This window comes from Lagenorhynchus albirostris, chromosome 18, assembly GCF_949774975.1.
Source record: "Lagenorhynchus albirostris chromosome 18, mLagAlb1.1, whole genome shotgun sequence".
Lineage (NCBI taxonomy): Eukaryota > Metazoa > Chordata > Mammalia > Artiodactyla > Delphinidae > Lagenorhynchus > Lagenorhynchus albirostris.
In genome coordinates this window covers 7,022,440-7,166,618 of record NC_083112.1, presented here as the reverse complement: position 1 = coordinate 7,166,618, position 144,179 = coordinate 7,022,440, and the positions used below count along the sequence as shown (strand labels likewise).

Genomic DNA, 144,179 nt, shown 5'->3' with positions numbered 1-144,179 from the left:
ACTTCTTAACGAAGACTTTCAGACTTACACAAAAGTAGACATATCATATAAAGAACCTCACGTTCTGGGGCTTCCCTGGTGGCGCAGTGGTTGAGAGTCCGCCTGCCGATGCAGGGGACGCGGGTTCGTGCCCCGGTCCGGCAAGATCCCACATGCCGCGGAGCGGCTGGGCCCGTGAGCCATGGCCGCTGAGCCTGTGCGTCCGGAGCCTGTGCTCCGCAACGCAAGAGGCCACAGCAGTGAGAGACCCGCGTACCCCAAAAAAAAAAAAAAAAAGAACCTCATGTTCTTTTCCCCAAATTCAAGCTATCAACATTTTCCTATATTTGCTTCATATTTCGCTTTTTCTTTCCTCCTCCTCCTTCCCCTCCTCTTCCTCTTCCTTCTCTTTCACCCCTAAATACTTCTCTCTGCTTCTCCATTTTCTTTCGTAGCCAGAATATCATGATCATATTGAACAAAACTAACAATAATTCTCTAATGTTTTCTAAGACACAACCCATGTTCCAATTTCCCTAAATGTCTCAAAATGATTGGTTCTTAAGCAAAGATCTCCAATTAATGTCGGAAGGATGAAATCAGAGCCATTAATGACTTATCTGCCTCTTTGCATTTAATGTTTTTTTTTTTGCACCACTCGGCATGTGGGATCTTCGTTCTCCGACCAGGGATCGAACCCGTGCCCCCTGCGGTGGAAGTGCAGAGCCTTAACCACTGGACCGCCAGGGAAGTCCCTGCATTTAATGTTAAAGTCACATATCCCCCTTCTATCATGCGTGGGAGTGTGTGAAAATATCGACTGAGCCTGCCCTTTTTGTGAAATGTATTGTGCTTAGAAAGTTAGCAGTTGTATTTCTCAACGGCCACTAAAGGTGAGTAAGCAAGACATTCACACATCCGCTAAAAGAAGAGCTTGTTTAAAATAGAAACAAAATGACCCATACCTTTGCACTCTGTTCCTTGTTTCTACCAATAACAGCTAGCATTCTGCCTTCAGTGTGACCTTTACTGTTAGCTCTGCCACTCTGTAATTATCTAATGTTTCACATATGCTTTGTATCCTATTGTTATGGACAAAACTCTGTCTCCCCCAATTTATACGTTGAAGTCCTCACTGTCATGTGACTGTATTTGGAAATGGGACTTTTCAGGAGGTAAGGTTAAAATAGGTCATAAGGGTGGGGCCCTAATTCGATAGGATAGGTGTCCTTACGAAAAGGGGAAGAGACACCAGAGGGCTCGCCCTCCCTCATAGAAGAAAGGCCATGTGAGGACACAGGGAGAAGTCAGCCGTCTGCAAGCCAGGAAGAGAGGTCTCACCAGACCCCAACCCTGCTCGCACCTTGATCTTGGATTTCTAGTCTCTAGAACCGTGAGGAAATAAGTTTCTGTTGTTTAGAAAATAAGTTTCTGTTGTTTAGAAAATAAGTTTCTATTGCCCCCAGTCTGTAGTATTTTGTTATGGCAGCCTGAGCAGAATGATACACTGTGTGGACTGCAGCGTGTAGAACAGAATGCGTATTCTACGCAGAGCCCTAAGCATACCACACTGGAATAGTTTGCCAGGCATAAGATTAAGGACCAGTAGTAAAGTGCGTGTGTGTGCACGTGCACACACACACATCCTCGAATAAAGGGCAATGAGGAGGAGGGAGGGGAAAAGCCCATCCGATCTGAAATGTAGGCCTTTACGGAGCTTATGAAGCACACTGCCTCTGTGGCATCAGACAGAAAGTATACCTCGGAAACCATTCAGGAGTAAATAGACTTGTAAATTGATCACTTCAGGGGGTTGGATTAGAAGGGGAAGGGTCACTTTCAATTTTGGGGGACGTGCACATTTTGAGGAGAATGAATAAGTGAATGGGGAACACTGAACGATAGATATCAGATCTGGAAGGAATCTCGAGAAATTATCCGGTTCAACAGTTGAAGATGATGGTGAATGCTGATGATGAAGGGGAACACTGATTTCCAAGTGGGGGTGGGGCTTGCCCCCCCAGATGGGTGACGTGCTGGTCCTGCATAGAAAGGGGTGAGGGAAGGTCACGATTTTAGAGGTGATGACATTCACGTGAAAATGCTGGCATGTGTGGGGAACACTCATATGCCCTCAATCGCTTCCACAGGTGATTCAGTGAGGTGATGAACGTAAGAGGAGGCGACGCGTGGGCTTGGAGCTCGGACTTAAGGGGTGAAGGGCCTCCCTGGATCCTTTGACCAGGATGACCGATTTACTGTCCACGCGGGGAACATGTGTGAAGCGGGATCGTTCCTGGCAAGTTGGATGGGTGGGCGCCCTGCCACTGACCCTCTGCTTTCTGGCTGGAGATTCGTTTAAGGTTTCTCTGACTGCAGTGTGGACAGGCACTTGTCCTCTCCCTTTCAAAAACCATGAAGGAAATATGCCCTCCTCAGGGCCTCCTGGGGAGCCGTGAACCAGTCAGCCTCTGAAACTGGAGAAGCAGGAGAGGCCCTTGCCCTTGGGCGACACTAGTGAGCTGGGCAGCTGAGGCCGAGTTTGATTCTTTTCTTTGCGGTACAGAATCTGAGAGAGAAGTTTTACTGTGTCGGTTCTTAGGATGAAGGGAATATCTTTTCCCAAATGGTGCCAACTTTCTAAAACAGGCAGGAAAGTACTTGCCCCAGGGCCCAGGTCTAGAAATTAACAGTGTATTGAGAAAGTTTAAATTTCTTGAAGTCTGTTTTTTAAAAATCTCCTGGTTTTAGAATTAATTCCCCTTGCTCACAAATTAAACTTTGGAAAAGCGTGGAGGAAGGATTTCTGCTATTATCGTTCAAGAAGTTCACACATAATTGTCGAGAAGTTTGAAGAGACTGAGCCTTTACCCCACTTGCACGCTAACAAGTTAGCGGCTACAGTTTCATGGATACGGTAAAGGCAGGAGACTCCTGGGTCAGGGAAGGCTGTTTATTATTCACAGCCGTAGCGGTAGAGACTAGCAGCACATTTGGGGTACCGATCTCTCAACCCTCAATTCCCAGAGGGCATTGCAAAGAGGGCTGGATTATACCTGCTCCTGCAGTGGGTTGCATTTCAGGAGAGGAATCCTGAGTTTAGGGAACCTGAATCTTTTATAAAAAGCAGTAGGCATATAATGCCCTTTGCTTCAGCGATAGACATTATCCCTATCTTACAAGGATGTGAGCAAACCTGCATTTTGCTCCAGAGGGAGACACTGTCTCTCTTTATCAAGGCTGGTCATTACATAAACATCCTTCAAAAGATAGTCCAGAACAAACGGCAGTCAGTTTCTCTGCTCAAGATGTGCAGGAATTTGAAAGATCCGTGAAGAATTATACCCCTACAGGAATGTCTTTATAAGCTTAAATTCTTAATAAGTGGAGTTGGAATGAATAAAATTATCCAGTACCTTATTTTTGCTTTTACCCCAAATTGTCTACTCATTTCTCCCTTTTAGAAAAAGTGATGTTGGAGAGTTTTATTAATATCTTGTCATTATTGATGTCCCCAGAGCAGAGAAACTTCTTAAACACTGTGGGAGTCTTGGTACACCATTGTCTCTGCTTTAATCGTTTTAACTTTGGCATCTCAGCTTCCTTCTGGCTTTTTCATGCCTCCATCCACGTGGCTGCCTGCTGGCATCTCTTCCCCCACCCCCTGGACTCAAGGCTGCCTTCTGTCTTCCTACTCCCAACCTTTTTAGGTCTTTCTGGTCCTTCTGGTTTCACTTCATTTGCTTTTGTCTATAAGATATATACAGAGGGCTTCCCTGGTGGCGCAGTGGTTGAGAGTGGTTGAGAGTGGTTGAGAGTCCGCCTGCCGATGCAGGGACACGGGTTCGTGCCCCGGTCCGGGAAGATCCCACATGCCGCGGAGCGGCTGGGCCCGTGAGCCATGGCCGCTGAGCCTGCGCGTCCGGAGCCTGTGCTCCGCAACGGGAGAGGCCACAACAGTGAGAGGCCTGCGTACCGCAAAAAAAAAAAAAAAAAAAAAATATATATATATATATATATATATACGCAGAGAAGACAAAACAATTACACTTCTGATGCCTTGGCCATTTTCTCATAGTGTAAAGCTGGGAGGAATCTTAAAAGCTGTCTAATCATACCTGCTCATTTTATAGATGTGTAGGGTTCTGTTGTCAAATGAATGCAGGAAATACTAAGTTTAAAAAGTGAAACAGGTGCAACCACTTTGGAGAACCGTTTTGGCAGTTTTTATGAAGTTAAATATATCTGCCCTATGACCCAGTCATTTCTCTCTTAAGTATTTATCCACGAAAAATGAAAGCGTATGACCACAGAAGAACTTGCACAAGAATGTTCATACCTGCCTTATTCATAATAGGCAAGGCCCGGAAACAATCCAATTTCTGTCAAAAGGAGGGTGGATAAGCAGATCATGAGATATATGTATTTATCCATACACAATGGACTACAGCTCAGCAATTACAAAAAAGAGGATGAGCTGATATACACAATAGCTTTGGTGAGAGTAAGAGATCTCACGCTGAGCAAAAGAAGCCAGACCAGCCACTCACACACAGAGAAATAAATCCATGCAACATGATTCGATTTTTGTGAAGTCTAAGAAGTAGCAAAGCCAGACTATGGTAATGATGAGAAGTCAGACACTGTTCACGGCTGGACCAGGAGAGGGGATGGACTGGAACGAGGAGACTTCCTGGGGTGATGGAAGCGTCTTGTATCTTGTTTTGGGTGGTGGTAGATTCATTCAACGTTTAAAACTCATTGACCTGAACACTTAAGGTGTGCGCCTGTGCTAATGATACCACAATTAAACCTTTCAAAAAGTGCAACATACATCTTTATGGTGGGACTTTTCAGAGGAGTTAATCCAGCAAATATGTATCATAAATCTTTAAGAAGGAGACACAGGACAGAGTGTTTCTTAACCATATTTGAAGACGGGCCACACTTTGAAGGCCCATCCAGGGAACAGAACATGCTTTAGAGGACGGTGGGGTTTGCACGTTGACTTAGTGCACCTTCTCCGCTGTTTTCTGCTGCTTATTTCCTTCCTCCTCGACCCAGAGGGGGCAGCTCATGCCAGTGCCTGGGGCTGGACGGTGAGTCACCTGCTGTGGTCCGATTCTCCTGCCTCCCCTCTGTTAGACCCTTGTCTCTCCTAGGCCACCGGATCACCACTGCCCATCACCTCCCATCAGTGGCAAGAGACAGGGTTGGACGGGGGAGCTCGGCACCTGTTTGCAGGACTTGTCCTCTATCAGCCACGCAAGCCCATTTATTCCATCACGTTTGTATCCATCATCAGCTTGCAGCCCACATTGATGCGAGCGCCTCTGTCTGTCACCGTGTCCATCACTGGAGACGCAAGACCGAGGAAAGCACCATTCCTGCCTTAAGAGGAGAGAGTCACATTAAGACAACTTTTAAACAATGTGGTATCCGCAAGGTGCTCAAGACTTTGCTTTCATCTTACTTCTTCCCCTGCAGACGTGCAGATTTCCTCTTCCTCAGATGGGTCTGTCAAAGGCAAAAATTGTGATACCAACCACCGAACACAAAAGGAGGATCATTACTTTGGCTGAAAGGGCGTGTGTCGTAAGAGAAATACTCTACCCGTCACACCGCAGTGGTGCAGTGGGGGAGGGGCTCCGGGGCCCGCGGGGTTTTGCTGCACTTCTGTGGGTGCAGCTGCTAAGAAGCAGCCCCAGAAGCCTGTGCTCCAGCGATGAGGGGTCATATAGATCCATACGCCCTGATGCTGATGAGTCCAGTGGGTTTTTTCTTGTTTGGGGGCAGGGATGGGGGGAGGTCAGCTTTACAGTTTTTGTAGAACTCTAACGCTGTCAGAATGACTCCTGACTTCTTATTCACTGCCCAGTTCAAGCATGTGATACACTCTTCCCTGGAACTGGGAGCCAGGCAGGTGGGGAGGGTAAATCCAGCTATCGGCTGCACTCAAGGGCAGCAGAAACAGCCTGGCCTTGACCATGGCCATGGCCTTATCGATTGCCCTTGCAAGCCGGCGTCCAAGGGAGGTGGTGAAGCCTCAAGTATTATTCAAAGACCAGGCGGTTCTTAAGGAGCAACATCTCTGTTGACTTTTTATTTTTTATTTATTTATTTATTTATTTATTTTAAAATCTGCGTTTTATTAAGGACCACCTATGATGACAATGCCAATTTTTTTGTTTGTTTGTTTTTGCGGTACGCGGGCCTCTCACTGTTGTGGCCTCTCCCGCTGCGGAGCACAGGCTCCGGACGGGCAGGCTCAGCGGCCGTGGCTCACGGGCCCAGCCGCTCCGCGGCACGTGGATCCTCCCGGCCCGGGGCACGAACCCGTGTCTCCTGCATCGGCAGGTGGACTCTCAACCACTGCGCCACCAGGGAAGCCCTGTTGACCTTTTAAAAGAAATTAATATGGAGCAGTATTGACTTTGTATGTATGTGTCTGCAGAGTCCCATGCGTTTTACTGCATGTAGAGATCTTTATAACCACCATCACAGTCAGGATACAGACAGCCTGGTCCTTCCAAAATTCTCTCCTGCTATCCCATTTACTCACACCCTCATCCCACCCCTGACTCCTAGCAACCACTGATCGGTTCTCCATCATCATAGCTTTGTCTCTCTGACAGCATCATGTACATGAGATCATTAGAGTGCATAACCTTTTGAGTCTGGCTTCTTTCACACAGGGTGATTTTGTCTGAAGATCTTTCTTTAGCCCTTTAGCAATTCTTCCAGAGCAAGTCTGCTTCTGATGAATTCTCTTATTTTTCATTCACCTGAGAAGGTTTTCATTTCACCTTCATTCCTGAAGGATATTTTCTTAGAATATAGGATTCCAGGATGACAGTTTTTTTTTTTCTTTCTGCACATAACCACTGTTGTTCAACTACTTTCTCTCCTCTAGTTGTTTCAGATGAGAATTCCAGTTGTTCAGCTGTTGTTCCAACATAATATGTTGTTTTTCTCTGAGTGCTTTTTTCAGCAGTTTAATCATGATGTGTCTGGGCATGGATTTCTTGGGTTTATCCTGTTTGGGGTCTGCTGAGATTCTGCAATCTATTGGTTTATGCCTTTTGATAAATTTGGGAAGTTTTCAGTCTATTTTTCATCTGTTTTTCTACATCATACTCTTTTTCCTATCCTCTGGGACTCTAATGCCACAAATATTAGACTTTTTGGAATTGTTCCATAGGACTCGGAAGCGCTGTTCGTTTTTGTTTTCAATCTTCATGCTCTCTCTCTTTTCAGTTTTTTATTTTATTTTTTCCTGTCTTTAAAAAATGTTTTTTATTGAAATATAGTTGATTTACAGTGTTATGTTAGTTTCAGGTGAAGTGTACAGTAAACTGATTCAGTTATACATATATATATATATATATATTCATTCTCTCTTGTTAAGACTGGATAATTTCTATTGCTCAATCTTCAAGTTGATCAACTTTTCCCTCTGTTATCTCCATTCTGTTTTTTAACCCATTCAGTGAAGTTTACATTTTTGTTAATGTATTTTCAGTTCTAAAATATCTATTTGGGTCATCTCGTTTTTTTTTTTTTTTTTTTGCTGAGGCTTTCTAGAGTATTTGTTTTTACTTCTCGGAGCATTTTTGTAATTGTCGCTTTAACGTCTTTGTCAGATAACTTTCGCATCTGTGTCATCTTGGCACTGATATCCATTGGTTGCGGTTTCCCATGTGAGTTGAGATTTTCCTGGTTCATATGCCAAATATTTTTGGATCATATCACAGACATTTTGAGTATTATGAGATACTGGGTCTTGTTTAAATCGGGTAGAGAATGTTGTTGTTGTTGTTGTTTTAAGCAGACAATCGACACAGTTGGGCTCAGTCTGCAAGTTCTGACCAGATTTCTGTGGGTTGTGGTTTGAATGTCAGTTCCACTTTCAAAGTCTTTGCAGTGCTCTTCACATTTCTCCTGAATGCCCACCATCTCATGGTCAGGCTGGGACCTAGATGGTGAGGTATCTGTTAATTCAGTTCTGGGTCTTTGTTACGCTGTTTGTGATCAAATCCAAGCACGCGTGGCGTGGCGGTGAGCCCAGAATTTAGCATATAATGTTATGGTTTGTTTTCCCAGACTCCTTTCTCTCTATAATCTCCCTGGTATTTTCCAGTTTCCTGGGGTTTCCCTTTTTGGTTGTCCATCCAGAAAGCTGGGCTTTTATTTTCCCTGTTCTCCTGTGCCATTCTTGTGACTCTGCCCGTGTCCAGGGCCAAATGGTGGGGGCACTGAGAGAGGGAAAACCATACTCTTGGGACCACCCCTCCTTTAATTGGAGAGGAAGTGTCCCCTTCCCCAGCATTCTCCATGCTGCGTGCCTTTCATGTTTATTAGAGGAGGTGATGGAGAGGATGTGACCTCCAGTTGACCCACGAGCTGGACCGGGGCAGGCAGAGGCTCCTAACCCCCTCCCCTCCCCTGAATGTACATTCTTCCCACCATTCCTGCAGTGGGAGCTGTTCCAAGGACACAGCCTTGGGAGTCAGGTGTTGTTGAGACCATCTGGACAGTATACGTGACTGGACCCCGGTAGGGCTTCTGATAATCTTTTAAGAGTTTGGCGGGCGGGTACAGTGATGCATTTGTCTTGCGGCCGCTCAAGGTGAGCATCTTATGTAAGTCCCCTTGCTTATTAAACCTGCCACCTACCGATCTGGAGGAGTCAGCTTCTTTCCTCTGTCTCTCCCTGCCCTCTCTGTATAGGGGCCGGTTTCAGATTTCACGCAGGAAGCTCCCGAGGCTGTGAACTTACACTGCTGTCTACACAGCCAGAAGACTCCTTTCTCACACCTGGAGGCTGAACTAGAAGATTTCTGCTGGAGTGTTCTCGGTCCCACTTCTGGGCTTCAGGCTGCCTTGCGTCCCTTCCAGGGAATTCCAGGGGGAAAATGGTGGATCCGCAGACAAGCTGATGGTACTAGGAATTCATGTTTTCTCTCCCCATCAACCTGCTTGGTCCTCAGATAGCTGCCCCTGCATTCTGTCCTGGAATTCAGTGGGTGAGCCAGGGTAGAGAGAGAGAGCTTACTCCATCTTACCCAGATCTAGAAGCTGTTCACTGACTTTTGCTGAGCCATTTCTCCAGATCTCTTTGGTGTGAGAACTGGGGACTCTTTCCAAAGGGAGAATGGACATGTCATCATAGGAGTGTATGAGGGCAGTTGTCAAATACGTGAGTTTGTGCTACTGAAGTGCTGAGAAAAGACATTGCAGCCTCTCGTGGGCAACATGGAGCCTCTAAAGAGCGGCCCAATCCTTGTCCCAGGCTGGAGGAGCAGCCACCCTCCTCTTATTCCCACACACGGCTGACGGGAGCAGAGCCGGCCCTGCCTGTTTAGCGTGACGGTACCGCAGGCAGCTCTCTTCCTAATGGCCCATGGGGTGCATATCATATTCCAGATGCACAGCCGTCAGCCCTGCATCTCTTCCCAGGTCGCTTAGGAAACTTTCTTTTCTTCTCTTTGCTTTTTTGCATGTCTTCTGCCAGCCTCTTTTATGGAATAATGTGACCGTAGGAAGGAATGAGTAGATCCAGCCGACCCAAGGGGACGGGTGGAGCGTTAACGCGAAGAAATGAGGTTCTTAGGTGCAGTAAATATTGTGATCTCGTCTGGGGCAGTCTTTTGTGAGGAAGGAAGCTGTAGTGCAGGACACTCTTGGTTGATAAAGATATAGTTGTTCTTGCCAATGTCACCCAAGGGATAAACAGTTTTGCCCGCCATAAAATCTCATTAGTCCTGCCAGGCGAATGAAGAAATGTAAAGATTTGTGGCCCCCGTCTAACTAAAGCCATTATCTCAAGAATGTCTCAGCGATGCGTCATGGAGAGTCTATTTGAAGATTTCCATTTACCTGTAGTAGGGTTTGCTTTCCTTTCTTCTACTAGAGGAAAACATTCAGCCTGTTTTATTGTTTTGGATTCATTTTTCAGAGAACTGAAACTATCAGAGCTAGCCCTCCCTCCAGAAAAAGTGAAAAGCGCCAACCACTTGCCTGTTGCCCCCCAGCAGACGCAATCCTAGAGGAGATTTCTGTTTGTGCAGTGACAGGTGGGGTGTGTTTGGTGCGCGCACAAGTTGGAGAATATGATTGACGCAGTCGTGAATCCCTTTGTGCTTGAAAAACAGGCTGAGAATCTAAGAAAAACTCAGAGTCTCTCTGAAAAAGAGACACTATGAGCATTGCACTATTTTCCTTTTAAAGGAAAATAGTGAGTATAGGAAACGTTAATTCTCTCAATGAATGTTTACTAAGTGTCTCTGTATGAGGTTGTGTGTTAAGAGCTGTGGGAGATGCAAAGAATACGCTAAGAGTCTTGTTCTCCTCGTGAAGACGAGGCGCACTCGTAGGTAGTGGTGGCCGAGCATGGGATCCTCCCGGACCAGGGCTCGAACCCGTGTCCCCTGCATTGGCGGGTGGATTCTTAACCACTGCGTCACCAGGGAAGCCCCTTATCAACTTTATTGAGGAACAATTTAGGTACAATAAACTACATCCATTTAAAGTACATACTCTTCTAACCTTTTAAACTACTAACTTACTAATGACTTGTTAATTAAAAATTATTCACCAATTCAAATAAAAAATAATTTTAAAACCCTACACAATTGGGAAATACTATATGACCTTCAGAGGGAGCAAGACGAATATGATTTTATCTTACTGTCTGGAATCTATGTGACACACACGTACGACAGAAGGGCAAGAGGAAGCAGGTGAGAATCAGGACGAGAGGGTCCACCAGGACGCGAGAATTGTTTCCTGGGGGCACCTGGTGTGCCCCGGTAACACAGTCTAGGGAACACTTTGGCTGCGAGAATGAAGTGAGGGGGACAGTCATGCCTTTCATGACTGTCCCTTTCTGTTCCCAAGGTCCCCACCTTGGTCCAGGACCTCATCGCCTCATGTTTAAATTATTATTAAAAGCCATCCAATGTTTCCCCTTGCTTCTGGTCTCTCCCCACATTAACCTGTCTTGCATGTAACTGTGTTTAGGCCACTTCCCAGCTAACACAATTTCAGGAACTCTTGGGGCGAAATCAGATGCTTCAGTCTGGCATTTGAAGCCCTCAACCATGCAGCCTGTACCTGGAGTGGCTTTGTCAACCCATCTCACCTAATTCTAAACACAGGCCATCTGTTTCAGGTGGGTGGTTCCATTCACTTGCCCACATCTTCATGGCGTCCCTCCTGTGGGAACATCCCTTCATCTTCCTTACCTGTGTTTCGTGCTCCACGTGCTATTCTCTGTCAACTTTATGTACACAGTGAAGACTTTGTACCCTCCGAATTCTTGCTCTTCCATATTTTTGTAGCTGTTATGGCCTGAACTACTCACTTTATACAGAATCACGAGCTGCTTTTGATTTTTAATGAGCGTTTCATGAGCCTATATTCTCTTTCTTAAATAACCAGTGTAAACAGGTTGCGATCAGGGATCACATTATAGAATACTTCCTGGGCTTTAGGATTATATGTAAAAAAAAAAAAAAATCCTCTAAATGTGTAATTCAATGGTGTGTGGAGACTTTCAATGCAAGCAAATCCAAGAATCTGAAAACAGTCCTTTGTTAGACCATGCATCTTTTAAAATATACGTGTATATCTTAAATATTTTTTGTAAGCACTAAGGAAATGCAAAGTGTGGTGATAACAATAGTGAATATTTATTGAGTTCTGACTGTGTGTCGGACACTTTCCCAAGCGTTTTTCCCATAACTGCTTTAATTCTCCTGACAACCCACTGAGGCTGTTATTCCCATTTTACAGCCAAGGAAACCAAAGCACAAAGTGGGGAAGTCATTGCCAAGGCCAGAGAGTTTGGGCCAAGCAGCTGGGCCTGGTGCCCAAGAGTTTAACCACAACACACAATGCATCTCATTCATATGAGGAGCATATGAAATGTAGACAATGTTAAGGAATAAGGAGCAGAATTGTAATTAGAGGCCAGAGGAAAAGATCTCGACCATGTCACGATTTATGCCTGAGAGATGGTGAGATGGAACGTACCGCCTGTATGACAGAGGTGTTGGATTCTAACGAACTCTGGACAAAGAACAGCTCGTTATCTGTAGAGTCTATTTTTAGATTCTTTTCCTTAGGTCATTGTAGAGAAAATATAAAGTCTCTGATTACTCTGTGTATGATAGGTATGATCTTATTATTATTATTTTTAAAGATGTCATACAAGTCTGCACTTTGCTGAGTTTTTCATTAAAAAATCTCCTTTTCGGACTTAGCAGATGCTAATCTTTTCCACTTAAATAGTTGGAAATTCTCCCCTGGGCGTCCTGGCTCTTTAAATATTTTTAGGTTGCCTGATTTCTTCTGTTGACTCTCCAGGAAGCCAGTTTCATTCCTAAACCCCAGAGCGTAGCCCTGCTCCATCTTCTGCACCCTCACTGCATCACGATGAGGTGCTGCCTAATTACTGCTTTTGTGGGGTCACAGAGGCTGGAGTATTTGTCTCCAGGCCATTGCTCTGGACCGTAAACTCTTCTCAGATGAGAGGTAAATCTTTTCAGTATTTAAATCTCCAGCATTTGTAAGAGGAGTTTACTCCAACCAAATTGTTTCAAGTCTTGTAAGAGAAGTGATCAAATGAGACAATGTAACTCAGCCTGAGATAGTTTCTAATGGGACCAGTTTAAGGGTAGGGATGTCCCCCCCCAACCCGTAAGAGTATAAAAATCTGGTGTCCACATCTAAAGGGGGATCCTGAAAAATCAAATCATTTTATTTACTTTGTTTCTCCATTTCTGGTATGAGAAGGGAATTCAGAAGTGAGTAGTTGAGGAAGTGTTACTTCGTCTCCTATGAAGACACAAAGGCAAAGTTCTAATTATAGTAATACCCTGGCTTTTTGCCGGATATTTTCCTCCAATAATGGAAATTTCTTTAAGAAATTTCAACCAAACAGCTAAACCTGTGTTTTTACTAGAAACTAAATACTTTAAATAGATATGAAATAAATGACACCTGTAATTTTATGCTTATTTGCTTAACTCTAAAGTGAAACATGCAGAACATGTTAATTTGCAAGTGCGTTGGAATTGAGTGGAAGAAGTTAACATTAAATAACACATGAGTATTTCCTTATTCTCGGTGGGAAAAATGATAGGATTGGCCACTTGTAGAATATTTGCTTATTTTCTGAGATTTCTTTTTTAAAATAAATGTATTCACTTTTCCAGTCCTTATGATGTAGGGGAGTTACTGTGGAAGCAGTACGTTACTGAGAAGCAGACCTTTGATAGAGGAACAGTGATGAGGAAAAGGGTGCGCTGCACCGTTCAGGCTTCTCCCGTGTGTTTAGCATCTTTCCCACCACACGCGTGGCCCGTGCTTTCCTCCAAAGGTACCAGTCCAGAAAGGAGGTCTGCTGCATAGGTGATGGTGGGGCCGTAGGATCTTTGAGGTCCGAGGTCCAACTTCTGGACCGCTTTCCCAAGTGACCTGAGACATCCTCAGGTTACGTGCTTCCGTCTCTGGAACAAGTAGACAGACTTGTAGTCTCTACAGCGGTGGGTCCCAAGCTCAGCAGCAAATTAGAATCTCTTGGGGAACTCTATTTATTTATTTATTTTTTTAAACTTTTTATTTTATATTGGAGTATAGTTGATTAACAATATTGTGATAGTTCCAGGTGTACAGCAAAGTGATTCAGTTATAGGTATACATGTATCTATTCTTTTTTCAATTCTTTTCCCATTTAGGTTGTTGCATAATATTGAGCAGAGTTCCCTGTGCTCTACAGTAGGTCCTTGTTGGTAATCCATGTTAAATATAGCGGTGTGCACATGTCAGTCCTCTTGAGGAACTTTAAAAACTCCTGATGCCCAGTTCCTGCCCACCCCCAGATTAAAATTTAATTGGCCGCAGTGTGAGGCCTAGACGCCTGTATATTTAAATTTCTCCAGGTGACACTGCTCTAAATTCATTCTAGAAGAAAGAAACTTCCTCGTCCCTCATTGGCCAGTTGCTGGCATACCTGTGGAGATGGTAGCAACAGGGGTGTTTTATTGGTAATAATATGCCGCAAAATTATCAAAAGGCTGCAATGAAAGGCCCTGTCAAAGTAAAAAGATAACAACTATTACTCTCCTTATTTTGTTAGAAAAGATTGCTGAGACCGGACATCTGTGGAACACCCTCCCAGTAAAGCACGTTCAACATACCACCAGCTTTGTCCTCAGAAGGACCCTGTGAGGCAGCCAAGGAAGGTATTATTATGTACTTTTTTTTTTGCGGTACGCGGGCCTCTCACTGCTGTGGCCTCTCCCGTTGCGGAGCACGGGCTGCGGACGCGCAGGCTCAGCGGCCATGGCTCACGGGCCCAGCAGCTCCGCGGCATGTGGGATCCTCCTGGACCGGGGCACAAACCCGTGTCCCCTGCATCGGCAGGCGGACTCTCAACCACTGCGCCACCAGGGAAGCCCATATGTACATTTTTTACAGGTGAGGAAATTAAGTTCAGAAAGGCTGAAAGACATGTCCAGGATCACACAGCTAAGTAGCTAGCGGCGCTGGGGTCAGAATCCAGGTTTCTGATTGCTATTCCCTTGTAACAAGTGGTCGTATTATGACTTAGAATCCCATATAGTTCTAGTTATTCACTCACTGTGTGACTGTGTGGTTGTGTGACCTCTCTTTTTATTATTCTATAAAATGGGGATACTACGTGGACCTGCCTCACAGGGCCGCTCTGGGATGGAACGGGATAAAGCTTCTCATAGGCTGTAAAAGTCAGTACAAATGTAAACTGCTGCTGTTATTATTACCTACAGGGAAAGAGCAGTGGTTTGAGAGAGGTCAGGTTATTTATAATGCTGTTTTCCTGCACCTGGGACTTAAAATTAACTAGCAAATTAGAAGTTGTTACCTGGCAGTACTTCATTCTTTCCAGTATAGTCTGCGTATGTTTTTGGTCTGCTTTGTTCACTGATTTACCGGCCGGGACTGCAGAATTGATCAGAGCAGACTGGGCTTCCCAGGGTCAAAGGAACATCTGAGTGAGACACTGAATCCACATTGGAGTCACACTTCCCTTCCTGCTGCGTTTCTGAATTTTCTGGCTCACGGTGGCATCTGAAGCAGCTGCTGTATGTGTCCTTAACCAAGTTAAGATCTGTAACGTGTCACATTACTTCACTGGGGCTCCCTGGGCCTGTTTTGTTCTGTTTTTTAGATTCTGCATGTGAGTGCAATCACATGGTAGTTGAATTTCTCTGTCTGACTTATCTCACTGGGCACAGTATCCTTGAGGTTCATCCATGCTGTCCTGTGAATGGCACGATCTCATTTCTATTTATGGCTGAGTAACAGTCAATCACATACATATATTCCATCACGTGTATGTACATATATATCACATCTTCTTTATCCATTCATCCATTGATGGACACTTAGGTTGTTTCCGTATCTTGGCTATTGTGAATAATGCTGCGATGAACATGGGGGTGCATATATCTTATCTAATCAGTGTTTTCATATTCTTTGGATAAATACCCAGAATTGGAACAGCTGGATCATATGACGGTTCCGTTCTTAATGTTTTGAGGAACGTCCGTACTGTTCTCCATAGTGGCTTTACCACTTTACACCCCCACTAGCAGTGCACGAGGGCTCCCTTTTCTCAGCATCCTCGCCAGCACGTTTAGATGATAGCCATTGTGACAGGTGTGAGGTGATATCTCACTGTGATTCCTGGGCCTATATGGAGGGCCCTGAATTAGTCATGTGGGTACTTGATCAATATCACTTGAACAGCTCTGTTCTTGCCTCAACACTGGGCTTTGCTGCTGGAGAGTAGACCTGGGTTAGGAGAGAGATGTCTGAGGAATGTCTGCGGTTTGTCTCATAAGAGATAAAAATAGGGAATCAGTTAGGAGAAGGGATAAAAGAATGCGTTCCTTCAATCCCACTTTGATCATTCAATGCGCTGTCAGTGAGAAATCTGACGGTACTTCGTTGTATATAAAGACACTTCTTATTTATAAACACAGGTCATTTTATACCTATTTAAAAAACTTTATCACTGTCAACTTCCACGATTTTTTTTCATAATTCTCTTCAGCACAATACTCTACATTCAATAGATTTTCAATAAATGTTGGCAGGAACTTTTTTCTCTGTGACATTCATTCACTTATTTATTCATGTAAGAAACATTTCTTAAGTTTTGACTTGATGTCAGGCACTATACAGGAGCGGGGGGTAAACAGCCAGAAAGACATGGTTCCCATTTTTAAGGAACTGATTGTTTCGTGGGGAAGCAGAGCGTGAACAGATGACTAGAATCAGCATAAGTGTGTGATGGTGGGAGGCACACGGAAGGGGACTGGGGGCCAGGAAATGGGTTCCAGAGGGAATGCCTAAGCCGGTTCTGGAAGAGCAAGAGGGGCTGGGAGGTGAGATGGACAGTTGGGACGACAGGTGACTATAGGCACATTTATAGGAGTTACATAGGCACAGAGGTCAGGGGAGGAGGCTGGAGTGCAGAGAGCAAGCAAAAGCAAGCACAGCCGGGTCACCGTGTACCCAGTGTTTTCCCACATTCCTTAGTCGTTTATGAATTAAATATAAATGAAATAGAACAGGGACTATCAGAGACTATGATACGTAGCAAGGGTGAGTTTTGTTGCATGAAACTTATGTTTCAGTTATAGGGATGTGTGTGTGTGTACATAAAAATGTATGCCTGTACTGAGTACAGGTAAAAATGTTTGAGATACTCTGTTGTAAGCTGGGAGTGCCGCTGAAAGGTTTTTACCCAGAGGAGCAACATGATTAGGTTTGCATTTTAGCACAACTGTGCTACAGTTATTCTGGCTACAGTATGTAGAGTGGATTTGAGTGGTTGGAATGCAGCACAATGGCAAGTGCTGGAGCAGCTCTCTTGTATAATGAGGTAGGAGCCACATGTTGTGAATGGCAGATCAATGACACAGAAGGAGCATGGTTCCCTGATGATTATGGAGCTGCCATACCAGCCCTATACTGCCTATCCAGACTTCTAAATTTGAGAGAAATAAAGCTCTAGTCTTGTTTAGCTCACTGTTGTTTGGGTCTGTAATGGTAGGCTAACCAATATCCTTAACCATTATACCCGCCTGTGGCAGATGGAGCCTAAGATGACCTGTAATGATCCCCACCTCTTGGTATCACATTTCTGGGTAATCCCCTCCCCTACAGTATGGGTGGGATCTGTGATTTGCCTCTAACCAATAGAATATGCCAAGAATGATATTTCCACGAATAGATCACTTAAGATACTGACTTCCATTCTGTTAGCAAGTCTTACTTTTGCTGGCTTTGATGAAGCAGGTTGGCACGTTATGAGTTGCCCTGTGAAAAGGCTCAGAGGGCAGAGAACTGAAGGCAGCTTCTGGCTAACAGCCAGCAAGTAACTAAGGCCCCCAGTCCAGCTGCCTGCAAAGAGCTGAATCCTGCCAACAACTAGGTGAGCTTGCAGCTGGGTCCTTCCCCAGTTAAGCTTTCAGATGAGACCTGAGCTCTGGCCAACGCCTCGATTATAGTCTTGGGAGACACCCTGAAGCTGAGAACCCAGCTAAATTGTCCCTGGACTTCTGACCCACAGAAATTGCGATAATAACTGTGTGCTATCCTGAGCCCATAAGATTGCGGTAATACATTATGCAGCAATAGATAATACACTGTCTAATTTATATTTGACTTCCTCTGCCTCCTTGGTTTCAGCCTCATATTCCTGACCAGCAACACTCATACAGAGACACCCATTTCAAACCCAAATACACCTTCATACTTCCATGCTCATTAGACCAGCAAAATAAAAATGCTGGATAATTCCAAGATATGGTGAAGCAGGAATTCTTTTGCACTGTGACTGTAAATGGAATAACCACTTTAGGAAATAATGGGCAAAATCTCAGAAAATTGAAGATGAACATGCTTTACCATCCATTATTCTACTTCTTGACATAAGCCCTAAAAGACTTTTACACATATGCACAAGGTAAGATCCAAGAATATTCACTCTACAATCTTTAGTATCAGTGAAGTCCCAGGAGTGGGGTGCTGCAGTAATAAACACTCAAAAATGTGGGAGTGGCTTTGGAACTGGGTGATGGGTAGAGGCTTGAAGAGTTTTGAGGTGCCTGCTAGAAAAAGCCAACATTGCCATGAACAGACCATTAGGGGCAATTCTGACGAGAGCCATAGAGAAAGCCTCAATCCTTTTAAGTAATCCTGAACAGAATGTTGTAGAAATAGAGATAGAAAAAGCCATTCTGATGAAGGCTTAGCTGGAAATGGGAACATTTTATTGCACAATAGAGGAAAGGCCGTACTTTTTATAAAGTGGCAAAGAACTGAATTGTGTTCATGTTCTAATGTTTTGTGGAAGTTAGAACTTGCAAGCAATGAAGTTGGATATTTAGCTGAAGCAGTTTCTAAGCAAAGAGTTGCAGAAGTAGCCTGATTCTTCCTGACTATTTAGGGTAAAATGTGAAAAGAGAGAAATGACTTAAAGATGAAATTGTTACTAACAAAAGGAAACAGAACTTAAAGATTTGTAAAATTCTCAGTGTCCATATTGACAAGAATGAGAAGGGCTCTTTGGGAGAGAACACTAAGGATGTGGCCAAGCGAGCATTCGATAAGGAGGTGGGTAGGGATCCGCCACCTCCATAGAAGCCAGGAGGTCTTCTCCAAGACAACGGAAGAATAACCCTCCCCCCCCAAGGTGATGCAGAGATTGTCAGGGCTGCCACTTGCATCACAGGCCTGTGTTCAGGGCGGGAGAGAGCAGGAGGGGCCGCTGGCGCTCTCAGGAGCTCAGGGATAGCCGGCAGCACTGCTTTGCCTCACATGTCCGCAACCTGCACTCAGGCAGGATGCTCCTCGGCTGCCCCAGGTGTGGCTCGGGCAGCAAACTGTGGCAGCATCCATACTGCCCAGAGAGTGTAGGAGCCCCGGGGGCATGGCTGCCTCCAGCTAGGCTTCAAAGGAGGGGACCAACGAGGCATGGAGCCACAGGGGTGGGGCCTGTCTCTGCTTTCTTCTTTCCCATTTCTCCGCTTTGGACTGGGAATATCTGTCCTGTGACCATCCTACCACTTTGTATTTTGGAAGCACAGGCTCACAGCTGGGGAATTTGCCTCAGGATAAATCTTACCTTGAGTCTCACCATATCTGATTTAGATGGTATTTGGAGGAGATCTTGGACTTTACACTTTTGAGTTGACATGTGAGTACAACATACATTTTGGATGGCCAAGGGTGGACTGCTATAGACTGAATGTTTCTGTCCCATCTCCCCAGTTCATAAGCCCAGGGATTACTGCCCTTTTAAAAGAGACTCCAGAGGGCTCCCTCTCCCCATCTGCCATGGGAGGACACAGCAAGAAGACAGCCGTCCATGACTAGAAATCTCACACCGAATCTGCTGGTTCCTAGCTTCCAGAACTGTGAAAAATAAATTTCTGTTGTTTATATGCCGTCCAGTCTATGGTTTTTTGTTATAGCAGCCTGAATGCCTGAAGACATCAGGGTTGAAAACGACCTAAATATCCATCAATAGAAAATGGACGAACTGTATTATATTGTTACAGCAATTAGAATGAATGAAATGGGCTTCCCTGGTGGCGCAGTGGTTAAGAATACGCCTGCCAGTGCAGGGGACATGGGTTCCAGCCCTGGTCCGGGAAGATCCCACATACCGCAGAGCAGCTAAGCCCGTGTGCCACAACTACTGAGCCTGCGCTCTAGAGCCCACGAGCCACAACCACTGAAGCCCGTGCGCCTAGAGCCCGTGCTCCGCAACAAGAGAAGCCACCGCAATGAGAAACATGCGCACCACAACGAAGAGTAGCCCCCACTCGCCGCAACTAGAGAAAGCCCGCGCGCAGCAGCAAAGACCCAACGCAGCCAGAAATAATACACAAATAAATAAAATGAATGAACTAACTTTATGTTTATAAACATGGATCAACCTCAGAAACACAACTTTGAACAGGAAAAGGCAATCTCAAGAAAGCATAGTATAACATTTATATAAAGCTTGAAAACCCATAAAACAATATTATAGAATGCTTACAACATAGAGTAATAGTAAAAAACATGCATCTGAAAAATAATCAAAATGCAAATCAGGATGTGGTGGGTACCAGGTGTTGTTGTTATGCAACTCTATGCTTTTCATGTATGTTTTACATGTTAAACAAAACAAAACAATACTGAAATGCTTATTGGCCATGAGGCTGTAAATCCTGGCACAGATCAAGAAGACACTTTACAAAACTTGTGTAATTGCTGTCCTACTTCACGTCATTGTAACTTCACTTTCAGAGAGCGGGAACAGGTAAGTTGGGGGGAAAAGGGACAGAGATGAGGTTGAGTAAGGGCTGTTAGAATTCTTTATCACAGCTCTTAGTGAGGGTTTTCTGGAAACATGAAATTTGAGGTGAGATTTGAGAAAGGAAGGCGGCAGCCTGGTGAATACAAGCAGAGAATACCAAGGAGAGATGGGATGATGAACGGTTTGCTTGAGTAGTTAACCATTTAGGAATGATTCATGCAGCCAGTATTTATGACGTTGTAGCATTTATGCACATAAATCACAAAGAAGACCTAAAATGTAGCAGAAAAGCAAGAGCCAGAAAAGGAGATGGAATTGCGCCTCCCAACCCCATCCTTCTCCGTTCTATAGTCACAGTAGAACAGGACACAGGAAACCAGGGGGGAAAAAGGTATTCCAGGAATGGGAGGGTCCCTCTAGAGTGGCTTGTATTTTCTTGCAGTGGGAAGGAGGAAGGGGATCCCAGCTGAACTGTTCCGTTTTTCATTCAGACCTGCAATGTTTCATGGCTGGGGTTGCTTGCCACAAGACTGCCTTCTAAGAATAGAAAACCTGATCACAAGCTGCTTTTCCTCTGCGACACGCCACCTACATCGTAACATGCTTCAGTGGCTGAATCAGAAGGTGACGTGCTTTTCAATTCGCTAGAAGATATTCTGCTTGTCACAAACGAAGTAACTCTTGCCAACATTTTCGAGTAATGCACATTTGGTTATGTGTCCTTCTACTAAATATAAGGTCCTACAATAGTTAGGGGAAAGAAGCATTGCGAATGTATTAGCACCTTGCAGAGTATTCACGATGACTTACTGCAGTGCTCAAAGAAATCCCATGACTCCAGCTGTCACAGGGGACTATGGGTTCATTCATTGAGTTATGTACCCACAACACTCCAGAGTGCTACAAATCCACTTAACAACCTTGAATCCTGAGTTTTCTGTTCATATTTCTAAATCAGCATAAAGAAATACAGAATCACAAGCAAGGAGAATCCCCATAGGCTACTGCCAAGAGGTTTTCTGTTTATTTTGGCACACATAGGAAATATTCTGAATCCCTAAAATGGGGAGCAGTTCTTTTCATTAGGAATATGTGATTAAGTGAGGCTGGTCTTTAAAGAAAGTCTCACTTCTAACAGAAGCACTGAAGCGGAAGTACAGTTCGTGAATAAAACAGAGCAAAGCCTCATTTTGTCTGGATAAGACAGAAACACAGGTACCAGTTTCTTCATTTCCTTCTCTTATTATCTCCTCCATTACCTTTAAGAAAAGACAGCATCAGAGAGACAAAATTGCTGCCCTGAAAATCTTTTTAATCCTCCCCTTGCATTCACGTTATGAGGCCCCTGGTACCACTTCCTGGCTTTCTGCATCATTAGCTATTTGCTCCCACTTGCCAATGAGGAATACAAGGGTAGCAAGTGAAAAAGCTGAGTGTCCACATTCTGAGAGAGGTCAGATTCCAGACGAAGCTTGGGGTTCAGGCCAAGCTCTGGGAGAACACTGCAGGCTCATTGGCAGTGAGGCTCAGGGGCCAGAGTAGGCCTGGGGTCCAACAGAGACAGCTTCTGTGGAGGAGCTGGGTCTTTGCTTTTCGCAGACCTGAAATGCACAGCACCTCTACCTGTCAGGACTGGTCCCTCGACATGCAGGACACCTGCTTGTTTATTTAAGAACCCCGACTCCTCTAAGGTAGTGTTCTTGGCTCTTTTCCACCGACATTCACAGGAAGAAATATGTTTTACTTCACGATCCATATTGGTCAGGGTCCACCAGTTCAGGATGTATTAAGAAGCTGCAAGTGTCCTGTATAGTACTAGAAGGGGGAGGACCACCAGAGAGGAGGCTGCCCTAAGGAGAAAAGCTAAGGAGCCACCAATCAAAAATATGTGTGTCCTTTTTACAGAAAAGGTATTATAAAGATGTTTTGGGGAATATCCGGAAATGCACATCAGAGGAGCTTGAAAGCTAGTGAGGAGAAAAGACAAAAGCCAACGAGTAATCAGTACATGGTCTGTCACGAGGCAGTATGGTTAGTTGTCCGGGGGGTGACACAGGTGGGAAATACTGTGAGTACAGGGCAGGAGAGTAGGATTGTGAGCAGGAACGATCTGGAAAGGTTCCATGTAAAGGCCTGAGTTAGTTTTGATGGAACAGGTAGAATTTAGTGGAGGGGGGAGCATTCCAGGTGAAGAGAACATTAGGAACAGTAGAACAAGCCCCTGCGTGCTTGCGGCAGCGCTGGGACCTGGGGGCCAGAACCAGTGAGGGAAATCTGAGTGTTGCCCGGGGCCGAGACGAAGCCTTGTACATGGACAGGCTCTATGGACTGAACGCTGGGAACCATTCCCACGTTTAAGGAGCAGGTAGGAGAGCTGGTGAAGAATGCAGTGACGATGCTTTGAAGAGAACCAAGGTCACGGGGCACAAAGGAGGGAGGTCGGTAAAGTCAAAGGCTACCAAGGCCAGGGGACTGAGGACTGAGGGAAAACTTCTGGCTTTGAACCAGAAGCGCCGAGTCTCTCTCTCTCTTTTTTTTTTTTTGGCTGTCTTGTGGCTTGTGGGATCTTAGTTCCCTGACCAGGGATAGAACCCGGGCCACAGCAGTGAAAGCGATGAGTCCTCACCACTGGACCGCCAGGGAATTCCTGCAAAGTCTCTTTAATGAGGGCGGTGGCTCTCCACCATATTGTCTATCTCGGGAGATTAATCTGTTATTACTTTCAGCCCCATCTTTTGAATTTGCACAGTGTGTTTAACTATCACTTCAACTGGTAGAAAGTATCCAGTGAAAACACCCAACTAAAGTTTACAGGCAGTCCCCGTAGTTTCCCAGCCGTCCAGAGCCAGGCTGTTTTTTAAGGCTGTGCTTCAGTGGCTCGTGGTCTTCCTGTGCATGACTGCCCTCCTTCAGCTTCCTGCAAAGCAGCTGTTTCCTTTCGCTGCTGTCATCCACTCTCCTCAAGGGGCTTGTCCTGCTGCATGGAGGCTCTGGGATCCCAACTTCAGAAAACAAGGAGGGTTATGCGTTGGGGCCTTGCGTTTGGAGACCTCTTCATGGTTGTAGGCTGCACTGCGACCCCAGCCAGCTGCTTTGCAAGTGCAAGTGACTGTGAACACAGGAAACCAGGTGAAGGACCGATGGATCAGGTGAACCTGTCACCCTGACTAAACGTGTTCAGCTGGGAGCCGATCAGTATCGTCTTCCCCAGGAGTAAAGGAAAATCTATTTATAGCCTTAAAATATATGCACAGTTGTGACCAAATTGCTAGAGGTGACAGGTCCGGGTGTTGCTTCTGTGATTGCTTCATACTCAGGTTTTGTTCTGGATTTTCTTGTTTGAATGCTGTCATTTCTTCTGCACAATATAAGCTGTGACCACGAAGACTTTGGTTTCTTTTCTTTCTCTTGGACATCAGATTCTAGCTACTATCAACTGCTTCCTAGCTTATACTAAATAGTTCTCATAATTGAATCCACTCTGTAGGTAGCCTAAACACATCATGTGCGTAAGCTGCTTACTTATTGAGTAACTATAATGTGGGCTGAATCAAATAGAATATGCAGAAATATTCTGGGGTGAAGACAATTATTTTAATAGCTGGCATTACAGTTTCTCTTGGCAAGGCACTTTTTTGTGTGTAGGAAAATACTTTGATAAACAGTTTAGGAATGGAAGGTGACCCTAAGTATAGATTCGGAGACAGAGATAAGTAAAAGTACTATATAAGGAGAGAAAATAGGAGGGGAGGGATGGGACCACAGAGATGATGGAGAGTGGGAAGCTGCGGTTCATACTAAAAGAGGATGGGGGTCGGTGGATACCAAGGCCGCTGGGATACTGAAGGACTTTTAAGAGCAGGGAATTATAATTTTAGGTTATTTGCATCTTTCATTCAGAACGCTTTGGTTGCTACAAACCTTCAGAAGAGTCTGCTATACGAACAACCAAAAAGAGTCTGCTTTCCACATTGTGTGTCAGCAGGAGAAAAAAGCGTTGCAGGAGGTGAGATGTGAGGCAGTCTAACTATTTAGAGAAAAGAAGAGCTCAGAGCCAGAAGTGACCCTGAAATGGTAAGCCCCCAAGGCATATGCAGTCTTGGAGAGAACACTGGCCTTCCACAAAATCTCTATGGACAAGGTGACCCCGACTGAAAACTGATGACACACAGCAGCTTGCTATTTTCAATCATAAATTCTCAAGAGGCTTTTATTACTAGAAAATGACAGGGTCAGTAATGCCTCCTTCCTCCTCCATTTACTTCAATCTATATGCCTCATTTTCCTCACCTGCACACTCTGGAGACTGGACCTAGAATATGTCTGTGGTCTCTATTAGAGTCTACAGCTCTAATAATAATAGCTGCTATTTTAATGTTCTTTTTTTTGAGGTAAATTTACCTACAGTGAAATGTACAAATCTCAAGTGTAGCATTTCATGAGTTTTGACAAATGCATATACCCTTGGAACCCAAATCTAAGCAAGATATAGAGCTTTTCTATCACTACAGAAAAATTCCCTCTTCAGTCAAACCACACCCTCACCTCCAGGCGCCCACCCTTCTGGCTCTTATCACGATGGATCAAAGAACTAATATTTAAAAGTTACTGTTGAATGCCAGGCTTTGTTTTAGAATGCTTCATCAGCATCAGTGCTTTCATTTCTCACGAGCACTGTGAAATGGCTCTTACCTCCATTTTGCAGATTAAAACGTTGAGCATCAGACCAATTAAGTTGCCCCTGGTTATCAGCCACCCAGTGTAGCGGCAGGGCGTGAACGAAGAAGTGGGTTTTAGACTCACGGCATCTCTGAGACGGGTCATGGCCAGCCCACATACGATTATTTAAGAAATATTATAGATCAATGTTCAAGTGAAATCAATGCCATTTACAAATTCTCAAGCCTCCCGAATAATCCTAAAGGCCGCATGCATTACACTTCACTAAATGATTCGTTTCTATCCTACACAGAAAATGGCAGAAAGGAGGTGTGAGAGGTTGCAAATTCGGTTTTACTGGTGAAAAAACTCAAAAGAGGTGACTTAGGTTCCAAACATGCCTCGAGGCAGGGCCCGCGGGGATGCCAGGATAGGCGGCGAGGGAAGGGCTGGACCAGCGACCTTTAAAGAGCCTGGCGCCGCTCCTTCCTCTGACGCCACAGGCATCGTCTCAGAATAGAGCAGGCTCGACGCGCTCGCCGAGAGAACGGACACGCGTCCTGCCACGGGGATTGGACGCTGCCGCGCAGGGCTCATCGGCAGCACCGGAGTTCAATTCGTCACCCGTCCCCCTCAATGCCACCGTCTCCCTCCGCTCCTAGGCGCACCCTGGTGCCTCCCTGCCCCGGCACCTGGGTGGGTTCCCAGGCTCCTCCCCAGAGCTGACTTCGAGCCCCACGCCCTACAGGCCCACGGCTGCCATGGCAACCGTACGCCGCCGCCGCCGCCTCTACACGCACGTCGCGAACTAACGGACTCCGCGGCGGCGGCGGCCTATGCCCCACCCCCACCCCACCTGGACCGCAGCAAAACGGTCGGTCGACCTGCGGCACCTAGGTAATGAATCCGAAGGAGACGGGCGCCAGCTACAGAGCCGCTGGTGGGGTATCCGGTTTGACAGCCCCACCCCTGCTCCCGCCGCGGGAGAGGCGGGGGCTGTGCGCGGCGGGGGAGGCAGTGCGTGCCGTGCGGGACGGGGAGAGCCGCGGGGGCGCATGGCATGATGGGGATTGTAGTTCAGCGGCTCCTTGGGCTCGCGGCCTTGGCGGGGCGGCCTGGACGGGAGAACTACAAAGCCCGGCGTCCCCGACAGCTGGGAAAGACCGATAAACTTTGAGCCGAGCGGGGAGAGACAATCTTTCTCTTTGTGTTGAGGGGGGTTCTGGGGTGGTCGCGGAATTGGGTTCTGAGCGCTGGGAAGGGGAAGTGGAGGTGAGACTCGGGCTTTCCGCCCCGCCATTTGGCCCGCCCCGGTTGCAGAACTGGCCCCACCCCGGCCCGGCCACCGCCCCGCGTAGTCTCTGGGAGGAGCGGCCGCCCAGGCTGCAGGGCCTCGGGCCTTCGGCGCCTCTCCCCCTCAGGTTGCTGCCTCTCGGTGCAGAACCGTATGTATGGCACACGTTTGATGGGAGACCCGAAAAACTATATTTTAACAGGCGTTTCTCCTTTTCCCTGATTCCCTCCTTTATTTCTAGGTATTTGATCAGATTTGTTCTGAAGTAGTTAGGAGGTGTTTGCATTAATTAAACCCATTGATTAATAATTACTCAAAGGGCATTAATGTTTAAAGGTTAAGTGTAGAAGTAGAGAAAAGATACCATGCTGTTATATGGTAGTATCTGATATTTTTACCGTTTTGCGTTTTGCATTTTATTTATTGAGGGTCAAGATCCACCCCTGCCTACTAGCCTGAACACTGCCGACACATATTTTGATTCTATTTGAAACCTCAGTTCAACTTTAAATCACTAATGTTTTTGAAATACAGACTTGTCTTTTTATTTCATTCTTTTTAGCAGTGGGTAGTAATAATTATTTTTTATAACATTTTTCAGAATTTCTCAGGACCATTTTTCAGAATGAAAAGCGCCGTGTTCTTTCTTTTTTCTTTTTTTTAATGCTCTGGAATACACCTTAGCACCTGAAGTTTGCTCAGGCCCTGGCGGTAAGGAAGCTGACACAGATTTAGAAAACCTGCCTTGTCTACCCTTTAACATTTTTCGATAGGTAGAATACCATCCTAGAAATTTGGCATTTTACAGTGGTATGTTGGGAAATTATTGATGTATTGTGGGCTTATTTTGTGTGTGTATGTTTTAAAACAAGAAAACAACATAAGGCCACTATAAAATTCCTTTTATTTCCATTAAATGAAGTTGGCCTCTGTAAACTATACTTAAAGTAGCAGTTTCATAGGAGGAGATAAAAAGTAGGTTTAGTAAGACCACTAGAAAAAAATCAAGACCTTACGGTATACAGTATAAGGATTTGAAATATCTTATTTATTCATTCAAGATTTGTTAAGGACCTATTATGTGCCAGGCAATAGATGCCAGGTGGTGGGAATTGAGAGATGATAGAATATAGTCTGTGTCCTGCGTGGGCACACATTCGTGTCATCACAGTAGTGTGGGAGAGAGGTGCAAGTTTCTGTGAGCCTCGAGTGGGAATACGTGGTAATATCGCAGTGACGTGTATTGAATACTTACTTTGTGGGAGGTACTCTGGCGTATTTTGCATGCAATCCCACTGCTGTTATCTAGAGATGAGGAAACAGCCTTAGAGACCTTGCCCAAAGGCATAGCTGATAAGATGTGAACCTGGGATTTCAACCCACGTGGGTCTAGCTCATCTCAGTCATGATCTCAACCACTCATGCCGTTCTCCACACCCTTTGGAAGAAAGATCCTGACTCTGTCTAGGGAGATTAGGAGAAGCCTCCAGAATGATGTGACATTTGACTTGTGTTAGGAAAGTTGCTTAAGCTTTCACTGGAGAGAGGCTGAGAAGAGTCATTCTAGGCAAATGGCATTACAAAAGCAAAGGAAAAATTGGAGTGCTTTGTGTTTGCGGAACCCTAGGTCATTCTGATGACTAAATCCCAGAAAACTTGCAATGTAGTGGGAGAGACCAGGTCTCGAAGTACTTGGTACCATGACAAAGCGTTTAGAATTTTTTCCTCAACATGGGGTGACTGTTGAAGAATTTCTGATGGAGTAGTGCCATTTATTGGGTTTGGATTTTAGAAAGACCTCCGGCTCCAGTGTGGAGAATGGATCCAGGAGAGAGGTGATAGGAAAACCAGTTTTAGGGGGGAAAAAAAAAAGTCCAGTAAGGAAAAGAGCCTAAAGTAAGCAGTCGGAGTTATGGGAAGAGATGGATTGCAGGAGTATTTAAGAGGTAAAATTGATATGACTTGATAAGAGTTTGGATGTTGGGGGCTAGAAAGATTTGGAATCCTAAGACAAATGATTCTTAGTTTTCTGGCTAGGATGACTGATGGGATATTGAAACCACTGATTGAGACGAGGAGGAGCAGGTTTTTATCGGGGGCAAAAGATAAAGATAAATCGGTTTACTTTTGAGTATTTGTTCAAGGTTCCTTGATATTCAGGGAAGGAGGCATTTGTATCCAGAGTTCTGGACAGAGCTCAGAGGTAGAGGTTTACGTGTAGATAAGTAGTTACAGGAGAGAATGGACCAGCTCACATAGGAGGAATGTGTAGCTATGAAAAAAGAAGAGGTTTGGATGTGGATCTCTTGAGAAACAGCAGCATTTACAGGGGGGTTGAGTTTCTGGGGAGAGGGGGGTGTGTTTGAAAGGAAGTGGGAGCCCACAGATGAGGCTGAGAGGTCAGGAGGCAGAGAGCAAGGAGAAGAACCGCAGAAAGCATCATAACAAATGACGAAGGAGAGAAAAGTAGGAAGCGGGGAGGGAGTGGTCCAGGTGTCTCGGAGAGGGTGAGTAAGGCCAAGATTGAAATGTGTCCAATGGATTTGGTGACTGCACATCATTTCTAAACTTTGCAAAAATGAAGAAGAGGAATCTGGGCATAGGCTACTCGAAAAGAGTTTCCGTATTAATACATACACAAAAGAAAACAGAATAATGAGCCCCATGTAGCCATCACCTAGCTTGGAGAGTGAACACATGACCAATTTTGTTTCGTCTATAATCTCTGCCCACATTTGGATAATTTTATTTATTTCTTTTTTAATTAATTTTTATTTTTGGCTGCATTGGATGTTCATTGCTGCGCGCGGGCTTTCTCTAGTTGCAGTGAGCAGGGGCTCCTCTTCGTTGTGGTGCGTGGGCTTCTCATTGCGGTGGCTTCTCTTGTTGCGGAGCGCGGGCTCTAGGCGCGCGGGCTTCAGTAGTTGTGGCTCGCGGGCTTAGTTGCTCCGCGGCATGTGGGATCTTCCTGGACCAGGGATTGAACGGTGTCCCCTGCATTGGCAGGCGGATTCTTAACCACTGCACCACCAGGGAAGTCCCATGGATTATTTTAAAGCTAGACTCAGATATCATATCTTTTTATCTGTAATTATTTCATTATGTATCTTTGAAAGTTAAGGATTCTTTAAAAAAAATAGAACTGTAGTATTGCCTACTTAAAAAATTCAACAGTACTTCCTTAACATTAAAATTTCCAGTCACACTTCTTTTTAAAGAAGCTTGACTGTGAAGAAAAAGAGTTTAGGCAAACTAAAAGAGGTTTATAGGTTTTTTTTTTAAAGATCAATGACAAGCTATTAAGGAAAGAGCCAATAAAGAGGAAATGTGTGACAATGTAGGCGACGAAGAGCGAGGAGAGAGCTGATCGAGATCCCTGAGAAAGTAGGAAAGGATGGGATGAGCAGGGTGGAAGAATTAGGCTAGAATGAATTTGGTACGTTTCATAAGCAGCAGCTAAGTTCTAGCTGTGTTACTAGGCAGCATGCTAGTATTGATAGGAGGGGAGAAGCTCTGAAAAAGGAAGAGATGCGAATAGATACAGGTATTTATAGGTTGGGTGGTAAAAGGTGAGAGTTCAAAGCTTATGGCCCCTAAGAGGTGGATAGAAGTAAACGTCAATTGATGAGAGATGAGATTGGGGTTAGGAAAGGAGAATAGTGGAGATTTGAAATAGCCACTATGGAACCTGAGCTAGGACAAGTAAGAATTGTTTCATTGATTAGATGACAGCAAAACACCAGGCGGTGCAATTTTTTTTTTCCTTAAAATTTGATTGGTTTACTAAGGGGAAGCTTAAAATAGTGAGGAAACCAATATCCTAATGTGTTCTGAAGAGAAGAGAATTCAGGCCAAGAACTTATGATTGGACCATTCCTCAATAACTTCAGATTTATTCATTTAAGCTGATAATTGCTGTCTATTTGTATAAATATCACACTAAAACTAGAAAGGCCCTTACAGATCTTTTGGATCAATACTTTAGTTTCTCAACATATACAGTGATATTCTTTTACAGAGAACATTTCTCCAAGGATCATTTCCTGAGTGTGGTGCAGTGGGAGGGGCCAGATAGATCTGTTGTCCACTTCTGGAACTACAGCTTATTTTCCATGTGATCATGCGCATGTTTCCAGACCTGCGCCCCACTCAAAAAAGATGTTAATGCTATCTATAAGATTTTTGGGAAGATTAGACAGTTTAACGGAGGTAAACCTGAAGTGCTCCGTTACCGAAGGCCTTTCTCTCCCCCTTCTCCCCCTTCCTTACCAACAACATGGCAGGATTCTCAGTTCTCTTTGACAAAAGGCCATGTTCTGTGACTTTACTTGACCACATTAAGCAGGTAGATCAGGTAGTAGTTACATTACAAAATGATAATTTGATCTATATAAAAAGATTCATCGGGCTTCCCTGGTGGCGCTGTGGTTGAGAGTCCGCCTGCCGATGCAGGGGACGCGGGTTCGTGCCCCGGTCCGGGAAGATCCCACATGCCGCGGAGCGGCTGGGCCCGTGAGCCATGGCCGCTGAGCCTGCGCGTCCGGAGCCTGTGCTCCGCAACAGGAGAGGCCACAACAGTGAGAGGCCCGCGTATCGCCAAAAAAAAAAAAAAAAATTATACTGATTGGTTTTTTAATAGAAACCACCTTGAATTTTTGGTATAAGCCCCATTTTGGTCATAATGTGTTATCCTTTTTATATACTGGACTTGATTAGCTAAAATTTAAATATTTTTGTATCTGTGTTCCTGAGGGATACTGGTAGGTAAATTTCTTTTCTTATAATGTCTGGTTTTGGTATCAGGGTAAAGCTGGCCTTAAAGTATGAGTTGGCGGTTTTTCCACCTCTTCCTTTTTCTGAGAGTTTGTTTGGAATTGGTTTATTTTTTCCCTGAGTACTTGAGAGGATTCACTTGTGAAACCTTTTGGATTTGGAGTGTTTTGGGAGTTTTTTTTGTTTGTTTATTTTGGGTTTTTTTTGGTGGAAAGATTTTAAATTACAAATTGAATTTCATTGATTGACAGAGGACTATTCAGATTAATTACTCTGTTTCTTCTTGAGAAATAGCTTTGGTATGTTGTGACTTTCATAGAACTTGTCCATTTCATTAAGCCCTCTTTTGCCTTTTAATAGCTCTAAAGTTTGTAGTGATAACCCCTCCATCATTTCTGATTTTGGTAATTTGTGTTTTCTCTCTCCCTTTCTTGGTCAGTAATACTAGAGGTTTAATCATTTTTAATGATCTTTCCAAAGAACCAGCTTTTGGCTACATAGAAATTTCTTTTTTTTTTTTTCTGTTCTATTTTATTGATTTTTGCTCTTAACCTTATTATGTTCTTCCTTCTACTTCTTTTGGGTTAATATGTGTTTATTTTCCTAGAGTCTTAAGACAAGCTGAAAGCAGGAGTTGGCAAACTATAGTCTGGGGGCCAAATTCAATCTGCTCCTTATTTTTGTATGGCCCATGAACTAAGAATGTTATTTTCATTTTTTTTAATGGTTAAAGAAGTCAAAAGAAAAGTAGTGTTCTGTGACGTGAAAATAAATGAAATTCAGATATCAGTGTCTATAAATAAAGTTTTATTGGAACACAACCACACTCATTTGTTTACATATTGTTTATGGCTACTTTTGTGCAGAGTTCAGTAGTTGGAGTAGAGACTTCGTGATGTTCTCGTTGCTTTGCACTGCTGCTTGGTGTGCACTATAATCACAGTGTTTCACGTGCCCTGCATATCACTATACTGTGACATTTTACTTCATTTATTGTCAGCGGATTCCCATCATGTCAAAACAAGAAAAGATGACAAAAATGGACTTGACATATTTATACTTTTAAAGCACAGTGGAGTGTAGAATATCGAACTAAATGACAAAGCATTTTGATTATTATGCAATGACACTATAGCTGTGCTAAAGACATACAATTTACACTGACAGTACCGGAGTAATCACTCATCATGGTATTCCCAATTCATAGGAAAGCAGTGATTAGAAAACTTAAAAAGGAATATCTTTTTAAGCAGAATTTCTTCACAAAATTAAAAAACGAAAATCAGGCTGCACCCAGAGTAAGTTTCTGAGTGTCTCATTTGTTGGCCAAACAAGGAAGTCATTTACCAATGGTAATTTAAGTAAATCTTGTTTGATTGTAGCAGCCAAAGAAATGTGTCTGGAGAAAATAAACTTGCTTGTGACTGTTAGCCTTCTGGTGAGAACAGTTGCTATTGAGGACATCAATAATCAATTAAATAAAACAAGGCAAATGATTTTGATTGGTTTTCCTTGGCTCTTGATGAATTGACAGATGTTACCAAAACAGCTTAAGTGTTTATTTGAGAAGTCAATGCTGAGTTTGAAGTTACTGAAAAATTACATTTAATGAATAGTATTTGTGGAATAGCTACAGACAGGAATACTTATAAAAAGTTGAGAAAACACGAATTCTGTACAACCTGAAGTGGAATCTGTTAAGATGTGTTGAAACTCGGGGTGGCAAAAAATATGTGTAGAACAGAAAAAGGCTTAGGTGAACAAATTTACAAAGCTGTGAAAATGTAGCATGGTTAAAGTTGTTGGCTCTTCACTGTTTTTTAAAATTTTATTTTATTTATTTTTGGCTGTGTTGGGTCTTCGTTGCTGCACACGGGCTTTCTCTAGTTGCTGTGAGCAGGGGCTCCTCTTCATTGCAGCGCATGGGCTTCTCATTGCGGTGGCTTCTTTTGTTGCAGAGCAGGGGCTGTAGGTGCATAGGCTTCAGTAGTTGCAGCACGCTGGCTCAGTAGTTGTGGCTCGTGGGGCCTAGTGCACAGGCTCAGTAGTTGTGGTGCACAGGCTTAGTTGCTCTGTGCCATGTGGGATCTTCCCGGACCAGGGCTTGAACCCATGTCCCCTGCATTGGCAGGCGGATTCTTAACCACTGTGCCACCAGGGAAGCCCTTCACTGTTTTTTTTTATCAGCAGGTGTTTTGCAGAGAATATTTGAATCTATCATGTAGTAAGGAAGCATTAGTGTCTTAAGACTCGAGTGTTGCTCTTGAGGACTTAGCCATTGTCAGTTCCATGAATCTTTGTCAGAAATAGACTTGCCCCTGCCACACAGCAGTTTGGAGGCTTGTAGTGGTAAAGTTCTATTGTAATCGTTTGAGCTAAGGGCTGATTTGAAATTTTTCTGAATGAGAGGAACTGCTCTCACCCACTATTACTGACCACTGAATGGCTTTGGAAATCAGTTTGGCTGCAGACTTAATAATGTTTCTTTATGAATCAACTGAAAATTACAGGACCAAACAGTACTTATATGCAAAACTAAAAGTTATTTCAATGCCAACTAATGTTTGAATCACACGTAATACCAAGCTATTTTATATAGCTTTCCTTGCTGTCAAAAGTTAAAGCAAAGAAGTGAGATCTCCATTCCCACCCAGATTTTCAGTATATTTTTTTGAGCTCAAACTACTTTGATGCAAGTGCAAAGGAAATTTCCATATTATGAAATCCATTTAACTGTGTAATTGAGATACTTCCACTTACCCTTCAATTGGAAGTGATTAACATGCAATGTAATGACATGCTAAAAGACATTATCAAGAGAAGAATAAAATCTTTAAATGCTTTCCAAACAGTGAATATGCTGGATGAAATCATATGCTTGTGATTTGATATCATTATGTGACAGTACCTATCTGGGTAAAAAGACACTTTTAAACATGAAATGCATAAGTATTATTAAAGAGCAGCATTAACATATGAACATTTGCAATTGCTTTTGATGATAGGGAACAGTAACTTTGAATCTGAACTACATGAAATATCCCCCCACAAAAGAGTTCCATTCTTATTAGTAGACCTGTTTTGCAAAAAGTGGTACTCAACTATTACTACTATAATATTTTGAATTTTGTCGATAAAAATTGTGGACATTTTTGTCTCATTATATAAGTACTTACATAATATCCTCGATTTTGCCCATTGCCCCTCAAAGCTAAAAATATTTACTCTCTGGCCCTTTACAGAAAAAGTTTGCTGACCCCTGCTTTCTGTCGAGGTATTTTCAGTCTGCATGTTTGTGTACCTGTACATATTAGCAGAATTAATGCTTTTGTCTCACAGTGGCTAATTTGAAGAATTGTTCTAATTTGAAGAGGAGGCTTTCCGTGGTTGTCCTATTTTCTGTGGGTAGATCTACTGAATGTTGACATTTCTTACTGTGTAACAGTAGTGTACTATTTGCTGCAGTGTGATTCTCAAGTAACATAGATGCTGCCTTCAAGGAACCTATGCCTGGAGAAGGGGCATTAAGGAAACAATTTTATTCTCAGAAATGTACTGGAGTCAGCTGAAATGACTAGAACTAGAGACAGTTAATTTTGAGGAAGAGTTTTTGAGCCCCTTAAGAATAGATAAGAAGTAGAGAGGGAGGGCCAAGCTACCCACATCAAAATTTAATTCCCTCAGGAGGGCATGGAGAAATATTTTGATTTTTCTCTACCAAGTGTATTCATTGGTTTACTGTTCCGGGAAATAAGAGTAGGTCAATTTGGACTCATTCCCAAGATGTCATTCTCCTGTATCTCTGGACTTCCTACTCTTTGTAGTTTTCGGTGGAAAGCAGCTTTGCTTAGAAGCCTTGGATGATCTTGGGAGACTTTAGAGAAGCCTGGAAGAAAAGCCAGAATTACTGGGCTGGAGGGCTTTGGTGGAAACCAGAGGTTCAGATGATATTTTTTCCTAGCATCTTATAGAAGGGGAAAGATTAATGATAGTTATTTGCACAGACAAAAAGCTACAAATGACAAGGTCATAGAAGATTACAACATGAGGAGCAAAAAGAGCTCAGGTAGTTTAATTCACAGGTTTTCGCTTAGATTTAAATTGTATGGAACAATTAAATGTATACAAACGATGCATGGACAACTATAGGCTGTTCTTTTAAAATGTGTTCCTTAAGTCAAAAAGTTCCTTAACTTTTTGTTCTTGGGGCCAAATAGTTTTAGTGAGAAATAGTTTCTGCAGTTTTAATTGTTGATGTCATTGAAAGATGTGAGATATTCATATATTTATTTTTACATTGTCAAGAATAGGTGGACTAAAATAAAGCAAGTTCATCTTTACTATTATTGCAGCGTGTAGTAATTATAAATGAGCAAGGAGAACTAGTGTCTAATTTATTTACCTGTAACATAAATCGATCGTTCAGAGCTGTGTAATTTGTCTCCTTATTATCTCTTTGTGTGTTCTTTTGTGATCTCCTTTGTATTTCCAAAATTGGGAATTTTGTTCAGTATTATAAGATGCATTCAGATAACCTCAAAGAGTGAGAGAACCATTTTGACTTTCAAAGTAGTTTTAAGCAGATCTTTTAAATCATAATAAGAAATGCTTTAAAGTCGGTACTGAAAACTTAATAAAAAGTCGTATTTTATGTTTAGGTCTCTGAAAGATGAATTTGGCTGAGATTTGTGACAATGCAAAGAAAGGAAGAGAATATGCACTTCTTGGAAATTATGACTCATCAATGGTATATTACCAGGGGGTGATACAGCAGATTCAGAGACATTGCCAGTCAGTCAGAGACCCAGCTGTCAAAGGCAAATGGCAGCAGGTAAGGTCACGTTCAAGTATTCAGTGAATGAGGGCAGCGGCCTGTTATACTTGAAAGATAAGAGTTAGAAAATTAGTTTGAGATTTTTGTAAATAGCTCTTATTTGTCTGAATACTGAAATATATTTAAAATGTACTCTGAATAGTTTTCTGTCTTTCCCAGTTAATATTTTATATACTTTTGATAATATATTTTATGAGACATATTTTGAAGATATTTAATTCAAATTGAATCTACTTTTAATTCTTTTCCCTGATCAGTTGACTAATTGTGTGTGATTACAAATTTTTGAAATAAGGTATTTCTACTTGCCCTTTCCCCTTTCATTTTACATGTAATTTTGACTCATTTCATAAAACTTTTCCTTTAAGAAGATTTCCTCTTCTTTTGAAAGACTGCTTATAAATACAAAGGAGTCAGTAATCTAATAAAAAACACTAATATATTTGCTGTGTCTCTTGACTATACAACTTGGTTATATAATATTACAGTTAATAAAAACTTGAATTAGAATTTCCCCACTTACTCTTAAAACTTAAAATCCTTTTAAAATTAAAAGTACAAAGTCAGGCATTTCTTTGAAGTTTCATTTATGTGCTAATGCCTTTCAAGTGTTTCTTTTAAGTTTTCCACTGGTCAGAAATTGATGGTTTACTGAGTTTTCAGGGTAAATTTGGCTTATTTTCCAACTTAAGTGTTAACCAAATTATGTTGAGTGAGAACAATACACTCGCTTTAACTCAAGTTGAAATTTTTAGTTGTGTTCTATCCTGCATCCTAGCCCCAGGCAAGAGTTGTTTATTAATCTAGCATGGAAATACTTTTGACCTGTTCTTAATTGTGTTAAATAGTGACCATTTCCGTTCTGGTACTTCTACTATGTTTCTTTCTACTAGGTTCTGAAATTTCATTTCTCTAAGTGTAGCCTATAATTGCATATATTAGTTGAATTTAGATTTTTCTTTGGTTCTGTGACTCCCTTATATGTTCCTTTCTATATATTATTTGAGATAAAGTTAAGGGAAAGTTTCTTATGCTCTGCTTTATAGGAAAGTGTGCTTTCTGGTTAAGAAAATTAAAATTGTTAAAATTAATTTATAAATGTAATTTTCAATCTATTACCTGCTTGTCTTTGAAAATAAGTTTGGGCTCAAAGTTTGAAAACATGAGAATTTCCACATAGTTGGTGCTCAGTGAAGGTTTTTAAATATGGGAAAAATCTTGCCTTTGAGCTCAAAATAAACTTTAGCCAGGACTTGAAAGATTTTAAACAAGGCGAAAAGAATTCAGACCTTGGTTAGGCAGAATTTAAATTGGAAATGGGTAATTCTTAGTATCAATATTACACCACTTCAGGCTTTCAGATGCTCACGACAGTCATTTCGTATTTTGTGATATTGGGGATAGGAAATGCTGATGTCTTGTCAGCATTTTGGCTGACAATTTTTGAGGAAGCTATTTACAAATATATTAAAAGTATTTAGCATAACATTATAGATTTCTGGGAATGGTTAACTTCTTACTAACTTAGTTGCTTGTTTTAAATTGTCTTAATGGTCATCACATTCTTTGGTAGAAAGAATTTCTTCATGAAAGATATATAACGACTTGCACTAAGAAAAGATATATATTACACTTATGTCTTCAAACCAATTCCTGGCCTCCTATGTAACTTTAAATAGTTGTTTTTTTAAACTATGTTTTAATTACCCATTTTGCATACTTTGAACAACATTAAGAAAACTAGAATTCTATAGCAATTTGTTATTTGCAATTTATATAAATATTTTGTAGCATAAAGGCTATTTTTTTAAGGTTCGGCAGGAATTATTGGAAGAATATGAACAAGTTAAAAGTATTGTCAGCACTTTGGAAAGTTTTAAAATCGACAAGCCCCCAGATTTCCCTGCGTCCTGTCAAGATGAACCATTTAGAGATCCTGCTGTTTGGCCGCCCCCTGTGCCCGCGGAACACAGGTAACTGGGACCTTACATTCTCTTTAGGTACTTCTGTAGTTAATTGATACTCAGAGTGAAGAGAGTAAGGCTTTATTTGAACAAAGTATGAAAAACTGTTTGGGGGGGCATGTAAATTTAATACCTATTTATAATTTTCACACGTGTGTTTACAGGGTTTGTGTTTGATAAAGAACAGAAGTATATCGTTTGTCATCTGTCTTGCTTTTGGAATGTTTTACTACTGTAATCAAAACAATAGCAATCTACTGCTAGTCCTAAATTTTAGTTTAACTGATAAATTTATCAGTTAAGCAGGTTCTTTTAGATTTCATAATGTCAGCATCAGAGCTTTTTTGCTTTAAAAGACTAACAACTTTAGATGAAATGGTGGACAAATTGGGTTCATCTGGTTGGGCATACAGCCAGTTTCCTGAATCTTAGCGTTGAAGGAACCTAACCTTTCCCTAAAGGTTCCCTAACCTTTCCCTAAATTTGCCGTAAAGGGCAAATTCCCTAGTGTGTCAATAAGGCTTGAAGTTTATCTCCTTGATGCTCTGTGCATCATCTGCATTAAACGTCTCTCTTCTTCTTCTTTGCTGTCTTCCTGTCTTTGCATAGTCTGTTCTTCCTCAAGGAATAACCACAGTCCCCATCTAAGCAACTCATATTCATTCTTCCAGTCTCAGCTAAACTGCTTGTCTTCTCTGCAGCCTTTTCTGGTTTCCCTCGCATAACAGTGTTCATCCTAGTTATGTTGTGTTTCTTTGTCTCTTGACAAGATGAGGAGTTTTGCAAGGGCAAGGACCATGGTTTTATTTACTCAAAACAAATAACAAATAGCAAACTTCCACTGCTCACACAGTGTTTGGCACATAGTAGGCATTCAGCCAACATTGAATGAGTAACTTCATTAATTCCACAAGTAAAGAAACTGAGGTTTGGGAGACCTTGACCTGTAAGTTAGGCTAGACCAGGAGCTGAGCTTAGGTCTTTCTGGCTTTCAGTCCCCTTTTTTGTGAAGTTGTATATTGTGGCCAGAGTGTTGCATCATAGAAAATAAATATCCCTTTGGTTAGTAGCTGTGATCATGTATTTAGCTCATTGATCTCTTAAAATTTCCTAAAAGCATTTAAAGAACTGTGAAATGTAGTTAATTTATTCCTTCAGGATTTTTTTCCACTGAGTTAGAGATAATTTTATGATTCCCATTATAAAAACACTAGATGATGATTCTTTTCTAAGGTCTACAGTAATATAGTGCTTTCCTCAGACGTAGCCACCCTCAGGTGTTTTGGATTAAGGTGACTGTTACCCCTCAAAAAGCACTGTTTCAAGAGTCATAGGAAGTTCCAAAGTAAATATAATGGCATTTTGATGGATCAGACTTGAAAATTTTATGTATGTATAATAAATACCTTGTTTTTCCTGAAAGTCATTAATTTAGAAATACATTTCTTGTTTAAAGCTAAAAGCTGACACTAGTTTTATTTAGATATAATTGACATAGCATTGTGTAAGTTTAAGGTATACAGTCTGTTGATTTGATATATTTATATATTGTGATAGGATTATCACAGTAGCCTTAGCTAACACCTCTATCACGTTACATAGTTATCATTTCTTTTTCTGGTGGGAATTAAGATATAGTGTCTTAGCAACTCTGAAGTATGTGATGCAGTATTGTAGTGTTTAATCGCTGTGCTGTGCATTAGATTTCTAGGACTTATTTAACTACTGGTTGCAAGTTTGTACCGTTAAACACCATCTTCCCAACTCCCTGCCCCCACCCCCATCTCCCAGCCCCTGGTAACTACCCTTCAACTCGCTGTTTTTACAAGTTTGGCTTTTTCAGATTCCACATATAAGTAACATGCATTAGTCCTTCTTTGTATGACTTAACTCACTTAGCATAATGCCTTCAGGGTTTATCCATGTTGTTGCAAATGGCAGGGTTTCCTTCTTTGTCATGGCTGAATAATATTCCATTGTAGTATATGTGTACCACATCATCTTTATCCGTTCATCTGTTAGTGGTCACTTACATTGTTTTCATATCTTGGTTATTGTAAATAAAGCTGCAGTCAATGTGGGAATGCATATATCTCTTCAGTATCCTGTTTTTATTTCTTTCGGTTATATACCCGGGAGTGGAATTGTTGGATCGTCTGGTAGTTCTATTTTTAATTTTTTGAGGAACCTTAATACTCTTTTCCATAGTGGCTGAACCAATTTTCATTCCCACCAACAGCGCACAAGGATTCCCTTCTTTCCACATCCTTGCCAACCCTTATCCCTTGTCTTCTTGATAATAGTCATTCCAACAGATGCGAGGTAATGTCTCGTTGTTTTGATTTGCGTTTCCCTGATGATTAGTAATGTTTAGCATAGTTTCATGTACATCTTGGTCATTTGGATGTCTTCTCTGGAAAACTGTCTGTTTAATTCCTCTCCCCATTTTCTAATTGGGTTGTTGTTGTTGTTATTGACTTGTATGAGTTCTTTATATATATTTACTTAACATTTTGGATATTAACCCCATATCTGATTTATGGTTTGCAAATATTTTCTCCCATTTGGTAGGTTGCCTCTTTATTTATTTATTTTATTGCTTCTTTTGTCATACAGGAGCTTCTTAGTTTGATGTAGTCCCATTTGTTGATTTTTGCTTTTGTTGCTTGTGCTTTTGGTGTCATCTAAAAAGATCATTACCAAGACCAATATCAAGGAGCTTCCTTCCTGTGTTTTCTTCTAGGGTTTTGCAGTATTGGGCCTTATGTTTTAAGTCTTTTAAATCCATTTCGAGTTCATTTTTGTGAGTGGTGTAAGATAAGGGTTCAAGTTCATTTTTTCTGCTGTGGTTATCCAGTTTTCTCAACAGGATTTGTTGAAGAGATTATCCTCTCCCCCATTGAGTGTTCTTGGCTCCCTTGTCACTATTATGTGACAGGGGTTTATTTCTGAGCTCTCTATTCTGTTCCACTGGTCTGTGTGTCTGTTTTTATACTGTTTTAATTACTATAGTTTTGTATCAATAGTATAGTTTGAAATCAGGAAGTGTGATGCCTCTGGCTTTGTTCTTCTTTCTCATGATTGCTTTGGCTATTTTTGGTCTTTTGCGTCTCCATACAAGTTTTAGGATTCTTCTTTCTAGTGCTGTGAAAAACGCCGTTGGAAGTTTGACATGGATTGTGTTGAATCTGTAGATGGCTTTGCGTAGTATGGATATTTTAACAATATTAATCTTCTGATCCATAAATGTAGGATATCTTTCCATTTGTTTGTGTTTCCTTCAGTTTCTTTCATTAAAGTCTGGCAGTTTTCATTGTACAGATCTTTCACATGGTTAAATTTATTCCTAAGTACTTTATTGTTTTTGATGCCAATGTGAATGGGATAATTTTGTTTCTTTTTCAGATGTTTTGTTGTTAATGTATAGAGGCACAGCTGATTTTTTTTTTTTTTTTTTTTTTTTTTTTTTTTTTTTTTTGCGGTACACGGGCCTCTCACTGCTGTGGCCTCTCCCATTGCGGAGCACAGGCTCCGGACGCGCAGGCCCAGCGGCCATGGCTCACGGGCCCAGCCACTCCGCGGCATGTGGGATCCTCCCGGACCGGGGCACGAACCCGTGTCCCCTGCATCAGCAGGCGGACTCTCAACCACTGTGCCACCAGGGAAGCCCCTACACAGCTGATTTTTGTATGTTGATCTTACATCCTGCAACTTTAGTGAATTCATTGATTAGTTTCAAATGGTTTTTTTGGTTGAGTCTTTAGGCTTTTCTATATTTAAGATCATACCATTTGCAAATAAAGACAATTTTGCTTATTCCTTTCCAATTTGGATGCCTTTTATTTCTTTGTTTTGCCTAATTACTCTAGCTAGGACTTCCAGTATTATGCTGAATAAGAGTGATGAGAGTGTGGGCTTTCTTATCTTGTTGCTGTTCAAGAAGAGAAACGTTCAATTTTTCACTGTTGCGTATAATGTTAGCTGTTGTCGTATATGGCCTTTATTGTGCTGAGGTATGTTCCTTCAATTTGTTGAGGGTTTTTATCATGAAAGGGTGTTGTATTTTGTCAAATGCTTTTCTTCATCTATCAAGATGATAGTATGGTTTTTATCTTTTATTCTGTTGATGTGGTGTATCATATTTATTGATTTGTATATGTTTATCCCAAGGATAAATCCCACTTGGTCATGTTGTATTTGAATTTGGTTTGCTAATATTGAATTTGGTTTGCTAATATGCTGTTGAGAATTTTTGCCTCCATATTCATTGAGGATATTGGTCTATAGTTTTCTTTTCTCATCGTGTCCTTATTTGGCTTTGGTATCAGAGTAATGCTGGCTTCATAAAATGAGTTTGGAAGTGTTCCCTCTTCCTCAGTTTTTTGGAAGAGTTTAAGAAGGATTGGCATTAATTCTTTTTTAAATGTTTGGTAGAATTCGCCAGTGAAGCCATCTGGTCCTGGGAATAATTTTCAGTATAGGAAGTACCTGTTCGTAATTGCTAGAGCACCATGATGTATTTCAGAAGGCAGTGGCCACAGATAATAACTCTAATATCTAATATCTGTGGCTCAGACTGAATAGAAAGTGTGGCTGGCATTTTCCCATTGATGAACACTTTCCTGAAAACTTCTTCTCATTAGAGAAACACCAGCGCAATTATTTCTTTTTCTTTGGCCTCCTGTAACTACCCATAGCACAGATCTGACTTATTTTTATACTTGTTTTAATCGTTATTCTCAATGAAAGTGGAAGATGAATGGACCAGAATATGTTTCTCCAAACCTCCTTCCTCCATACTAAATTTTAAAAAAGTTTCCCTTGTGTGTAACCATTGTGTGTATTTTTTTTTTCTCTGTGGATCAGAAATCCTTAATAAAAGCAAATCTAAGACTGTATATTGCTTGGGGAAAAAAGATTCCCATTTCCACAACAATGGAAAATCACCCAGCAACTCCACAGGGTTCTACTAGTGAAGGAATTCTGTTTAATACCTTGAGTAGTATCATGGGATTAGCAGTTTTAAACTTTAAGAATAAAATCTTTACATAAGCAAATCCACAGATCCTTCACCAAGTAATAATATCATAGTGATACCTACGTAAGGCAGATGTTAATGAAGTCAACTTTACACAGGTTTGTAGCACAGAATGTGTGCATGAGCTGATAGAATAAGCAAATATTAAGATTGTAAGTTTAGGGTTAAAAGTTATGGGAGGTTAAAATTGTATAATTTTTTCCTTTTAAAATTTTGTTTCTTCTACAGATTGTTTAAAACAAAAGTAATAAAATTTCCACCTAGAGATAGTGAAAAGTGGATATAGTCCTTAGGTATTCTTGGTGTAATGGGAAGACAATTGACTGGAGCCCACGAGATCTGAGTTTGAATTCTACTTCTGACACCTCTTTGCTTTATGACCTTGTGCAAGTTATTTAACCTCTAAACATTAGCTTCACTGTCTGTAAAATGGGGATGTCTACCTCATGGAATTAATTAAGAAAATTTAATGTTTAGGACAGTAACTGGCATGTAATAAGTAAAGTGAATCATCAACTCTGAAATAAAAGACTACAGCGTTCTTTCAGATAAATAGTAAGAGACTAACAGAATTTTAAAAATGACATAGCCTCATTTGTAAAATTCCTTAAGGAATTTTTTTTCCTTCCTGTACATTCTATATAAATCCTTAGTTTTCTGAAACATTTTGAATAACTGACAGAGAGAATATGGTTTTTTAAATGTCCAAGTCTCATGAAGTGGGCAGTCTTTTTTTTTTTTTTTTTTTTTTTAACCAGTACACGGGCCTCTTACTGTTGTGGCCTCTCCCATTGCGGAGCACAGGCTCCGGACGCGCAGGCTCAGCAGCCATAGCTCACGGGTCCAGCCGCTCTGCGGCATGTGGGATCCTCCCGGACCGTGTCACGAACCCGTGTCCCCTGCATCGGCAGGAGGACTCTCAACCACTGCGCCACCAGGGAAGCCCGTGGGCAGTCATTTTTAGGAAGAGCATGATAACTAGTTATCGGTCAATTTATGTTTTACAAGCACTATCATATTTAAACCTACAGTGATCCTCTGAAGCAGCTACTTGTATTGTGTACCCATATTACTATTGCTGATCTATTGTTATGAATAAATCATATGAAGCTGTCATTTTGAATCCTACGATTCATTCATATGAATCGTATGAAGCTGAGGAAATTGAAGCTTACAAAGTTTGTTATTTTCCCAAAGTCATCTGAACAAGAAAATGGCAGAGCCAGGATTTGAACCCAGATCTCCTCAACTTCAGGAGTCTTATTTATATCCACTCTGCCATGTTACTTTGCTACACATACTTGGTGGTATCTATGGGTCTATTTTGATATTTATCTATATATCCTAATATATAATATATAGTTCTGTTAACCACTTGATTAAATTCTTACTAGAGGTGGTAGGAGAATAAAGAAGCTGAAAATGCTTGATGAAATAAATAATGTAATTAAAAAAATTTCTCTTTGAGAATACCACACAGAAATTGTAGTGTAGGCCAGTCGGAAAGTATAATTTACCTTGTTTTGTACAAAATGTTTCCGGGACGCATCTGTTGGGTTTATTGTTAGCCACTAGTTTGGTAGCCCTGCTTGTGGGTCTGCCTTTTCACCTCATGGACTTCAACACAAAACTTCTCCTCTCTCCCTGTTACGGTACGGTGAGGTAATGTCCATTACCACTGGTGGTTTTCCGTGGTGGTTTTCCACATTGTTCGAAGTTATACCTTATATGTCATGTGTCCTCTGGGTTTAATCATGATCCTGTTTACAGCAGCTTCTTGGATAAATCAGAACAACCTTTTAAAGTGAATTAGATTTATTGCCTTAAGTATGAGGAAATTGAGCTACAAAAGTAGGATTATAATGGGAGGTTCTGGCAATATGAGAATTAAACTCCAAAGAGATGAGGCCTCCAGGTCATTCTTAGTGTCCTAAGTTAAAAGGTATCTTGTATTAATTAAATTATTTTATAATATTTTCCATGTAAATTTATTAAGCACATTCTCTTTAATGAGACCATTTAAAAATGATCTCTGCTGGTGAGACCTGAGGCCATGAAGCTAAGATTTTCTGTATTGGAACAGTATTTGACATAGATTATATTCAATGAAGTATTCTTTATTCAACTTAAAAAATAAATGTGTTAGGTCTTTTAAAGTTACATCTTTTGGGAGATATGGCCGTAGCAACAGGACACACAAGCCTGAAAATAATCATTTGGCTTATCCCATACAGGTTGAAAAAGAGAACTCTGATAGGCTCTCTAACGTTATTGCATCTGGAACCAAGGGAAATGGCATAGAGTGTTTCTGTATACAGATAGATAGGATGATTGATTTTTTATCAAATTTGTGCTATTCTGTAGCATTTCAGCAAAGAAGAAATTCTTGTTGACTTGGTATTAAAATTGTTGCTTTATGTTTTCTTTGGGTACCCTAATAGATTAAGTAACTGCTCGCATATTAAATACCAGTTTGCACTGGGAAAAGATCAGTTAAAGCCAAGGTCAAGTACCGATAGACAGTAAACTGCCGTCTCATCCTTACTGGTATCTCACCTAGGCTCTGGGAAATTTTCCTGGGATTGGGAGGTAGGAGAGCAAGCTTTTGTATCAGTTCCACCACTAACTGAGTGGTCCTCCAAGTTAATTTCACTTCTCTGTGCCTCACTTTTCACCTCTGTAAAATGTACATCATGATGAGATTGTTTTGTAAAATTGTTTTAAAGTCTTAGGAAGAAAAACACTACTATTGCTCTATCCAACGTATATTTTATGAGCATTCATCATATACTCAACTTTATTTTTGGCCCTGTGGAAAGTATAAAGGTAATAAAAAAAAAACCCAGCACAGACCTTGGCCTCCAGAAACCATCAGAAAAATAATGCAGACATTGTGGGAAGCTTAACCTAGGATGCTGGCGCTTATTGTATGCCAAGTACTATGCTGGGCGCCAGTACTATGGTGGGGATACGGTGGGGGGATGCAGAAACAGATACAGTCCCTGCCTTCCTGAGCTTACAGTCTTGTAAACTGGGTGTGAGAGCCATTACTGAGGTAGAATGGACTGGATTTGGTGATTAATGATATAAGAGAATGAGAGAATTGGAGCAGGTAATTAAATATCTAGATGAAGCTGTTGAATAGGAATTGGAAATGAGAACCAGAGTTTAAGAGAGATTGGGATTAGTAGTGGTTACTTAGGAATCATCAGCAAGTATGGAATTTTAAGAAAGAAATTTTAAGGTCATTCTTCATATGGTAGAGTAGGTTATTGCTGAGTATGATTGGCAGGTTGAGATTATACTCATTTCTAAACATTCTGGAGTCATATTCTCTTCCAGAATTCTGTTTCTGGAGTGTGGGATGGACTCTATATTTAGACTATGGGAAGAATTAGGTAGCAGTGCTGATTAACCATAGTCATTGACATTTATTGAGGAGTTTTTAACTGGGAACCAGGTACTATGCTAATGAACTCTCTACATGGTTTTTTTCTTGGGCTTCACAACCACCCTCTAAAATAGGTACTATTAATATCATCCCTATTTTTTTTTAGAAGAAATTGAAGCTTAAAGATTCTAAGCAACTTTATCAAATGTTGCATGTAGGTTAAGTAAGATAAGGATTGAGAATTGGATTGGATTTAGCAACATGGAGCTCACTGGTGACCATGATGAGTGGTTTTGGTGGAATGGTGGAGAATAATGGAGTGGGTTCAGAGAATGGGAAGAGAGGAATTGAAAACAATGAATGCGTGCAGTTCTTTCAGCGAGTCTTGTTGAAAAGGGGAGCATAGAAATTGAGTGGTAGTTGGGGAAGTGGAATCAAAATTTGTTGTTGTTTCTGAGACTTTTGTATGCTGATGAGAATGCTGCAGCAGAAAGGGGAAGATTGACGATGCCTGGGAGAAAGAGGCACTACTGGAGCAATGTCCCTGAGTAGACAAGAGGAGGCAGGATCCAGTGTACAGGTGGGGCGGCTGCAGGATAGCTGATTCAGAGTAGCTGGAGGGAAGGCAGTTAGTTATAAAGGCTGTGGACGCAGAGAAGTGGGCAGATGTGGAGGTGAGCGCTTGTGGAGGTTCTCTCCTGATGATTTCGATGAGGGAAGAAAAGCAAGCAGGATCATCTGAGAGTGAGGGCGGGGTGCAGGTGTTTTCCAGGGTTTAAATTCTCACCTAAAGTGTCCCAAGAGGGGACATCCATTCCATTTGGCTATTTTATTTCTTTTATGTAAGTTTTCTAGGAAGCATTTGTCTTATTTTGCAGAACTCAGTAGTCATTCATTTGAAATCTTATTTTGGAATCCTAGGTATTTATTACAATGAGTGCCTAAAAACTTGGTATTTCTATCGTTTTTTTTTTTTTATGTTACAGAAAAGACAACTGAAAGATAGAAATTTTAATTCATTAGAGATAAACTAAGGAATGGGAACAAGATAGTGGTAAGTCAGAATGAAATCATAACACATCAGTTTTGTTTTCCTTGAAAGAAATATTTGCCTTGCTGCACTTTACCACTGTTTTCTCCCTTCTTCTTTCCTCTGGCAAACTGCTGTGATGTGTACTCTCCCTGTGTTGCCATTCACTGCTTCTCTTTCCTTAATAAGTAGAAATCCTGGATCTCTATTCATTGCAGTATGGGACGGACTGCTTGAAGACAGCTTCCTAATTTAAAATGGAATATGCCAAATTCTCAAGAGTTAAGGTGTTTAACTTTTGTAACAGTTGATAGTATTTACCATCTTTCTTCTTTTGGCTTCTGTTACACTGTACTATGCTTTTTCCTTCCTCTTTTTTTTTTTTTTTTTCTAACTGTGGCCCCTTCTTCTCTTATCTCCTCCTCTTGTTGTTCCCTAGTGCTGTCCCTCTGCTCGTTCTATATTCACTTCAGCTCCTTATATCCAGCCCCACTCTCTCTCTGCTTTGCAGACGACATTAGTGATAGGAGGATCGTGCCTTCTGGTTTGCATGAGCAGTCTAATTGTCGTTTGTAGATAACTTCTCTTTTCTCTCTCATTGTTTTTATGATTTTATTTTTTGTCTTGGTGTTAAATAGTTTCACTATAGATTATCTGAATATGGATTTGTTTTTATTTAACACTCCTTAAGACTTGTGTTTCTTTTGTTTCAAATTCTTCTTTACGCTTTTAACCATTTTAAACGTTCATTTTTATAGTTCATAACTGATAGTTCTATTATCAGAAGTTATTTGGAGGCTTATCTTTCTGGTTATTTCTGCTGGCTCTTGTTTGTGGTAAAGCTGAGAATGTCCCTTCAAGGTTTGAGTCACTCTAATGTGTGGCTTGTTTAGGGGGATGTCACTCCTCAGAGGGTCTGTGTTGGGTTCAGCCAGGTGCCTTCAGGATGTCACCTGCCTGGACCACTTTTAGGTAAATTTCTTCACTTAAGGGAGTATAAAACTAAATGCCAAGTCACACGAGTGCAGGCCCTGGTTCCTGTTTCTGGGGGAGACTTGTACCTTACTCCACACATATAGAACATAGGCTCAGATGGACGGACGTACTTGTTTCTTCCACGTGCGTGTTTAAAGTCTGCCCTTTGAGAGTCCTGGCTTCACTCGCCAGTCTCAGTTCAGCTTTGACATTTGTAGGTCTCAGGCCTTGTCGCAGGCCTCACTTTGTGCTCATTAAACCTCGAGCCCTGGAAACCCTCAAGGACTGCCATGCCGTCAGCTGTATTTTATTTATTTTTTGACTGTTAGGTATTTCTCTTATTTTCTGGTAAGATCACCTATATATAAACAGGATATTTGTTACATTTTATCCAGAATTTTTTTTTTAATGTTACAGAAAAGAAAACTGAAAGATAGAAAATTCAATTCATTAGAGATAAACTATCTATATATTTATCATAAGTTCTTGAGGGTCTTATCCTCCAGTTTGTTGTTTCTGAGGACTTTTATTTATAGTTTAGTTGGGAACTCGTCTTCAGCGAGGCTTTAATTGCAGGATTTATATGTGGATAGAAAGGGATGTCCAATATAATACATAAAATATGTATATATTTTTAGCTAAACTATAAGCTTCTTGAATGCATGGACTATATCATATTTTTTTGTATTCCAGTGTTTTGAAAATCAGTAGAATATTTTCAGAACTTGACCATAAACTAGACAAAGAACTATGAGATATTTAAAGTTCAACTGATAGTATTTTAATATAATCTGTAAAAATTGTGTAGTCCCTATACTCTGAAAGAGTGCCATTGTCCATCTAGTTTTAAGGTCTTTAGACATAAGATAAATTAAATATTTTAAGTTTTTCAAGTTCAAAGGTCTTTAGAGTTAAATGGAAAAGGCAAGGGCCTATCTTTAGATCCAAAGAAGAGCAAGGTAAAATTAAATAATCAACCTGCCTGGGAGTAGTGGCATCCTACCATTAGACGAAATAATTAGTAATGTTATCGTCCCCTTCCCCTACCTTAGAAGTGATAGAATGACTGGCTTAGCAACTTTAAATAAGGATCAGTATGTCCCATCAGAGTCTCTGACAAGAATCTCGCCCCTGTTCTTGCTGAAATAGCTAGTTGTGGGTAACATCAAAATGCTAAGAGGGCAGCCCCCGTGATATTAAATGGGACTGTATAATATTTGGTGTGAGAAGTATGTCTGCAGCTCCAGATCTCATGCCAGCAGAAATTTTTGGCTAAATATTACCTTGTTTAACTTGGATAATTGTCTTCTGTAGTGGGTAAGCATCTTTCAACTCCAGTGACATTTAGAATTAAGAGTAGAAATGTCTAAGAGACTCAAAATTGTAATAGCAGTATTTTTTGTTAAGGGATATGTACATATTTATTTATTATTTTTATGTACCTGTAATTTAAAACAATATGGCTAATGAGGGTGATAAGCATGCAATTCCAATTTTAAGTGTATTATGGAATAATTTAGATCTGTGATTTTACATGAAAATTTATGTTAAGTACTTTTGGGGAACATTTAGGAGAAATTAGGCTTACCTCATTTATAAGTTTAACTTACTAAGTTTATGAAAGTATTTATATGTAAGTTATGCTTTGTTAAGTAAGACAATTGAAGAACTAAGAAGGAAATAAAATATATTACATTTATAAACGTATGTTAAAAATTTTAGTGGCATTTAATTAGCCAGGTTTGTAAATGGCATCAAGGTTTATTCAAAAACCTCTTAAAAGTGACTTCTAAAATCTGCTACTCTTGTACATAAAAAAAGATTTGTAAGTGAATCTAAAAGCTTTAAGGACTAACCGAATTTTTGCAGTTTTAACTTTAATAAATTGAATATTTAAAAAATCAAAGTAAACCTTTGAAGAGATTTTTTTGCACAAAAAGTACCCTTGAGGATATAAAGCAACTCGTATCAGCATGGCTTATAGTACTCCATGTGTTTCTGAGTGTGATTGATTTGCTTGTTAGATAGTGAGGGAAGACTTAATCCAGTATACAAAAAAGCCTTTTCTATTACGTAGTGTAGTATCTTGCATTCATCAAAAGTTCAGATATTTGTTGAAAAATTAATATTTTGAACTGACTCTGGAATATATCATACTAAAATATTTGTTTATAATTTTCTGATAGCAAATAACTAAAATTTCTAAAGTTCTTTTTAGAACTGGAACTTATTAAAGGTTAAGTTCTATGGAGTCACGTGATTTATGAAGAGGCACCACTGCAATTCAGTAGGGAAAGGTGGGTCTTGTCAGTAAATACTTCTGGGTTAATTGAATGTCCATGTGGTGAGGAAAATCTTAACCCCTTACCTCACATCATATAGAAAAACTAATTTGAAATAGATCACCACCTAAAATGTAAAAAGGTAATAAAATAAAACTTCCAGAAGAAAACATGGAAGGGATATTATCATCTTCTTGGGATAGCAAAGATTTATTAAACTGGACAATAAAGCATTAAAGTAAAAGATCAGTAAGTCAGAATTCTAAAATTATGAACTTCTTTTCATCAAGAGATGCACCATTAAGACAAGCCATATACTGGTAGAAAGTAAAAAAAAAAAAAAGGAAAGCCATATACTGGTAGAAGATGTTTGCAAAGCATATGTATGACAAAGGACTTGTATCCAGAATATATAAAGAACAACGATCAATAAATCAATAAGGAAAAGTCAGGCAACCCAGTTGAAAGAAAATGGACTAAAGACTGGAACAGATACTATACAAAAGAAGATACTCACATGGCTAGTAAGCATCTTGTTGAAAAGGTGTTTAACATCTGTAGCCATTCAAGAAAGGCAAGGTAGAACAACGAGACACCATTACACCCCACCCCACCCCCAGAATGACTAGGATGGGACAACTGGCACTCTCGTACATGGTGATGGGAGTGTAGAATGGCATCACTACTCTGGAATACCGTTGGCTATATTTACTAGAGCTAATCTTACATACACTTTATGATGCAGCTATTCTGCTCCTGGGTACAGATCCCAAAGAAATGAATGCTTCTGTTTACCATGAGGATAATTCCCATATTCATAGAGGCTTTAATAATAAACCTCAAATAGAAAACAGCTCAGGTGTCCATTCACAGAATTGATAAGTTGTATATTTATGCAATAGAATACTCCACAGCAGTGAAAAAGATAAACGGCTATATACAGGAACATGGATGAATTTCACAGGTAATGTTGAAAGAGTATGTACTATAGGATTCCATTTTATGAAACTAGAACAGGCAAGCCTAATCTATGACAGTAAGGTCAAAATAATGGTTACCGTTACCAGCTGATATTTACTAACAGGGGCCATGAAAAAAACTTTCTGGGGTATTGGGAAATGCTCTTTGTTCTACTGGTGGTTATACAGTACCAAAATTTATTGAGTTGTATACCTAACATATGTACATTTTACTGAATATATGGTATACCTCAATGAAAAATAGATTTAAAAAATTCTGTTAAGTATTAATCATCCCCATTTACAGAGGAAGAATATGAGGCTTGTAGATGTTAAGTGATACGCTCATATAATCAGTAATTGGTGGACCTGGGAGTAGGAAGGCACCCAGGGTTTAGGATTCTAAATCTAATGCTAACTCCGGATCACCATGCTGTTTCTCTGTGAAGGGAGGAATCGTGTTTGCAACGTTTTTATGTCAACAGCCAGTGTAGTTCCTGTCCTTATTAGATAAACATATATTTTCTGATTTGAAAAAATAGCAGTCATATATTTGATGAGAGTGGACATTAAAATTCTTAATCATTGGACTTCCCTGGCAGGCCAGTAGCTAAGACACTGCACTCCCAATGCAAGGGGCCCGGGTTCAATCTCTGGTCTGGGAACTTGATCCCGCATGCCACAGCTAAAGATCCTGCATGCTGCAACTAAAAAGATGCAGCAATGAAGATCCCACGTGCCGCAACTAAGACCTGAGGCAGCCAAATAAATATTTTAAAAAAAAATCTTAATCGTTAATTTCAAATAATAAGTCCTCTAATTTCTGTTTAAGCTTTGCTTTCTTGCCTCCTGATTTCTTACCAAGTAATTTCTCTTGGACTCAAAGTCTCATATATTGACCCCAAGTCCTTATAGTAAAAATATCAGTATGAACTACTTGGAACTCGTGTTTTTTTTCATTAGCTATGGAGAGGTATGTTTTCCTGTTTAATTCATACAGATTAATGTCATAGCAAAGTAAGAGTATTTTTCTTCCTTTTCCAGAAGTTTCAGTAATTTGATTTATGTTCTTGGGCATATATAGGACCTGTTCCAAATTTCTTTTTCTTATACTAGAATTCTAACAATGTATGAACAAACAGATATAACCAAAGAATTTAGAATGAACAAACAGATATAACCAAAGAATTTAGAATAATCATGAAACAGAAAGCTGGAAGAAATAGAAAGAGCTAAATAGATGGGAATCTTAAGAAGGTGCCTGTATAGCAGTTGGAGAAAATTGTGACCCTGTTTCTAAATATGGTGTGGAATGAAGGCATCTTCAGAAGAGGTCTCTTCCCCTTTGATTTCTGGAACCCTGGATGCTGGTGCTGTCTGACAGACAGTTCTATTTCTGTTGCCCAATCTTTTATGGAGATTTGCCAGGCAGTAATACAGTAGGTTCAACTGAGGATGTGTACTCTGAGCCCACATCACTAGCACATGTGTGTTTCTAGAACATGCCAAAAACTTTGTAGCAACCCTATAATTTCATTTTCTTAGGTGCTCAAATAATTTAATTAGTGGTGTTGTTATATTCATCATATTTAAAGTTTATTAACTACCAAGTAACTAATATGAATAATAAAATTTATGTAAGGAATAAGGAGTTATAATACAGTAGGATCTATGTACCCACCATGGAGTTTAAGATAAAGAACATTAGCATTACCTTGAAGGCCCCCTATGAGCTCCTCTGCATCCTGTTCCGTCCCCTCCTCTTTCAGAGTTAGCCACTGTCCTGGATTTGGGGTTTATCATTCCTTTGCCTTTCTTTATACTTTTAGCACATACATTTTAATCTCCACACAGTATCTTGTTTTGCTTAGAATCATACTGTATGTGTTCTTTGAACTTACTTTTTCACTCAACATTGTGGTCCTGAGATTGATCTATTATTATTGCATGTGGCTGTAATTCATGTTCACGTGAATATAGTATCCCATTACGTGAATGTATAATAATTTATGCATCTGTTCTGATACTGGACCTTTGGGTTGTTTCCAGGTGTTTACTATTACAAGCAGTGCTGTAAGAACATTTACATATAATACTGATATTTAATATTGCTTAGAAAGGGAATATTGGCTTTTGGAGGAAGTCAGGCTTATTTGCATATGATAGGGTAAGGCATCTTTCTTCCCATTCCCATTCCAGGAGGAGAACTGAGCTCAGTGTAGACATGCTACTCTTTTATCTGCAGATTTCCAGTTATTCTCTATATTTGAAATGCTGTAAGCTAGCAGGGTGTCAGCCTGTGTTTGACCATTGGGGCAGAGGCTGACGATGCTGTGCAACACTACTAATAAAGTCTCTTTTTAAAAAGAGACCAGTAAAAGGAGCCCTGAGACTTATTTTTGACAGCCTGGAAGCTGTCACTGAGTCCTTAAATTGAAGCATGCCATTGGGCAGTGATGCCCTAATGGAGGAAGAAGTACAGAACAGAGTCAAGGGTGTCCTTTGGGAAGCTGACAGTCTGTTTCGAATGTACTATCAAACTGCAGTGAGACGGAACTGAAGACCTGCAAAGCACAGGCACACTTTCTGTGAGACGTGGGACTTGCCACAAATGCCACATCTGGCCTCTTGAGCAGTTTCCTTCAGACCGTTTATGAGCCCGTCAGAATACTGAGTGGCAGGACAAGGTCAGCAGCAGCAAACACCTGGAGTGCAGCCTGTGAACGAGCTTTGACATAATTCTCGCAGCACAGCTTTACTGAACTGGCTGTGTGTGCAATGTGGACTGCAAGCAGGACTCCTCAGTGACCGCTAAATAGCAAGCTGAGGCGGGAAAGCACAAGCTGAGGAGGCAGAAGAAACGTTTCCAGAGTCCCTGCAGTTCACCCCTCCTCAGCGAGGCCACCGAGCAGCCTGGCACGCAGCTGTAAGGATGGGCTTGCTGTGTGAGCAAGAGCTTCGGGCTGGCTGTGCCTCCAGAAAGCAGGACCACAAACAATGACAGACTATTTAAATAGCAGGCGCAGCTGCTAGCAGAAGGGCAGACTTGACGTGTGTTCTGTGTGGAAGAGATTGTCAGTCGCTTTTTATTGTCTTTGGCCAGGAATCCAATTCAGGAAAGACATTATACATACACAGATATATATATATAAAACAGTAAAGTTCTGCTCTACTACTTTACACCTCTTCATCAAAACCAAACAGAGGGCTTCCCTGGTGGCGCAGTGGTTGAGAGTCCGCCTGCTTATGCAGGGGACACGGGTTCGTGCCCCGGTCCGGGAAGATCCCACGTGCCGCGGAGCGGCTGGGCCCGTGGGCCATGGCCGCTGGGCCTGCGCGTCCGGAGACTGTGCTCCGCAACGGGAGAGGCCACAGCAGTGAGAGGCCCGCATACCGCAAAAAAAAAAAACCAAAACAAAACAGAAATTCGTTCAAAAAACAATGGTTGCAATGAAATACTAGGAATAGAGCAACATAACATTTTTAGATTTTTAATCTTTACCAGTCTCATTACATTTTTACCTTATTGACAGAATACTTAAAAGACTAATAATGCGCTAGAACCAAAAACATAATAATACCTTTAAATTTGAGAATGCCTTATAACTATTTCACTATACACGATTTTCAAGTTCCTTTCCTGTGGATTTTTTCCCCACAAGATTGCTTATTCATCTTTGTCTCCTCCTAGGGCCTAGCACAGTAGAGGATATATACCTCCTAACAGGTGTGGGTGTCCAGTAAATAACTGTTTAACTGGATTGGACTCCAAGGATTCAGATGTCAGTGTATGGTAACCTAGTAGAAAGACATACACTTTTCACCAGCCTCTCTCATCCTCAGCACTTACATGTAGCGGTCTAATTCCAGTAGTCTGAAGATGCTGCAATATGTTAACTATTTTTTGCCTTGAGTTTTCAACCTTCCTGGCTTTTCATCCATTTTCCTGTTTTCCTGAGTTCATTGAGTAATACACATGTGAGACTTTTTCTGATACCAGGAAGAGAAACTCCGTGATGAGTTAGATGAATTAAAAGCATGAAGCTGGAAAAGGGATAAGAATAGATTTTGGCACATGGGTGGAAAAGGAACACACATATGGGATGTGAAGGGCTGCAAATACAGGCAGAGCTGTAAAGAGAGTAAAGGTAGGAAAACAGAGGCAGAGGCAGTTCAGGGCGGAAGAACTAAAAGCTTAGACACAAAGTGATGGAGTCTCCCCCAACACCCAGAGAGAGGCAAATAAATACTGTTCTGAGAAGCCCCATAATTCCACTATTTGAAGAAGACATGTTTCACATTACATTAGACAAAATATGCCACTTTGTAAGCATAATTATATTTATGTATTTATCAAAATTCTTTTTTAAAATTGCTGTATAATTGACATGTATTACATTAGTTTCAGGTGTACAACATAATGATTCAATATTTGTGTATATTGTGAAATGATCATCACCATAAATAGAATTAACATCCTTTGCCACATATAGTTATCAAAATTCTTGATTCCCATTTGGGGGCCTGTATAATTTGAATGATCCTGTGATTTTTGACACCCTCAAAGCATGAGTAATATTTTTACACATAAACTTTGCCCATAAATTGAGAAGATTTCATTAAGCCCTGCTGTTTGTAATTTGATGAATGACATGGTTTTTCCAACATGGAAGCAGAGAAAATCATTTTGGTTGTAAAGGATAAACTAGTAAGCTATGCAAATAAATATATTTTGAATTCTTGTCCTTTCAGCTTTTAATAATTTTTTTTTAAAGTTACTTGTTTGGCTTAGGACAGTAATGAATAAAGGAATTGATTTTCTGTTAACACTATTAAGATTATTAGATAGGAATAGTCTGTATTGCCCTCTATTGGTGAATGTTATTTTTGACAAAATAATTGCTGCTGTATGCGTCATTTATATGTATTTAATGTTTGTATCAACCAGTATACTTTACAGAAAAGCACTTTAAAAACTGACCTAGGAGTTGTAGCCATGAATTGGCAAAAGGGGGAAAAATTGACCTTGTGGGCTTATTGATTTAATAGTTTTATTGACTAATGTAGTATTGAAATACTTTTGCCTTTGATTAATTTTAATTTTATGTATTTATTTTTTTGTCAGAGCTCCACCTCAGATAAGGCGTCCCAATCGAGAAGTAAGACCTCTGAGGAAAGAAATGCCAGGAGGAGGAGCCCGGGGACCTGTAGGCCGAGCACATCCTATATCAAAGAGTGAAAAACCCTCTACAAGTAGGGACAAGGATTGTAGAGCAAGAGGGAGAGATGACAAGGCAAGACTACCTCTTTGTAACCCACTCACTTTAAGCCCGTGATGTTTGTTGCTTATTATACTTTTAGTGGGCTTTTCAGAGGACCCTGGTTTTGACATGGAAGAAGTTTTTTAAAAAACTTTGAATCAAAAACCTATGCAGTCTTTGCATTTTGAAGGCCATTCTGCACTGTCAGTAACCTCAGAGGTGTATATATTTCTTAATACACACACACAGAAATCTTAAGTATAATGGAGCTTTTCATTCTTTGAATTTCAAAATTGTATTAAATATCATCACAATTCTGATAATTAAAGATAAAAAATGACAAAATTAAATAGGAAATAATTTTGAATCTTAAATAGTAGTCCACGTTCACTTAGAGGAGGATGAGGAGGTAGTTTCAATTTCCTTTTTTTCCCACCCCCCTGCGGCTTTCCCCCTTGGTGTCCATACGTTTGTTCTCTACATCTATGTCTCAACTTCTGCCCTGCAAACAGGTTCATCTGTACCATTTTTCTAGGTTCCACATACATGCGTTAATATACGATATTTGTTTTTCTCTTTCTGACTTACTTCACTCTGTATGACAGTCTCTAAATCCATCCACGTCTCAACAAATGACCTAATTTCATTCCTTTTTATGGCTGAGTAATAGTCCATTGTATATATGCACCACATCTTCTTTATCCATTCCTCTGTCGATGGGCATTTAGGTTGCTTCCATGACCTGGCTATTGTAAATAGTGCTGCAATGAACATTGGGGTGCATGACTCTTTCTGAATTATGGTTTTCTCTGGGTATATGCCCAGTAGTGGGATTGCTGGATCATATGGTAATTCTATTTTTAGTTTTTTAAGGAACCTCTGTACTGTTCTCCATAGTGGCTGTACCCATTTACATTCCCACCAACGGTGCAAGAGGGTTCCCTTTTCTCCACACCCTCTCCAGCATTTGTTGTTTGTAGATTTTCTGATGATGCCCATTCTAACTGGTGTGAGGTGATACCTCATTGTAGTTTTGATTTGCATTTCTCTAATAATTAGTGATGTTGAGCAGCTTTTCATGTGCTTCTTGGCCATCTGTATGTCTTCTTTGGAGAAATGTCTATTTAGGTCTTCTGCCCATTTTTTGATTGGGTTGTTTATTTCTTTAATATTGAGCTGCATGAGCTGTTTATATATTTTGGAGATTAATCCTTTGTCCGTTGATGCGTTTGCGAATATTTTCTCCCATTCTGAGGGTTGTCTTTTTGTCTTGTTTATGGTTTCCTTTGCTTTGCAAAAGTTTTTAAGTTTCATTAGGTCCCATTTGTTTTTTTTTTTGTTTGTTTTTATTTCCATTACTGTAGGAGATGGATCAAAAAAGATCTTGCTGTGATTTATGTCAAAGAGTGTTCTTCCTATGTTTTCCTCTAAGAGTTTTATAGTGTCTGGTCTTAGATTTAGGTCTCGAATCCATTTTGAGTTTATTTTTGTGTATGGTGTTAGGGAGTGTTCTAATTTCATTCTTTAACATGTAGCTGTCCAGTTTTCCCAGCACCACTTATTGAAGACACTGTCTTTTCTCCATTGTATATCTTTGCCTCCTTTGTCATGGATTAGTTGACCATACGTGCGTGGGTTTATCTCTGGGCTTTCTATCTTGTTCCATTGATCTGTGTTTCTGATTTTGTGCCAGTACCATATTGTCTTGATTACTGTAGCTTTGTAGTATAGTCTGAAGTCAGGGAGTCTGATTCCTCCAGCTCCGTTTTTTCCCCTCAAGACTGCTTTGGCTATTCGGGGTCTTTTGTGTCTCCATACAAATTTTGAGATGATTTGTTCTAGTTCCGTAAAAAATGCCATTGGTAATTTGATATGGATTGCATTGAATCTGTAGATTGCTTTGGGTAATATAGTCATTTTCACAATATTGATTTTTCCAATCCAAGAACATGGTATATCTCTCCATCTGTTTGTATCATCTTTAATTTCTTTCATCAGTGTCTTATAGTTTTCTGAGTACAGGTCCTTTGTGTCCCTAGGTAGGTTTATTCCTAGATATTTTATTCTTTTTGTTGCAGTGGTAAATGGGAGTGTTTCCATAATTTCTCTTTCAGATTTTTCATCATTAGTGTATAGGGATGCAAGGGATTTCTGTGCATTAATTTTGTATCCTGCAACTTTACCAAATTCATTGATTAGCTCTAGTAGTTTTCTGGTGGCATTTTTAGGATTCTCTGTGTATAGTATCATGTAATCTGCAAACACTGACAGTTTTACTTCTTCTTTTCCAATTTGTATTTCTTCTATTTCTTTTTCTTCTCTGATTGCTGTGGCTAGGACTTCCAAAACTATGTTGAATAATAGTGGTGACAGTGGACATCCTTGTCTCATTCCTGATCTTAGAGGAAATGCTTTCAGTTTTTCACCATTGAGAATGATGTTGGCCGTGGGTTTGTCATATACTATTATGTTGAGGTAGGTTCCTTCTTTGCCCACTTCTTGGAGAGTTTTTATCATAAACACAAATGTTGAGTTTTGTCAAAAGATTTTTCTGCATCTGTTGAGGTGATCATATGGTTTTTATTCTTCAATTTGTTAATATGGTGTATCACATTGATTGATTTGCATATATTGAAGAATCCTTGCATCCCTGGGATAAATCCCACTTGATCATGGTGTATGATCCTTTTAATGTGTTGTTGGATTCTGTTTGCTAGTATTTTGTTGAGGATTTTTGCATCTATATTCATCAGTGATATTGGTCTGTAATTTTCTTTTTTTGTAGTATCTTTGTCTGGTTTTGGTATCAGGGTGATGGTGGCCTCATAGAATGAGTTTGTAGTGTTCCTTTCTCTGTAATTTTTTGGAAGAGTTTGAGAAGGATAGGTGTTAGCTCTTCTCTAAATGTTTGATAGAATTCACCTGTGAAGCCATCTGGTCCTGGGCTTTTGTTTGTTGGAAGATTTTTCATCACAGTCTCAATTTCAGTGCTTGTGGTTGGTCTGTTCATATTTTCTGTTTTCTTCTGGTTCAGTCTTGGAAGGTTATACCTTTCTAAGAATTTGTCCATTTCTTCCGGGTTGTCCATTTTGTTGGCATAGAGTTGCTTGTAGTAGTCTCTTAGGATGCTTTGTATTTCTGCGGTGTCTGTTGTAACTTCTCCTTTTTCATTTCTAATTTTATTGATTTGAATCCTCTCCCTTTTTTTCTTGATGAGTCTGGCTAATGGTTTATCAATTTTGTTTATCTTCTCAAAGAACCAGCTTTTAGCTTTATTGATCTTTGCTCTTGTTTTCTTTGTTTCTATTTCATTTATTTCTGCTCTGATCGTTATGATTTCTTTCCTTCTGCTAACTTTGGGTTTTGTTTGTTCTTCTTTCTCTAGTTCCTTTAGGTGTAAGGTTAGATTGTTTATTTGAGATTTTTCTTGTTTCTTGAGGTAGATCTGTATGACTATAAACTTCCTTCTTAGAACTGCTTTTGCTGCATCTCATAGGTTTTGGATCATCGTGTTTTCATTGTCATTTGTCTCTAGGTATTTTTTGATTTCCTCTTTGATTTCTTCAGTGATCTCTTGGTTATTTAGTAACATATTGTTTAGCCTCCATGTGTATGTGATTTTTACATTTTTTTCCCTGTAATTCATTTCTAATCACATAGTGTTGTGGTCAGAAAAGATGCTTGATATGATTTCAATTTTCTTAAATTTACTGAGGCTTGATTTGTGACCCAGGATGTGATCTATCCTGGAGAATGTTCCATGCGCACTTGAGAAGGAAGTGTAATCTGCTGTTTTTGGATGGAATGTCCTATCAGTTAAATCTATCTGGTCTATTGTATCATTTAAAGCTTCTGTTTCCTTATTTATTTTCATTATGGATAATCTGTCCATTGGTGCAAGTGAGGTGTTAAAGTCCCCCACTATTATTGTGTTACTGTCGATTTCCTCTTTTATAGCTGTTAGCAGTTGCCTTATGTATTGAGGTTCTCCTACGTTGGGTGCATACATATTTATAATTGTTATATCTTCTTCTTGGAATGATCATTATGTAGTGTCCTTCCTTGTCTCTTGTAACATTCTTTATTTTAAAGTCTATTTTATCTGATATGAGTATTGCTACTCCAGCTTTCTTTAGATTTCTGTTTGCCTGGAATATCTTTTTCCATCCCCTCACTTTCAGTCTGTATGTGTCCCTAGGTCTGAAGTGGGTCTCTTGTAGACAGCATATATATGGATCTTGTTTTTGTATCCATTCAGCAAGCCTCTGTCTTTTGGTTGGAGCATTTAATCCATTCACGTTTAAGGTAATTATCGATATGTATGTTCCTGTGACCATTTTCTTAATGGTTTTGTTTTTGTGGATCCTTTTCCTCTCTTGTGTTTCCCACTTAGAGAAGTTCCTTTAGCATTTGTTGTAGAGCTGGTTTGGTGGTGCTGAATTCTCTTAGCCTTTGCTTGTCTGTAAAGCTTTTGATCTCTCCATTGAATCTGAATGAGATCCTTGCCGGGTAGAGTAATCTTGGTTGTAGGTTCTTCCCTTTCATCACTTTAAGTATATCATGCCACTCCCTTCTGGCTTGTAGAGTTTCTGCTGAGAAATCAGCTGTTAACCTTATGGGAGTTCCCTTGTATGTTATTTGTCATTTTTCCTTTGCTGCTTTCAATAATTTTTCTTTGTCTTTAATTTTTGCCAGTTTGATTACTATGTGTCTTGGCGTGTTTCTCCTTGGGTTTATCCTGTATAGGACCCACTGCGCTTCCTGGACTTGGGTGGCTATTTCCTTTCCCATGTTAGGGAAGTTTTCGACTATAATCTCTTCGAATATTTTCTCTGGTCCTTTCTCTCTCTCTTCTCCTTCTGGGACCCCTATAATGTGAATGTTGTTGCATTTAATGTTGTCCCAGAGGTCTCTTAGGCTGTCTTCATTTCTTTTCATTCTTTTTTCTTTATTCTATTCTGCAACAGTGAATTCCACCATTCTGTCTTCCAGGTCACTTATCTGTTCTTCTGCCTCAGTTATTCTGCTATTGATTCCTTCTAGTGTATTTTTCATTTCAGTTATTGTGTTGTTCATCTCTGTTTGTTTGTTCTTTAGTTCTTCTAGATTTGTTTTAAACATCTCTTGCATCTTCTCGATCTTTGCCTCCATTCTTTTTCCAAGGTCCTGGATCATCTTCACTGTCATTATTCTGAATTCTTTTTCTGTAAGGTTGCCTATCTCCACTTCATTTAGTTGTTTCTCTGGGGTTTTATCTTTTCCTTCATCTGGTACATAGCCCTCTGCCTTTTCATCTTGTCTACCTTTCTGTGAATGTGCTTTTTGTTCCACAGGCTACAGTATTGTAGTTCTTCTTGCTTCTGCTGTCTGCCCTCTAAAATGGAGCTTTTTTTGGGCCAGATTTTAGTTCCCCGACCAGGGATCGAGCCTGTGCCCCCTGCAGTGGAAGTGCAGAGTCCTAACCGCTGGACCGCCAGGGAAGTCCTGAGCGTTTATAGAAATATTCAAAATAAAGTTTTAAAACTTAAAAAGTATTTTAACTAGTATTCTGAATTAAAATGAAAACATAATTGTAGGGGAAAGATTTATAAGGAAGTAGATGTGTCTACAGTGTTCACAGAATAAGATGATAGATACGCTTTACTATTGATAAAAATTTTTTAAACTTTGATTTATCTTTAAATTTTAGAGTAAAACAAGATTTTTTTTCTTAATGAGAAAATTTCCTTTGGTTTAGGTTCAGTATATACTTTTACTTTATCTGGGAAATTGATTGGTGAATAAACATAATACTGGGTAGAAATTCTGTGCTGTCCTTAAAATGGACTTTAGGAAAATGTGCTGAAAATAATTTTTCAGAGTAAGGAGCCAGGATGACCTGACATTTCTCTTAGCCTTAATTTTAATGAAAAGACAAAAATAAATGTTTAGTGATAGCATTTCCTGTTTCCTTTATGATGTCATAAATGAATGAGGATGTTATTGAATTGCCACAGAGAAGTTTTATTTTCCTAGCTAGGGGTTCTATATGTCATCACATATATGCCGTGATATTTATTGTGAAAATACAGCTTATAACTAATAGCAAATGGTTATCCTTAAAAATTACATACTATATTTGAATATTTTTACTCTATATGATTTCAGTCAGTGGTAAGGACTCTACACAGACCAACTTCCTACACCTTGTGGTTTTTTAGACCATAATGGAATAAAACTGATGTTTTCTGAGTATTTCTATTCAGGAGATAGAGCCAAAGACATATTCTCTCTACCTCGCTAGGACACTGAAAATGAATTAGATTTGTTTATGTTTGTAATTTGTTCAAGCTATTATGTCATAAAACAGTAAGTGATTCCATTTCAGATCCTTTTGGGATTAGTGAGGGGTACTAATAAATAAATAAATTTTCCTGCTGATGAAATTGAACTGGTTCTCCCCATTACAAAAGCCGCATAATGGATACTTAAAAATCTGTGTCTTATATATCATCTTTGTTTCTTCCTCTGTTCTTCATTTTTGTGCTGCTAACCTTGGTTTGCAGTTTAGAGAATAAGGTGGTGGCTGAAGTCCACCCATCACTCTGCTAGTAGCTTTTAGATAAACTTTTAGAACCAGGTAAGGAACTTTCAGTCTTTATCTTACCTTCACATAACACAAGAGAAGGATATTGGTCGTGGTTTATTGGATGCTTCCCTGCTAGGTACCATTTGGAGTGATTACAGAATAATTTATGAAATAATCCCAAGTAGTAGGCAGTCATTTTATCCCCATTTTTACAAATGAAGAAACTGAGATAGAGCTAAAGTATCTTATCCAAAGTCATAGAGTAAGGAATGGAGCTTTGGGAATCACAGATCTTTTTCCTCTTTATTTTAGTATTTTTCATATTATGTAGTATCCCTACCAAATTAGATTAAAAGTCTGGTTGGATTTGAAAAGAGTTCCAGAAAAATTAAATAAATGTTGATTTTAAAATGGGATTCTTAAGCAAAGAACAAAACAGCCAGGCAGCATTTGTTGAATGTCAGATAAATTTCTCTGGATATTGTAAATTGTCTTTTACTTAAAAAGTTCCAAATAATTTTCTAAATCTTAGTTGTTCTTCATTCACATGTAAGTACTCAGAATGTCACTGGAAAATAAGCCCTTTAATAAAAGAAAAAGAAGAGTTGTTTGAAGATAAAAGAGACTTTCTGAGTCACTCTGGAAACAAAAGGGATTACAATTAAAAAAAAAAACTCATAGAAACTTCATTAGAATTTGAAAGGTGTGCTTGGTTCAGTTATGATCATTGTAAGCACTGAGATATTCATTAGAATACTGGAGTCCTTAAATTCACTGGAAGCGGTGATAGGGTTTGAGGCAGTTCAGATGAAACTGACAGATATCCATTGCCATTGAAAGCTAATTTGAAATCCAGTACTGAAGGGTACTCAGTGTTGTTGGTTTTTTTAAATCAGCTTTGTGTGTTGCAACCAGCTTAAAAAGAAAAATGAAATAGACTAGAAAATTCAGACTGCATTGCCCATTATAAGGACAGTATTATTTTGAGAAAAAAATTTGTTATATAAGTATGTAAAAATTTAGTTATATATTTGTATACACTAGCTCATGATCTAAGATGAATTTATTACTTTGTGTCATGGTCAAAAGTTTGAAAGCTGCTTTTCTGCTCTAGCCACTTAACTTTATAGATGTTAAAAAAAGAGAGGACAGGAGAAATTACATGTTTTGCTTAAGACTCTCAGTATCTTTGGATTCTTAGTTTAGTCTTGTGAACTGTATGAGGAAGCAGCTAGTAAGAAAAGCAGTAGCAACAGGTCTCACTCTGCCTTGAACATTCTTAACCTGTCCCAGTCCTCCCTACAAATTCCTGTGAACTCAGGGTTATTTTCCCTGTACTGTGTACGAAGAAATTGAGACACTGAAGTTACAACTGCAAGTAGGTGGTGGAACTAGGATTTGAACTCTAATACCTGAGCTTTTAACCATTATGCTATGCAGCCTCTTATTTGAAAGTGCTTGCTGTCTTATTTTAATGTATCACAAATATCTATTTCTTTTAAGAGTACCAGTTCACTTTCTGAGAGTGATTAAATCTTTTTCTTCTTTTTTTTTTAAACTGCTAACAGGCTTCAAGTTAGGTCCAATCTTAAAAATGCTATTTTTCAATAAATAACAGTCACTGTGTATGGTGATCTGTTATTCAAGCCTTACAGTTTTTTCCCGTGAGGTACAGAGTCATCATGAGGCCAGTTTGTTACGCCATTTATTTAATGTACCTTTATTAAGTGCATACTTTGTGTTAGTCATACTTCTAGGTACTAGGAAGGCAAACTTTAATATGTGACTTCTGGCCTCAAGTTGATTGTTATTGATGAGAGGGAATCAGATGAATAAATTAACCTTTACAGCCATATTTTTTAGTCTTATTTGAATGTACCTGAGAAAAATGGTTATTTTTATTTTACTATCTAAGTCTAGAGTCAGGGTAGAAATATACATAGAAATAACAAATGCATTTTTTAATTTAAAAAGGATAGTCTAAAAGTAAAATATTAGGTAACAGAATAGATGTTTTGATATTATAAACCAAAAATAAATTTAATTAATAAAATTCTGATTCTCAAGTATTTATAAGACTATGGCTTTATGGTCAATTAACTCTTAATGAAATGAGCAGTGCTTCCATTATGATCTCATGATTAAAGCTGTATGTGCTTTTAGATAGAATTCAAATTAAAGTATGGTAAATCATCTTCAGAGACTTAATTTAAAGCTATTAAACTTAAAGGACTTCATTTCATTGAATTATAACAAATGGCCATTTTTTGAATATTTTCCTTCTCTGATTAAATGTAGGGATGTCTGATATGGAGAGACATTGTAAACTGGGTTGGAGTATTCTTTTAAATTTATTTATTTATTTATGGCTGTGTTGGGTCTTCGTTTCTGTGCGAGGGCTTTCTCTAGTTGTGGCAAGCGGGGGCCACTCTTCATGGCAGTGCGCGGGTCTCTCACTATCGTGGCCTCTCTTGTTGCGGAGCACAGGTTCCAGACGCACAGGCTCAGTACTTGTGGCTCACGGGCCTAGTTGCTCCGCGGCATGTGGGATCCTCCCAGACCAGGGCTCAAACCCGTGTCCCCTGCATTGGCAGGCAGATTCTCAACCACTGCACCACCAGGGAAGCCCCTGGAGTATTCTTTTGAGAACTGTTGATTGGTGGTTATACAAGTGAACAGTGACTTAAAAAAATCTTTTTATTGAAGAAAAGTGTATACATTATAAGGGTATATTTGATGAATGATGGTCATCTAACCAGCAGTGTACTGGTAAACGTTTAATAATTAGTTTTCTGAAGGAAAAAAAAAGCGTATGTGTATATAAACACGTACATATACACACACAAATTAATTATAAATCTGACTGATATAAAGGATGTGCAGCATATAATTTACAAATAATAAAATATACAGTACTCTTTAGTGTAAACTTTATAGAGCCAATGGACCCTCACCGAATGCCTTTGCTGCTTTTTGCTTAACTCTTGCAAATGTAGGTACCTATGGTTACAGTTGACAGATGATTAGGAATGTAGTTCTGTTAGGATATTGGTTGATATTTTGTTTTTATTAATGAGTCATATGAAAGCGAAACAACAGAAACATATGTGGGAACTTCACTCATTGATCAATCACTTGAGCAACTTTGATGAATCAGATCATGGTTTTCAAATACTGGAAAATTATTTCCTTCATTTTTTGTGCTATTTACATTGTAACAACTATAGAAATGACACTTTTAAAATGTAATATTTTCCCCATTACTTTAAGTCTAGACAGTTAACAAAACAAGAAATCAAACCCTGTTTTATAGCATTTTCTGGTTTCTCTGGTATAAATACTTTCACTATGATGGATTTCAAGTTACCAACATGAGGTCACTGAACTCAGAGTCAAGATAAGATGGGTTGTAGCCTACCATTCTATAGTGTAGACACAGTAGACTTAAGTAACCTTAAGTGCATAGGTAATAGTTAAATAGTTAGAAGTGAGGAGTTTTGAGTAATTACCACTTCTGTTTTTAATATAATTTATTCTGTTTGTGTAATTTAATTTTTATCAATGGCTGTTTTTTATAGAAAAATTCCTGCAAATTTAATAATTGGCTCTTACAAACCAGTAAGAGTCCGCTTCGGCTGGCTGCGTTTAACCTCTGTAACTACCATGTAATCCATGTAACTATCACTCAGGGGTCAAGAATAGAACACTTAGCACCTCAGAAGCCATACTCAGGATCCCTTCTGATCCCTGACACTTCTTTCTCAGAAGTAACCACTATTCTGCCACTTTGTTTCCAAAGATAACCACTATTCTGATTTCTAATACCATAAATTAGTTATACCTTTTTTGAAACTTTACGTACAGTAAGTATTCTTTTTTTGTCTGGCTTTTTTTGCTCAACATATGTTGGTGAGATTTCGCCATCCTGTTGCATATCTCTGAAGTTTGTTTATTTTCATTAATATACAGTATTATACCACAGTTGAATCTGTTTTACTATTAGTGAATTTTTGGATTGCTTTCAGTTTGAAACTATTATTAATAATGCTACCTTGGATAGTTTTGTACTTATCCTTTGGTATATATGTGAGCATATATACCTTTCTAGTGAGCATATACCTAGGAGTGGAACTGATGGGCCATAGGTTATGCATATGTTAAACTTCAGTAGGTAACACCAAATAGTTTTCCAAAGTGATTATACCAATTTCCACGTCTGCCTGCAGAGCACGAAAGTTCTAGTTGCTCCACATCCTCACCAACACTTGATGTTGTCTCTCTCTTGTGGGTGAATCTCGTTGTGATTTTACCAGCATATCTACCATGTATTGTGTACTTATCTGATAACTTCTGAGGTTAAAAGTTCTTTCATGGGCTTCCCTGGTGGCGCAGTGGTTGAGAGTCCGCCTGCCGATGCAGGGGACACGGGTTCGTGCCCCGGTCCGGGAGGATCCTACATGCCGCGGAGCGGCTGGGCCGGTGAGCCATGGCCGCTGAGCCTGCGTGTCCGGAGCCTGTGCTCCGCAACAGGAGAGGCCACAGCAGTGAGAGGCCTGCGTACCGCAAAAAAAAAAAAAAAAAATGTTCTTTCATATGTTTATTGGCCATTCGTATTATCAGTGACGTATTTTTAAGAAATATCCTGTTCTGTCCTTTGGATATTAAATCGCTCCACAAATTTTTTCTCTCATGGCAGCTGATTAATAGTGTTGGTTTTTGCTTTTATTTTTATTATTTTAAATTTTATTGCATTAGATTATAGTAAAGTAGTTACTTGCTGTTCTGTCCCTAAATGTTTTACTGTGTTTTACTTGTTTGTATGTTGTGTCCCCTAATGTGAGTGTATGCCTCTGAGGGCAGGATTTTTGTCTGCTTGGATCACTGCCATTTCCCAGTACCTAGATTAGTGACTGGTACAGAGTAAGTATTCATAAATATTGCTGCAAGAACGCATTTATTGATAAGTAAGCAGAATGCTATGGATTCGTTATTTCAACTTAAATATATTTTGTATTAACACTCCAATGCAAGGCATGACACTGAAATTAGTAAGCATTTTGCATTTATCAACGTACTTTCCCTTGTAAATAATAAAGTCTTATCTCTAAAATATCAGTTTAGAGATCTTGTCTAACTTTTCCTGTGTCTGCTTCTCACACTGCGGGAGGAGTAGCCCGAAGTGTGCAGCCTTATGCCATAGTGTACAAAGGGGTTGAAAGCACTGGTTCTGAAGCCAGACTGCCTAGGATCTAGCTGTGTGTCCTTGGACAAGTTACTCAAGCTCTTGGTGCCTCAGTTTTCTCATCTATGAGGTAGAAATAATATGAGTACCTAACTCATAGGACCTTTAAGATTGTTATGTCAAGTGCTTAGAACAGTGCCTGGCATATAGCAAGCTGTAAACGAGTGTTAGCTGTAAAGGTAACATGACAGTGGGGAACTAACACAGGTATGATACAGAATAAAGATCATGTTAAAAAAAAAAAAAGAGAGAAACAATGAGATTTCCAAGCAATTTTGCACTTGCCTTGGGCTGTTGAACTCAGGAAACAGATGAATAAGTGGGCAAGTGAGAGACAGTGGCTTTACCCAAAGAACCAAAGGTCAGCTATAATTCAGCTCAGACATCCCTGTGATTGGGGGCCGGTGGTTTTTATTATTAATTAGCCAGTGATTCTAACATCGGGTAGCTCACTACCTACAAGAGAGATGACTCCCTTGATGGATGGACTCATTGTTAGAAAATTCTTTCTTTTGTCAATCTGAAATTTACCTCTTCTGTCACTTTGTACTGGTCCTGGTTCTTTCCTTTGGAGTAATATAGAGTACATACAGGTAAGGAGGTCAGTTGGTTGTGTTGCTCCGTTAACATTTTCTTCTTCAGCTTAAATGTCTCTAGGGTCCCTGAGCCTCCTCCATATGACATGGGTTTTGAACCCTTTATTACTCTTCTCGGTATAATTTATTTGTCAGCATTTTTCTTAAAATGTAAGACCCAGAGCCAGCAACTGAGCGTGTTTCTCTTAGATGGCACACAGTGAAATATAAAAACTATTATTTGCATTTTAGGCCAATCTGTGTCATTAATTGACTCTATAATATTGAGGTGGTCATTAATTTTCTCATCTTCCTCAAATAGTATACCAATGAAAGATCATAAACAAACTTTTTGATATGGGTAATTTAGACACTCGTAAAAAGAAGCTAAAATACTTCGCTTTAATGAGAAAAAGTATATCAGTCTTCATGCTAATAATCAAATTTTTGCTAATTAATTAATGTGAAAATTTAAGCAAAGATTTCTAAGATCATTTCAGTGATGTTGCAGCTATTATTATTATTATAAACTGTACAGGTAATAATATCTTGGGTGAGGTTAGCTTTATTGCCTAAAAACTAAACTTCTTTTAGGTGTTGTAGTTAATCTAGTTGGTTAACTGAAACCAGAGCTACTAACTTATATTTGATATCCCTATTTTAATTTATCTGAGTATTTGTTATGAAGGATAATTGTCACCCATTTTGTGATTTCCCAATATAACCAAATAAATTATTTATTTTTAGTTTCCTTAATTTGTTGTTTAGTAACCTCACCATTTTGGTTTGAAAAAGTTCTAGAATCTTCTTTGTAGTACTTAATTTGTATTCAGGTCTCATTTCTACCATTGAGAAACTTTGGGTGCTAGGGCACGTCCTTTGACTAGCTTCTTTTTTTTTAACATCTTTATTAGTGTATAATTGCTTTACATTGTTGTGTTAGTTTCTGCTGTATAACAAAGTGAATCAGCTATACATATACATTTATCCCCATATCTCCTCCCTCTTGGGTCTCCCTCCCACCCTCCCTATCCCACCCCTCTAGGTGGTCACAAAGCACGGAGCTGATCTCCCTGTGCTATGTGGCTGCTTCCCACTAGCTATCTATTTTACATTTGGTAGTGTATATATGTCCATGCCATTCTCTCACTTCGTCCCAGCTTACCCTTCCCCCTCCCCACGTCCTCAAGTCCACCCTAAGTCTGTGTCTTTATTCCTGTCCTACCCCTAGGTTCTTCAGAACCTTTTTTTTTTTTTTTGACTAGCTTTATACACTGTCCTCTTCTGTGAATTGAGAGCCTTGAACTTGACTACTGCAATAGGTCTTTGTTTTTCTGCTTCTCCTTCTCCCTCCAGCCCATCCTTTTTCCATATCGCAGCTAGCAGCGTCATTTTAAAATGTAAATCAGATCCTGTCATTCCCCTGCTTAGCACATTTCAAAAATTTCCCCGTGTACTTAGAATAAAATCTAAATTCCTTCCCATGGCCTATACAGGCCCAGTGAGCTGGCCTCTGATCATCTCTCCAACTTATTCTTTTTGCTCAATACCTTTTAGCTATAGTAAATAGCTATAGACCATAGCTATAGCTATAGACCATTCAGTTTTTTCATAGCACTTAACAGTTTATAATTATGTATGTTTTGGGTTTGTTTACTTGTTAATTGTTTCCACCACAAGACTGGATGCTCAGTGAGGGCAGGTAATGTATTTTCATTCACTGATCTGAAACTGAATGTGTTGGACATAGATGGTCACATATTTATTGTTCTTAAAATCCTATGATTCCTATTACTTCCAGATAAGTGTTCAGCTTTTCCTTTCCCTTGGTAGTGTTTATCAAATCCTCCCCCACCACTTGGACATTCATATTAAAATGACTGTCTGCCTATATATATATATATATATATATATATATATATATATATATATTTTTTTTTTTTTTTTCCTTGGGTACACGGGCCTCTCACTGTTGTGGCCTCTCCCGTTACAGAGCACAGGCTCCGGACGCGCAGGCTCAGCGGCCATGGCTCAAGGGCCCAGCCGCTCCACGGCATGTGGGATCTTCCTGGACCGGGTCACGAACCCGTGTCCCCTGCATCGGCAGGCAGACTCTCAACCACTGCGCCACCAGGGAAGCCCTGCCTATATTTTTTAATACTAATTTTTTGGTAAGTCTAAAATTACAGTGTCAGGACTTCCCTGGTGACGCAGTGGTTAAGAATCCGTCTGCCAATGCAGGGGACACGGGTTTGATCACTGGTCTAGGAAGATCCCACATGCCAAGGAGCGACTAAGCCCGTGTGCCACAACTACCGAGCCCGTGAGCCACAACTACTGAGCCCGCATGCCACAACTGCTGAAGCCCACGTGCCTAGAGCCCATGCTCCGCAACAAGAGAAGCCACTGCAATGAGAAGCCCATGCATTGCAATGAAGAGTAGCCCCTGATCGCCGCAACTAAAGAAAGCCCATGCGCAGCAGTGAAGACCCAACGCAGCCAAAAATAAATAAAATAGTTACAGTGTCATATCAAAGCTTGTTAAGTCCCAGATATATCAGTGTCTGTTGCATTCTTTGGTTGATTTATTTCTAGAACAGTTTTAAAATGATTACACAGTGTTCCCAGTGATTTGTTTGAATGTGACTAGCCTTGGCCTATCATTATTATAAAATGTGATTCTAGGCTGTGCTTATTTTAAATTTGTTGATGTTATTTTTGTTGCGTAGGCATGCCAGCAGTTTATTCCTTTTAAGTGTCAGTATTGGGATCTGTCATCTGAAATACAAGAATCTTTCTGAAAACTTAGCTTAATTCTGTTGCCATGCTACCCAGGGACAGTAAATTATTCATTTTGGGGTCAAGTCACCAGAGTACTGTTTGGTCATTTACCTAGTGGCTTAAAGAGCTAGAGTGTTTGCCCAAAGGGAGCCATTTAGGCCTCTCTCAGCACTTAGGATCTAGTTTATGGTTTATCTCAGATGGAGTGTGGTAGGAGAGGCTCATCCTGTTCTCTCTCTCTTCAGATTGAAGCTTAGGAAACTGACTCATTTTTGGACCATACTTCCTTTCATTTTTACATTAACAGTAACTGTGGAGCTGAAGCTCTGGGGAGGTGCTTGGCTCTGTCTGCTGAAGTAGTTCCAGTGGTTGAACTCTCTCTGGCAGCTGAGCATGTTTCATTTAAAGCTCTTCAGAGCCGAGTAAATCTTGGCAGAACTCCATAGAAACCATAGCATATAACTCTTTTTTAAAGCTACTATATTATTAAATAAAGAATTTGGGGTAAAATGATTGCTTTAATGGTCCTAATGATACTATTTTAAAAGGTCCTTTTATCATTGTCATTACAGTGACTTTATGATGTGGTCCAAGGACCTTACTTGGAAGAAACCCTCAGCCCTGAGTGGGTACTTACAGTGACAGGGAAAAGGCTTTGTAAGATGCAGTTCAGAGCGCCACCTCTTTCCTCACCTGCAGCCTCTTTCCTGGATGCTTAGGAGGATAGTTCTGCCACACATAACCTAGTCTTTTGTTGTTTTTAATGAAGTATAGTTGATTTACAATGTTGTGTTAGTTTCAGGTGTACAGCACAGTGATTCAGTTATACACATTATATATATATATTTTTTTTCAGATTCTTTTTCCTTATAGTTTATTACAAAATATTGAGTATAGAACTGTGTAGTGCTATACAGCAGGTCCTTGCTGGTTACCTATTTTATATATAGTAGTGTGTGTATGCTAATCCCATCCTCCTAATTTATCCCTCTCCACCATAACCTGCTTTTAAGCTTTAAGCTGACTCAGCCAGGCATGAGGTGGCCTGATGCTGTGAAAAAGCATGGATCTGGGGAGTCAGGAAGATCTGAGTTAAAATCTGTACTCTGACATTTAATAATTGTGAACTTAAGTTACTTAACTTTCTGAGACCCACTTCCTTATCTGTAAAAATAGGGTTATAATACCTACCTTGTAGGGTAGTTGTATTAAATGAGATAATATATGTGAGATTTCTTGCCATGCAGTAGGTTTTCAATTGATTTCGTTTCTTCCTCTGTGTTAATACTCAAGTATTTTTTAGTGGTGGTAGAAATCCCATGCATCCACAAATTTAGAGGTATCTAGCTCATTTCAGTCTTAGATGCAACTGTCCCCTCAAGAATGTAAATTTGAAGTGTCTAATAAAGTTGGCCAGTTCATCTATTTCTGATGAATTAAATAGGGGAGGATGGCATTTGGGTAATTAGCAAACAGTATTTAAAAAATAGCCATTTAAAATGGTTACATTGCAATATTTTGAAAGCTTAATGATGTTAATTAAAATTATCTTGTTATTGATCAGCATTTTTTTGTACCTGTCCCCAGGGGAGGAAAAATATGCAAGACGGTGCAAGTGATGGTGAAATTCCAAGATTTGATGGTGCTGCATATGATAAGGATCTGGTGGAAGCCCTTGAGAGAGACATTGTCTCTAGGAATCCTAGCATTCATTGGTTAGTCTGTTAAGTTCTTGAATTACAGTAGTGGAGAAAACAAATTGTAGGTTGGCTTGGTGTGAGTCTTGTCTTGTTATCCATTCATCTCCTGATTATGACCTCATCTGTAATATGAGTGTGCAGAATTGGTAGGACAGTTCTTCTTCCAGAATATAACCAAGACATTTTCATACTAATTTGATGTTGACATAGCTGACAAAGGTTGTTAATTGAATAACATGTCCTAATTTATGATTGCAATATGTTTTCACTGATCATTTTATACAGTAAAAATTAGAATAATGTTCTTAATGTAAGAAAAATTTCATAATTTAAAAAAATTAAAAGAATTGTTATTGATCATAAATCAAAGATGTCCCTGAATAAGCATGAAACTTTGCTCTTCTTACAAAGGGATGACATAGCAGATCTGGAAGAAGCTAAGAAGTTGCTAAGGGAAGCTGTTGTTCTTCCCATGTGGATGCCTGACTTTTTCAAAGGGATTAGAAGGCCATGGAAGGTGAGAATTTATTGAAGTAATATAGGTATAAAACTGCTGCTTGCATGGTAAAGAGCGGCAGCACTGTAGTTTCTTTGTGTGTTTATTAACACAGTTTGTAAAGGTTGGGGGAGGTTGGGCAGCCCTCAGGTACCTGGATTTGGATTTGTGGTTGCGATATGCTGCCTCTGCCTGGCAGGAAAGGGGCCTGGAGTGGTGGAACTATAGTCTTTAAAGTCACTTCCCTCAGGGGCGCTGAGCTAGAGATGAGTTTTAAGAATTTTCTAGATGTCTGTTTTTGTAAATAAAAAGTTAGCAAGGGGCTTCCCTGGTGGCGCAGTGGTTGAGAGTCCGCCTGCTGATGCAGGGGTACGTGGGTTCGTGCCCCGGTCCGGGAATATCCTACATGCCGCGGAGCAGCTGGGCCCGTGAGCCATGGCCACCGAGCCTGTGCGTCCGGAGCCTGTGCTCCGCAACGGGAGAGCCACAACAGTGAGAGGCCCGCGTATCAAAAAAAAAAAAAAAAGCAAGCAAATTAAATAGTAATAGTGCATAATCATAGAATAAGTGTTTGATCAAATAAATTATCTTTTTAAAAGCCGGCGTATTTCTCAGTAATTAATTAGTTTGAACACTTCATCTAGGCTTGGTGTAATTCTCAGATGTAATCAGAATGTTTATATCTTTTTAGCTTGCCCAGGACTAGTTCCTCCTAAGTTTAGTGTTTTCATTTTAGCATATTAAAAACCCTTCCAACAGCTGCTGCCTGGAACTTTTTTTGGTCTTAGTCATAGGCAGACTCTTTCTTTACTCTGACTGGTAGAGTGAAATAAAATCATGATCTTACTTTGCCCTTCCGAATTAGCTGGGAAGGTCTTTTACCTTCGCAATACCTCTTCCTTGTTTGATGTGCCTAAAAGTAGAGAGGAGGAGAAATTGTGTGTTTACATAAATGGCTTGGAACACCCATGGCATTTTGATTGCCTCTCACAACTTAAAAACTTTTATAGACTGTTTGTTATAGATTTACCTAATTTGGGGACCATATTACCATAAATTTCCCCTTTATTATAACTTTAAAAACAATGTTTAAAAGAAATAATAAGGCCTTGATAAAATAGGTATTTAAAGGAGTTTTAAAACAGCTGGAATGGTAGGTGTAACCTATGTATCATGACGAGCCCTGTACACTTTTAGCAAGAGGGCAATTTGCAAATGTGTGAAGATCACCTTGGCAGCAGTATGCAGGCTGGATTGGAGATGGGCATAGATGGATACAGAGAGGAGTCTGGTCAGGAGGCTGTTGCAATAGTCTAGCCAAACGATGAGGACCTGAACAAAGGCGTTCGTTATTTGGCCAATGAAGAATGAGTGGATCTGTGAGAGATATTTAAAAGGTGTAAGTGATAACATTATGACATGATGGTTTATAGGGGTAGGGAGAGGAACAAGTTGTATGACTCTTAGATTCCAGGCTTGAATTACAGGAGTATGCAGTTGCTCGGATACCAACTACCCAAAATTGGGCCAAACTTCACAGGTTGAGGTCAGTTTTCCACAAGACTGCCCTCACTTCAGATGCCAACCACAAATTTGGGGGTCCCCAGGTCACCCTCACTCTGACAGCTGGCTGTAAATTTGGGGGTTCTCACTGCACCCTCAGGTTTGATAATTCTCTAGAATGACTCACAGAGCTTAGGAAAGCATTGTACTTCCGATTATAGTTTTTGTTATAGCAAAAGGAGGCAGATCAGAACTAGCCAAAGAAGAAGTGCATAGGGTGAGGTCTGGGGGGATGCTGACAGTGTAGCTTCTGTTGTCCTTTCCCTTGCAAGCAGGATGCTTTACCCTCCTGGCGCATGGATGTGTGACGGTATACACAGCACTGCCAACAGGGAAGCTCACTCAGGCTTCAGTGTCCAGAGTTTTTACTGGGGTTTCATTGCATAATCATAATTGATTGAATTGTTGCCCATATGTCTCAATCTCCAGTCTCCCTTCTCTCCCCAGAGGTCTGGTTGACATCGCATGGCTCAAAGCCCCAGCCTGCTAATCACAGGGTTGGTATTTTGGGCAAGGCCAGCCCCCATCCTGAGTCATCTCATTAGCATAATCTATATAGGGACCCACCATGAGCCACCTTATTAGCCTAAAATTTCAGGGCCCAACATGAACAGCAAAGACACTCCTATCACTTGGGAAATTCCAAGGGTTTAGAGTCTGCCTCCCAGGAACTAGGGAAAAGGGCCAGCCAAATTCTTCATTAAATAGGGTACAGTGAACTGATACTGGAAATGGAGGAGAGGAGCAGATTTAAATAGAAACAAAATATATTTAGGTGAAAACTCAGTGGGTAATTGGAAATAGAGGTCTGGAGCTCGGGCTAGAGTTTAAGTTTAAATTAAAATTGTGAGATATAAGTGGTGGTTGATAATTTGGGTATGGATGAAATTGTTCAAGGAGTTTTATAAAGGGTTTTCAAAAGAGCAAAAGATTTAGAATTGCTTTGGGAATATAAAGGGCAGGGGGAAGAGGAGACCTGAAAGCCACTGAAGATGGTCATGAGTAGGAGAAGCATCAAGAAAGAACCGTGTCATAGAACCAACCTAGGGAGCAGGGGTTTCAGGGAGAAGGGAATGAACACCAGGTATCGGCGCCATCCAAGGTCAGAGAGAGGGAAAGAAGCTGTGAGTTGAAAAGTGACCATTGGTTGGGACTTCCCTGGAGATCCAGTGGTTAAGACTCCGTGCTTCCAAGCAGTGGGTGCAGGTTTGATTCCTGGTCAGGGAACTAGGATCCCGCGTACTGCGCAGTGGTGCAGCCGAGAAAAAGAATACGTAAAACTCAAAACAGAAAAGGAAAGAAAAGAGACCATTGGATTAGTAAATTAGGTATTTTTAGTGAAGGAGTAGAGGCAGAAGTCAGACTGTAGCTTGTGAAGAACAAATAATAAACATAAACCATTTCTTTAAGAAGGTTGGCTGGGAAGAGGAAGGAAGAGGTAGATAGTAGCCAGAGGATTTGTAGGGTCAAGTGAAGGATTTTATTTTTTAAATAAATAGAGCCCACAGAGGAGGAGATACAGGAAATAGAGGAGATAATTGACAGGGTAATGTCATGAGGAGGGGAAATTTATAAACGCTGTACTGTATCTATGAGCTGTGTCTGCGCACAGACGCTAACCCTGGAAATTATCTCCTGCTGGACATGACCACATTAATGACATTACAGGAACTGAGAGGGCATTGAGAGGGGATGGTGGAAAGAGAAATAGAAACTTTTCTATAGCTGTGCCAATACCATTAGTTGTCTTTACTGTTTTCAAAATATCAATCTCACGTATAAAGCCTTCTTGCAAAGCAAAAATTTTTCTTGTAAAACTAGTGTTTCAAATCCTAGTGATCCCTGGTTGTCCTGGGTATCAAAATTCTATAGCTAGAAGAGCGTTTGGTTGGTTTCTGAATTTAGAGTTTATGAAACTTTGATATGCACATAGTTTTCAAAGTTTAAACCCCCCAAAGCTAATTGAATTAAATTAACAAATGGCTCCAAATTCCTCTTAAGATCACGAACTATTATGCAAAAGAAATGTAGTGTTAACTATATATCTGAACTCTCATTAAAAGTGTTAGAAGAAAATAATAAGTATTTACAAATCCGTTAGTCTTCAAGACTAGAGGATTGGTGTTGGATAATTTTTACTCCTCATTGATTTATTTTTATGGAACATTTTTCTGTTTGTTTCAAAGGTGAGAAGTAACTAAAATTTATATTTTAGTCTATGTAGTGGCTTTTTCATTACTAACACTATTTTATGTAAACTCTTAACTGCCTAGCACAGTTAAACTGATAAAAGGCTAGCTAACTTGATTATGTTTGAATCACCACTAGATTTTAGCTACCTTATTTATTAACTGATGAATGGATCTTTATTTCTGATTAAAAGTGTATATTGTAAGTGTGTTGTTGAAGATAGGTTTTGTACCTTAGGAGGGCGAGGGATATATAATTCTGCTCCAAGTGGTAGAGAATGTCATCTTATTTTCATTGCTTAAACAGAGCAGTCACTCTTAAGCGGTGCTCAAGACCATACGTATTTGTCTTCTGCCAGGTTCAGTAAAATCGGTGGGCTCTTTCTAAATGTACCAGGAGATTCCTTGTTGTCTAGGCCCTTTGTTAGCCCATCTCTGAGTACCTCTGATTTGAGACCTTTTGTGAAACCATTCTTCATTTTTGTTTTTTCTGTCTGTGAAATGATATTCGTGCCCAATGCGCCATGAGTTTACTGTGGCAGTTGAGCTTATCTTTTGATGGGAAGGGTTTCGTGTACATTAATAGTTGCTGATGTTCTATTAGAAAGCACATTAATCTGATAAATCATTTCGTGTGTCCTTTGGAATTTCAGGGCGTGCTGATGGCCGGGCCCCCAGGCACTGGTAAGACCATGCTGGCTAAAGCTGTCGCCACTGAGTGTGGCACAACATTCTTCAACGTCTCGTCTTCCACGCTGACGTCGAAATACAGAGGGGAATCTGAGAAGTTAGTTCGTCTGTTGTTTGAAATGGTGAGTGATGTTATATTCGGATTTCAAAGCACTGTTTGTGTAGGCACATGGTATCCCTTTAATCTAGATCCGTTTACCCAGGGATCCTTTTAAGAAAGGGCAAGTGTACTTATAGTTTCACAGTTCTTGACACGCTAATAAGACACGGGGCAGTGGGTTTTGTGGAGTGGTTGATGTGTCTTCAGCGTACCTTCCTCTCTGAAGTAAAAGCCCTTTGGCATCCCGTCCAGTGCGGGTAGAAGAGACTTTGGAAATGTGTGTGGTTTGACTGATATTTCTGGATCTCTGATGAGCTGGTGAGCAGAAGTATATTTTAACATATATTTTGAAAATCAGAAATTGATCTATCATTAAAGTTTGTTCCTTTTTCAAAGTAGTTTGCAGTAGCTACTTAAGACTGCATATTTGAGGATAGATTGGTGATTTATCTTTAGAAACTTTTTGTATTATGGAAATTTTCAAACACAAAAGTAGAAAGAATAGTACCGTGAATCCTCGTGTATCTGTCACCTGACTTCACCAACCATATAACTTATCTTTTATGTTTAGAAATTTTTCTGTTTCTGATATGATTGATTAATTTAACCTCTGTCTATAAGCAAGTGATGGCATTAAAGCAGTGAGAAATTTCTGCTCTTCTTCACCATTGTTTTAGTTGGAGGAAATGTCTTTTAAAAACTTCAGATTATTTCAGGAGGTCACTAAATGATTTCTTTAAACTATTTTCACAAAGGCTAGGTTTTATGCCCCCACCACCATCTTCATTGATGAGATAGATTCTATCTGCAGTCGAAGAGGAACCTCTGATGAGCATGAGGCAAGTCGCAGGGTCAAGTCTGAGCTACTCATTCAGATGGATGGTAATTGATATTTAATTACTGTCTCTAAACTGTTTTGGTCCCTTTTTGAATTTTGTGTAGATTCATACTTTGGAAATTCTCAACGACCGGACTAGAAGGCAGCTGAATGTATTTGTAATCATTTGTTCATCCACGCATTTGTACATTTGTTCATGCACTCAAAAAGCATCTATTGCTTACTTGCACCATCTCAGGTTCTGAGGTTAAAAAGAAAAGGACTGTTGTGGCCTTCAAGGAGCTTACTATTTAGAGCAAAGCCTTTAGAGATGTGGCTCAGGGTCCCAGGGGTCTTTAAGACTCTTAAAAGGTGTGCAAAGGCCAAACTATTTTCATAGTAATATCAAGATGTTATTTACCTTTTTCACTTTCATTCTCTCACAAGTCTCATTTTTAATTTTTAATAATGTTGATATACTACATGCACACAAAAGCTCTTTGGAGGTCAGTAGTCTTTAAGGGTATAAAAAGGATTCTGGGACCAAAATTTTTGAGAACCACTGATCTAGTTGAGAAGCAGGCACCTCACAGACAATTACAATACATTATGAGTTCTGTGGTAGAACTAAGCTCTGGGTTTAGTGAAAACATAGTACGAGAGGTACCACCTGGACTAAGGGAGTCATAGAAGGGAATAGCTGACTTGGGCTTTGAAATATTGGTAGAAGTTATTCAGACAAAGAAGAAAAGGCTTTGGGGAGCTACTGGAGGAAGAGAGTGATGGGCCCAGAGCTACTTTTTAGAGATATATCACTCTGGTAGTTGTATGGTGAATAGGAGGCTATTTAAGCAAATTATGAGAAAACATAAAGTGTGTTTAAAAAAAAAGTATATATATATATATGTATATACGTATGTATGTATGTATGTATATCCACAGTGCATTGTTTTAAAATAGCTGTGGTTATCCACCAACCATAGATACTAATTGAATACTTAAAACGTGTGTTGCATACAGTGCCAGGCACTATAAGATACATAAAATAATGTAGTACCAGGAGTTCCTTCCCTCAATGAGTTAACCATCTTAATTTCTGTTAAAGTATAATATGAGAGGAAGGAGTGACTGTGTTGTATTTGTTCTGTAGTTATCTGTTGATTTGTCTGGTTCTGACACCATGCAGAGGTCAGAAGAACTGCATCATGTTCGTCATTGAGCCTCTACCACCAAGCCTGTGGCCGATGCTTAGAAATGTTAGTTGAATGAAAGAATAAAGGACTGTAAGAAAAACACTCTTCTTTCCCACTTACTGTATATAGGAGTTGGAGGAGCTTTAGAGAATGACGATCCTTCCAAAATGGTTATGGTATTGGCTGCTACTAATTTCCCATGGGACATTGATGAAGCATTGCGAAGGAGATTAGAAAAAAGGATATATATACCTCTCCCAACAGGTATGATGCCTTCCTTTTACTATATTTTGATCTTTCTTTTACTCTCTGTTACATTTTTCTATTTCTGTAGGTCTTTATTCCCTTGGCATTCTGCTTAAAGAAGTTTATAGCATCACAAAACCCATTTGTTATTTATGGAAACAGAGGCCTCAGTACTCTGCTGAAGTTTCTTACATTCAGAGGAGTGGTTGTGTTAGTAAGTTGATAGGACATCTAAGTTTTACTTTTATTTATTTATTTTTAATTAATTTATTTTTTTGGCTGTGTTCGGTCTTCGTTGCTGCGCGCAGGCTTTCTCTAGTTGTGGCAAGCGGGGGCTACTCTTCGTTGTGGTGTGCGGTCTTCTCATTGTGGTGGCTTCTCTCGTTGCAGAGCACAGGCTCTAGGTGCGTGGGCTTCAGTAGTTGCAGGACACGGGCTCAGTAGTTGTGGCAAGTGGGCCCTAGAGCACACAGGCTTTAGTAGTTGTGGCGTGTGGGCTCAGTAGTTGTGGCATGTGGTGCCAAGACCACAGTAGTTGTGGCTCATGGGCTCTAGAGCGCAGGCTCAGTAGTGTGGTGCACGGGCTTAGCTGCTCCACGGCATGTGGGATCTTCCCCAACCAGGGATCGAACCCCATGTCCCTTGCATTGGCAGGTGGATTCTTAACCACTGTGCCACCAAGGGAAGTCCCTAAGTTTTAATTTTAAACTTGAGTCTTCATTAAAACTTACGTGGGGCTTCCCTGGTGGCGCAGTGGTTGAGAGTCCGCCTGCCGATGCAGGGGACGCGGGTTCGTGCCCCGGTCCGGGAGGATCCCACATGCCGCGGAGCAGCTGGGCCCGTAGGCCATGGCCACTGGGCCTGCGCGTCCAGAGCCTGTGCTCCGCAGCGGGAGAGGCCACAGCGGTGAGAGGCCCGCATACTGCAAAAAAAAAAAAAAAAAAAAAAAAAATCTTACGTGATACAAGTTTTTGTCCCTGTACTACAAAAAACAATGTACGTTGATAAGAATGTGAAAATTTAAAAACATTTTTATAATGAAAAAACTTCAGTGATTAAAAATAAAGTTCTCTTGGGATCTTTTTTGAAGTATGCTGCTTTGAAAAAATATTTCATTCTGTTGATGAATGTTGACATTTTCATAAGTGAGTTTTTTCTTTTTATATTGAGATAAAATTTACATATAGTGTGAAATGTACAAATCGTAAGTTTACAGTTTGATGAGTTTTGACAAATGAATACTCTTGTTTAATCAGTACCCTACTCACGATGTGGACATTTCTTTCACCTCAGAAAGTTTCTCTGTGCCCCTACCAGTTGACTCAAACCCCTAACAGTCATTCACCTTCCTGATTTTTAACACCATAGATTAGTTTTACCTATTACTAAACTTCATATAAATGGAATCATGACATATGTACTCTTGTGCATCTGGCTACTTCCACACAACATAATGTTTCTGAAATTCATCCATGTGGTTACATGTATCAGTAGTTTATTTGTGGTGTGATTACACGACAGTTTGTTTATTCTCTTTTTGATGGACATTTGAGTTATTTCTAGTTTTTGGCTATTATGAATGAAGCTATAAATATTTTTGTATAGATCTTTTTATAGATGAATATTTTCAATTCTTTTGGGTAATATAGATAAGAAGAGAATAGGTGGATCATAGGGTAGGTGTGTGTTTAACTTTATAATGCTCAAACCATTTTCCTAAGTGGTTGTACCATTTTATACTCTCACCATCAATGAATGAGAATTCCAATACTTCCATATTTTTGGCGACATTTGGTATCGCCAGTATTTTAATTTTAGTCATTCTAGTAAGTGTGAAATGCCTTATTTTCTTTCAGTTTGTGGTTTGCCTTTCAGTTTTCTTTATGGTGTCTTTTGATAAGCAGAAGTGTTAATTTTGATTAAGTCCTCTTGTCAGGATTTTCTTTTATGGATAGTGCTTTTTGTATCTTAAGAAATCTTTGCTTACCACAAGAAGTCAAAGGTTTTCTCCTATATTTTCCTTTAGAAATTAGAGTTAGATCTGTGATCCATATTGAATTAATTTTTTGTATATGTGTCAATTAGGGGTTGAGTTTCATTTTTTTCATATGTGTGTTGAGTTGTTCTAGCATCACTTGTTAAAAGGAGTTTTATTTTTCCATTGAGTTACTTTGGCACCTTTGTTGAAAATTATTTTGCTGCATATATGTGGGTCTATTTCTGAATTCTCTGTTCTGTTCCATTGATTTAAAAAAAATTAGATATAGGGTTATCCTGTCAGGTTATCTATTTTTCATTGAGTAGGCTTTGATAGTTTGTGTTTTTCAAAAAATTTGTCCCTTTCCTCTAGGTTGTCAGGTTTATTGGGATTTGACCTAATACAAACATGGAAGCTGACTAAATGGTTTATGTGAGGCTGTTGATTTCATGTCTGGTTCTGGAGGCTGAAGTCAGTAGGGAGGGCAGTAGGAAGAGAAGATGAAATGGTGGAAACAAGAACAAACTGTAACCTGTGGGGATGAGCTGGACCTCATGAGGATAGACTGGAACCCACACTGGGCTCTCATTGCCTCTAAGAGTTACAACTTTGATGATTGGGGTGTCCTTTAGAAGAAGCTGGCACTCTTTGGAACAGTACTAAAGGTACACCTGGCTTAGGAGTCAAGCTGAAGGAGGAAATCTGACAGGAGCTGGAAAGAGTTGGAGGCCCAGGTACTGCCCCTCACTAAAAAGATGAGCCGGCAGACAAGCGACAATAGGCCTCAGCTGCAAATGCTCTTTATGCCCTGAACTAACCTTCTGAGTTGATTTCAGTTCTGCCTTTCACATCTTGTCCATAATGACTGATGTGGTCCCCACTAACCCAGAACTATGTAATGAAGAGAATTCTGAGAAGTGAAATTCTAACTTCACTGAAGTTGACACAGTACAAATCCACACACCTTAATTTCTGTTTCGTCTGTATGATCTATAATAATGGCTCAATTTTCATTCCTAGAAGAGGCAATTTGTGTTTTATCCCTGTTGTTCTTGATCATTCTTGCTAGACATTTATCAATGTTATTAATCTTTTCAAAGAACCAACTTCTTGCTTTGTTAATGTTCTGTTTTGTATTTCATTGCTTTTTATCTCTTCTTATTTCTCCCTTATACTCCTGAGTTTAATTTTCTCTTTTTTTATGAAGTTAGAAACTTAGACTGTTGATTTTAAACCTTTGTTCTTTTTCTTTTAATATAAACATTTAAGGTTGTATTTCTCTTAAAGCACTGCTTTGGCTTCATCCCACAAATTTTGTTATATTTTCTTTACTATTCAATTAGAAATATTTAACATTTCCTTTTTCTTTTTTTCTTTGACTCTTGAGTTATTTAGAAGTATGTGGTTTAGGGAATTCCGTGGCGGTCCAGTGGTTAGGACTCTGTCCTCTCACTGCTGAGGGCCCGGGTTCAATCCCTGGTTGGGGAGATAAGATCCCACAAGCTGTGAGGCAAGGCTGAAGAAAAAAAAAGGAAGTATGTGGTTTAGTATCCAAATATTTGAGGATTTTCTAGATGTCTTGTTGTTGTTGATTTCTAATTTAATTCCACTATAATTAAGAACTACTCTGTAAGATGTCAATTTTTGAATTTTGTTGAGATTTTATGATTCAGCATATAGTGTATCTTGCTGAATGTTTCAGCTGCAGTTGAATAGAATATTTATTCTGCACTTGTTGAGACAATATTCCATAAATGTCAGTTAGATCAAGTTGTTGTGATAGTATTGTTTAAATCTTCTAGATCCTTAATGATTTTTTGCTCTGTTTTTTTCTATCAATTATTGAGAGTGGGTGGTTAAACTTTTTAAGTATGATTGTGAATTTGTTTATTTTTCACTTTAATTCTGTAAATTTTTGCTTCATGCAGTTTGAAGTTCTGTCATTAGGTACATAAACAGTTATCATTATTATATCTTCTTGATTCTTCTACCTTTATGAAACATCTCTTCATCTCTGATTAAATCCTTTGACTTGATGTTTACTTTGATATTAATATAGCCTCACCATGTTTGTTTTGCTACTGTTTGCATGATATATCTGCTTCCTTCCTTTAATTTTCACCTTGTACGTGTTTGTATTTGCAGTGCAGTTCTTGTAGACAGCATATAATTGGGTCTTACTATTTGTGTAGTTTATCTTTGCTTTTTAATTGCAGTATTTTGTCCATTGAAATATAATGTAATTATTGACATGGTTATGTTTAAGTCTGCCATTTTGCTATTTGTCCCTTTTGTTTGTTCGTTACTCTGTACCTCCTTTCTTAATTTCTCTTAATAGTTGACTCTTTTTTAGTATCCATTTTAATTTCCTTATTGGGTTTTAGCTATACTTAACTGTACATTTTTTAGCAGTTACTCTAGGGATTTACAATATGCATCTGTAACTTATTACAGTCACTGTAGAGCTAATATTGTACCACTTCATGTAAAATGTAAGAACCATTTGCCTCCCCCAGCCTTTGTGCTATTTTGTCATGTATTTTACATCTGCATACATTGTAAATCCAAACATATAATGGGCTTAAATTGTCAGCTCAAACTTAAATTAAGAGGAGCACAAATAGTAGTCTTTTCTGTTTACCTACATATTTAGCATCCACTGCTCTGCTTTCCTTTTTAAGGTTCAAGTTTCCAGCTGGGTCCGTCTCTCATTTGTCTAAAGAACTTCATTTAGTAGTTAAGGTCTGGTAGCATCAAATTCAGTTTTTGTTTTCTGAAATGTCTTTATTTCACTCTTATTTCTGAAGGCTGTTTTTGACTGATAAATAATTCTGGGTTGGAAGAGGGCTTTTTGTTTGTTTTTTGTTTTGTTTTTTTCCTCTCAGTGCTTATAAAGATATCATTCTATAATCTTCTGGCCTCCATTGTTTTTTGCATGTGAGGTCAGCTGCCATTCCTATCATTGTATGTAATATATCGTTTTCCCTCTGGTTATTTTTTTAAATTCAGCTTTATTGAGGAATAATTTATATATAATAAGCTTTATCCACATAAAATTTGATGAGTTTGACAGTTGCATACAGCCATGAAACACACCACAATCAAGATGCAGAGCATATCTTTCATCCTGAAAGGATTTCTTGTGCCCCTTTGCAGTCCATTCTTCTCTCCCCAAAGCACTTCCCACCTCAGGCAACCACTGATCTGATTTTTGTCACTATAGATTGTTTTGAATTTCACATAAATAGGATGATACAGTATGTATTATTTTGTGACTGGCTTTTTTCACTCAGCATGATTATTTTGAGATTCATCGATGTTATTGTTTTTTATTGGTGAGTAGTATTCTGTTATATGACCGTACCACAGATTATTTATCTATTCTCTTATTGATGGATATTTAGATAATTTCTAGTTTGGGACTGTTACAAGTAAAGTTGCTATAAACATTCATGTTCAGTTCTTTGTGTAGACATGTGTTTTCATTTCTCTTGGATAAATACCTGTGAGTATATGTTTAACTATAGAAAACAAGCTGGTATTTTCTTGAGTGTTTGTCCTCTACAGTTGACTTTTTAAATATTCTATTTATCATTGTTTTTCAGCAGTTTGACTATGATGTACCTCTGTGGGGTTTTCCTTTTATTTATCCTGCATGTGTGTTGGACTTTCTGATATTGCTGCACAGATCACCGGGACTCTGTTAACAATTTTTTTTCAATCTTTTTTCTTTCTATTCCTCAGGTTGGTAGTTTCTGTTCACTTGTCTTCACGTTCACTGACACTGTTTTCTTCTGCCATCGCCAATCTGCTTTTAATCCTGTCCAGTGAATTTTTCATTTCACATGTATTGACATTTTGCAAATCTAGCATTTCTGTTTTGTTGTTGTTTTTTTTTATAGTTTACATTGCTTTGCTGGGATTCCTCATCTGATCATTGATTTTCTGTATATTTTCCTTTAATTCTTTGAGATGTTTCTCTCCAAAAGGTGGAGCTTAATTCCCCTCCTCTTGAAAATGGATTGGACTTAGTGATTTGCTTCTAAGGAAAAGAATATGGCAGAAGTGATGCCATATGACTTCCAAGGCTAGATCATAAAAAGGATTAAACCTTTTTATCTGAAGGCCATCTGCTGACAGAAATCCCTCTTGCTCTGGGGACCTCTTTTGTTCTGTTCAGGCCTTCAGCTGATAGATTGAGGCCCACCCACATTATGGAGCACAGTCTGCTGTACTCAGAGTCCAGCAACTTAAATATTAATTTCATCCAAAAACACCCTCACAGAAACATCTAGAATAATGTTTGAACAGATATCTGGGCACTGTGGCCCAGCCATGTTGACACATAAAATTAACCATCACAGACCCTAAACTAGAATTTTCTAGCTAAACTGCTCCCAAACTCCTGATGCACAGAAACCGTGAGGGTAATAACTTGTTGTTTTAAGCCACTAAGTTTTAGTATAATATGCTGTTCTGAAATAGGTAATTGATATACTACTTTATAGTTTTTGTCAGCTAATTCTAACGTGCGGAACATCTGTTTCTATTTGCTATTTAAAAAATTGTTCGTGTATGGGTCACATTTTTCTGTTTCTTCACACATTCAGTAATTTTTATTGTATGCTCTACATTTTAGAGAGTCTGGATTATGTTGTTTTCTTTTAAACGGTGTTGAGATTTGTTCTGGCAGGCACTCAAATTATGGGCAGAACTTAAAAAGTCACTTTGCAGTTCTTTACTGTCTGTTGACTAATGCATGAAAACAGTTGCCTGTTATATTTTAATAGTTGTTTACCATAGAAGGATAAGTCTGATACCATTTTTTTTTAATGATGGCCAGAAGTCATAGCCTCCCCTATGACTTTTGAAACTTAATTATTGTAATATTCCTTATTCACTTTTGCAACTAGATCTCAAGGGTGTATATAAATAATTGGTAGATTTCTAGTTCACAGATTACATCTTGTATTGTCTTTCCTGGCTGCCACTACATATTCTGTTAATTCTAATAATATCATTACTTAAACAGAAAAAATTTTCTTAAAATAATGCTTAACTTACTAATTGAGCTTACAGAATAATAAACTTATCTAAAGCAATAATGGAAGTGATTCGAACTGTCCTGAAATATTACTCCTCCCAGAAGCAGCTCCTTAGTGTCTGCCTTGCTCTTCTATTAGTCACATGAAGATTTGAAATTTGAGTGGTTTATTATCACTCCCGATTTAATAAATTTCTTCCCTTTCTCTTTCCCCCTTTTTTCTCTTCTTCCTTGCTTTCTAAACAAAATATGTGTATGACACCTAGTATATTTATATGAAATCTTTTAATTTTGCTATTGTGCACAATGATTATAAATAAAAAATTAATACTGATGGGGAAAATAAAAGCTTTACTACTTGAATTGACATCATTTGAACTTTTGTACTTTGAACTTTAATTCACTGTAACAGACAGAAAAAAATATAGTTAGAAAAATAATTGATGATAGGAATTTTATAAACTGCTGAGGAAAGCTTGGGTTGAGGAGAAAGATATACTTTATGGTACAAAGATAGGAATTCAGCTTTCTTTGAAATATTGGAGAAGAACATAGACCTGGCTGACTATTGGGATTTTTTCTAAACTTGTTTTCCTTTATGAAAAGGTTATGTTATAGGTAATGGTAAAGGTAATAGTCATTATAGGTAATGACTTTTAGGTGCTTCTCTTTGCTCATTACTAGTCTGAATGTGTGTACCTCATGACCATAGAACTTGAGAAATTGCTTTCTCCTAAAGGGCTCCCAAACAAATAATCATAATTAGAACTCCACCCTTTCTAACTTCTTCTTTTATCTGTGTTAATTAATTTCACAGGTGTTTATTTAGCTCTTTGCTCTCTGAAAGACATTTATTAGGTACTGTGGGAATATAAAGTGTACAATCCTTGTCCTTAGAGAACTCACCGTGTGGTTGGAAGGGGGCATACACCTCCCCTAACAGCGGGGAAACAAGGGAGCATGTGATACTGGAGTTGCCCATAGTACTTTTGGGGTGGAAACGTGGAATAGTAAATTCGGGCTGAGGTGCTTAGGGGAGACTTCATGGAGGAAGTTGCATTTTCGCTGAATTTCCATAGAGAAGAACAGAAACAAAGGCATGGTTGCTTGAAAGTGAATGGACAGCTGTTGTGGCCAGAGCATCTGGTGGGATAAAAGGGTCTGGAAGAGACAGAACTATAAAGAAAATTTGGAAAGATGAGAGAACTGAAAGAATGATTTGGAAATCTAGGGTAAAATTAATGGAAAGAAAAGTAGATTATATTAAAGTAAAAAAATTGAAGGACATTTTATGAACAAAAGCAACCATGAAAAGCAATTTTTAGTTGGAAAAGGCAAGAAGTATAAGAATGAAAATAGATAAAACAAGGAAAGCCACCCCAAAAGGCATATTGTAAGTTATATAATTTACATAAATATGCAGATTTCTTTAAGATTGCGAGGCAATTAGAACTTGATGGCAAGAAAAGTCAGTGTATCAGTTACTCTTGCTGTTTAACATACCATTCCAAACAGTCTTCTTTTGCTCACAGATTCTGGGATCAGGGATTCGGATAGGGCACCACAGGGATGGTTTGTGTCTGTTCCATGATGTCTGGGTCACAACTGGAAGATCAGCAGCTGAGGGTGACTCCACATCTGGAGCCTGGCATCATCTGGAGTGTCTTCACGCACATGCCTGCTGGCTGAGGCCTGGGGCCTCAGGTGGGGCTGTCTTTCTGGAGCACCTCTGTGTTACTTGGGGTTATTCCATGTGGCCTGCGCTTCCTCAGGCATGGTGGCCTCAGCTTGTCACATTTCATATGTGGTAGGTCAGGGCCCCAGGTGTGATTGTTCCACTGGAAAAGGTGGAAGGTGCATTGCTTCTTATGACCTAGCCTTGGGGGTCACGTAGTGTCACCTCTGCTGTACTCTGGGTTGAAGCATTTACAAGCCCACCCATTTTCAAGAGGAGGGGAATCAGACTACCTCTGGGTGGAGGAGTGGAAGGCCCCATTGTAGAAGCGTGTGTGGGAGGAGAGGCTCTTGCACCATGTTGGTAAATACAATCTGCGGTAGTCAACAGATGGAAGAAGTCAGGTAACAGGCACAGGTGGAGCTGGGCCTTATACCAAGTCTCTTCTTACTTTATGCATCTGAATTATGGCAGCAACCGCTGCTCAGCCTAATGAACTCCTTTCTCCAGCCCCTTCATTTAGTTGTTTTGCTTTTAGGCTAACCTCCCTAAACCACCAAGGCATCACAGAGTCTCTTAGACTCTGAGTGATTCTTATTTCCTACCCCATCAGGGTCAGAGTACTTTTTTTTTAAACTGTAAGTTCATACCTTATCTATCCTATTTGTGTCTATTTGCATTTCTTAATACTGTGTTGTACTTTTCTACTTACCTTTTTTTTCATTCGTGCTTCTTCCTGCTTCCATGTCATAATTTATGGTGCTCTCATTTCCCAGATTGTTCTCCCTCTTCCTTTGTATTTAAATTTTATTGATTTTTCAAAGTTGACATGAAAGCATACCAATTCTATGAAGTCTTCTTTGCCATGGTCTCTCTCCCTGTGTGGACTTCACTCCCCTGGGTGTTTCCTCTGTGCTGTCTAACCCCCAGGTGGTCCTTAATAGAAGGGATCTGGCTTTTCTCTGTCTCCCGCTAATCAATTTGTTGATTGACTGAAGGTGGTGTGCGTGATGGGGCGACTGCCATTTACTGAGCGCTGCCTGTGGACTGGGCTTTACGTGTATTAGCTCATTTAACCCTCACATCAGGCTTGTGAGGTAGATTCTGTTCTTATCTTTACTTATGAGAAACTGAGGCCCCGAGCAGTTAGGTATCCTGCCCAGTGCGGCAGAGCAGGGATGTGCACCCCGGCCATCCGGCCGCACAGCACACACTCCTTATCAGTCGTGCTGGACTGCCTCCAGTACTCAAGAAGAAGTTGTGTGATCCATCTAACAGTGTTTATTTAAATTTCAAATGTGTATTAACTTGGTTATGTAGCATTGGCAGTTCTTTATACTGTTGTTAACACATTAACCCCTCGTTAAATCCTTTCATAAGCTTATTACATATCATTAATTCAGTTTTATAGAGATGATAAATCCTGCTTAGAATCTTCTGACAAATCATTGATACGACCAGTATTAAAAGTTATCTTTTCCAAATCATAGTTACTAGGGAAGAGGAGGATGCTTCCTACTAAGCTTCAGTCCCACCAGCCCTCACTTATGAGCAGCTTTATGCTCCAAAGTTCATCTAAGTCGACTGTCAAGAACTTTGCTTCGGGCTTCCCTGGTGGCGCAGTGGTTGGGAGTCCGCCTGCCGATGCAGGGGACACGGGTTCGTGCCCCGGTTCGGGGGGATCCCACATGCCACGGAGCAGCTGGGCCCGTGAGCCATGGCCACTGAGCCTGCACGTCCAGAGCCTGTGCTCCGCAACGGGAGAGGCCACAACAGTGAGAGGCCCACGTACCGCCCAAAAAAAAAAAAAAAAAAAGAACTTTGCTTCTGGGGGCGAATGCGTTATATTAAACTTGATGCTTTAAGTTCTTCGGGCAGGCCATGGTAAAACGTTTTGATTTGCAAATACAGTGGTGTTCTACCATGGGAACTGAAAGAGCAAAGTGATGTTCGTTCACTAACATCCACCTGCTATGTGTGGAGCTCTTGGGCTGAACTTGGAGCTTTCCCTGCGGCATCCGGAGCACGAGCGCCTCGTGCAGCAGTGGCCCTGTGAGCTCCCTCCCTTCCCCATCTTTCTTCCCACACCCCTCTGGCTGACCACCTAAGTGGAGGACTTCCTGGGCCCGCACCACCTGTGGGTACCCATGCTCACTGCAGGGGGGTGCCTGTGGCTGAAGATGGTCAAGGATAGGAGCTCCCGAGGTGAAGGGATTCTGGAGGTCACAATTTCTAGTCACACGCAGATCCTGCCTGCTTGCTGCTTCTCTTTTCACCCTGGCTGCTCTTTGCGTTGCTTTGCTCCATCTTACTTCAAGCGTGTGTGTGTGTGTGTGTGTGTGTGTGTGTGTGTGTGTGTGTGAGAGTGTGAGTGAAATATAACTCAAATACAAAATAATCTGTTAAAATGTCCAATTTATCCAATAATTGGCAAAGCAAACAACCGTCGAAGCACCTGCTGGGACAGGAAGTGGAGCAGTGTCAGGCCTCCGCGCTCCGCAGTATGTTCCTTCCCGGCACAACTCCCTTCCAGTTCCTGCTGGTAATCACTGTCACTGCTTCTAGGGAAATAATTTATTGTTTTTCCTTACAATTTTATCACCTAGTAATGTATCCCCACACACAGTTTTACCTCCTTTTAAACTTTACATAAATGAATCACATTAATTGCGTTCATTTGTAGCTTGCATATTTTGCTCAGTGTGATTTTAAGATTCATCCATGTTGTGACGCGTAGAGGCAGCTCGTGTTTGTGGCGGTGTGCTGTTGCATTGTATTCATTTGCTAGGGCTGCCATAACACAGTACGCCCACAGACTGGGTGACTTAAACAAGGGAAACTTATTTTATCACAGTTCTGTAGGCCACAGGTCCAAGATGAATGGTGTTGGCAGGATTGGTTTCCTTCTAGGGCCTCTTTCCTTAGCTTGTAGGTGGCCATTTTCTTTTAATGTCCTCATGTGGTCTTTCCTCATGTTGTGTGTCTCTGTGTCCTAGTCTTCTTGTAAAGATACATATTGGATTAGGACATATTGGATTAGGGCCCACCCATCTGACTCATTTTACCTTAATTACCTTTTTAAAGGTCCTGTCTCCAAATACAGTCACATTCTGAGGTATCAGAGGTTAGAGCTTCAACATAAGAATTTAGCAGGGGACACAGTTCAGCCCATAACATCCATTATGTGATTATGCCACAATTATCCATCATATTTTTTGATGGACGTTATGATTATTTCCAGTTTTAGGCTTTTATACTGCTATGAACATTCTTCTGCATGTATAATGGTGCAAGTGCCTAAGTTTCTTTAGGCCAGGATGGAGCATTCCATCCTAGGAGTGAATTGCTAGGTCATGTTGCACGGCTGAAACATCAGTGGATAAATCCAGGCTGTCTTCCAGAGTGGTTGCTTCAGTTTACACTCCTCCCAGCCAGCAATGTATGAGAGTTCCTGTTGTTTCACAGTTTTCCATCACTTGGTGTTGTCAGACTTTTAAATGCGTACCAGTCTTGCGGTGTGCAGTGCTTATTGCAGTTTAATTTGTATTTCCTATATTAGTAAAGAATTTGAACATCTTTTCCTTTATTGATTGGCCATTTTGATTTTGTGATATATTTGTTCAAGTTTTTTGTCCATTTTTCTATTAGGTGGTCTGACATTTTCTTATTGATTTGTAGGAAGTCCTTAAATATTCTAGATATAAGTTTTTTGTTAAATCTGGTGTAAATATTTTCTCAAACTCTGTAGATTGTGTGTTTTCACTGTTTTACAGTGTCTTTTGATGAATAGGCGTTCCTAATTTTAATGGGGTCAGTTTATCCGTCTTTTTCCATGTAGTCGATTTTTTAATGTATCTTAAGAATATTTACTGTGAGGTCATTAAGATAGATTCCTGTTTTATCTTCTAAAATGCTTATAATTTTGCATCTTATGTTTAGATCAGTAATATATCCGGCACTGATTTTTATGTATGGTGAGGATGACCCAGTCCCATTTTTTCTCTGTGAGTAGTCAGTTCTGGCATCGTTTATCGAAAAGACCCTCCTTTCTCCTACTGCCCCGAACCACCTGTGTCACAAATCAGGCGTCCATAGCGTATGCTCTGCTCTGCTCTGCTCCTAGGCTCTCCATTCTGTGTCACGGATCTGCTTGTCTCTCTCTGCAAGAGTGTTAGACAGATTTGCATCCTATTGCTTTGTAGTAGAGCAGTTCCTCCTGCCTTGCTATTGTTCTTCCAGAGTGTCTTGGTTATTCTTGGTTCCTTCCATTAACATTTTCATATCTGCCTGTCAGGTTCCACAAACAGACCTGTTGAGGTCTTCATTGGAATGCCTTAACTCTGTAAGATCATTTGGGGGGAATTGTCAATGTCATGAAAGACAAAACAAAGTAACACTGGGGAACTGTTTGAAGAAGACTAAAGAGAGACAATAACTTTAATGTAACGTGTAATGGTTTTTAAGAAAGTAATAAAGGCCCGGGACAAATGTGGACATTTTAATCTGGACTGTGTATTAGATGAGACCAATGCACCAATGTTAAATTTCCTGTTAAGTGTGATGGTTGTATGGATGCCTTTGTTCTTAGGAGATACATGCTGAAGAATTCAAGGTAAAGTGTTGTGTTGCCTATAGCTAGCTCTCAGTTCATAAATGAGAGTGGGGATGAGAGGAGAGGGCAAGGGAGTGATAATGGCAAAATGTTGACAATTGGTGAATCTAGAGAACAGGTAAATGAGTGTTCACTATTTTTTTTTTTACCTGAAGATTTAAAATTTTTCAAGATAAAAATTGGGAAAATTAAATTTCGTTTTGTATATCAGGAAATCGTAGAGAGCCGGATCCAGGCTAATTCTGCATTACCTTAGTGTGCTATATTAAGCAGATTTGTCACAAAAACTGATGGTGAAACAGCAAGCAAGATTGGTTATTAAAAAATTCTGTTTGTTTCAGCTTACTCGATACACATTTCAATCATATTGGAACAGCAAATGTCTGTGGGCCGGCTCTCCAAGTAAAAAATATATTAATAAGCGTTTTGTGCCAATTGCTGATTGCTAGGAAAAGAAAACTGGATTTTTAAAAAATACTGATTAGAGTTCTGGAAATCTTTTCCTATGTCATACTAAAAGGTGAGCAAAGTAACTCATAGGAGTTACACTCCATGCAATCTAGTTTCATAAAGCTAGGCTAAATATTTTTTTTACAAAAGCATTTCTGGTGCTTGAATACTAATGTTTTTATTTTTCATAAAGGATCTCAGACCCTTTGTTCTCATAGCAAATATCTTCACAATCTATTAGGAAAACTCTGAGTTTTGTTTCAATTATTAGTTATTACAGCCAAGGCACACAGGGAGTTAAATGATTCCACTAGTCATGCAGTGAATTAGTAATGTTAGTGGACTCACAGTTGTTGACTTTTCTTTGCATTAGACTCTTTCTTTTCCTGAATGTTAAATAGGTGATTTCTTATCAAAATGATTTGTAAAGTAAAACATCTAACAATAACAACAAAAAAAATCTTCTAACAGCAAAAGGAAGAACTGAGCTTCTGAAAATCAATCTTCGGGAGGTTGAATTGGATCCTGATATTCAACTGGAAGATATAGCAGAGAAGATTGAGGGCTATTCTGGTGCTGATATAACTAATGTTTGCAGGTATTTTTTGTTGTTGTTAATGATCTGTGACGTTAGACATTAGTTATGGATTTATCAGGAGGACTTGTCTTAAAGTCAGTGTGCAGTTGACCCTTGAACGATGCAGGTTTGAACTGTGTGGATTTTTTTCACTAAATATATCCTGTAGTACTACAGGATCTGCGGTTGGTTGAATCTGGAACTGTGGATAAGGAGGAATCGCTCGTTCAGAGGGCTGACTATAAGTTATTCCCGGATTTTCAACTGTGCCAAGGGTCTGCACCCCTAACCCCCGTGTTGTTCCAGGGTCAACTGTAGTTCACCTTTTAGAGCCTTTGATTTTTAAGAAATTGTTTTGCCCAACTTGGTCATAAATGGCTTTGACAACCTAAGGTTAATTTAGCCCTAAATTGGAGACTAGCTGCATCAACATAAAATAATAGCATTTTGTTTTGGTTGGCATTATTTTACTACACGCAGATGAACAAAGGTGATCAATTTTATATGTATATATATATAAAAATTTCCCTTTCAGTTTAGTGACATCATAACTTTTAGACAATTCACATCACTCAGTGAAGAGGAATTGTTTTTAGTACTTAACTTCCCTAACAATACTTAAATTGACATCAGTAGCCTTTCCTTAAAACCATAACATCTGTGTTACTCATTTTTTCTACGAGTATTTGTCCTATTTGCGTGTAAGTTTAGTGGCACTCAGCAAGCTCACAATAGCTTCTACTGTTACCATAGAAAAATGTATACACAATAGCTTCTACTGTTACCATAGAAAAATGTATAAAAATCTGAAGTTTTGGTTGGCTTGGCTGCCTAATAGCTTTTTCGTGAGCACTAGTTGTACACTTCTTCCTAACCTGCGTAATTATTTACAAGTGATCAGAATGAGCTGAAAATAGGACCCAGAGAAGCCAGGTTTTCTCTCTTCACTTGCCCACAAATATTCCATGTAGGGAATTCCACATCCACTGTATTCAGATATATTCATGCTCCAGAGAGAGAGAGGTTCCTGGCTTTACCTCCTCTAATTAGGTTGTAGACAAACTGGTATAAGATTTGAGTTATGTTAACATTAGCCGTATGTTTATTTCCAAGTATGCAATTCAGTATTCCATAATTCTCCTTCAGTTTCCTAGACTTGTGGGCTGTCTTTGAGGAGCAAGTGGGGAAAAGAAAATTCAGTACCATCTGAGCCCAACCTAGACTTTTAGGATTCATTACAGTACTTTTCATGTTTAAGTCCTTTGCATCTTGTTTTAACCTTTCCTGAGCCCTCAGGATGTCTCTGAAGTGGAAAATTCTGAGCAGCATGGTAAAAACATATAAAATGATCTTTTGAATGTTTTCCCTTAACATGATCACAGTTGAATATGTTTAAAACATTTGCAACAATAAGTATTCACTGATTTTGGTATATTTTTAGGGATGCCTCTTTAATGGCAATGAGACGACGAATCAATGGCCTAAGTCCAGAAGAGATCCGTGCACTTTCTAAAGAGGAACTTCAGATGCCTGTTACCAAAGGAGACTTTGAATTGGCTCTTAAGAAAATTGCTAAGTCTGTGTCTGCTGCAGACTTGGAGAAATACGAAAAGTGGATGGTTGAATTTGGATCTGCTTGAATTTCTGTCAGCTCTTTCATTTCTGGTATTTTTGTTTATAAAATGTGAAGAAATTCCAGCAATTTTTTAAAAAAACAGGTTTGGAACTTTACATTGGAGAGATTTTCTCTTAAAGAAAAAATTTAAAACACAAAAGAACATACATATACTTGAGAAGTAAGAAAAGCTTACATAGAGAGCCTGATATCCACATATCCATGCATTATAGTTGCACACCCTAACCAGAGTGTTGGGGGCTGAAGAAAGCAACCAGTGTGCTATCGTAGAAACTTGTTTACAGAAAATGTAGAGGGAGCTCTGTTTCTCACTAGTGTTCATTGTTTTTTAGTTTTTTCTATTCTTTGCTCTGAACTTGAGGGACCTATATCTGTTGGCTTTTAACATCAAAACTGGGTTTGTGTCAGATCTATTATTTGTTGTTAAGAATTATGGTTTTGGATTAAATAATGAATCTGCTAGTTAAACCTTTAGAATTCACCTACTACTGTTAGAGTCTATTATATAGTTTGAATTTTCCCTTCCCTTCCCTCACCATTCCCTCTACTAGCTATTTAATCACTTATTGAGCTTTATGGGGGAATAGCCTCATGCTTTGTGGTTTTTGAATCCTTTTGCCAAGTGGCTTCTCTGGTTTTCAGTATTTGTTTTGCTGGCCGTATTTTACATTGGAAGGGTGGAAAGAACATCATGCTTGCATAAGATGCTCTTTTTCATTCTAGACTTCTGAGTTTGTTTTCACTTTTCCTTCAATATGTTCAACAGATAAACCCTTGATTTTTCTCAGCTCAAACATTGTTTTTTGCTGAATTTGCCTTTCATATTCTAAATAAATGCTTTGGTATTCTAAACAAGTCCACTCTCTTGTGGCTAATGCAAAACAAACAAAGCAAAATCTTTATGACTTTCGAGACAGCTTGTTTATTAACAAAATAACATCGTGCATAATGAACAACGAACATTTAAGAATCATTCCTTGTCTAGGTTGAGTGCTTGTACGCACGCTAAGATTAGGTTAGAAATATGATATGCCCATTCTTTTCAGCAGGAATTAGACCGTAGAAGGAGGCCAGAAAAGGAGAGGCCATGTATCTAGTCACAAGTAGAGTAGCCTAGTGTTAATTTTAAAAAATTACATTTATCCTGTTTTGATTGGGCAACCTCTGCTTTAATAGTCAAGCTTAAAAAAATTTGTATTTGATGATATCCTGAATTTTCAATTTTGGACAGTAACTACTAGTTTAAAACCAGAAATAACATATAGCTTTTTTGACAGTTAAACTCTTAGCAGCTTCCTTAAGAGATTTCTTCCCCCTACTTAGAACCATATACCACAGTATTCATCTAATGCTTTAAATTACCCCCCTTTCCTCTGAGGCATAGATTTATAAGAGTTAAAATCATGAGATATCATGATTTTATTTTAATTGATTTAGTTCATCTTAAAAGTTGAAATGAGAGAACTTTCCTTTTATTCATGAACTTTTAAAATAAAGAAATAAATAATCCCACTAAGATAATCTTGCAGACTATTGCCATCCAGTAAGTTATTTTTTTCCCGAAGTCCTAGGGGCAGTCATTACAACCTTAGTGTTTTGATTGCCAAAACTTGTTTGCATAGTTTAGTCAGACCATTTTGCTAGATTTCATGTATTTGTCTTGGCTTACATTTCAATTTTTTTTTGAATTCTTCATGCATAATAACGTGGTAATTTTGATTTTTTAAAAACTATCAGTTGAGCAGTATTTGGAGACTCAAGCCTCCTAGGAGCTTATCTTTACTGTGTTAAGTCAGTCCGGTGTGTTTTTTATTTCCCTTGTTTCTCACTTTGCTCTGTCAGTGGATGGTGAATGCTTTGTGTGTATTAACCCCTTAAAGGATCCTGAGGAGATCGCTGGGGCGTTCTGTCCGACCTTTCCTGCACATGGTATGTGCATTGTCTTTATTGCAAGGCTGTGTTGCCTTACCCAGAATGAGAGCATTTTTGTGTTTTATTTTCTTTTTTCTGTTGTATCATCAAATTAGAAAGATCTGGTTCCTTTCATTACTCTGAAAACCTGAGTGTTTGGGGTTCTTCAGCACAGTGATGTCGGGACTAAGTTTTCTACACTTCTGTCTCGCAGGTATCTGATCAGATAATCCTCCATCTTAGTAGGCTCATGTTGGTTGCCTGCTGTGTGCCTGTCCCTTGGGTGGGCGCTCTGCGGCCACAGAGTTGGACCAGGCAGTGCAGTACCGACTGGGCACTTCCTGTAATTACACCGTGTAGCTTCTGGCTCCCGCTAATGAAACGATTTCAATTTATAAGTGGAAGGCACAGTAACCTGCGAGTTGCTTTAAACGTTTTTCTCTCTTTAAATTTGCTTTAAAATTAGAAGTGGTATCCATTTGCTTGAACAACAGGACTACTATAGATCTTGGCTATTTTCATGGACAATTTTTGTCATTTCCCAAGCTACATGTTCATTGTAAACACATACACATGCAATTATGGCAAACATGTAAACGTGTTACATGTTTACTGCAAACATTTTGCTTGCACAATTCCTTTACTTTTAGAAGGAAATGAATATTAATTGAATGTGCCAGACAAATGGCTCTCTAACGGAGGCCGGAACCTTCTAGTATCCATGTAGAAAATAGACGATGGCGTCACAGACTTCATCTTCAGTCAGCAGCAGTGTGGGCATTCCAGAGTGACCAGACACACTTTGGGCTTGGACCTCTACCTCCCAAAATGCCAAGACAGCTTGGAAGAGGTAACATGTTGTGGTCTAGCTGCCTAACTGGGGGTTTCGTTTGGGCTCCAGAGACTGCAGTTTTTATGATGTGATATTTGACTGTCCAAACATAGGCTGAAATCACTAATTACTCAAAAAGTGAGCAAGCAAGTGTCTGGTAAATCTGCCGTAAAAAAACATACATGTACATCAGGAAAAATGTGTGTACATAGCCCAGATTTTCAATATAAGTGTCACTCTTTCACTTTGCTACATGCAGCCTGACTCTTCTGAACAGAAAGTGTTGGTACTGTAGGTTTCGAACACCTTGAGTTTGTTTGAATCCCCTCCCTGGAAGTTTCTGTCTACACTGCCGTATCCATGATGAGAATCACAGACCAGTTGACGCGGTTCTGTTTCACTTTCCTTACCCTAGCAACCTTGAGGTAAAGTGAAGGATGAGGCAGGTATTGCTTGTCATGTGGGCTTTGGCTCCTTCTGTGTTGTCTTGATTATTGACTCTTTTGGCATAATAGTAGATTCCCACTCCTCCTTTTCTCTTGTGAATGATAAGTCACCTCAGGGTATTTCCTGTGTGATAGGCATAAAATGTTAAGGATAATTGTTGGCCTTTTCCAAGAAAGGGCCACTTTAACCATATGAAGAAACAATAGTAATCCTTCTTTTAACATTTGTTTTGTATCTTCTGTTCCATAATGGTTTTGATTGTGTAGTAGTTTGTACATACCGCTTAATTTGTGATGTACATAATTTTTTTTTTGCGGTACGCGGGCCTCTCACTGCTGTGGCCTCTTCCGTTGCGGAGCACAGGCTCCGGACGCGCAGGCTCAGCGGCCATGGCTCACGGGCCCAGCCGCTCCGCGGCACGTGGGATCTTCCCAGACCCGGGCATGAACCCGTGTCCCCTGCATTGGCAGGCGGACTCTCAACCACTGCGCCAACAGGGAAGCCCAATGTACATAATATTTATGTGAATCTAAGAATCTGTCACAATAGAAAAGGGTAGGAATTATAGTTGGAGGGCGTGTTAGGGGAATACAAATATTTAAACCCCAAATGTTTTATTCTTATCTCTGCTAATTATTTTTTTTTTTGCAGAAAAAGCTAAAAACTGTAATAATTACTATGTTTACTTATTTATACCTTTAAATTAGGCTTTTCATACTTATTTATTTGATTTTTTAGGACGTTTGCTTTTAATATTGTTTTCTCTTATGAAAACTATATGATATTTAAAAATAAAGTCCCTAAGATAACACATATGTTTTTAAACATTCACAAATTAACAATAATTCTTTGAATTTTTATTAGGTTTTTTGGCTCCGGACAACTCTTTAACTTTAGGAATATTTCTCAATTTCCAGATGACTTGTTAATAAAAACAGGAAAAATATTAAGGTAACGTCATCAAATTTATTCTTTTTATTTTACCTTTCTCCTTTGTTGATTGATTTTATTTTATATGTATAGAAATAACCTAGATTCTGCTTTGTCACCAGCAGTGTGTAGGTTTCTGTACATATGGAAATTTGGTAGGGAATTAATGTGGAGGTTTTCCTCCTATGAAAGGACTCCCATTTTATTTTAAGTTCAAAATCATAAAATGCACTTTTGTTTTACAACCTCTGAAATGACTAAATATTGCCCTTTGGAAAACCTGAGTCTTTGCACGTGTTATTTCCAGAGTCTACCTCAGTCAAACAGGCTTAGTTTTAGGTGCGAATGAATTGAAACCATATTGAAATTCAGTTCGTCATCTGTACTATACCTATGTGTTCGTCCAAGCGCTTCCTTCTCTCTCCTCTCTCACTCACTTTTTTTAACACTGAAATTTCACTTGAAAATATTTGTTGTTCTTCCTCTGGGAAAGCCATATATTCCAAGTGAAGCCTCTACAGAATGTCTGGGTGAGTCTTCCCCTCTTTGTTGGGACAGCTTCATCACTCGATGTTCCTCATGTCAAGGAGTGGTTTCAAACACAACACACCTCCCGTTCTCTCATAGCTTCATAAATACAAACTCACGTGACAGCATTAAAAGTCTCGGGACCTAACTGTTCCTGTACAAGGACCTAAGTACTTCATGGAAACACACCGAGGTGGACACGTGACATGTCTGTTCACACGGCAGCAGGGCAGCAGGCGTCGCCTTCGGTTAACATTGTGCGGACACAGTGTCCAGCGAGATCGCTATGTGCTGTAAGTGTTTTGTTAAGATTTTTGTTTCAGTGTCTGTCTCCCAGTATTTTGAACCTAATTTAAAGAAAAAACGTTTCCAAATTGTATTTATTAAATGTGCTTTTCCTTACATTTTGTGCGGCTACATCCCTAGCTTCATGAGCTTAGCTGTGTCTGTGCGTAGGTTGTAGTTTGGTAATAAATTTCTAGAGTGTGGCTTGTCGGCGTTTTCTTTGTGGTTCATATTTGATCTACAGTCGCTGGTCCACTTATTGCCACCAGTGGGAGTAACAAATCCCTCACTAGTAAGGGATGACTTTTTCTGGAGTTTCAGTTCTTATAAAATCACATATTGTGAACCTGACATTTTGTGTTTGCCGTGCATTGTGCTAATAGTTTCAAGGTTGATGTGGCTAAGATAAGAATGGCTTTTCAATTAATTCTAACTGGTTTAACAAATACACGTATTTGTGTAGCACCATTGCAAAGTGGATGTTCCATAAGGTGAATTTTCCACATGACGGTGTCTTTTTTTTTCTTTCCTGTTTCCATTTTTCTTTTTTAACATCTCTATTGGAGTATAATTGCATTACAATGGTGTGTTAGCTTCTGCTTTATAACAAAGTGAATCAGCTATACGTATACATAAATCCCCATGTCCCCTCCCACCCTCCCTATCCCACCCCTCTAGGTGGTCACAAAGCACCGAGCTGATCTCCCTGTGCTATGCAGCTGCTTCCCACTAGCTATCTATTTTACTTTTGGTAGTGTATATATGTCAATGCCACTCTCTCACTTCGTCCCAGCTTACCCTTCCCCCTCCCCATGTCCTCAAGTCCATTCTCTACATCTGCACCACATGACTGTGTCTTATGTTATGAATTCTCCAAAACTATTTTTTTTTAGTTCACAGGCTGTATTTTTTGAGCAAGGTTATGTTTACAGAAAAATTAACCTGTATATGAGGAGAGTTCTCATATACTTCTCCCCCTCCCCCCCCCCCGCCATTTCCCCTTTTATCAGTATCTCGCTTTAGTGTGATTTGCTTGTTTTAGTTGGGTCAGTATTGATTATTACTAAAGTTCATAGTTTATATTACAGTTCATTGGGTTTTGACAAAAGCATAATGTCATATATCCACCATTACAGTGTCATAGGGAATTGTTTCACTGACCTAAAATCCTCCCTGCTCTGCCTGTTCATCTTTGCCCCTCCTCTTAACCCCTGGCACCCACTGATCTTTCTACTGTCTCCACAGTTTGCCTTTTCCAGAATGTCATATAGCTGCAATCATGCAGTCTGCACCCTTTCTAGGCAGGCTTCTTCCCCTTAGCCATATGCATTTAAGGTTCCTCCTTGTCCTTTGTGGCATCGTGGAATGATACTCCAGTGCATGCGTGTACCAGTTTGTTGGTCCATTGCCCACTGAGGGGCATCCTGTTGCTTCCAGGTTTTAGCATTTATGACTAAAGCTGCTGTAAACATTCCGGTGCAGGGTTTTGTTTGGACATAAGTTTTCAACTCATTTGAGTAAATACCTAAGAGTACTGTTGGTGGAATGTATGGTAAGAGTATGTTTAGTCTTGTGAGAAACTGCCAGACTGCCTCTGAGTGGCTGCACCATTTGCATTCCCACCAGCGATGAGTGGGCGTCCCCGTTGCTGCACGTCATCACCGGCGTTTGGTGTTGTCAGGGTTCCGATCGTGCCATGCTGATAGGTGTGTCGTGGGTTCTCATTGCTGTTTTAATTTTCAGTTCTCTAATGACATGATGTTGAACATCTTTTCATATGCTTATCTATTTTTAATTGGTTTTTACTGAAACCTTTCTAAAAGGTATCACACTTGTTCTCTGACTTTGTAAAGTAGAGAATTTGAACGTAACCTTTTCTTTGTCATTCAGAGTTCTCCTTGTGATGTGCTACCCTCAGCAGCTAGTGGACGGACAGCAGGGCTTTTCTACCTGTCACTCAGTGGTCTTTGAGTTCTGGTGTTTGCTTCTGTAGCATTTTTACTCTTCTGTTATCAGGCTGTCAACCTTTATTTCTCTTCCAATTTCCGGCCTGCAGTCTTCAGTGAACCTAATGAAAAGAAACAGTTGTTAGGCGTGTTAGAATTGCGGGTAAATTAGGAGTCCAGCCATTTGGGGATGAGGAGTGATAGGGAGGTCTGTTCTTTGAGTGTTCGTGTTTGTGTCATTTATCTAGGCCGTCTGTGCCCTTTCTAGCTTTATCTTTAGTTCTCAGAGTGTTCCAGGTAGACCAATGTGAAGTAGATATTTATGCATCATTATTTTGTCATGTAGTTGTATAATATTTATAGCTGGAAGGCACCTAGCAACAATTTAATTCCGTGGCTCCACTTCTTTTCTTCCTGTCACCATTGAGGTTTTGATCTCTTAAAGGATGTGAAGAAAAAGAATGAGGTACAAAATTAATTAAGGACAGAAGTAGGACACATATGTGCCTAGGGCCTTCCCTTCAGTCCTTCCTACTTTCTCCAGGTGTATGGCCAGTGCCGCCTTGAGATGGCTCATGGCAGAGCACACTGGATCGCTAGGGGGCCTGCCCAGAACCAGGAGTTCAGGTGGAAACGGCGAGGGAAGATAGAAGCGTTGCCTGACCAGCGGCAGCTGCTTCCTTGCAAATGGATGGGTGGAAAGGCAGGGTGGGCTCAAGTCTCACCTGGCTGATTGCATCAACCCAGGCTCAGATTCAGGAGACTGGTGCACCGTGCTTTCCTCCCTGCCTGCCTGGGTATCACCACGGTCAGATGCTCCTGGCCCAGCAGACCCAAACCTGGGAGCAAATGACTTGGTCCAGTCCCCTCGTGTCACAGGTAAAGGAACTGTGCCAAGGGAGATTTTAATATCTGTGTTCAAGATCACATTCTGAACTGGGAAATAGGACTTATATCTATTTCTGATCTTAACAAATGCTGCAGGCAAGGTATAATGAAAGCAAGCTAGACAGGGGAACATTTATTAAGGACCTTAAAGCCTCTGCGGCATGGTGCCGATACAGACTGTTCAGCTAAGTTGATGATAGTTAAGAATAAGAAGTATCAGATAAATTAACGTCATAGGACTGGCGCTAACATTTATAATGTTTACTGTATGCAAGCTACTGTACTTTTATTGCTTTATTAAATCCACACATTAGTTCTAAGATGTATTTACTATTATTCTCTTGTTGCAGAAGAAGAAACTGAGGCTTATAGAGTGATTTGCTCTAGTCATTTGGCTCCTAAGAAGTAGAAGAAAAAATGGAACCTAAGTCAGTCTAGTTCCAGAGCCTAGTCCTTTGCCATATTCCAAGGTTACTTTCAACAATGTTAAATGCAAAAGTACTCAATTCTTGAAATAAATATGTTAACATTCACCCATTTTTCTGAGGTTATTTATCACCGTTTTACCATCCCTTTCCTGTAACTTTTTTTTTACCAGGAGACTTTTGGGGAGACTACAGTGATAGATTCTGTTACAGTATTTATGTTTATAATAATAGGAAAAAATAATGGCTTGTGTTGTGGGATTAACATGACTTTGGGAATATTGTTGCCCTACGTTATATCAGAGTGTAAATATACAGCTATTTCTTTTTCAGGGCCGGTTTTATGAAATGAACTGATCATTCTAAGAGTTTCCATGAATCATATTTAAATCACCAACTTAAGTGGTATAGAGCTCAGTCGTTTATTTTTACTAATAAGATTCCTGACCGTGTTCTGCATAGAGGGCGGCAGCTCCAAAGTCCTCAGCTGTATGTATGGTCGCCATGAGTTACCAGAAGAGCAGCCCCCTGTACTTACCCTGGCTTCAATGTCTGTATTTGAAGAACTACCCCAGAGCTGAGTTTAGCTCTGAACGTTCAAAATGCTTTCAATCAGCACATCTTAAATAACTTCTTTCAACAAATAACTAATCATGGTATGACTACTGTATTCCATAACATAAATCCTAAACTATAGTGTTAGTAATTAGTGTTGTAATTAGAGATGGGTGAATCAAGCTTCGTTTGGGATTTGTAAAATACCTCCAGCTATTTTTCAAACATTCTGAAATATATTTTATAACATTTCTCAAACATACTTTACCAAGCATATTTCCTTTAATTTTTAAACCCTTGTGTATTTCAAGGTGAATTCAATCCATAAGTTTATGATTCATTTGTGCTTAACTCATAGAAATTACTTTTTAAGCACAACTTGGTTTCTAAGGCCTTAGGAAACCCTTCTCATGAAATCTGTAAGCCTTTAAAAGCCTTTTCCCCAATCAAACTTTTTTTCCTCAAAGATAAATGTGTGTGAAATGTTTTAGTTTGGTTTACAATGCAGAGCCCATGTTTCAAAATCTAAGCTAGTTCTGAATTTAGTACACGTTATTCTGCCTTTACTGTAAGAACTGGCTTCGTTTGTGTCTCTCTGTAAAGAGCTGGTAATGACAGTGCTCTCTTGAAAACCCAGCGCACCGACATTCCATGCCGTCTCCCGGAGTTGTAGCACAGGGGACAGACATGCGTTGATCAAACACAGCAAACCGAATTAGCTGTTCATCAGGGATCTGTCGTGTGCTGAATGTATATACATGTTTGTACGTATTCAGATATACATGTACACACTCATAAAAATGCTTGAGTCCTTGTAGGTTGTCTTTTTTGTTTTGACCTCTATTTAGAAATTCTAACAAGATGATATTGTATTCTGGATTAAATTAATAATTTACTGTGAAATGACCGTAATTGTTCTCATCTCTCTTCGAAGAGAACTGTTTTTCACCTGAGATTTAGTTCACAGGTTTCTGTTGCCTAGCAGTGGGTCTTTGAGAACAGCTTTTTGTATAGTTTTAAATGAACGGGTTGAGGGTGTGAAATCTTCTTAGAAGAAGTAAGGTTATTGCAGTGAAGGTAAAAGGAAATATGCTGACAACTAATTGGACAAAATGTCATCCAGCACAGCGGCTCTGGAAGAGATTTGCAGAAGCTAGCAACGTAAGAATGGACTTTGCTCAAGGCAGCTAGAAACTGCATCCAGAAATATTCATGGTAAAAGAAAAGCACCATTTTCCTAGGTTCTCATTAGGGAATGGTATGAAATACGTATTTGCTTATCATAAGAAACAACCTCATTAGTTCCTATTCTTAATGAAAACTCTCATTTTCCCCCTGATTTTTTTTAGTGTGGGATTATTAAACAATGAAAACATCTTTTCTTTGCTTTTCAAAGTATACCAGTTTCTTATATATTTTATTAGTTTGTACTATAAATGAACTTTTAATATTTTAGAAAAGTCTTTTATGATAGATGAATTCCTTTTGAAATTTAGCACCTGAATTTTTCTTTATTCAAACTAAAATGAAAAACCTCTTGCAGGAAGGGAGACTTTTACCTTTTGCTTTTATATGATAATTATTTTGCTTTACAAAGGAAATATGCTTACAAATATATTAAGGTGGTTTTTAAAGAGCAGTATTTATAGAAATCCAGTCAGTGCTTGCCTTTACTTTTGCCTCCTGAAAGCCCTCGGCCTGAAAGTCAGTCATGGCTCTGGACCCCATTGCATGTGCCTTGCAGGGCAGGATTGTGCTGGTCATTTCGTGTGACCTGGGACAGTGCTCTGCAAACTCCTGTGACGATGCCTCTCCATCGGTAAGATGTTTGTGAGTTTTACACGATAGTTTACACTATATTACAATATATTTACTCTACTGATAATCTACAGAATGTTTGTAATTTATAAAAATATGCACAAAATTAGAAAATTTAAGGACTGCAAATATGAAAACATGAAAAATAATTTTATTGGCACAAAATGCCCTCCAAAAATCATGGATAATATTTTTATCGAGAACCATGAGATTAAATATGGTTCATTTTTTTTAAAAAACCCTTGGGCTAGACTAACTAGGTACAGCGATTTAGTTAATTTTAGTGTTTAGTTTTAATGACTTTCGTAGATGAAAAAGTTACCTCACAAAAGTGTGTAGATGCAAGTGGAGGAAATAAATCATTGGCTGCAGTTACAAATCATGAGCTTCATTTTTTAATCACAGCCACTAATTATGCAGAACTTTTCATTTAACTTTGGCTGTTAAGTCTGCATCTTCCCTGGTGTCAGTCAGTTCTTGCAAATTAATTGGAAGGTTGCATTTTGTATGAATAGTTTCAAAACCCGCTGAACCTCTTCATTTGGAAGACTTTTATTTTTTATCACCACTAGTTTACCTTTTACTTTATTCTAAAGAACACTTGTGTGCACATTATGATGTGAATGACTACAGTTCCACTGGTGAGGAGAATCTAACCTAAACGTGGTAATAACTGGAACACAGAATGGGTTCCTCTTAAGATGAATTTGCCCAAGATCTCTAAAATCTGTCTTTGTGAATTAGCTTCATAATGTATTACACAGGCATATATGTGTTTCATAATTTGCATTGTGAATAACATAGCCTAAAAACACAAAATTCCAACTATTTTCTTTATATAAATATATTCCTTCCATTCATTTGATCAATATTTTTTGAATAATTGCAATGTGGAAGATATTTAAATAGGGGAAGTTGTTTCAAGTTTAGATTGCACATATTAGAGTTTCTAATAGGAAACTCACTGTTTTCGGCAACAACATCACAGAACAATGGAAACAAATCCTCGAGATCAGGGCCTGGGAGTCTTCCCTCCGCCTGCCACCCTGACCCTCATATGCCCATCAATTCCAGTTCTCAATCAGTCCTACTGATTGTTCTCCTGATTCTGCTTAGTCTGGAGGTGATGGCCCTTAAATGCCTCAGGACAAGTTTAATTCCTGTCCTGGGTTTTCATTTCTCTTCAGACTTGGAATAATTCCTGACTTCTGGATATGATATGAATATTTCACTGTCCATTTCTTCCTCTTCATTTATCAGTGATCCCTGGGCCGCTTCCACCACGGTTCCTCCACTGCGTGTGGAAAGCATGCCCCGGGCCGTGTGCTTGCTGCTTCCTGCGCTGGGAACGTTGGTTCCTGTCCTGGTTGGGGGGACGTGCAGGTAGCTGTCGCTCCCGAGGACGGCGCTGCTTGCCGACCTGTCCTTGTTCACGGAGGGATAGAGCTGGTCAGCTAAATGTGAGTGGGCTTGTTGGGGGACGAAGAGCAGGACAGAGGCTCTCGTTCCTGACAGGGAAGTGCAAAGGGGTGAGAGTCGGACTGGAAGGAAAAATCAAGAAGGGAGGAGGTTGAGTTTTCAAAGAGAAGGAATCTCCGTGTGTTTTTGACTGGGTGAGGGAGGTTGGCATGAACTGCGAACGTCTGGTCTTATTTGGGCTGTGCATACTCTGGTCATCGCACCATCTTGGCCCTTTGGCTAGAGATCTGTTATTTTGGGAACAAGGATCTGTCCCAGGAGAGCACTGTGGGGTTGGGAGAACTTCAGTTCGGGAGTCAGAACCGGGATTCCAGCCTCAGCCCCGCCGCTTCCCAGCTGGGTGACACGGGGCAAGTTGCTTATCCTCTCTGTGCCTCTGTTTTCTCACCTTCAGATGGAGATGATGATGATGGACCTTCCTTACAGGACTGCTGGGAAGATGAAATGAGATACTTGAAATATAAAGTGCTTATCAGTTTCTGGCCCCATAATAAACCCGCAATAAATGTGACCCGCGCCGGTGTGCTCGAGCTGGCTCCTCACAGGCTTTCTCAGAGCCAATTTTTTTAATTTAAGTTTATTATTATTTTTTCTTTGGCTGCGTTGGGTCTTCGTTGCTGCGCGCGGGCTTTCTCTAGTTGTGGCGAGTGGGGGCTATTCTTTGCTGCGGTGCACGGGCTTCTCATTGCGGTGGCTTCTCTTGTTGCAGAGCCCGGGCTCTAGGTGCTCGGGCTTCAGTAGTTGTGGCTCGTGGGCTCAGTAGTTGTGGCTCGCGGGCTCTAGAGCGCAGGCTCAGTAGTTGTGGCGCACGGGCTTAGTTGCTCCGCAGCATGTGGGATCTTCCCGGACCAGGGCTCGAACCCGTGTCCCCTCCATTGGCAGGTGGATTCTTAACCACTGCACCACCATGGATGTCCCTCGGAGCCAATTGTTGAATATTTTAAAATGCTGCAAGTCTGTCAACCTGTTGATAGCTTGAAATTGGCTATGGTGAGAGTATTTATACCGTGGAAATCCGCAAACAGCGCAAGTGAGGATTCCTCCTCCACATGCCCCCTTGCGGAGCCAAGCTCTTTTTCTTTAATATGGGCTTTGTTTCTTCCTGCAAATAAAGCAGCTCTGGATGCCTAGCCCGGCTCTTCGTCAGTGCCTCTCAGACACGTAGATGCAGTGGTGAGGAAGACTCCTGACCCTGTGCTCAGAGCGCATGGGGTCTGTTTGCTTGGCAGTGCGCCATTTGGCCTCAAGGGGGGAAGGCTGCTTTGGGTCTGCCACAACTAGGGACCACTCTCTTCCCTGAGCTCGAGTTTGCTCTGATACTTTTATTGTGATGTAACAGAAATCTTAGGACACCAGAAATAGACCAAAGTGTCCCACTACCCTTTCATTCCCTGACACACACAGCCTGAGCTGTGTCTAGGCGGTACCCACGCTGCTTTCAGCCTTTCACCAAAGGTGAGATTCTGCAATCACCCCCGTATTGGCGTGGCTTCCCTAGTGGTCATGGTAGACCCGTGTACACAGAAGTGTTTTGCTAAATGCTTGTGAGAGCTCTTAGGCTATTTTTCCAGCAAAGGTAAGAGAGGCAGGATGAAGAGAGGGTCCTGTTCTCACTGCTTTTAGTACCTTTCGTGAACCAAAACACGGGTTGTGGTAGCACTCAGCTCGAACTCTCTTGCCTCATTTAGCAGACGAAGTCTCAAATTTCTCCCTCTTTACAATAGGAACAAAAAAAAGCAAGCATCATTTCTCAAAAAGAGGCACTTTAAATATGGAATTTACAAACTACACACTGTCTCACTGTCTTTCCTTACTGCAGATACATGCATATGTCCTAGAGAAGGTCCCACAGGTAGAGCTTCGTGTACTTCGCTTAAGAATCACAGACCAGAGTTGCAGTTTGTTAGTCCCATTTGCTTTTCACAGAAAGAAAAAGCATTACATGATGTCAGAGGGTTTCAGTTTCCATAAAGGGGAGTTTTCCAAGGTTTTCTGGGTGAGGAAGTTTTCTGTGTAATCCATGGGGGCTTGTGCACAAAGGCACCTGGAAAGGTCTAGCCAGGACTTATTTCTCCAGGTTTTCTAATTTGAATCTCATACAGATATTAATTGATTTATGTAGGTCTATTATTTAGACCTGTATAAAGTCAGTTTAACTTATTGAATGCCCAGTAGATCTGAGGCACAGCCATTGCCTTAAGGGACTCGTCCCGGTAGAGAAAGCCCTGAAACAAACCATCACCGAATCCTAGGGGCATCAACCACAGTGAGCATGTGACTGGGCAGCGGTGTGGAGGGGAAGCACAGAGGAGGTGATGTCCTGAATCACGGAGAGGAGTTTACCACGTGGCAAGAGCGGGGATGCTAGTCCAGGAGCGGTGACGGTCACCGTCTTCCTGCTGACTTGTGTTACAGTTATTAGTTGCCTTTTACCAGAGCAGGTTCTGTTACACACTAGACGGTGAGCTCTGGGAGGGCAGGGAGCGGGGGTCCTCGCCGTCTCCCCCGCAGAACTCCGCACACAGGAGGGGCTCCGTCCGCAGTGGGCAGTGAGAATCCTACAAGAAGGCTCTTTCTTCACTGTGACCCCGTAAGCAAAGCCCTTGTGAAGAACACTGACACGAAGAAACATGCACTGTGTGATGATGGCAAAGTTGGATGTTAGTCTGTGGACCTGGCCTTAGTAAACACAAAACTTCATTTCCGTTCATTTGTATGTAGCTTAAAGGTCCCTTATCTTGAGCGCTGGTTGTGGAGTTGTTGTGAGACTGCCTTGCCGGTCTTCTCAGGAGGGGCGGTGGCCCGGCCATAGTCCCTGCGTGTACAGGCCCCGCAGCAGCACGCCTCGGGTGCTTTGGTTGTGACTGCCGCGGATGACGGCACTGCTCCACAGTCACAGGGTCTTCTCAGTGCTACGAAGCTCCCCTCCATGTCTCCAGGTCCGCATGCAGCCCGGGAGCCCATCTTGGAGTTGTCTATGGGATAGAATTTTTTCCACGTGTGGATCAAGCCTACTTTATAAATCAAAAGGCACTTCTTAATTTGCAGTTGTATATTAACTTCACACATTTCAAATTGAAATTCACACAATCTATTTTGCCTTACTCACACTTAATTTCTTTTGGCTATTGCCCTCAGGCTGTATAAGAATGAAAAAAAATAGATTTGAGTTCTTTATTTTGACTGTGTTCACATGTAAATCTAATTAGTTCTCTTTCTCTTTTTTTCTCTTAAAGTAACATACACGTTACTCTGAACAAAGACTGATAAGTAGGCACAGGTTTACCATATAACCATGTTCATCTCACCTAGGCTGTGATGTCAGTTCACTGGGAAAATTCATGTTTTTCTGCCCTGATTTGCTGCTTAAAGTTGATGCGTGCCACTGATAGGTACGAAATCCGCCTGTCCAATGGTGAGGACAGTGGTGTCCAGATTAGGTAATGGTTTAAGCCTGGTCTGTTTCAGAGCTGAAAGGGACCTTGCAGATCGTTGAATCTGGCGTTCCTCATCCTGAGTGAGAGAAGCCATTTGTTCTATGCGAAATCTTAGAATACTGCGTTTTCATTCAGATGAACAACCACAAAACAACAGAAGCACAGACTGGCCCCTGGAGATGACCTCTCTGAACTGAGAACCGCTGTGAGGTTTCAAAGGTGGCTTGGCTTCAGAGATAGGATCAAGGTTTTCTGCAGACACGTGGGAATTCAGTCATCAGGGAGTGGCCCAGCGCCTCTGGCTGCTAAGGCCAGGGTCCCTCTTTACCCCACTGAGCCCCACTTAGATGCATAGTGAATCGAGGGCCTCACCAGAACGGTGGCATCTTGCCAGCCCCACATTCCTGTCTGAGGCAACCGGTGCTGCAAATTCGGAGAGCTGCGTATTTCCGGTGTCCATGGTGCCGAGTTACAAGGCGGCTGCCGCCAGAAATGCTCATGCAAAGAGCACACCTTAGCCAGGTCATCCTTGTCCTTCTTTGGGTGTTTATCAGATGTGCCCCGTGGAGTGGCGGGTCAGTCAGCTTTCTCCAGGTGAGACTGAGGGAGTGAAATGACCTCCACGTTTCAGTGACTGCAGTAGCAAAAGTACGCTTCCTATGCTCGTGTCATCTGCAGCCCTGCTTTCACTCTGATTCCGCTCCCTGCGCGGTGCCTTCTTGAGATCCCCAAAACCTTCAGTGGCCCCTGTCCTCGTGGCACAGGGAGGAGAGCAGGAGGTCTCAGAAGCCCTCAGAGGCTCTTCGAACTCCTCTTGAGATGTCGCATACATCGTGTCTGTTACGTTCCACTGGGCAAAGCAAGTCTTATGGCCAAACCTTTTGTCAGTGGAACTAGGAAATATTCTCTCCAAGAGGCGTCACGTGGCAGACGCTAGAGATGTATAATCCTCCTCCGGGGAGGGGTGAGTAACTGGGAACAGGAATGCACTCCGCACAGGTGGTGCCCACCCATGTAACTGCCCTTCACAGCCACTTGTCATCCTGGCTGACCAGGCTGTTCAGTTGGCTTTCTGTTTTTAATTTTCATTTTTGGAAGTTTTAGAATTAGAAGGCCAGAAAGCTGTAGGGCTGGGTGGACATTTAGAGATCTCATGCTCTTTATTTTTCTAGTGGAGGAACTGAGGCCTAGGGAGGTGATTTGCCCAAGGTCACACAGCAAGACCTCACAACAGTACTCTCTTCGTAACATCAACTTGTGAAAATCTCAGGGAAGAAGTGCTTTGCTAATCGGATAAGAAAATGCTTTTACCATTGCTGAAATCATACCCCTTCTGGAGACAGAAATAACACAAAACCTGAGTGGTCGGTCTTGGGATGAAAACTGGTGCAATTTTCTATCATTTTTTTTTCCCAGCCACATTCATATTAGAGGCAGCTTATTTAAATTTACCACGTAGCATCAACAGAGCACCAGGAGTTGTTCAGTACAATAGTAAGTCACAGTTCCTGCCAAGGCAGATTGCATCTCTATTTTATAAGTAGTCTGCACCCTGTGCTGATTTGATTTAAAATAAAACCTGTATGGAGTATGTTTAGCCTTTGAGGGGGAACAGTAGGTGGATGACTGTCAATACTGGAGACGTTAAACTGTGTGAGGGCTGTTCGCTGGGGATTCCATGGGCTTCTAACGTTCTTGTGGGGTTCAGCTGATAAAAAATAGCAAGACCCAGCACTGCCTGTGGGAAATGTGGGTAACCTTTAGTTAGCCACTGGCTCTCCTAGCACCCCACTTCTGCTCTTCAGAGATTTCAAGTTCTGAGGTCAGGGACCAACGAAAAAGTGATAAAGTAGATGGAAGTTACTGGAAGAGCCTCGTGTAGAGGACTGTGATTGGGACACAACACAAAGAGGCAGAATAGGAGCTGCCTGTACTTGGGGGGGGGGGCTGGTTACCAGGGAGACACAGTGCCTATTGCATGACAGGCTCACAAATAAGATTCAGAAGGAAAGCGAATGGGGTGACTGCCCGCGTGCCCCAGTAAGCCTTCAGCGTACAGTGCCGTCCCTTTCTCTGAGGGGCAGCTCACAGGCAAGCAGCTACCGATGATGACAAAGCTTCGTTGACAATCACACTTCACATTCGAAAATCTCTTAGATCTGTGACCAGCGTAATTTAAACATTTGTTTGCATTTGTGAGTGTGTTAGATGAAATAGGTCACAGAAGTACGGAATTTCTTGTAGCGCTGCTAGCATAGTTGAGGTTAAGTGGCTCGTATGGGCTGTGCTCTAGGCTAGAAAGAGCGCCCCTCCCTGGACACAGAGTTTCCGCCCTTAGCCTGTGGCAGTGAAAGGGAAAAGGGGAGGAAGGAGTTAATTGAAAATTGCTTTGGCTTCTGCAGACTAGAAGCAAGATCAGTCTGACTAAATTTTGAAAAGGCCTCTTTCTGTTTTATCACTTCCTCTCGCCTCCTGAAACATCTCTCTGCAAATCAACTGCTCAGTTCCCTCACTTCGGTTTTCTCAAGCCTCGTGCTTTAACATCCCACACGGCCTGCTCGATGCTGCATCACGACGCGCTCCCCCTCGACCGTCTCCGTCAGAGTACCTTTCCCCTGAGTGGTGGTAGGCATTAGGAAAGCAACCTGGTTAAATTTTCTTACACACATTGGCATTGTAGCCCTTGGGGTTTTCTACTTCTTCAGCTTGCTTTCCCCAATCTTTCTTCTCTCTTTGGCTGTGATTTCTAACTACCCTTAGGTGCAGAATTTATCTGCATAAAGGTTCTAGATAATCAACTTGGGTAATTGTCAGGACCACTTAGGGAACTTTTAAAAATACACATGCCGCAACCCCCTTCCTTGAGGTCTTGATCAGTGGGCTTCGGAGTGATCTAGGTGCCTGAATTTTTAATGGGTTCCTAGATAGTTTGAACTGACTCACCAGGTTCTTGAACAGGAAGGCCCGCTTTCCTCTTGTTGCTGTAATAGAGGGAAGGCACTGCCTTTCACCTTTTAGCATCTTAACAATACTCATAGAATCAGCTCTAGTTGATTTTTGATTTTTAGAACTCTTCAGTTTCTTTTCTCTTAGAAGAGCTGAACAAATATTCTTAGACTCTATTCTCCCTGCCCAAATTCCCAGCTGGTAAATTTAGTCAGGGGCAGGGATTGGAAGCTCCACAGTCTTTGGAATTGCTTGGCTTAAATAAGGGCAAAACCCACCCCTAACCCTGATCTTATTAGATGGCCCTAATTTCCTCCCTCTACCCATATCTTTTCCTTTTTTTTTAAGGATCTTTCTTTACCCAGTTCTCACCCCCAGGATTTTCTACTGTGTAAGAAAGTTATTTCAATTGCTGTTAATGTCTTATAATTCTATTTAATTACCATACAGCACAATCATGGCCGTGCATTTCATTAAAATGTATTAGATTTACTTTGTTGTTTTATTTAATGCTAACAATGAACTCCATTTATGTGCGGCTCCGATACTTCTTGTCTACTCAAAAATTAATAAAACAAAGTGGGACAATTGTTTGGTAACTTTTCATTTGTGTTTGACAGTCTGGCACCATTTCAGCAAAACCCACGTGTAAACGACAGGCCTGAGTTTACTGTCATGGCTAGAGCCAGATAATTTGGTATTCTCATCTTAACATTTTGAATTTTAAAGCAACTGCAATCTCCTCAACCGTCTACCAAGATAGAAGTGTGTGCGTGTGTGTGTGTGTGTGTGTGTGTCTGTGGGGATGGAAGGAGGAACTTTGCCAAGGCATGTGATAACATCTCCAGTGATGTCCTTATGGCCACTGTAGAGAGATGTAACCTCAGTGATAGTTACGTGGGCACTTGGCTGGTCAAACGACTACACCAAAGGGTATTATTTGGTGGATTTCTGCTGGCCTGGGAAGAAGGCTTTAATACCTTTCTCTAGGCCTGTCCTTGACCCTGTTCTCCAAGTGTTTTAATAGAAGGTGAAGATATCAAATTTCTAGATGACCCAAAGCTGGGAAGAACAGATTATATTTAAGGTTATTGAAACAATGTTTAAAAAGAGCTCAGGTGGAAGGAAGAGCTAGAATGAGCAAAATGAAATGTGAAGAAATGCAGTGAGTTAGGAACCGATGTAAAATCCTATACTTCTCAATTGCCTGATAAACAGGTGAGGGAGACCTGGTAGGATAGTCACTACAGGACAAAGGCCTGCATGAGAATGTGCCACCTGAGGGGTTCCTGTTTCTCAAGAGTTGGCCATGAGGGTCCCAGAGGACCTCCAGGCAGGTCAGTGGATCTGGGATCTCTTGAGTGCTCTAGCCATCTAAAGCTAGCAAGAAGTAACTTGGAAGCCCCCATGCCCACCCAGTAGCCACCATTCCCAGAACTTCATACCCCTCTGGAGTCTAGCACTTATCTCAGTGCGTTACAGTTAGGTTATCTGTGTGTCTGTCTTGGCTTCTTAATCATAAACTCCAGGGTAAGGACCATGTTTTACCACTTCTGAGTTCCCATGGCCAAGTGTCTGACACAGACACAAACTGGAGAGTCTGAGAAGTCCCCAGAGGCAGGGATTTTTGTCTGATTCGTTAGTTTTGTTCACCATCGCATCCACGGTACTTAGAACACTGCTTGGCATAAAGTAGGTCTCAATATGTATTCGCTGAAAGAATGAGTGACACACACAGATGCTCGGTAAATCTTAGCCATTTGTTCTCAATGTGGTTGTGGCTTGTCCCGTTAATAGGTCATTACTTGGCCATTCTAAAGCTTTCAGGAACTTCACATCCTTTTTCTTTTACTTCTCAGTTCTTAGTTCATAGGACTAAAAAGCTTGAGATCCTTTGAAAAGACATACTCCAGATGTGATGAATTCAACGCCCTTTGGCAGGGAGTTAAGTGCACAGGCTGAAGTCAGATGGATCTGGGTTCAAGTTCCAACTTGGACAGCTGTGTAGGAGATTTATGACTTGGGAAAATACCCTATTTTCTTGAAGCCTTGGTTTTCTCCTCTGTAAAAATGTAGATAAAACACTCACTCCAGAGGGTAGATAGAGTATGTGTAACACAAAGCACCATCTTAATAAAATGCCGCTATGATTATTGCTAGCAAAGCCTTTGCTCAAATAAGCCATGAGTAGAGAGGGAGAAAACTCTTTAGAAAGAATCAAGGAAAAACAAATTAGAAATTGCTAACGGCTTGCCTTCAAGGTTTACTTCTTTTGTATGTCAGAGCCCCTGTTTCTGTTAGACAAGGAAGCGCCTCCGATGGGGGAAGTAGAGGCCCTGCATAGCCCAGGGAGCTCTGGTCTCCATGGTAACAGCACATTAGATTCCGATGCAGGCACACCTGGTATCCTCAGGTTGTTCCACCATATGGCATCTCATATATTTCACCGAGAAAAAAAAACCCACCTTGACCTCCCCCTACTGTGCAAGCACACACACGCGCACACACACACACACCCTCTCTGTGTAATCCACGGCCACTGAAGCCATATAAGCTTCTGTCATAGAGATTGGAAACACAGTTCTGAAAGCCATTCAGTCAAACAAAGGGCCAGAACAGTTACTCTTGCTTCAAAGAGGTGCCCAGAAGCGAGGTACCTGACAAGCACACTTGCAACTTGCCTTCCTTTGCTGTGGGACTGACTCAGAATATCAGGTGACACCCCCTCGCCCCCAGCTGGCTAATAAACCAGCCCCATTCATAAACCCTCCAAAAGCAGAATCGCATCCTTTACCATGACTCATCTCATAACACCATTTGTAACAGTGGCCTCTGAAACTCTCCCTACGTAGAAATGCCCGTTAAATGCTCTGCTTTGAACTAGTTTAAAAGGAAGAAGAAAGATTTCCTGGTTGGATTAAAAAAAAATACAGCCTGTAGTTGCCGTGTGACACAAGCAAAGAGTTACGGCTGCTTAGAGATTTCCTGCTCTGCTTCAGAAACAGATGTTTAAAAACGTCATGTTAAAAGAGATGTCCGAAATTGAGGACAAAAGTCACTATTTCTTTCTTGCAGCATATCAAAGTCCTCCTTTTCCGTGGGCATCTTATTGACTCAGTTTCTTGACACCAAGTTCCCAGTAAAGCCCGTTATCAGTTAACCGCACGTGCTGCTCCGTCGTGCTTGGTTGTAACCATGGTGCCTTGTGTATGTTATGCTTCATCAAATACCTTTGAAGATCAAGGCTGAAAAAGCCACAGTTCAGAAATGTTAGAATTTAGGTTCTAGAAACGTTGACTCACTTATGGTGTCCGTGGTGGTGTTTTAATGCCTTGGGTCGCCTACTGAGTAATTAATAACAACCAAATGTATCCGACCAACATGGGCAAGTGAGCTGTGCTCTATAAAGTTTGTAGTTTATGTTTTGAAACTGGCTCAGTGTGCAGGGTTCCTGGATCATGACTTAGTGTTAATTTGTGGGAAAGGCATTATGTTCAAAGCAATGAAAACTTCCTATCGTGTCATGGTAACCTTTTGGCAAGCTCACTGGCTCTTTCTCTCAGCTACTTCTCACCCCACTTGGTCAGGAGGGAACTCTGAGATTGCCTGTAACCCCGAGGGGAACTATAGGTCTCTCGGAACATATCTGATCTCTCCTAAATATGCCAGATATGGTCAGACTTCGGTTCCAGCCAAGATGAAGCAGCTGCATTCCTCCCAGCATCTCCCTCTCACAACTAAAAGACTGTGGACATAACAGAAAAGCATAAGAAGGCTTTGAAAGGCAGGAAGAAGAAAGCAGACTTCCCAGGGTCCTCAGGACTTGAGGACCATCACAGTGGTGGGCCCCCGGGGCTTCTTTATTGCCTCCAGTATATTCCAGACAGGGTTCTGCATAAACGTCCAACCTGGAATTGCCCACAGGCCCACCCAGACCAAAAATATCTTCAAGAAAAGCCCGTTCCCCATAGCCCAAAGACTGAGAAAGGGGTTACCTAACAACAGAAACCCTTTTTGGCAATACTCGCCTTGCTCTAGCCAAACACCGGTGGAAAAACTACACCTCCACCCCCGAGTTTCAGCAGGGCCAAGCAGGGAGCTGGTCTTCTGCCACGACCCTGCTGCCCTGTGGAAGCAGGCGGCAGCACTCTGATTACCCTGCTCAGTACAGCTAAGCAGAGGGCTGATCTTCCATCTCTGACTTGGTAGAAGCAGTGATGCTCTAATCCTCTGGCTGGGTGATGTCTAGGGACCAAGTGGGTACTTGATCTCCTGTGCCCTGCTCAGTGGAAGTAGGCAGAGCTCCAGTTTCCCCGCCAGTAGTGGCGGTGGAGTCCAGTAGCTAGTTGAACCTCACACTCCTGTCTCTGGTATCGGAGACAGAATGAGGTGGGAAGCAGAATGGGGCTAGACGGCAGGCTGATTCACCTCTTCCACTTCCCTGTGTCAGCAGGGCCCAACAAGGAGCTGAGCTTCTGCCCCACCCCTGCAGGAGCAAAACAGCATGAGTCAGCCCTTCACCTCCCCACTGCCAGGTGTCGGTGGGACCCTGGAGGGAAGCTGAGCCCACATTGATCCTGGGAGACGAGGGGCAGTGGGAGTAGGTGCCCTACTTTTGCGGGGAGGGTTACCAGTGGGGTTGAGCCAAGAATCTATTGATTCAAGATGCTGAGTGAAATCCAAGTGGGATGAACCCAAATGGTGTGAAACCCATGGCAAGACGTGTAATAAACTTTTAAAAGCTAAAGACCAAAAAAAGAAAATTCTTGACAGCAGCCAGAGAGAAACAAGGCTTTACTTATATGGAGACACTAATCAAATGACAGCAGATTTCTCATCTGAAAAACGTGGTGGCCAGAAGGAAGTGGCACAACATCTTTCAAGTATTGAAAGCAAAGAACTGTCAACCACAAATTCTGTATCTATTGAAAATATCTTTCAGGAATGAAGGGGAAATAAAGACGTTCTCAGACAAAGAAAAACGAGGCGATTTTGTTTCTAGTAAACCTATCCTTTTAGAAAGTTCTGTAGACGTAAGGACATAACAGAAGAAGCCTCGGAGCTTTAACAAGAACCTCAGAATGGGTAAGAATAGGGGTAAGTAGACTATCCTACTTCTCATGAGTTTCTTAAAACATATTTGATGGTTGAAGCAATTATAACATCATTTGACTAGTATTCAATATATGTGGAGGAGGAAATACTTAAGAAAACGCACTTTTAAAAATGGGGAAGGTAAGAGGACTAATAAGGTTTCTATACTTCACTCAGAGTGACACCAGTACCACTAATACCAGTAGACTGTGATAAATTATATATGTATATTGTAATGTCTACAGCAACTGCTGAGAAAACTATGCCAAACAAAATACTCAAAGACGTTATAAATATATCAAGACGGAACCCTAAAAAATGCTCAAGTAACCAGAGGAAGGTAAGAAAGGAGAAATGGTGGAATTAGAAGAAACAAACAGAAAACAAATAATAAAGCGGCAGATTTAAGCCCTGAAACGTCAACAATTACCTTAAATGTGAATGGTCTAAGTACACCAATTAAAAGACAGACATTGAATGGATAAAAAAATCCAACATAGGTTGTTTACAAGAAACTCCAAATACAACAACTTGGGTAGGTTGAAAGTAAAAGAATAGAAAAAGATATACCATGCAGATAATAATAAAAATAAAAAGCAGGAGGGGCTTCCCTGGTGGCGCAGTGGTTGAGAGTCCACCTGCTGATGCAGGGGACACGAGTTCGTGCCCCGGTCCGGGAAGATCCCACATGCCGCGGAGCGGCTGGGCCCGTGAGCCATGGCTGCTGAGCCTGCGCGTCCTGAGCCTGTGCTCCGCAACGGGAGAGGCCACAACAGTGAGAGGCCCGCATACCGCAAAAAAATATAAATAAATAAATAAAAATAAAAAGCAGGAGTGGCTATATTGACATTTGGTAAAGTAGACTTCACAGCCAAGAAAATTACTGGAGACAAAGAGGGTCATTACATATAACAGAAGGCTCAGGCCACCAGGAAGACATAAAGCAATAAGAGAATCCACTGCTCTGGCTTCCATGGCACAAGTCTCTCTTCCTCACAGGACCGTTAGGAGACTTCGAGGGCAGGAATCACACCTACTGGTCTTGCTCTGTCGCCCCACCTGCCCCAGGAGGTGCTTAAGAAACGGTTTTCATAAAATTTAGTGAAAGTCCATTGCAGTGCAGTGTGGCTCATAAGGACACCCCCTTTTCCAGGAAGGGCCTGGAAGGAACTGGGGAGACTGCAGCCGCTCGTGATGCCATGATGCACGACACCCACTGAGATGCCCTCTGTAGCAGAGCACGCGTTCACTGGCTCACTTTAGACCTGAGGTGGGGTGGGGACCCCGCTTTCCCAAAGTGCTCCCCTCTGGGGCTTGACTAGAGTCTTCCCTTGGGTACCTGGTCTCTAAACGCACAGAATCTGCCCTCAGCAGCGCCGCGGTCCTCTTCGTGGGCCTCCCGAGAGATCTAGGGCTTCTTATGCAAATAGCGCCCCAGCTCTCCTGACAGACATATGCAGATCAGGCCTCACAGTGACCTCACAGGCGAAACGATATCCATAAATAACCGCAACCTTAAGACACACCGGGGTCAACCAGCATACCATTCGATTAAGTAATGCGCCGAAATGCAGCGAGAGGTCCCATCTCAGGACTGGAACATAAATCTGAGAGAGGCTGGCCAGGAATGAATAGAAACCCGTCTTGGTTGTATCGTTACGATACTTGGTGTTTGGAAAAGAGATTATTTCCTTGGGAAATCTCCACAGTGCCGTTATGAGATCACTGGTACATTGCTAATGATTTCCACACTCCTGTTTTATAGCTTAACATTTGCTTAGTGCCCAAAATTTATAGGACGTGACATGGTGGCAGGTTTGCCCTGTCATCAGCACCCTCAGTGAGTGAGGCCACGGCAGGTGAGTCGGTGGCCGCAGAAGGGAGATTCTCCCCGGGGCCTTTTAGGGAGAAGCCCGAAATCGTGGCCTCCCCGCCCAGTGGGATTCAGAGACCAGTCCAAGTGTTTCCTGACCACCTGCTCTCAAGGAGTCCATCCTGGCTCATCTCTCTAGGGTGCGGTTTTCAGCGCTGGTGGTCAGGCTTCAAACACCTGTGGTCATCTTACCATATGACACCCGTGACCCAGACCTCCCCCTTGTGCCCAGCCCGACCCCGTGGCCTCCAGGCGGCTGACCCTTGGACACACCAGGAGGCTCCAACTGGGCCGTCACTGCCCCTGCACGTGCGTTCCCACCTCCTGGTTCCTTGTCCGTGTTGGTTTCGGCCCTCGGTGGCTCCCGCTCTTATCCTCCACTTCAGGATGCATCTTGGCTTTCACTTGTCTTCTGGGTCTCTCTAGTTCTGACCCTTGACAGTCCCGCCGACGCGTCCACACTGGCCCCCTGGCTGCCCTTAGTCATCCCACGCGATCGCATCTTTGACCAGAGCCCCACGGGCGCCCCAGCGTCTCATTCCTTTCCCTCGTCCATCCTCGCCCTGGAAGAGTCTCCCCCAAATCCAATTTAGCCTTTCCGTCACCCCACCGTGATGGGGCGACCATCCTCTGTGTCCTGCACACCTCACCCTGGCTTTCATGCTGCAGGTGGGACGGTGTGGTGGTTAAAAGTGGGCACTCTGGAGGCCGGCCGCTGCCTGGCTCTTCACCCCAGCTGTCTCTCCCTCGAGCTGGGAGACCTGGGGCAAGTCGCTGGCACTTTTCAGCCCCAGGTTCCTTATCTGTTAAACGGAGATCATAATGGTAGCTGCTCGAGAAGGTTGTTGGGAAGATTAAATAAATAATTCACATGAAGGCTTTAGAACAGGACCCAGCTCATATTAAGTGCTATGCATTTAGTATTTTTCTAAGTTAATCTTTAAAAGCTAAGCCGGCTATAAAACACTGTTTCTGTAACTCTAGGAGCCCCGCTCTTGCTTCGTGCCTAGGGTGCCTGGCCGCCCAGCCTGGATGGGCAGGCTAAAATCAAAACCAGGTGTAGGGGAGGGGGAGGGAATTCCAGATGCTCTTCTGTCTGTAATTTTCAGAAAGAGTTCTCTCCCCTAAAAAAGTTGAGCTTAGTATTAACTCCTGAAGCAGATAGTTCTTGAAAAACAACCATGGAAGAAATGCCTACAAAAAGTTGGTACCATTTTCTCTAATTCTTATCCTCCTGTGATCAACTGACTCAGGATCTTAGCTCCGAAGCTCTCCTGATCGGGGGTGGGGGGCGTGTTCTCTACTGCCTCTGGCTGTTGTCACCCGGCGGGCTCCCAACCCTCAGTTAGGCAGGTTGAGCTCGCGTCAACCCCAGGTGGCCTCTACAGCCCGACAAGGAGGTTTGCATTCCTTGCAATGAAGGAATGCAATATATCTGGCATTCCTAATTGATTTGGCAATATATATTTTTTAATTTGGCCACGCCACACAGCTTGCGGGATCTTAGTTCCCCGTTGAACCCACGCCCTCAGCAGTGAAAGCAGTGCAGAGGCCTAATCACTGGACGGCCAGGGAATCCCTACTTGGCAATATATTCTTGTGCTCCAAGTTAGTTTCCTTTCTCTAGCAGAGGCAGGAAGGAAGAAGGGCTTCAAAGATGCATGTCGACATGGAGGGCAAACAAATTCCCAGGGGAGGCCTGAAGCCACAGTGGTCCCAGCTCTCTGTTTGCACCAAAGCCCAGCCCTGCCCGCCTTTGATGGTCTGCGCCCAGCAGGACCACACAGCCCGCCGTGGCTGTGGCAGTTGCTCCCGCCTGCCTGCCCTGCTGCCGGGGTAGCTGTCTCAGGCTTTGGCCTGGGACTGTTTCCTGCGATGGTGGGAGAACCTGTCCCTTTGTCCCTAACTGCCCTGGCCTCCCAGCAGGGATCTCTGCAGACTCAGTCCCACAAATAACACTATCGAGTGGGAGGGACTTGGCTAGAAGGGCCTGAAAGAAGGAGGGTCCCTGCTTCCTGGGGCCTGGGCCTGGGGTCTGGGGGATCAGAGAGGCTTTCTCAGCAAGGTGATGCCTGACCTGAGTTTTATTTTTTTTAAGTTATTTTTAAAAATTAACTTTTATTGGAGTATAGTTGATTTACGATGTTGTATTAGTTTCTGCTGTACAGCAAAACGAATCAGTTATACATATACATGTACCCACTCTTTTTTAGATTCTTTTCCCATATAGGTCATTACAGAGTATGGAGTAGAGTTCCCTGTGCTCTACAGTAGGTCCTTATCTATCTATCTATCTATCTTATCTATCTATTTTATACATACTAGTGTATATATGTCAATCCCAACCTCGCAATTTATCCCTCCCTCGGTTCCCTCCCTGGTACCCATAAGTTTGTCTTCTACATCTGTGAGTCTATTTCTGCTTTGTAAGTAAGTTCATTTGACCTCCTGCTTGAAGTAAGTGAGACAGAGAAAGACAGATATCATATGACATCGCTTATATATGGAATCTTAAAAAAAATGGTACAAATGAACCTACTGACCTGAGTTTTAAAAGACCAGTGAGTAGGTGTTTACCAGTAGACGGTGGGCTGGGCGGGAGTGGGGTGAGAATTCCAGGTTGAGGAAACACCTCCCCCAGAGACGAAGCAGCCCAGGGGATATGCATGGGGGAGGGTGCAGTGAGAGACAAGACAGTAAAGGGTGCCCAGGACCCCTGTGCTCACTCTGGATGGAGCCCCGACCCTCAGGAAGTTCAGCTTGATACCGAAAATCATTCATTCTGGCTGGTCAGACAGCCCCGGGTCTTTTGCCTGTTACAGAACGTGAAGTCTCCCTCCACAGAACAGGGTCATCTTTGGGGGTCTAGGAGATTTGAAAACCAAACCTTTAATCTCGGACACATTCCCGGCTTGACACTGGCCGGCACTGTTAGGCCGGCAGCCTCTGCGGTGGAAACCAGGGGACCCTTCAGGGGGGAGCCTCAGTCTAGAGGACAGGCAGGTGCTCAGAGGAGGCCTAATAAGACCTGTAATTAAATGATGCTGAGCTACCTCTAGGATCAGCCAGACTAGACTAATTTTACTTTCCCTCAAGGCAGGAATTCCAAGGAATCATCCTGGACAGATCCTCTAGTAATGTATAATTATCCATTATGATTAATTAGCTAGCTAGACATTCATATTTAATTAATAAGTCAAGCATTTATTAAATGGTCTCTATGTGACAGGCACCGCACATCCCACGGGGGATGAAGAGGAGAGTGAAACCTGGTCCCTGCCCTCCAGGCGTTCACAGCTGGAGAGATGAATCCACAGACAACCCCCCAGCGCTGTGTGACGTGTGCCTGGAATCATAGCTGCGGCCTCGTGGAAAGGAAGGTGCTAAGGCTCCTGGTGAGGGTCTGGGGCCTAGAAGGATGCGTAGGAGTTTAATTGGTGGATAGAGTGGGAAAGAACCTTCTAGGCAAGTGCAACAGCGTTTTCTAAGGCATGAAGCTATGAAAAACCATGGTATGTGTGAGGACTTCTGGCAGAGGCTCATTAATTCACAGCATGGCAAGCTTTCCCCACCTCGTGAGCCCCTGGCAGACACGCCGATGGACCACGGCCGTCTGTCCCACACTCCTCCTCCCCAGAGGTTCCAGGCAGCGATCGCAGATCTGCAGAATCAGTGCCTGGAAGGAAGCTCTTTGCTTTGCCATCTGGGATGCAGACTTCCATGTTGTTAGATCGTAAGGTGCTTAGAGGAGAATGGCAGGAGGTAGTTTGGGGCCAGGATGTAAAGAGCTTCATGTATCATTCTGAGTTCCTTCTGCTGATGACAGAAAGCCACTAAACGTGTTTCAGCTGGAGAATAACCCAGTCAGACCCGTGGTTTAGAAATAAACTCTCTACGCAGTGCAGTGCACTGTTCTCCACGTCTGCGCTGTAACTCGCTGGTGTGTGGTGAGGGACTGATTAAGGTCTGCAGAGCACACCCTTAACATCTGAGGAAGGCTGCGGCTAATGGTATCCCCGTAACCTCTCTCACTCTCACTGGGCGGGGCGGGGTAGACAAGGGAGCTGGAGTTCCATCTGCTGTGCTGAGAATTCCACTGGGTCTCGGAATGACCTCCTGCCCCACTTTGAGTATATCAGGCACTTGCTTCCTATTCGGTAACTTCTTTTCCTGGTTCACATGACTTTTATGCTCCCTTACCTCTTTGAGCTTATTTATTGTGTTAACTTACCCCTTGGTCCATTTATCCCAACAGTTCTGCTTCAGGGATGCATGCTGTTGGCGTGATGTCTTTCTTCTAGTGGTTGTTCTCCGCAGAGGTGTGGTCTGGCTTAGGAGTTCTGTTTCCCTGACAGTGTCCGCTTCCCCCTCTGCTAACGTGTGTTACCAAGAAGCCACGATGGAGGCCCTCGTGTGTCTCCCGCGGTGAGTTTAAGGGGAGCGGAGGGAAGCTCCCGAGTAAGGCCCCGGGAACCACAGAAACACTGCAGCCACCCCTCACCAATGGCACTGCCCAGAGCTGTACCTGTAAACCCTCAGGGCCCCCAGGCTGCCAGGCTCCAGTCCTGGGGTCATCAGCACCTCAGCTCAGCTGGGTTGGGGGGAGCTGATACTACCAAACTGGGCTGTTGCTGCCTATTTCTGTGGGAACACGTGGGCTTCAATAATTCCAAGACAGTGTGGTGGGGAATGGTGAGAGCTGGGCTTAAACTCTTCCAGAACATTCTCGTGCTCCTTTTTCAGTCTGTTGATGTGATGGGTTATATTAATTGATTTTTGAATGTTGAACCAGCTTTGCATACTTGGAATAAATCCCACTAGGTCATGGTGTATAATTCTTTTTACACTTTTTTGGATTCAATTTGCTAATATTTTGTTGAGGATTTTTGCTTCTATATTCATGAAAGATACTGATCTTTAATTTTTTTCTTTGTAGTGTCTTTGTATGATTTTGGTATCAAGATAATAGTGGCCTCATAGAATGAGCTAGAGGTATTCCCTTTGTTTCTATCCTTTGAAATAGATAGTAGGAAATTGGTATAATTTCTTTCTTAAATGTTCGGTTGAATTCACCAGTGAACCCATCTGGGCATGGTGATTTCTGTGTTGGAAAGTTTTTTTGTTTGTTTGTTTTGTTTTTTTAATTTATTTATTTATTTATTTTTGGCTGTGTTTGGTCTTCGTTTCTGTGCGAGGGCTTTCTCTAGTTGTGGCAAGTGGGAGCCACTCTTCATCGCGGTGCGCGGGCTTCTCACTGTCGCGGCCTCTCGTTGTGGAGCACAAGCTCCAGACGTGCAGGCTCAGCAGTCGTAGCTCACGGGTCTAGTTGCTCCACGGCATGTGGGATCTTCCCAGACCAGGACTCGAACCCGTGTCCCCTGCATTGGCAGGCAGATTCTCAACCACTGCGCCACCAGGGAAGCCCTGTTGGAAGGTTTTTAATTCTTGATTCAATTTCTTTAATAGATACAGGCCTATTCATATCTTTCTTTTTTTTTTGACAGATTGTGTCTTTGAAGGTATTGGTCTATTTCACCTAGGTTACCAAATACATAAGTATACATAATCAATATGTTTTTGCTAATATTATTGAGAATAAGAAAAATAAAAGTTTTTGGTTTTTTACCTTCACTTATTCTTTATTTATTTACTTTTGGCTGTGTTGGGTCTTCGTTGCTGCGTGTGGGTTTTGTCTAGTTGCGACGAGCGGGGGCTACTCTTTGTTGTGGTGCACAGGCTCCAGGCATGCAGGCTTCAGTAGTTGTGGCACACCGGCTTCAGTAGTTGTGGCTTGCAGGCTCTAGAGCACAGGCTCAGCAGTTGTGCTGCACGGGCTTAGTTGCTCCGTGGCATGTGGGATCTTCTCGGACCACGGCTCAAACCCGTGTCCCCTGCATTGGCAGGCGGATTCTTAACCACTGTGCCACCAGGGAAGTCCCCACTTATTCTTTCTTTGATATTCTTTCTTTCTTTACATAGATCTGAGTTTCTGACCTATATTTTTTCATTCTCTTGAAAGAACTTCTTTTGACATATATTGCAGGTCTACTGGCAACAAATTTCCTGAATGTTTGTCTGAAAAAGTCTTTATTTCTCCTTCACTTTTGAAGGATAATTTTGTAGGGTACAGAATTCCAGGTGGGTGGGTTTTTTTCTCAGCAGTCACCAGTGAGCAGTAATATTTTGAAAGGAATCTTTTTTTTTCTTCTTCTGTGCAGTAGGTCTCAACTGTGGGTTTAAAATGTTCAGTAAATCATGTTGTAAACAGATGTGCTGTCATCCAGGTTTTCAACATGGACTAAACAGCCTTCTAGGACTTTCATAGCTGGAGAGGAAAAGTCAATGCCTGGCTTCAAAGCTTCAAAGGACAGTCTGACACTCTGGTTAAGGACTAATGTAGATGGTGACTTCAAATTGAAGCCAATGCTCATTTTCCTTTAAGAACTTTTCCTTTTTATTCACAACTTGGCTAACTGGCTCAAGAAGCCTAGCTTTCAGCCTATCTAGTCTTTCAATATGCCTTCCTCACTAAGCTTAGTAACTTCTAGCTTTTGATTTAAAGTGAGAGATGTTCAATGCTTTCTTTCACTTGAACACTTAAAGGCCATTGTAGGGTTATTAATTGGCCTAATTTCAATATTGTTGTGTCTCAAGGAATAGGGAGGGAGAGAGACAGGGTAATGGCCCTGTTGAGCAGTCAGAACACACATTTATTGGGAATTCCCTGGCGGTCCAGTGGTTAGGACTCCGTGATTTCACTGCCAAGGGTGCAGGTTCAATCCCTGGTTGGGGAACTAAGATCCCACAGGCCATGTGGCGCAGCCAGAAAAAGGGGGGGGGGAAAGACACACATTTATTAAGTTCTCCATCTTCCATGGGTGTGGTATGAGGCATCCCAAAACAATTACAACAGGAACATCAAAGATCACTGATCACATAGCACTCTAACCAATATAATAATAATGAAAAAGTTTGAAATATTGTGAGAATTACCAAAACGTGACACAGACACATAAAAGTGAGCAAATGCTGTTGGGAAAATAGTGCAGATAGACTTGTTCTATGCAGGGTTGCTTCGACTGGTAAAAAAACGCAGTATCTGTGACTCAAAATAAAGCAAAGTGCAATAAAACAAGGTCTGCCTATAAGCCCATCAAAGGCATTCTTCATTTCTGTTACAGCGCTTTTGATCTCTAGCCTTTCTTTCTGGTTCCTTCTTAGGATTTCAGTCTCGCTGCTTTCATTGCCCATCTGTCCTTGTGTGCTGTCTTCTTTCTCCATTACAGTCCTTAGCATATTAATCAGAGTTGTTTTAAATTCCTGGTCTGATAATTCCAACGTGCTTTCCATGTCTGGTTCTGATGCTTGCTCTGTCTCTGTGATTTTTGCCTTTTGGTAGACCTTGTAATTTTTCTTAATAGCTAGACATGGTGTGCTGGAGAAAAGGAACTGCTGTAAATAGGCCTTCGGTGATGTGGCGGTGAGGTGTGAAGGGCGGGGAAGTGTTCTAATTCTATGATTAGGTGACAGTGCTTCTTGAGTCTGTGCCTCTGGCCTGTGAGCTTCACAAGTGTTTCTCAGGTTTTTTTTTCTCCTCTTTTAGGTGGGACAGGATGGCTAGGGTGGGCTGGAGGTGACTATGTCCCTTCCCCAGTCAGTCTGGCCCTGAGCACACTCCAGCAGGTCTTGTTACCTAGTTTCCCCTGATGGCAGGCCTTGTTGAGAAGAATAGAGGGCTCCGGTGTATTTCTTTTTATTCTATTTTATTTTTACTGGAGTAGAGTTAACTTATAATGTTGTGTTAGTTTCAGGTGTACAGCACGGTGAATCAGTTTATATATATATATATATATATATATTCATTCTTTCTTACTTAGATTCTTTTCCCATATAGGCCATTACAGAATATTGAGTAGATTTCCCTGCACTATACAGTAGGTCTTTATTAGTTATCTATTTTATGTATAGTAGTGTGTATGTGTCAGTCCCAAGAGAAATATGTCTGGTGTATTTCAGCACAGTTCCTTTTCTCCTCCAGCTGCTGGGAGCAGGGGGGGCCTTTTCTCTGATATTTACTGTGGGAACCTGGCCGAGCTCCTGGAGGTAAATCTCATAGGATTGTGGGCCCCCTATGACTGGGTCCCCCTGGAGTTTTTTGCTCTCAGACTTGTCTGCTCGGAGCCTCTAGGGGTTTGTCCGTCACAGCCGAGGTTTTCCTCCCTGCACTGGTTCCTGGCACTGGTTCCCACTGAGTCTGCTCTGGGCAGCTGCCCCTCCCTGTACTTGCCTGGATGTTTCTCCAAATCTTGGGGGCCAAGGTTTGTTCTGTGTCCCCTCCCTCTCTTATTAGATCCTAGGGTTGGTTTTCAGTCTGTTCAACTTTTACTTGTTAGGACAGAGGGGCAACTTGCAAGCTTCTTACCTGCAGAACCAGAAACAGAAGTCCCATCCTTTCCTGTAAACATGTAATTTAAACACATTTTAAAAGATTTAAAAATAGCTGTTGGACTTCCCTGGAGGTGCAGTGGTTAAGAATCGCCTGCTAATTCAGGGGACACAGGTTCGATCCCTGGTCCGGGAAGATCCCACATGCTGCAGAGCAACTAAGCCCGTGCGCCACAGTTACTGAACCTGTACTCAAGAGCCTGTGAGCCACAAGTACTGAGCCCACGCGCCTAGAGCCCGTGCTCCGCAACAAGAGAAGCCACCGCAATGAGAAGCCCGCGCACCGCAACGAAGAGTAGTCCCCGCTCACCGCAACTAGAGAAAGCCTGCGTGCAGCAACGAAGACCCAATGCAGCCAAAAATAAATTAATTAAATAATTAATTTTAAAAATGGCTGTTAAAGCAGTTTTTATCTCTCTCTCTCTCTCTCTCTCTCTCACACACACACACACACACACACACACACACATAAGGTCACAACCTTAAAGATCTGGTAAGGACACTGTAGGCAACATTTTAAAGAAAAACTACTTCAGCCCTGCAACATTTCTTTTAAAAAGACAATTGACATTCATTTTCCTCAAATCCCTGATCTTCATCCCCTGATTAAAAATAAGAATAAAAGTCATAGCAATTAGTACTGTGTATTGGGCACTGGCTGTGTTCCACTTACTGTGCTGGATGTTTCAGCTGTTACTGCTAATCCTCACCAACAACCCTGCCTAAAAGGAATTATTTAATCTATTTCATAGATTAAGAAACTGAGGCTCAGAAAGGTTGGGTACTTTGTCTAATCACACAGTGAGTAATTTAATAACCCGGTAATAATAAGGTTTTAAATCACTATGGTCGAACCTAATCTGTCAGAGTCCTGCCAGACCACGTGGTTAGTGAGAGTCCTGTTGGCTTTGCAGGCAAGTGACTTTTGCAAACACCCACAGGCTTGTAGGCTGTGTGCATGTGGAGGGGAGGGGGCGTCTGTTCACGTGCACACGTGTGTCTGTGCATAAGATAACTTTGGACCACGTGGTTGTTGTCTCACGGCTCACAGTCCTGTTCCAAAATATGCCCTCCTAACCTGTCTCATCAGAACCTCTAAGTCAGCTTCCTCTCCCCTCACCCAGTAAGCCCCTCAGTACTGCACATCTCCAATGGAAGGATGCCTGGTTCTAGGTGGCATTAATGAGGTACCAGCAGAACCACCCGAATCTCTTATTAGGCTAAACGTTGTTTGGGTTTAGTGTTTCAGTAACCCTGTGTTTAACCATCCTAAAATCAAACTGTCTTTTTTCAACCCAAATAAGCTATTTCCTTCTTAGATCCAAGAGCTTTCAAGCTTTGAAGGTAAAAGGACAGGCTGTTTTGCAGCTCGAAACTTTCCATGACAAGTTGATGAGACAGGAAGTGAATCTGCAATCCTTCATGTGTTGGATTGAGCTCATGCTAGAGAGAAGTGTGCGATTCAAAAGCAGTACCCCTTACTCCCCCGAATTGTGAGGGACACCCCACTGCTCTGTAGTTCTCAGAGTTAGAAGTGAGCACACGATGGAACTGCTCTGGACACCAGCTCTACCTCCTGGGAAAGCCAGATGGAGAAGGCTGTGAAGAAGCCAGACAGCACCCGGCACCTTAAAGGGAAAGGGCAGCATCGGTTGGAAACTGGGCAACTCAACTCATATGTGTCAACGACAAGGCTAAACAATTAAAGGCCTCATGTAGAAGAACTTGCTTAAAATACAAATTTAATATATTAATGTTTTATCTTCTCAATGAAAACGAAAAGTAATCATTCACACATTTGTCATGCTCAACAGAGCCTTAAGAGAGGTTAACACAGAACATTAAGCATCATCTATGAAAGAATTCCATTTCACAATAGTGAGTAAAAGGAAAAAACATTAGCCAACAAAGGAAGCTATTCTTCCTGCAAGATGATTTCCATGCTCCATCTACATTAATAGTTACAAGAGGAGAAAACAGGCAAAGTTAAAAACTCTTAAAATGTAGGGGATAACAGAATTGTTTCTTCTTGTGAAATACTGTTTTAAGTCTGTTTATTCCAAAGTCGGGTCAGAATGTCACCTTAAGGTTATGACACGCAGTGGATTCTAATTCTACGCTCCTTCTTAGTTGTGAGGCAGGGATATTGAGAAAGTCTTTTAACCCTAAGCATATTCTAGTTTTTAAAAGTTATTGAACACGAGCAAAAATTAACCAGTTCAGAGCTGAGCCGTTTAAAAAAATGGCCACTCGGACCCCACCTACCGGTTTGGTGTTAAACATGTCCATTAAAAACCGCCTGTAGCCTGTGGGTGACAGAACTGAGGGTGACGCCAACGTCATGCTGCCTCCAGATGGAAACCTATTGAAATGATGCTTGAAAACACGTGGACTCTGATAACTTCGCTCCAGTGACTTTCCAAGTGGCCCCAGGACTTTCAGTCAATAAGTACTTACGAATATCCAGTGAGGCTCGAGGACTGTGTCAAACTACCTGGTGCGTGTGAGAAGGATAGAGACCAATTCTGCTCTGGTAGTGCTTATAAGTGTAGCACCCAATACGTGATGAACCTGCTTATTGATAAAATTATTATCCCTTGCTGAAAAAGCATTTATTCAGCTAATGACTACTTCAAACAGTTCGCAGGTGTTTTAAAGGCACATCAGATCCTCAGGGGCCACGCCCCGCCTCCCCTGCCACTTCCTGGCTGTATGACCACAGCAAGTTACCTAACTGCACTGGGACTGGTTTTGAACCATCTGTAAGCTAAGAACAATGCCTTCGCAGGTGGGTGTGAAGGCCACCTGAGCTGGCACATGCAGAGCATTTCGCACGGTGCTCAGCAACTTCCCCTCCCACCTGTGTCTCATTATCTCCTCCTTTCTTTTTTAAAAAATATTTATTTATTTATTTTGGCTGCGCCAGGTCTTAGTGGCGGCATGCATGCGGGATCGAGTTCCCTGACCAGGGATTGAACCCAGGCCCCCTGCACTGGGAGCACGGAGTCTTACCCACTGGACCACCGGGGAAGTCCCTCTCCTCCTTTCTTGATAGGGCCACCCTGCTTGGTGACCGGACTGCTGGGCTTCCTTCCTCAACCTCTCTAACCGTCCTACAAACCCCTGCCCGGTTAATCTTCAAAAACACCACTCGGCATGACATCACTTTCTCCTTGGCTCAAAAGTGTTCAGTGACTCCCTATTGTCGACAGGAAAAAACACTGAACTCATTGACATGATATGTGAAACCCTCCCAAGTGGACCTTATGTGCCTCATTTTTCTCCAAGACACTGTATTTGTTCTCACTTCCAAGCCTTTCACAGTTTCTCCTGCAGGGGGCAGGTCTCACCCCCTTTTCATGATCTCCTTCAGCACTTCCTCTGTTACCTTGAGCACAACCCTGCACCCCAAAGCTGTGACTGCTGGTCTCACTTCCCTGACTCTATTTGTAGTAGCATAAATGACAAAGGAATTTAAATGATACGCTAGAAAATACCTTTTTGATGGACTGACCCTTTTATCATTAAAAAATGGCCTCCTTTATATCTAGTAACAAATTTTGTTTTAAGGTCTCTTCTATCTGATATTAATATAGCTATTCCTGCTTTCCTTTGGTTACTGTTTTTGTGTGGTATATCTTTTTTCTATCCTTTTACTTTCAAGCTATTCATGTCTTTGAATCTAAAGTGAACCTCTTATAGACAGCATATAGTTGGATCATTTTTTTAATCTACCAGTCTCTTTCTTTTAATGGGAGTGATTAATCCATTTACACTTAACATAATTACTGATAAGGTAGCATTTATGTCTGTCATCTTGCTATTTGTTTTCTTTATATATCTCATGGTTTTTTCATTCCTCTATTCCTCCATTACTGTCTCCTTTTATGTTAGATATTTTCTAGTGTATTATTTTAATTCCTTTGCCATTTATTTTACTATGTATACTTAAATTAATTTCTTAGTGGTTGCTCTGGGGGTTACAATTAACTCTTGACTTACAACAATCTAGTTTGGATTAATACCAATTAACTTAAATAGTAAACAAAAACTTTGCTTCTAAATAGTTTCATTCACTTCCCCCTTCTATGTGCTGTTATTGCCATACAAATTATACCTTTATACAATTGTGTGCTCAACAACATGGATTTTAACTATTGTTGTAGGGTGATGGTGGCCTCGTAGAATGAGTTTGGGAGTGTTCCTCCCTCTGCTATATTTTGGAAGAGTTTGAGAAGGATAGGTGTTAGCTCTTCTCTAAATGTTTGATAGAATTCGCCTGTGAAGCCATCTGGTCCTGGGCTTTTGTTTGTTGGAAGATTTTTAATCACAGTCTCAATTTCAGTGCTTGTGATTGGTCTGTTCATACTTTCTATTTCTTCCTGATTCAGTTTTGGCAGGTTGTGGATTTCTAAGAATTTGTCCATTTCTTCCAGGTTGTCCATTTTATTGGCATATAGTTGCTTGTAGTAATCTCTCATGATCCTTTGTGTTTCTACAGTGTCAGTTGTTAGTTCTCCTTTTTCATTTCTAATTCTATTGATCTGAGTCTTCTCCCTTTTTTTCTTGATGAGTCTGGCTAATGGTTTATCAATTTTGTTTATCTTCTCAAAGAACCAGCTTTTAGTTTTATTGATCTTTGCTACTGTTTCCTTCATTTCTTTTTCATTTATTTCTGATCTGATCTTTATGATTTCTTTCCTTCTGCTAACTTTGGGTTTTTTTTTTGTTGTTGTCCTTCATTCTCTAATTGCTTTAGGTGTAAGGTTAGGTTGTTTATTTGAGATTTTCTTGTTTCTTAAGGTAGGATTGTATTGCTATAAACTTCTCTCTTAGAACTGCTTTTGCTGCATCCCATAGGTTGTGGGTCATCGTGTTTTCACTGTCATTTGTTTCTAGGTATTTTTAAATTTCCTCTTCAGTGATCTCTTGGTTACTTAGTAGTGTATTGTTTAGCCTCCATGTGTTTGTACTTTTTACAGATTTATTTCCTGTAATTGATATCTAGTCTCATAGCATTGTGGTCAGAAAAGATACTTGATACAATTTCAGTTTTCTTAAATTTACCAAGGCTTGATTTGTAACCCAAGATATGATCTATCCTGGAGAATGTTCCATGAGCACTTAAGAAGAAAGTGTATTCTGTTGCTTTTGGATGGAATGTGCTATAAATATCAATTAAGTCCATCTTGTTTAATGTATCATTTAAAGCTTGTGTTTCCTTATTTATTTTCATTTTGGATGATCTGTCCATTGGTGAAAGTGGGGTGTTAAAGTCCCCTCCTATGATTGTGTTACTGTCGATTTCCCCCTTTATGGCTGTTAGCATTTGCCTTATGTATTGAGGTGCTCCTATGTTGGGTGCATAAATATTTACAATTGTTATATCTTCTTCTTGGATTGATCCCTGATTATTATGTAGTGTCCTTCTTTGTCTCTTGTAATAGTCTTTATTTTAAAGTCTATTTTGTCTGATATGAGAATTGCTACTCCTGCTTTCTTTTGATTTCCATGTGCATGGAATATCTTTTTCCATACCCTCACTTTCAGTCTGTATGTGTCCCTAGGTCTGAAGTGGGTGTCTTGTAGACAGCACATGTACAGGTCTTGTTTTTTATCCATTCAGCCAGTCTATGTCTTTTGGTTGGAGCATTTAATCCATTTATATTTAAGGTAATTATCGATATGTATGTTCCTATTGCCATTTTCTTAATTGTTTTGAGTTTGTTTTTGAAGGTCTTTTCCTACTCTTGTGTTTCCTGCCTAGAGAAGTTCCTTTAGCATTTATTGTAAAGCTGGTTTGGTGGTGCTGAATTCTCTTAACTTTTGCTTATCTGTAAAGGTTTTAATTTCTCAGTCAAATCTGAATGAGATCCTTGATGGGTAGAGTAATCTTGGTTGTAGGTTTTTCCCTTTCATCACTTTAAATATGTCCTGCCACTCCCTTCTGGCTTACACAGTTTCTGCTGAAAGATCAGCTGTTCACCTTATGGGGATTCCCTTGTGTGTTATTTGTTGCTTTTCCCTTGCTGCTTTCAGTATTTTTTCTTTGTATTTAATTTTTGATAGTTTGATTAATATGTGTCTCTGCATGTTTCTTTTTGGTTTTATCCTGAATGGTATTCTCTGTGCTTCCTAGACTTGATTGACTATTTCCTTTCGCACCTTAGGGAAGTTTTTGAATATAATCTCTTGAAATATTTTCTCAGACCCTTTCTTTTTCTCTTCTTCTTCTGGGACCCCTGTAATTCGAATGCTGGTGTGTTTAATGTTGTCCTAGAGTCTCTGAGTCTGTCCTCAGTTCTTCTCATTCTTTTTTCTTTATTCTGCACCCTGGCACTTATTTCCACCATTTTATCTTCCAGCTCACTTAACCGTTCTTCTGCCTCCGTTGTTCTTCTATTGATTCCCTCTAGAGTATTTTTAATTTCGGTATTTGTGTTGTTCATCACTGTTTGCTTGCTCTTTAGTTCTTCTAGTTCCTTGTTAAATGTTTCTTGCATTTTCTCCATTTTGTTTCCGAGATTTGGGGTCATCTTTACTATCACTGCTCTGAATTCTTTTTCAGGTAGGTTGCCTATTTTGTCTTCATTTATTTGGTCTTGTAGGTTTTTACCTTGCTCCTTCATCTTTAACATATTTTTTTGTTGTTTCTTTTTTTTTGATGGGTGGTGCTATATTCCTGTCTTACTGGTTGTTTGGCCTGAGACGTCCAGCACTGGGGTTTGTAGGCAGCTGGATAGAGCTGGGTCTTGGTGCTGAGATGAGGACTTCCGGGAGGCCTCACTCCAATTGATATTCCCTGGGGTCTGAGGTTCTCTGTTAGTCCAGTGATTTGGACTCGGAGCTCCCACACCTCCAGCCTGAGAACCAAGATCCCGCAAGCTTCGTGGCACCGTAAAAAAAAAAAAAAAAAAAAAGGAAGAAAAAAAGCAGTACAATATCAAAGAATAAAAAACAAAATAAAATTAGATAAAAATTATATTAGGAAAAATAAAACTATAATTGAAAGAACTGCAACAAGGTAAAATAAAACTGCAAAAGAAAAAAAGCGGGGGGAACAAGCCAAAAGGAGAGAACAATAACAAAGTATAAAGATTAAAATAAAATTAGAAAAATAAAAGATTTATTAGGAAAAATAAAAATATAAAAGAATCAACAACAATGAATCAGCAAGGTAAAACAGAATCCCAATCTAAAAGAGGAAAAAAGAAATAAAAAGGGCTTGGCTATGGGGCCGGAGTTTAGGCGGGGGTGGGGGGTTGGGGGGGGTGTGCGTGGAACTTAGGCAGGGGCGGGGTTTAGGGTGGGGCGGGACCTAGGCGGGTGCGGGGGGTGTGGGTGTGGGTGTGGTGACGTTTGAGCATGGGGCGGGTCCTAGGTGGGCGACGTTCAAGCGTGGGGCGGAGCCTCTGCTTAGGACCTGCTCAGAAGGGGAGAGGCAGCACGTGGAAGGAGGGCCTGTGGAGTGTGGAGTTCCGGAGTTTGGAGGTAGGGCCCTCAGTGGGGATGTGTGGGTGGGGTTTAGGCCCAGCGCGTTGGAGGGGGTCTCAGAGGGGGTCTCCGAGTGTAGAGATGGGGCCCTGGCTGGGGGTGCAGGGGCGGGGCTTGGGCTCTGCGCGGCAGGAGGGAGGCTCCGGGGGATTAGGCCCAGGATCCCAGCTGGCTCCCCAGTGCCTGAGTGGACAGGGAAAGCACTGTTCCCGTTCCCTTATGTTCTTTCGTGCCACCCCTCCCCGCCCCCCCCACTGTGTCCCCCAGGATCTCCCCCGTCGCCCCTGAACCCCTAACCGTGGGTGGGTCCCGCTGGGTGTAGGAACTCCTCCCCTCCCCCAGCCGCCCCCAGTGGTGCCGGTCGCGGAGGTCCGGCCTTTACTTTTGCTCTCCCTTCCCTCCCTCCCACTCCCTCGGGACCCGCGGCTGGAGGGGGCCTCGGTGGGCAGAGGATCAGGCCCGGGATCTCAGCAGGCTCCCGGGGGCCCATGTGGGCAGGGGAAACCTGGCCACGCTCCCTTTTGATCCTCTGCCCTCTCGATGGTCCCCCAATTTCCCCTTCGGGCGTGGGATCCCTTCCCCTCCCCCAGCCGCCCCTCAGGGGCGCCAGCCCTGTCCCGCCTCCACTTCTCCTCCCCCCTCACTCCCCCCACGCCCCACGTCCTACCCGGTAGCTGGGGGTTCCTCCCGTCCCCTTAGGTGTCCGTGGTCCCCCACCGGCGCCTGGTAGGTGCCCTCGTTGTGAGGAGACGCGAATTCCGCGTCCTCCTAGTCCGCCATCTTGACTCCGTCCTGAAAAGTAGAAATTTTAAATAACGTATTGGGTTGGCTAAAAAGTTCGTTCGGGTTTTTCATAAGATCTTATGGAAAAACCCGAGTGAACTTTTTGGGCAAACCGGTAATAGGGTAACTCTGGAAATCAGATTCTGCCCTGTCTCCAGTGTTCGTTGTTTGGGTTTTTTTAATAGCTTTTCTGAACTAGTTCTGTAGAGTCTGTAATCTTTTTCATGTTTAGTCATTATACGCTGTGCTGTTAGCTCAGTGGTCAGTTAATGAGCGGGCAGATATTTCCTTAAATTTCTATAACCAGTAAATCTCGCAGCCTTTGCCAAGGGCTCGTGTGCTTGGCGGGGCTCCTCTTCAACACTGAGCCAGGCCGTCGACAACTGTGCCTCAGCGTTCACTCCCTGGTGTGCAGAGCGTCAAGGTCAGCTAGAGGTGAGAACGTAGGGCCTTCTGAGGTCTTTTGTGAGCATACGCACAGCCCTAGGCACGCTCATAGCCCTGCACACGCACATGGCCTTCGAGATTCCCATGAATATGTGGAAGCTTTTCAAAGCCCCTTTGGAGATTCATTCCTCAGCTTTTCCTCTGAAGCTTTTTGGCTAATTGTTTGTCCCAACTGTTGTTCACTGCCTCAGGCAGCCACAAAGCTCCCCACCGCAAAGTTAAACCGTTGCCTTTAATGTTTTTTTTTTTCCCCCGGGGGAAAAAGGCATTTTGATGGCGTGAACGCCAAGTCAGATGAAACAAGGATGACTTTGCAAGTGGAGTCTTCCAGGGAGCTACCAGAGAGGTCAAGTACTGACAGTTCCCCAGGAAGGAAGCTTTAGAGGAGCTCCGACTCCATTTCCACCTGTCTGATGGCTCTCGGGCTGCTGGTTTTACTAGGCCTGGTTTTCAGGGCAACCATGGAGCTGGAGGTGGGTAGATTGGAACAGGGCAAGTTAAAACACCATAAGCCTCACTGTTCTTACCAAGATTTAGCCATTTGGGTTGGATAAAGCTTCCCAGATTACTGCAGGCCTTCGGGTAACTTCGGGACTTCTGCCCAGGGTGGTTTTGACAATTTATTGTCAGCTTTTTTGGAAGAGAGATTTTTTTTTTTTAACATCTTTATTAGGGTATAATTGCTTTACAATGGTGTGTTAGTTTCTGCTGTATAACAAAGTGAATCAGCTATATGTATACATTTATACCCATATCCCTTCCCTCTTGCGTCTCCCTCCCACCCTCCCTATCCCACCCCTCTAGGTGGTCACAAAGCACCGAGCCGATCTCCCTGTGCTATGCGGCTGCTTCCCACTAGCTATCTACCTTACGTTTGGTAGTGTTTATATGTCCATGCCACTCTCTCGCTTTGTCACAGCTCACCCTTGGAAGAGAGATTCTTTGGATCTCTGTATTACCAATTAGATTTGTGTTCTGGAAGATCACTCTGGTCCTAGTGTGTAGAAGATGCTGGGGTGTGGGGAAACGCTGGAGTCAAGGAGATGAGCTGGGGGTGTTGTGGTCAACAGGGGACACATGATAGCCACCTGCACTGAGGGGTGGCCATGGGAATAATACTCATAACAAGGCATATGTACTGCATGATGAGTTTGCTAGGTTCTGTGCTCAGTGCTTTACATGCTTTTTTGTACACCACCATGCCTATTTTAAAGAGGATAAAACTACATTTAGAGAAGTTCAACTCCTTGCCTAAGGTCACGCAGCTAAAATGGGGTTAGAGCAGGTTTTTGAATCTTCATTAGTCTGACTTTAAAATCCTTGCCCATAATCACTACCCTATATGTCTAGGAGCAGGCTCAATGACTACAGTAAAACAGTCTTCACTCAGCAGATATTTATTGATGACCAGCTGTGTGCCAGGTACTGTTTTAGGAGTTAGGGATATAGTAGTGAACAAGATATGAAAAAAAAAAATCCCTGTTCTCGTGGAGCTCACATTCTAGTTGGTGGAAGCAATAAACAAGATATACAAGCAAACTCTACTTTATGTTGGGAAGTGATAAGTGTTAAAGCAGAATAAGGAGAGGAAGAGAGAGGGCCTTGCTAGAAAGTGATGTTTGAGCAGCGATCTGAAGCTGGGAGAAGAATCATGTCCACATCTAGGTGAGTAGCATTGTAGACAGAAGAAAGGGCCAGTGCAGAGGCCCCGAGGCAGGAAACTGACTGGCTTATGCAAAGCACAGCAAGGGGGCCACGGCGCTGGGTGCAGCTGAGCGAGCCAGGAGGAAGAGGATACGGAGACGAGGGCAGCGCGGTCATGAGGATCCAGGTGAGTGGGCCTCGCAGGCCACTAAAAGGAGTGACGTGATTAAAAGGATGGCCTCTGCTCATGAGCTGAGAATAGGAAGGCAAGGCCAGGAATCTGGGGAGAGGAGGCGGTGCCTCGGGCCAAGGCGGTAGCAGAGGATGAGGTGAGGCGTGATCCGCTTCCGTCCCTGTTCTGAAAGGAGAGGTTACAGGATCTGCTGATTGCCTGGGGGTGGGGAGCGAGGAAGGAGGCTTGTCAAGAATGACTCCACAGATTGCAGCAACAAGACGCTACAGACAAAGGAGTGCTTGGGTTGAGCCAACCGTATGTGGCAACCAAATGAAAAGATGGTTCCCGAATGGAGGCGCAGCAGCTGGAAGGGTGGAGTTTCCCTTGCTGAGAGGGGCAAGAGTGGGAGACAGAGGCTGGGGAACCAGAACAGCTGCCGTGTCAGGGCGTGTCTGGTTGCGTTACCTAGTCAGTGCCCTCGTGGAGTTTGCACGTAGAGAGTTTTATGAACACATCTGTTGTTCAGGGAAGGTACTGAGCCTGCGTAAGCGAAACAGTGTAGAGAAGGGGACCAAGAAATGACCATGAATAGCCTAATGGTGAAAGGGGGGAGGGGAGAGAAACCACAGAACAAATACTCAAAAAGCGTAGTCCTCTGTATCTCTCCAACTACTTCTTGCACCTTGTCCACCTCTGCAGAGGCACCCCTCCATCAGCAGTAGTCACACTGATGACCTTGAATTATAAAAAGGAATAAACAGCAACAGGCATAGGGCACCGCCTAGTGCGTGTTCTGTGCCACGCTCTCTGTACTTACGTGCCATCTCACTAATGTTCAGTGTATGCTGAGAGATCGGGGGTCTGACATTCATTTTGAAAAGATTTCTGCAAAAATATGTTAAACTTGACATAAACAAACCTTTGCAATTTAAATGGGAAAGGCTCTGTTTTTGGTAAAATGGTGGACAGGCTCTCGCCCAGGGATGATGGGGCAAGTGAGACTTCTCTGCGAAAGTCCAGTTGGGCAGAGTTGGGAAGCAGGGGCAGTACTTGGGGCAGAACTCATTCACATCCTCCTAATCCAGGGTCAGGGCCATCCATTTCTTAGAGGTCTCCCCAGGCAGAAAATGGACATGGTTTGCTAGAGAGAGTTCACGTTCTCTGCTTGCATTAATCTTCCTTTTCCAGGGAGCTTGCCTGACTGTGGAGGAAAACACGCGGTACGTCAGCATCTCCGCTGTAAATGAGAACTCTCTGTTCATGCTCTTCCCGGGGACTGGCCCGCTGCGCCTCCATACGGGAACCATCTTTTCATTTGGTTGCCACATACGGTTGGCTCAACCCAAGCACTCTTTTCCCTGTAGCGTCTTGTTGCTGCAATCTGTGGTTATAGCTTTTAAAGACTTAATAAACGGATGTGTTTTCTATCCCCGAGGAATGAAATGAAGCTTGTCACTTGGCGTTGTTCTCCGCCATCATGTTTTTGTTGCCATTTGTAGAAATGGGACAGAAAATGACTGCAGCTCCTTTGTTGCCCAACTGCCTATGCCACTTCCAGTCCTTGGGAAGGAAATCAATTGTTTTTGCAAATTTTCTTCCGACATTTGGTTATTTTCTGTTGAAATTGTCCCCATTCTTTCCTCTGACCAGCCCTTGGCTCTGGGATGGAGAAAGAAACCACTTTTCCCCTCTCAATGAAAAATCAGCTACTATTGTATCCTTTCATTAGATTTCTGCATCTCACTTTGTCACAGGATATTAATGAAATAGAAATGTGTATGCCTGTATGTCATGCAACTTTACTTTTTTTTTTTTTCCCCAGAAGTTATTTCTTGACTATTCCTGAGCTTAACTAGGTACCAAACACAATACTTATAGCACCCAGGCGAAGAAACTATTTGAATCCCACTTTATTGATGGGACAATTGAGGCCAAAGAACGTAAATACCTTGCTTAAAGCCAGTGAGTTTTCTTCACAACAGTGTCTACTGCCCCTCGTGAGATCAATATCACCTCCCAGGAAGAATTTCTTTTTACGTTTGTGCATTTTTGCATAGGAATCACAATCTGAATAAAAATATCTCATGCTTCTTTTTTGCCAAATATTCTAACACATTGTGTGTCAGCTACTAGAAAAATACTGCACAGGGTTTCCCTGGTGGCGCAGTGGTTAAGAATCCGCCTGCCAATGCAGGGGACACGGGTTCAAGCCCTGGTCCGGGAAGATCCCACATGCCGCCAAGCAACTAAGCCCATGTGCCACAACTACTGAGCCTGCGCGCCACAACTCCTGAAGCCCGTGCACCTAGAGCCTGTGCTCTGCAACAAGAGAAGCCACTGCAATGAGAAGCCCGCACACCACAGCGAAGAGTAGCCCCCGCTCACTGCAACTAGAGAAAGCCCACGCACAGCAACAAAGACCCAATGCAGCCAAAAATAAATTAAAAAACAAAAAACCCCCAAAACTGCACAGATGCACGTGACCAGTTACACTAAGAATAACAGGTTTAAGTAGGATGGCTAGACTTAGAACTTCTTTTAAATGGTTTATTTTCCAAACCTGTAACCCTGCTTTAGAACAGACATTTTATACCACTTGAAAATTTTTGACTGTGCCACAACCAGTAATTATAAAATTTGGGTTACAGTATCATGACAAATTAACTCCAGCCAAGAGGGCTCAGGTGAAAGAAAGACATTCACACTGGCAACTAATAACTTTAATTAAATCTTAGGGGGTTTTTTTCAGGCTATTAGTGGATACTTATTCTAGGAGAGGGGAAGCTGGTCAAAAATGTTTTGAAGTCACTTGGCACACATTGGGAACACGTTTGCCAAGGTTATCAACTGAATAATTAGGG

At 41.2% G+C, this 144,179-nt stretch overlaps 1 protein-coding gene and 1 long non-coding RNA gene across 3 annotated transcripts; both read left to right on the top strand.

Moving 5' to 3' along the window:
- The first annotated feature begins 25,552 nt into the window (after positions 1 to 25,552).
- On the top strand, positions 25,553 to 101,728 carry KATNAL1 (katanin catalytic subunit A1 like 1). Of its 2 annotated transcripts, XR_009536777.1 has the most exons (13): positions 25,553 to 25,900; positions 35,729 to 35,901; positions 37,717 to 37,877; positions 56,669 to 56,837; positions 73,558 to 73,685; positions 74,082 to 74,187; positions 78,572 to 78,730; positions 79,464 to 79,590; positions 80,848 to 80,982; positions 95,195 to 95,321; positions 96,742 to 97,018; positions 100,991 to 101,077; positions 101,684 to 101,728. XR_009536777.1 is itself a non-coding variant. In XM_060129176.1 (11 exons), the coding sequence occupies exons 2-11, from the start codon at positions 35,740 to 35,742 to the stop codon at positions 96,938 to 96,940; spliced, it is 1,494 nt and encodes a 497-aa protein (XP_059985159.1). In that variant the 5' UTR covers positions 25,553 to 25,900; positions 35,729 to 35,739; the 3' UTR covers positions 96,941 to 98,031. The 2 variants fall into 2 exon arrangements, 1 of the variants encoding a protein (XP_059985159.1); XM_060129176.1 differs by lacking the exons at positions 100,991 to 101,077; positions 101,684 to 101,728 and having other exon boundaries at positions 37,696 to 37,877; positions 96,742 to 98,031.
- A 5,516-nt stretch (positions 101,729 to 107,244) lies between these two features.
- On the top strand, positions 107,245 to 109,492 carry LOC132508810 (uncharacterized). The gene is made up of 3 exons (XR_009536780.1): positions 107,245 to 107,502; positions 108,762 to 108,961; positions 109,375 to 109,492. It is a non-coding gene; the product is annotated as an uncharacterized LOC132508810 (long non-coding RNA).
- Positions 109,493 to 144,179: the final 34,687 nt, after the last annotated feature.

Bases quoted from the DNA above. Each gene is read 5' to 3' on its own strand.
- KATNAL1 (XM_060129176.1), top strand. From the start codon at position 35,740: ATGAATTTGGCTGAGATTTGTGACAATGCAAAGAAAGGAAGAGAATAT. The intron at 74,188-78,571 runs GTGAGAATTTAT...TTGGAATTTCAG, and splicing joins GGATTAGAAGGCCATGGAAG to GGCGTGCTGATGGCCGGGCC. The intron at 80,983-95,194 runs GTATGATGCCTT...ATCTTCTAACAG, and splicing joins ATATATACCTCTCCCAACAG to CAAAAGGAAGAACTGAGCTT.